Genomic DNA, 144,179 nt, shown 5'->3' on the forward strand with positions numbered 1-144,179 from the left:
TACCAAGTGCTGTTGGCTATTTAAATTGAGATCCCTGTTTCCTTCTACCCCCAACCCAAGTTCTTGTGTACCAAAATATCTGTCTGAAATATCTCTTCAGCCAAACATTAAATATTGGCCAGCATTAGGGCCCAATCCTATCCAACGTTCCAGCTCCGGTGTAGCCAAAGTGCAGCCCCGTGTCAAGGGAACACATGTTCCCATACCTTAAGAAGGCCCCAGTGATTGTCCCTCCACCACAGGATGCAGCGCAAACCCCACTGGCACAACTGCACCAGCGCTGGAAAATTGGATAGGATTGGGCCCTCAGTTGGCTCATACTTTTTAGAAAACTATTTTTTCCCATTGTCCCTAAGGAAGTGTCACTAATGTTATAATCTTTGTTTACTTAGCCAATAGAGGACAATCTAAAGACGTACTGATTTACAATTCTAATTTTTTGAGATGGTAAGTGCTGCATCCTTGGAATAAGTTTTTCTATGAATAACACAGTTTAAGCCATTTCTGCCCAACATTGCACATACATAACTGGGATCAAGTGTGTACACCAGTGAGCTGGGCAGAAATGGGTTAATTTATCCCTCTCATTCTTGAATGGACAAACCTGTTTTACTCCAAAAATGTAAGAGGATGTTGGAAGATACAAAACAATTATTTTAAGCATATTTATTGAGAGGGACTGAGGAACAACAAGCAATAGGTTACAACAGTGTGGTAAAAACAGGTTCTTCTGCGCATGCTCCTCTCTCCGTCTTCAGCAGTGGAATAGGATGACTGTACTCATGGCAATCTCTTTCTTGGGAAGATTTCAATGATAGGATGGTAAGGGATCTCATGGAGGTGCTTTATGAATAAACTGTTCTTCTCGGAGAGATCAACTGAGTACCTCCTTCAACTCTGCAATTCTGTCACTGTTACTCTTTGGTCTTTCTTTGCACACTTTCATATCAAAATTGAAATCCTCTGAAGTCCCTTCAACATCTGATCCTTGAATGGGATGAAATTAGCTTTGACCCACAAAAGCTTATGCTACAATGAGTATGTTAGTCTTTAAGGTGCTATACAGTTCTCTGATTCATGAATGTACATTCATCTGCATCTAAATGTTGTATGACTATCTTCCTTACTAAAGTGTTGTACCTTTTACAGCCCAGTCCTGTGCGCTGGAACAGACAGACCAACTGTGGCTGGAGGGTAATGGGATATTTCCCCCTTACCCCAAGTAACCCCTCAGGCACCCATGGGGCTACCAGATCTGCACCAGTGAATTTGCTTGTGCGAATCGAGCAGACTCTATAAGGCTGTTCAGGGTAGGGACAGAGGTTAGGATTTGGTCTGCGCTGCCATGGCTGATCCCACCCTCCCCCAGGCTTGATCTGCTTCCCAGTCTGCCCTTGTCCCATCCTAAAATGCCCTCTCCCTGGCCTCCCACCACCCTCTCCCACTCCCTGAGCTGGCCTGCTTGGGCTAGCACAAACTTGCCCCTTCTAAGCTTAGCTGGCTCTTGAGTAGCCACAAATGTGCTTTATGGCATGTTCACGACACTCCTAGGTTGGTGCAGGAGGCCTGCACTGGCCTATTGCAGAGTTTGGATTTTGCCCATAGCCTCTCTTTTCTGAATGGCCTTCAAAATTTCATTATAGAACTAAGAAATTTACATGATCAAACCCAGATGAGTTTCCTGATCATGAATTTGCAGATCTGAAAATAAATATTAGCTGCTTTGTCAAACAGCTTTATCATCTGTGGTGGGAACAGATAGTTCTGAAAATGCTGAAATGACATCAGCTGTTTTCTTGCTCACCAGTGACAGTTCTACACAAAGAAGTACTTACAAGTGTAAATGACCTCCTGTCCTGCCACAAAGTTCTGACTGAGAACATACTGACCACAACTTGTGGGACCACTTGGTTAATACTGGCAGCAAGAAACAAGAATTGAGAGTTTTATGTAAGACATTAACTATCCAATTGTGTTTTTTAAAGAAGATATTCTTCTGCAATTACAGTTTTTTTAAAATCTAAACTCATTCCCCAAAAGAGATTTAGAATAGGGCCCATTGTCAGGATATCTTGCTCCCACAAATGATATGAGATCACTATCTTTGGAAGAATAGACCAGTTTATTGATTGACATCAATTATTAAACAGCAGATCCTAACTAAGGGATTCCACTCCACAAAGTGTGGGCACCTACCCTGGAAGAGACAGTAATCCTGTTGTTTTCCCCCTGGGGCATTCACACTCTGGCTCAAACCTGGACTTGCCAAACATAACCCCAGCTTCCCCCCCCCCCAACCCCTGGAAAAAGAGAGAGAAGGCAGCTGTTGTTAATCCCATCCCAAGCCAGGCAGCATTTGAGCTAACTTCCCAACTCAAGCCCATGAGGTCACAGCCTTCATTGCAGAGCCGAACAGCATCTCCTCCTCATCTCAAGGTGTACACCAAATCCCTAATCTCTGTCCCACACTGTTCCTTCCAGAGTGACCAGCTGACTAACGCACCCATCACCACACCAAAATAGTCTATGTAGGCAAAAAACTCTTCACCATCAGCCAATCAGACAAGGAGCAAACAACTCCAATCCCGCCCCAAATGGCGACCAGCTGACTTAGGGTCAATCCTACCCTGTGATGGAGCAGGCAAACCAAGAGGTTTGCACTGTATCCAGAGCAGGATAGGGGCTCAAAGCGACTCAGCCAGAGACAAGGGAAACTTTTTCCCCTTACCTCCAGGTAAAGTACGCTGGCCCTTATGGGTCTCCTTGAACTTGTGCCACCTCTGCAGTTCTGGAATGACAGTTGCAAGCCCAAGTCTTCACTCTCCTGGCTTGCAACTCCACAGAGACCCCAAGTACCAATCAGGGGCATCCACCAATCAGGTGGTTCCTGCAAGGACTGGGCAAAGAATGGCCCTGGCTTACTGTGGATGACCAGTATTGCTCACCTCACCTCTAGTATGGGCCAATCTCGATAGGAACAATGTTATCTACTAAAACAATGTTTGTGAATGACTAAAGCAAATGTAAAGTGCTGCAAAGTTGTCTGGTGTCTAAAACCAGAAATCAGCTTTCTGATGAGCACAGTATACATTACTTTTTGGCTTAATGCTACAAAAGTGTGCCTATCATAGCCTATGATTGATTAAAACTGGCTTTTGACAGATTATATTTCACTTGTTGCTTTTGAAAAGGCTTAACAAAAATTATCATGCTGAAAAGTTGGATAAATGACACTACTTGATTAATTTCCTCTCTTATCTGAATATTCATCTGATCTTTCAGATGTGATTCATTCAAAAACCAACCCCTCCTTCCCTTTTATCTTAAAATCAAATGTGAAGAGCAATACTTCATCTAATGTGGAAAAAAATTAATTGTCATACTGCCATCGTTATATCACAAGAATCCATTAAAATTACATTTGCATACCTCATTATGAAGTTTATATATATATATATATATAACTGAGCGCTTTCCACATGCGCTGCCTCCGACGCATCCTCGGCATCACCTGGCAGGACAAAGTTCCAAACAACACAGTCCTGGAACGTGCTGGAATCCCTAGCATGTATTCACTGCTGAAACAGAGACGCCTGCGTTGGCTTGGTCATGTCGTGAGAATGGATGATGGCCGGATCCCAAAGGATCTCCTCTATGGAGAACTCATGCAAGGAAAGCGCCCTACAGGTAGACCACAGCTGCGATACAAGGACATCTGCAAGAGGGATCTGAAGGCCTTAGGGATGGACCTCAACAAGTGGGAAACCCTGGCCTCTGAGCGGCCCGCTTGGAGGCAGGCTGTGCAGCATGGCCTTTCCCAGTTTGAAGAGACACTTTGCCAACAGTCTGAGGCTAAGAGGCAAAGAAGGAAGGCCCATAGCCAGGGAGACAGACCAGGGACAGACTGCACTTGCTCCTGGTGTGGAAGGGATTGTCACTCCCGGATTGGCCTTTTCAGCCACACTAGACGCTGTGCCAGAACCACCTTTCAGAGCGCGATACCATAGTCTTTCGAGACTGAAGGTTGCCAATACAAATATATATATATATATGAATCTTCTCCTGGGGAGTGGGAAACATGTTTACTCATTATAATCACTTGCTTGGGAGTGAAGTGAAAAAGGGAAATGAAAAAGGGTTTTTTAGAGCTGTTAATGCAATGTACTCTGAACATTAATGTGCAATTACCATGGGGAGAAGGAGACCGTGGAGAACTACTATACTGGAATGTGAAGCCATCTCTGTGCATATAGCGGCGCTTTTCATCCCAAAGGCCATCTATTTCATAGCCTCATTGTGATGTTCTTATCAATCTGAAATCTTCTTCCAAAGCCTTGAAGTTGTCAGGTTTTGTTCAGAATTCTTTTGTGCACTGAAAAAGAGATTCCAGCCTTTGCCTCCTGCTGCCTTCAACATTTCCTCATCACTACAGGTGCTACTCAGGGCTGGACAAGACCTTCTGCTAAAAGAGGCAGTGTGCAAGATACTGCCCTCCTTACCTGGTGCTGTACCAGCCTCTGCCCCCCTGACACTGTACCAGCTTCTGCCCACCCGACACAGCCTCTGCCCCCCTGAAAGATACTGTGCTTCTTTCCTCCACATGTATACTTTGTCCCCCTCTTGCTTCTCCAGTCCAGGGAAAGATCAGGGAAGGTGAGCAGGTAGATGGATATGAGTGCCTCCTTCCAGTCTGCTGCTTGAGGAAATCGCCTCACTTGGATTTATGGATGGGCTGGCTGTTGTGTTACTAAGGGTGCAATCCTGACCCCTTATGTCAGTGCTTTCCAGCACTGGCATAGCAGTGCCAATGGGACATGTACTGCATCCTGCAGTTGGGATCATAGAGTCCTCTTCAAAGTAAGGGAATGTTTGTTCCCTTACCTCAGAGCTGCATTGCCCTTATGTCAGTGCTGGAGACCACTGACATAAGGGGTTAGGATTGCGCCCAAAGATTGCGCCCACGTCAGGAAGGGGCCTGGGAACAGCATGGTCACTATGCATTTGCGAGCACAATCCTGTTGTTCTCCCATCACCAATGCAATGGTGCCAAAATGGCTACCGCTGCATCCTGTGTGAGGTGGGGAGACAGTTGCGGAGGTCTCCACTGGGTAAGGGAACACCTGGGTATAAGCTTCTGTGTCATGGGGGATCTATTCAGGCCTATGCTAGCAAAATAGTAAGTGCAGGCCTGCATGGACCTGTGCCATGGGATTGGAACTGGGAAGTGGGTTAGGACTGTGAAACACCTCAAGAACTAGAAATAGGTTTTATTAATAATATGATTATAAAAAAGATCTGATATAGTTGTTCCAGCTGGTAACCGTCATAAGCTCCCTGGATCCAAATATATAAATAAAATATATAATCCATTAAATACTAGAATATTTCCCAGTAAACTGAGGACAGGCCATCCATGACAAAGGTAACACTAGGGTTGAAAGGGTCCTTGGTGATAGTCTATCCCCTGCTCAGTATGAACAATTGCGTACTCTGGAGATATGAAAGCTGTAATCAAAGGCAGATTATTTGAAGTGATGATGAATACTAATGTCCTAATGCAGGCCTGCACCGCTTGTGACAAATCAAGCCAAACTCACTTTGCTAGCATGTCTTGTGGCCTGCCAAGTGCTTGGCAACAGCCTGTCATTACAGCCCCTGGCAGGCGGCAAACATCAGGAGGTTTACAAAGATCCTGGTTATCTGTCATTCAGTGTCTGGTGGCTTGCATTCAGCTTGGAGGGTCATGTGTGCCTGGACTATTATAAAGACTTCTGAAGATCAGTGAAAAGATTACAGGGCAAGAAAACAGATTTGGGAGGCAGGGTGACTGGAATCCTGAAGCTCCCATGTCCACAAGCAGTTGTGGTGCATAAGAAACAGTTTTTTAATTCTACCGACTGCCATGAGCAACAACACAGCACTTCAGAAAACAAAACAGTAACCTAATAGGAAAAACATTTCACTCCAAATCCCTTGGTTCAGTGTTTCTCAAACTGTGGGTCGGGACCCACTAGGTGGGTCATGAACCAATTTAAAGTGGGTCTCCATTCAGTTCAATATTTTATTTTTAATATTTTAGACTTGATGCTACCATGGTATGTGACTGCACTTGGAGAAATGTTACAGACCTGCACTTTTAACAAGCTACTATGTATATTCTTTGAACAATGATAGTAAATGGGACTTACTCTTGGGTAAGTGTGGGTAGGATTTCAGCCTAGGATTGTTAAAAATTTTCCTGCTTGCTGATGTCACTTCTGGTCATGACATCACTTCTGGTGGGTCCTGACAGATTCTTTTTCTAAAACTTGGGTCATGGTGCTAAATGTGTGAAAACCATTGCCTTAGTTTACATATCAATATACATTACAGCTTGCATATTTAAAAAAATTAAGCTACAATCAACCAACTACTTGATAACTAAGGCCCAGAATAAACCTGCAAAAACCCAGGTGGAAATCAGTACACACAATGGTGGTTTGCAGATGCCCTGCTGGAGCAAGTTGGTTGGCAGCAGCAGAAGTTCAGGGCAGGGAGTGGGAGAGAGGGGGAGGATCTCAGTGGCAGCCTCACATGTTGATATCATATTCCTCTTCCGTACCCTGAATTGCCCTCTGAGTCTCTTTGGACCTATGCCAGCTAAATAACTGGTGAAGGTCTGAGGAGACTCATTGGAGGTGAGCAAAATGGTGAAGCCAGTCAGAGTTGGCTGTGGGAAGTGGTGGAAGGCACTGTGGGAGAATGGCCCGTGCCTGGCTTGTGTGCAGCACCCCCTCCCAACACCATGAAGGAACCAAAGGAGAGGGACAAAAAAAATACCGAGGGAGGTGCAGGGCGGGACAAGCAACCCCAGTCACTGAGCAGTGTCAGGATGAGGCCTCAGTCTGAAAAGCAGTGGCTACCTTTAACCTCAGGCTCTAATCAAAAGCAGGCACCACAACATGCCCCACAGATACAGGGGAGTGGGTGGAGAAGAACAAGGAAGGAAGGATAGGAACAGACCCAAGACAGGCAGAAGAAGGAGAGTAGAACTGGAAGGGGCAGTGCAAGCAGGAAGGGTGCTAGGCTCTAAAGGCATCCTGGGCCAGGATTGAGGGGATTTCAGAGGGGACACAGTGTGGCTGACTCACAGCTAAGGCAGGCAAGCCCTGTGTCCCAAGGATTCCAAACCTAGAGAAGGAGGTGGAGTACTGCAGCTCTCTCCCCTCCCTTGATCCTCAGTTGGTAGAGCCAACCTGCCCATGACTAACTACCCATAAAGCAACTTATAGTTATAGGGCTCTTCCCCAGAGGACTTAACAGATCACAGTGTACTGGCCGGGGAGGAAGAGTTTCAGCTGTTGACAGTTTTAGAGATTGCTGGTTTTATTGCTCTGCCCTGATTTATTTCATCAAGTCTGCTGGTTTAAATAGCTTTCAAACAGTACTTTTTCGAGATTGTTTTTTTTTTTTTTACGGTGATTGTAAGCAACCCTGGAAGTTGTCAGATGGGAGGATAGCATGTAAATGGTTTAAATGAATAAATATGAAATTCAGATCTGCTGGCAATAAATGTTAATAACATTGTTTTCCTCCTGCTTAGCTCTGCTGTGGGAGAACTTCAAAATTCATTCTTCTGCCTGTTTTATGAAAGTGATGGAAGGTCAAAATAGATCAGCTCAATTTACATGTATGTGTCACTTTGGCAACATCGTTTCAAGATTTCAGAATTTAATTGTCTCTCATACATGTTCAATCTTCTTTCTTTAAAAAAACAAAAGATATCCAGACTGTGCATGGTTTAGACTGTTAATTATTCAGGAAATACTCCCATGCAAGGATGAGAACAAGAGCAGCACTAATTACAGATAAAAGAAACCATTTTTTAAATGTTTGGTAAGTCTATAAAAGTAATTAACCTATTAACCTTGCCCCTAGCCTTTTGCTGGCACTAGGAATATCAGGTTGTGTTTCAGTATTGCTGAGTGCTTCTCAGTAACAACTCATAAGAAGTTCAATAGTCCTTGTCCAAATTAATTTAACCCCAGTAGTCCAACAGGAAGATAAAAGCTTGGGGAAGTTTAAGCTTCACAAAGGGAAACAAGGATCTAATGCACATATTACAAAAGTAAAATCTTTCTCCCCTCTCCATATTTTTTTCTTCATTGTTATCTGCAGACCACAATACCTAATAATTCCATACTAAATTAAACTCTAGGCCATGGGCATGATCCAGCCTAGCATACCCACTTTTACATCCTATTGAATTCTTCCCTTTAAATCATTGAGACTTAAAAGTGCTTAGCGTTTGCGGGATCATGACCTTGTCAGCTTCCCCTCTCTGGATGGTGCAGGGCAGTCATAAGGACAGCTCTAGGGGAGAGGTGCTGGCTAGCCCTGTGTCAGCCTCAGAGTCCACAGTAGAGAGTTATGGCACCCTTCCTCCACTTCTATCTCATGGAATATCCATCCTTGGGTATTGCATTGCCCTGCCTCTGTGGAACATCAGGGAGTCTTCCAGACCTCCCTCCGTCCTCCCTCAGGTCTGAAGCTTTGTGCTGTCCTTCTCTATCCCATCCCTTCTTGACCCTTCTGCCCTCTTCCCATGCTCCTACTTGCTTCCTGATCATAATAACATAAGAACAGCCCCACTGGATCAGGCCATAGGCCCATCTAGTCCAGCTTCCTGTATCTTACAGTCGCCCACCAAATGCCCCAGGGAGCACACCAGATAACAAGAAACCTCATTCTGGCGCCCTCCCCTGCATCTGGCATTCTGACATAGCCCATTTCTAAAATCAGGATGTTGTACATGCACATCATGGCTTGTAACCCATAATGGATTTTCCTCCAGAAACTTGTCCAATCCCCTTTTAAAGGTGTCCAGGCCAGACGCCATCACCACATCCTGTGGCAAGGAGTTCCACAGACCAACCACATGCTGAGTAAAGAAATATTTTCTTTTGTCTGTTCTAACTCTCCCAACACTCAATTTTAGTGGATGTCCCCTGGTTCTGGTGTTATGTGAGAGTGTAAAGAGCATCTCTCTATCTACTCTGTCCATTCCCTGCATAATTTTGTATGTCTCAATCATGTCCCCCCTCAGGCGCCTCTTTTCTAGGCTGAAGAGGCCCAAACGCCGTAGCCTTTCCTCATAAGGAAGGTGCCCCAGCCCCTTCCTTATCATCATCATAGTCGCTCTCTTTTGCACCTTTTCCATTTCCACTATGTCTTTTTTGAGATGCGGCGACCAGAACTGGACACAATGCTCCAGGTGTGGCCTTACCATCAACTTGTACAAGAGCATTATAATATTAGCCGTTTTGTTCTCAATACCTTTTCTAATGATCCCCAGCATAGAAGTGGCCTTCTTCACTGCCGCCGCACATTGGGTCAACACTTTCATCGACCTGTCCACCACCACCCCAAGATCTCTCTCCTGATCTGTCACAGACAGCTCAGAACCCATCAGCCTATATGTGAAGTTTTGATTTTTTGCCCCAATGTGCATGACTTTACACTTACTGACATTGAAGCGCATCTGCCATTTTGCTGCCCATTCTGCCAGTCTGGAGAGATCCTTCTGGAGCTCCTCACAATTACTTCTGGTCTTCACCACTCGGAAAAGTTTGGTGTCGTCTGCAAACTTAGCCACCTCACTGCTCAACCCTGTCTCCAGGTCATTTATGAAGAGGTTGAGAGGTTATGAGATCCCTTACTCCTTTCTCTCATGCCCTTGTCTCCCTAAGCCCTGCTCCAGCCTGATGCAGGATGTGACTTGTCACCTTGGGTGTCATCTTGCCTAACCATGTCATTGGCCAAGGCTGCCATGCCCTGGTCTGGGCTTGTGATCCGGGCATGGCCTGGGTCCTCACCAGGTTGCATCTCCTTACAGCTGGTCTCACTGAGCAGGCGCCCCTGCTCCTCAGGCTGGTGCATCGACTGCCCGTCGTCACTGGGCATGTGCCAGGGCCTTCCCCCAAAGTAAGCTGTCACTGGACATAATTATATCCACATTTGATCTCAACACCTCCATCCTTACATTCTTTCATCTAGTATTGTTCCATCTTCTTTTGACCCTTAACTTTTAGACACTTTTTGTATCCAGGATGTATCTGTTGCATTGATTCCTTTAGCATCATGTCTGCATAAGACTTTTGTTTCGGGTTATATTTGGTTTAGTTGTGTCTACCTCAGTGTGACCGTACTGCCATGGTTTGTCTAGTGTTGAGAAAGATGCTGGGGTAGGCTTCTCCTGTGCAATACTATATTGCAGTGGTTCTCAATCTTTTTGGGAGCTTTACTTCCAAAGTAAATCTTTGCAGGGGAGGGGTGAGGGCAGCAATGCGATCCCCAGGATTGTGTCGCTAAGGGGGGGTGAGGGGGTGCTGGCTGTGTTTGCAAACCAGAAGTGGCTTGTGCTTGCTATTTCTGAAGATTCCAAGTCTTGGGGAGCACTGTGGAGGGCTGTGCAGGGCTCCCTGCACCTCCTGCTGCTTGCCCTAACACACAGTAAGTAAAAGCACCCCCCCTCGCCCCCTTTAGTGAGGGTTACTCACTGGTGGGTCACAACCCACCAGTTTGAGAACCACTGCTGTATTTTATCATTTTTGAAGGTATGAAATAGCAGGATACTTCTTACCACATCAAAGCCATAACATAGCCTAACTCTTTCTTAACTATTTTTGAGCAGGATTTGTCAATTTTACAGCAAATAGACAGCTTTTTGAACCAAATGAGAGTTCTGTAAGATATAGGTGGAGCCTCTTTGGTACCGAAAACTGTGGATAATGAAATCTGCGGTTTTTGAATGAAATTTGAAAAATTATTTGAATTATAATGAAATTCCTCCCGCAGATACCGAAAACTGTTGATAATGGATAATGAAATCCGTGGTTTTTGTAGCCCACCTTTGCTCCGAATGTGCCAGTCATGCTTGCTCCAGTCACGTATGGAGCCATTTTGAGCCTTGGAGAGGCTGTGCGTGGCCTCTCCAAGGCTCAGAATGATGCTTGGAGCGGTTTTTGATGATTTCCTGTAAAACCGGAAGTCATGTTTAAAAAAACAACACTCTGGGTGGCTTTCTGAGGTTCAGATTGCCCATGTGCCACCAGGTGTGGTCTAACTGAGGCTCAGAATGGTGCCCAGAGTATTTTTTGATGACTTCTGGAAGTCATTAAAAAAAATGCTCTGGGTGGCTTTCTGAGGCTCCAAGGCTCAGAATGGGTCTGAATGCAACCACAGGAAGGCTCCAGTCATGTTCAGAATAAAAGTGAGCTCAGAAAACTGTGAGGTTCTGGTTGCATCTGGGAGGTCTGCAAGGGGGGAGGAGAGTAATCCGGCAGTTTGGCTTTCTCGGTGGGGCAAATCCACAGATGCCAAAACTGTGGATAAAGAGGCCCTATCTATATAGGCGTAATGGTCTTTGCTAAGGACCTCCTCACACATAAGCTTTTTCTACTCAGAGCTAATCTTCAAATACAGGAGGAAAAAAAACCTGTACACTATCGCCTGTTTGAGCTGGCACAGGTATTTATATTCCTGCAAGCACCTGGATCACAAAGTCACAATCCCTGGTCTGTGTACTCAAAACACAATGAAAACTTGACCAAGCTTCATAAGTAATATTATACATCCTTTCTGGGAGGTAAATAGATATTATATAGGAGAAATATCTTGTGAATCAGCCCATAGAATTGATGAGAGCTCCTATTTTATCGTTATCTGCCTAGTGTACAAAGGTAAAATATTCATGGAGCAAATCTCCAAAATGTAACCAATGGCAGCAGAATGGTGAAATTATCTGTTCACTTCCAGATTTTGGACAAAGCTACTATCCAAGATGCAGCTTTCAAAACTGGCTTCCTATAGAAGTATCTTGGCTACCTCTTGGATCCTGTCTGTTCATTTAAGCTTAGTAAATGCAGATGTACCACTGCTGTTCTTTTACAGACAGTATGTATTTTACAGGCTTTTAAGGTTTTACCTTAAACCAAAAGTTGACTAGCTGTTTGGCAGAGAACCCAAGCGAGGGGTTAGTAAGGTTTTGTGTGGCCACCTGCAAAGTGGCATTTCATATTTTTGACATTTCCTCCTCTGGGAGTTCCATTGTGAGTTTGCACATTGCTAACCCTTTGTAAGGGGAATCACATTTTACAATTTAAATATGTATCTGTTTGGAAGAATATTCTGCAGGGCCACCATTTGCATCTGAAACCTTGACTTCTTTTCTCTTGATTGTGGGTTATTGGCAGAGTCCCAGGGCTTCATTCACACTCTGCTCATTCTTGCCATCATCAGCCTCGTAGACAAAACAGCAGAATCTCGATCCCTGAAACAGTGTCTGGTATCAACCGAACGAAGGCTGAGACAGAATCTGAGCAAGATGGAGGTGCTGGCGGCAAGGATGGGATCTGCGATGAGGATTGCTAATCACTGATGCAGTCTTTTTTCCCCCTCTGCTGTTTTGTACTCTATGAGTTCCAGATGGTGGCTCTGATTAAACCTTAAATTTAAGATATTAATTTTTTTTTTATCCTAGTGCAGGGCCCATTTGGGAGCAATTGGTCCAACTGGCTTAAAGCTGGCACTGGAGATGGTGGTGCATCATGGACTGTAAATTATTTATTTGTACAGGTGTGCAGCACTTACTGACTTTCTGATCACTGACGAGCCACATCTACGATGGTCCCTCAGTGGTCTGCCTGAGAGCAATCGTGCCCAAACAGGCCCACTGAGAGTGCTCTGCCCAACCACTGCTGCTCATACCCACTGCTAAAAGCCCACCGGAACATGCTCCAAAACCCCCACTGCTACACTGCCAGAGAACTGCCTTCTCTGTTGCTCACTGGCTGCCCCTGAAAGTGCTGGCTGCTCCTTCGGCTGCAAATTGCCACAGCAGGCATCATGCGGGGTCAGCTGATGGGTGGCATTCCAGCTTGTTTCAGCGTGCTCCTTGCGGGGGCGATTTCCAGCTGGCGGAGCAGCCAACACTTTTAGGTGCTTAAGCGGCAGTGGTGGCCGCGGGGCAGTCAGCAAGCAGCAGGGAAGGCATTTCAGGTGTGCAGCGGTGGGGTGGTTTTAGAGTGCTTTCAGCAGCACTTTCATGAGTGTGGGAGGCGGACAGTTTTGGAGTGCTATCCGCGGACTTATTTGGGGCCTCTGCTTAACAACAACATTGGTTGATGACAGGCTTCGGGGAATGTATCCCCATTGCTAAGCGACTCATGCCCGTAGTAATGTTGACTATTATATTGATCTTGACAAATCTAATCAAATGCTGCCTCATTTGATTATGTAAACAAATACATACATAATTATACATCATTGGAGGCAGGCTGTGCAGCATGGCGTTTCCCAGTTTGAAGAGACACTTTGCCAGCAGTCTGAGGCCAAGAGGCAAAGAAGGAAGGCCCATAGCCAGGGAGACAGACCAGGGACAGACTGCACTTGCTCCCGATGTGGAAGGGACTGTCACTCCCGGATTGGCCTTTTCAGCCACACTAGACGCTGTGCCAGAACCACCTTTCAGAGCGCGATACCATAGTCTTTCGAGACTGAAGGTTGCCAATACAATAATATTAGATGATATATGATACACAATCCAAGTAAGTGGAAATCCCATAGACCTCAAAGTATATCTGAGCTTATTTAAAATGTTCAATAACAAGAACCGTTCTCCTATATTAATGGGGGCCCAATTCAAGGTGCTGGTATCGACCTTTAGAGCCCTTCACAGTTTGGGTCCAGGTTATCTAAGGGACTGTCTTCTCCCTCACATTCCAGCCTGTCCTCTTAGGTCATCTGAGGGGAATCTCCTACAAATGCTGCCTTTATCCCAAGTTAAGCGGTGCGAGGCCCATCTCTGAGGTGTCACCACAATTAACAGAATTCCCTACCAGAGGAATTAAGAACTACTCCTTCCTTCATGACTTTTCAGTGAGGGCTCAAAAGGTTTCTCTTTTCTTCTGGCATTTGAGTTATGCTGTGTTATCTCTATAATAATACTGTGGTCTAAATAGTTGTGCCCCCCAGGTTTTATTGTTCTTTTAATGACTTTATTTATTGTTTTACATATTTTACATTTTAGTGTGGTACTTGTAAGCCACTTTGGCCATTTGATTTGGCATGGGAAAGGTGAGATATAAATCTTTTAAACAAATATTAATCTAATTTTGGCTAGTTGTATCCTTGGCTGGTCTTTGTTGTTGGTGACTCTTGTGACTCTGTTGGTGGAAATGGACGTCAACATTTCACACTTCCCTCCTGTACTCTTTGTAGTCACCCCTATGCACAAATCCCCTTTTTTTCTATGAAGGAGAAAATTCCCATTGATCACAGTCTCAAAAGTTGGTTCCCCTGGCTCCCATTCTTTTGAGACAGTCACAATTGTCACATCACAATTCACATTCTGCAACAGAAAGAAAACAACAATTGCAGCTGATTCTAAAAAAACCAGAAGCAACTATTCTGAAAGGTAAATAGCTGCTTACAATTAAGTCTTAATTTGAAGCTTAACTGGAATGCTGTGATAAACAGGAAATTGTCATTCTTTTGGGTGTAGGTTACTCAAAACAGTGAAAAGTTAATTTAAAAAAAAAAAAATCCAGTGTCGTCCTGGTTTTTCTATTGTTCCTGTTGAAATGATATTCAGGATCAGAAGGTTTTGTCCAGATTCACATGTTTAAAGAGCAAAAGAGCATTGTTTATGAGAGGCTTTTTAATATGTACAGGACAATCTTGATCTTGACTCTGTTAAATTGCAACGTACAGTTCACAGGGCAAATATGTCTCACAGTAGTAGAGGTTCTTGCGCACCCCTCACCTTTCAGACCAAACACCCCAGTCAGATGGGTGTGTGGTTTCTCAGGGCTAACTGCCCTATGTTAGGTGCCCCCACCTTTTTCAACAGCCAGTCCTGTTAAAATATATTAACTGTGTGGTTGAGATCAACTCCATTCAATGCATGAGACTGAGCTTATGTCTCATGGGTGGCTCATGGTAATTTTTCTGTTTCCACTAAAATAATTTCATGGGAATATGTGTGGAGAACAGTAGCGATAAACAATTAGGCATATGATAGCTAGTTATGCACTTCTGCATGTTCACACATTAAGAAATAGCATGAGGATTTTCCCTCCCTGGAGGCTGTACCCAAAGTCCTAATGTGTGCCCATACTGCAAGTATAAAAATACTTGCAGTGAGGAGGAAGGAGAATTTCTGAATTATGTTATTTGTACTGTAAAAGTGCTAGTCTAATGAGAATAGCATGCAGAAAGGGAGTCTATCTGTCAGCTGTGGTACAATACCTTTTATAGTAGATAACAATTATAAGAAATGAGAGAGGCAGGACCTGCTCGCTGTTTAGGGCTGTCAAAGCTAGAGAATGCAGGTTCGGGATCATAAAACTATCATCCTACTCAACACAAACTGTCACATCTGCCAGGAAAGCAGTTCCTTTTCTTTCTTAAATAAAAAAGCACATATTATTCATGTTAACTGAAAAATATGAGTATTAAGCATATCTAGGAATACACTGTGCCTTGAGTTGGATGGAGATCAGTGCTTTTCATGTGGAACATGGCGGGTCGGTGAATTCAGTGCTAAATAATGAATGCATCGGCTGCTGATGACCCACTAGAAAAATGTTGATTCTGGAATTGATTATTTCCTGCAATTATTATGTGTTGCCTGGAGTTACAGGACTTCCCTGAACAGCCTTGTCAATCTCTTAGCAAACAACTAGGAGTTGAAGATAGTGCCATAAACATGAAGTCTTTTCAGTCTTGCTGATTGGTGGATTGGAGGGTCAAACAAGGGTCCAAAAGCCATTTGGTCCAATAATCTCACCACCTACTTACTATATCTTTCATATTAACTTACATGATCCAGGTAAGTCCCTGAGGATCAAGACTCACACTACTAGAAAAGACAAGTATTGTCCTGGAGTGAATAACAAAAACTGACTTGGGAAAGAACCTCTTTCTCCACTTGAAATCTAGGAAATAGTTGGACCTAGTTCACATGTGAGACAGCCCATCACATGATCACCTCAGGAATTAACAGGATTGGACTTGCATGGAAGCTCCAGTTAAGTGGAGTTGCCTTGTCACCTGGGCCCAGCCCTGGTGGCCAGAAGTTCCCCAGGAGAAGGGGTCTCCTCAAGGGTAGAGGCCTCCTCGGGGTAAGACCCAAGTGCTATCAGGATTGGGATCCCCAGCAGGACACCTACCTGGGAGTAGGGCCGAGGACCAGCTGGGAACAGCAAGCAGGCATGTGGTCAGAAGGGGTGGGGCTGGACAAACCTGAGGGTGGCTTCATAAGGAGCCTGGAGAGTAAGGCTAGAGGGAAGTCAAAGGGGGAGAGTCACCCCTGCTTAGGGGGTAAGAGCGAGGCCCCCAGAGGGGTTGTGCAGACTTCCGCCCTGGAGAGAGGAGGCTGCAGCGGAGATCTACCTGACCCAGGACCCACCTGGACCCTGGGGGTGAATCCAGGAGAGCCAGAGCTACGGAGACAAGGTCTCACAGCCACCCTGGGGTGGCCAGTTGATCAGAGGGAAAGCACAGAGGTACCAGGGGTCCTCCCAAGGTCAGCCAGCCTGACCCTGACCCGAAGTGCTGCAGCCATCAAGAGCCCAGACCCCTGGCCAAGGGACACTGGTCAGAGAGCTCAGGCTGGCAGAAAAGGTCGGGACCAGAGTCTTTTGGACGATGACACAAATCTGCATAATGTACTGTGGCCTGTGAAGTAACAGGCCTCATGAATGTAAAGCGACTGATGCAATTAAACTGTCTGTGTAGAACAGCTGTATCTGCCTCCCGTCCTTTAATCCACTGCCAACCACGATTCGTTGACCGGGTAAGCCCCCCACGCTCGGTAGCAACCCCAGGGGCGGGGCCTCCTCCCGCCATGGACATTACAAGCCTCCACATAGGTGATGTATATGTAAGTAACCCCACCCCATTCTTGCCATGACCACTGCTCAACAATACCACTCCCCCAACTCTATTCCCACTCACTCTCAAGTGACAAGACAATCAGTGACCAACTGAAGTGGCTCCATTAGTGGAAGACCAGTGGGGGGGGGGTGAGTACACTATTAGTTTGTTATACCACCCCCCCCAACTTGCTGCCCAAAGCATTAGGGCCCAATCCTATCCAGCACAGGAGCACCAGCACCAAATGGCAGCTTCTGCATCCTGTGCTGGATTTGAACAGACTGGAGGTCTCCTTGGGGGGCACTTGTCCCCTTCCCCATGTAAAGCCCCAGCCAGCTCATTGGGGTTTCTCAGAGCTGCATCAGCTATTTAACTGTCTTGAAAAGGCCCATGTCAGGGGTGATAGGATTCAGCTGAGGAGGCCTCTGCTGGCCCCACGCCCTCCCAGGCCTTTCCTACCTCTTGTTGCATTCTCCCCCTACCCAGGAATAACTACCCCCCCCCGACCATCTCAACACCCTCCTCACACCCCCGCACTGTTCGGCTCTTACCTTGGTTCCACCAGTGGCTGGAGGTCTGAGTGCAGCGTTGATGGGACTATGCAAGCCGTCCTGCCGGCACTGCTTATTTCCTGGTTGCTGCAAACATGCTTTATAACTGGCGCTCAGTATTGGATCAGTCTGCCCATCTCATGGCTAGGCTGACTCCATGCGCAGAGCTGGGGCCAGAATTAATTTTCACAGGAGTAAGCCCTTTTTAACACATTTTTAATGTGTTTTCATGCACATACATAGAATGTGTAAGACATACCAGTGTTCTCTGCAGCAATTCTCTGCAGCAATTTTCCCAGATTTCAAATTTCAGGAGAGGGAAGAGGCCAGGAAAAGTCATTTGCAAGGTTTGAAGGTTTCCAGGGGCTTGCAAATGATAGGACATGGCATTCAGTCATTAAACACCCTGGCTCACAAAAGTAGACTTTTGCTGTATATACAAAGGCCAGTGTGTATTAATACAGAGTTTAAAAGCCTCCCTGCTTCATTTCTGTTTAGCTGAATGCCTTCCAACTCACTGGTCCCCCTTCTTCCCATGTTAGTCAGAACAGACTGACTACAGAATTTGCCAACACAATATGTTCATACTTCAGGCACCATCTTGAGAGCATCTTCTAGACCAGGGGTGCCCAAACCCTGGCCCTGGGGCCACTTGCGGCCCTTGAGGCCTCTCAATGCAGCCCTCAGGGAGCCCCCAGTCTCCAATGAGCCTCTGGCCCTCCGGAGATTTGTTGGAGCCCACACTGGCCCGACACAACTGCTGTCAGCGTGAGGGCAACTGTTTGACCTCTCGCATGAGCTGTGGGATGACGGCTCCTTCCACTGCTTGTTGTTTCATGTCTGTGATGCAGTAGTGGCAGCAAAGGATAGGCCAGCCTTGCTTTGTGCAAGGCCTTTTATAGGCGTTGAGCTATTGCAAGACCTTCATTCATTCATATAAGTTCATCTTTAATATATTCATTTATGTAAACTTATGTAAATTTATTCAAATTTTAAATGTAAATTAATTCTTTTTTTTTCCCCCGGCCCCCGACACAATGTCAGAGAGATGATGTGGCCCTCCTGTCAAAAACTTTGGACACCCGTGTTCTAGACGGGTCTGTTGCTAGCAGGTACTACCTGCAGGAAATGTTTGTTCCAGATATTACAATAATTGAAACTCAAAGTTCTGTGACTGTGAAAGGACCAAAATATAGCACAACCTCTTTTATCAAAATGGCCAAGTGAAAGTCCAAAATCTTGTGGGAAGACAACATTCAGGTATATTTACTTTGGCATATTCCCTGACAACAATATGATACACTTTGACATTTGATAGAGATTTCAACTAATCAGCATTCAGGTTTTAGGGATCTTCTGTTCTCTGCTTCAGAATGTCTGTGTCAGCAATGGCCCCAAATTTGTATTGGTAGTACACGCAGGGCAAAGTGTATTTCATGGCCATAGCATATTATATTTGGAGTAGGTGTTGAACAGAAATAAGGAGTCAAGTTCTTTCTAGATTTTCTTTCTCTCACAGGGACACCCCAGCCATCACTGCCTGTTGCAATGCCACTGTAAGGAAATCAACTTACCTGTACTCAGCTAACTGGAGTTACAAATAGAGAGTGATGTTTTCCTAACGAGCCCAGCTGTTTTTCATATATTTCTGATGAGAATGGTAGTTATGATCAAATCATGGCCATGGGCACCTACTGACAAATGCCAATAATGTCACCATGAAGCACCACCTCTAATGGTCATGCTCCCCCACCATTTTGAATACACCATTCCTTCTTTGTTTCCTTGAAGGGTGATGTACTTGACTACTTGTCTCTAGTACTTGGCTACATCTCCTTGAGTTACCAAAACAAACAAATCACACACAGATACACAGACATACATACACCCACATTCACAGACATACATACCATGGTGAAGCTAACACCTACCCCCTTAGAATGTGACAGAAATATTGCACTTACCTCTGGTCTGGTCGAGAGCAAGCAAAATCTTAGAAGATAACTGCAGTGCCATAATAGCTAACATCCCTTCTTCTCTGAACAGAATCTCAGTATTCAGTTCTCTCATCTTTGAACTGCTTTGCAGATGTCATGAGCAAGGTTGGTTCAGATACATCCTGACCTTGGCTATGGTAACTGGAAAGGACAGTGTACTCCTGTTTCAAAGGAAAAATGAGCTGATATTGACAACCTCCTGTCAACTGATGTACTTCATTTTGCTGGTTGCTGTTGCTCTCCAGGGAGCAGAAAGGAGTTAGTGCCTTTACTGGAAAAGGAACTCTAGAGCTGAAGGATGAGTGACTTTTTCCCTTCCAGAACAGAAGGGGACTCTCATTACAGGAAAAGGTAGCTGGTGTGAAACTCTCCCAGTAGGAGCTGTAGTTCTGTGGGGAAAAGGTGGGCAGGTAGTTCCCCCAGTACAGTTGCAGCAAACCTGAAGGTGATCCACCACACACAGATTACAGATCATACAATTAAAACTGAATCAGGCTAGTACTTGTATACTGTCAGCAACCTACCGCCTCCCAAAAAACCAAGCCAACAGCACTACTAGCATTCTAGAACAGTGTTTCTCAACCAGTGGTACAAGGAGCACTGGTGGTACTTGAGGCGGTGTCTGGTGGTACTTGCGGGGCCCCAAGACCCCCTCCACCTGACAGCAAGACCAGTGATGCAGTGTGACAAGCAGCAGTAGGAGACTTGGTTCAGCAGGCAGAGCTCCAGTGTACATTTTTCATGTGCTTGAAAAAGCCCTCCTCCCTAAGCCTCTTACCAATGTTTGTCATGTTACGTCTTTCCTCCAGATTCGGAAGTAACTGGCAATGACATCATTGCCAGTTACTTCTGGTGGTACTACCAGTAGGTGGACCATATGAAGTGGTACAGTGGGGGACAAACATTGAGAAACACTGTTCGGGAAGCACTCAAGCCTAGTTCTTCAAAGTGCAGAATTCTGAATTCAAAATTTATTAAGAATTGTGCATGAAACATGCATCCTGGTTGAGCAAAAGTGAATCAAAATGTGAGTCTGCAACCATTTCTCTCTCTCATTTTTTTGCCTTTATCAATTCTCTCAATTAATGTGAAATGGGAGAGCTTTCTTACTTTGCCAATCACACCCCATGAATAGCAGATGCTTCCTTTAATTAATAGTCTTTGGCTTTTCCAGCTGCTGGCTCTTGAGAAGCTTTGGGCAGAAGACCTGAAACTTTGAACATGCTATTGATTTTACTATTGATTGCTATTTTTTTCCCCCACTGCTGCTATTATACATGCAAATGGATGGTAATGACTCAACTTTATGACTGCTCTATTTGGGTGACATTTAGTAACAAGTAATTTAATAAAGTGGTAGAGACTTATCAGTTGCAGTCTTTCCCCCATCCCCACCCCCATGCCAGGGAGAGGGGATAAGCTGGACTGTGGGCAGAAGCAGTTGTTTCCTTGAAAGAAATGCAGTGCTGTCTCCCAGAAGACTACTAGAGAGATGTGCTATGGGAGAACAATGATATCTCTTATGTTAGTTAATATGACAAGCTGCCTAAGGGCATGTCTACTTGGCAGCTTCCTTTAGTGTCAGTTTAGCACATTCAATCGAAGTCAGAAGCACAGGATAAGCCTCTTGTTAAAGAGGGTGCATTTTCCTCAGTTTGTTTGAAATCAGAAGGCAGGTCTTGGTGGTCCGTTCTGCACTTGGCTGCCAGTAGCAGACAGGGAACCAAAGCAATTCGGTAAGCCTCCTAAAAAGCAAAGGGGGGTACTGTGTTGCAGCTGCAACACTAGAGAGCCCTGGGATTCTTTGAAGATGAAGGCACCTATTGTCACATGAGGTTCTTTAGGCTAAAGCCCAATGCACAAAGTGATCTTTAAGACAGCAGGTGTGGGAGGGGGGTACAAAAGGGCAAACAGTTGTTCATCGTGTGATACAGTAAATGCTAGTAATTAGATACCATTGTAGCAAGGAGTGCCCCAATCTTATTGAAGTTTAGAATATAGATCAGTGCTGACGAACTCAACCAGACAGAGCGGGTGTATACCACTTCCGGAGGTTTCAAAAAACCTGCTATGTGTCCTTTGTGCTCCATCTGTACTGCTGTAAAGATAGTATTAAAGCCCATTGCTTTTAATTATGCTTGCTGTCGTAACAGCAGTATTTGTCACCTTCCTTCAACCCAAGAATATCAAATTTGCTACAATTTCAGTTCTGTCTGGAGCCAATTATCTTAGTTGATCATGCTGGCAGGAGCAACCGCCCAGGGATAACAATTTATCCTTGTTTTTAGGTGTAAATACACCTAAAAAATAGGTGTATTTACACCTATATGTGAAGGTGCTCCTTAAAGTCTTGATAGTTCACTCAAATACCTATAGAACTTCCAAAGTTCTAGTGCCAGGGCTAGCCCAGCAATGACACAAGGGGACTAGGGTTGCCTTGGGCCCAGACATAACATGTGCTTATCTATACATCTACAGAATCTACACCTACACAATACCCAGCCTCCAATTGTTCCTGTCAGGCCTTTGGCATCTCTCAGGTCTTGAATTATTGTCAGCCAGGATGTGGGAGGGGGCCTTGATGTCCAGGCCCAGTGAATGTAAACAAATGTAAGGACAGCACTGATTAATAAGCAGATGCACCTGAGTAAGGTGGGAGCCATGCGACTTGGGGATATGTGTGCTGAGTCACGTAGCCCACAGTGGAGTGGTGCAATGCACCACTGGGCAGCCAATCAGAGAAGGCTCACAAGACTGTCATGAGACTATGAGGTCAACCAGTTCTGATTGGCTGGCTCCAGTATATAAGGTGACTGGTGCAGACACCAAGTGTGGGTTGCTGTGGTGGATGTTCTAGGTCAGGGGTGTCGAAGGTTTTTGGCAGGAGGGCCACATCATCTCTCTGACACTGTGTCTGGGGCCTAGGGAAAAAAGAATTCATTTACATTTAAAATTTGAATAAATTTACAAAAGTTTACATAAATGAATATATTAAAGATGAACTTATATGAATGAATGAATGAAGGTCTTGAAATAGCTCAAGGCCTGTAAAAGGCCTTGCACAAAGCAAGGCTGGCCTTTCCTTTGCTGCCGCTACTGCATCACAGAGTGAAACAGCAAGCAGTGGAGGAAGCTCTCATCCCACAGCTCACATGAGACGTCAAACAGTCACCCTCATGCTGAGAGCAGATGCATCAGGCCAGTGCAGGCTCCAACAAATCCCTGGAAGGCCAGAGGCTCATTGGAGACCGGGGGCTCCCTGAGGGCCGCATTGAGAGGCCTCGAGGGCCGCAAGTGGCCCCAGGGCCGGGGTTTGGGCACCCCTGTTCTAGGTGAAGTGCTGCTGGTTTGTTTTCTGACTTGACTGTGCCTTGCTGTATCCCTGACTTCTGGACCGTTTGACTGACGTCTGCCTGCTCCTTTTACCGATACATGCATCTCTACTCAACAAGCCTATGTCTGTGGCTTTGTTTGGGACTGGTTGCTTCCTGTGCTGCCCCACTGCCCTGCTGCTGACAAGGAGGCACATTCCATCCTCCTCTGCAGCCTGACAGTTCCTTTACCTATCCCTTTTTTAAACTCTGCCATTCTAGCAGCAGAGTGGGGTTGGAACACTTCTGCATCGCTTGGCTTCCTTAATCCAGCCCCTCTTTGTAAAACCCAGTTTTAAAACAGAGCAACAGAGCCAGCAAAAGGAACAGGTAAGCTGAATGGGACTGCAGGGAGAGGCTAAGGAGATAGAGGGACTGGCGCCATTGCTGGGAGCGCAAGTGGTAGTGCCACTAACTGCCTGGAGGAGGTATCCTGTCCCTTTTGTCATCACTGTTGTTGCTTCTCAGAACTGAAAGGGAGGCAGGGGAGCAGCAGTGGAGGCAAGGGCTGTTTGGGAAGTGGCTGTGGCAGGTGCAGGGGTGCATGCGGTTTGTGATGACAGGCACCTCAGGCACTATTTTCAGATGCCAGGTTATATCCCTTTTATTGCTGCAGTATGATCAACAAGCTTAGAAGATGCCTTTACAACAAATCCACCACCAATTATTTTGCTATTTAGGGGAAAAAAAAGTCAAGCCTGCTATGGACAATCACATGATCAATGTCAAGGAGAGCTTGGCCCTAAAAGGGAGAGTTTCCAAAATTGCTAGCGCCTTATGAAGAACAACTGTTATGTCCTCCTTCTCACTAGCACACACTGTTATGTGTGCTTGGGCCACATAACAGAAACCAATGCAGCACTCAAGAAATAAAATTCCTGGCATCATTCAAGAAATAAAATTTGCAGCCTTTTAAACTCATTCTTTTTCTCCAGTCTGGCAAAACTTTTCAACTTGTTATCTCCTGTGAGGAAGCTGGTTGAACACAGGGACAGCTGGTCCCTTTCATGGGCTCTGTCCTAACTATCAAACTAGACACAAAGGCTCAGCATGAAAAATATGGCCAACAGGTGTTTGTATAGCCACATCTTTGTGTTCTATAGTGACCATCTTGTATGGGTAGTGATGCCCTTTCAGTGGGGAAACGGCTGAAATAAAACAACTTCCACAAATATCTGTTCAGGAAAAAATTATACGTAAGAGAATGCTGGAAGGGGAATCAGTTTCCAACGACCAGGCGAGTCTACCAAAAGCCTCTAAGCCAAGCCTATTTTTCATGGGACCAGGCCTGGCTGGTGCCAGGTTATATCCTACAGTCTCAAAGTTTCTTTTACTTTACATTTGAAATAATTTTTCTTCAAATGTCGTCTTCTTCTTCCTAGTGTTGTTCCTTCACTATGGCGGGGTCCACTTAATTTTTCTTCAAATGTATAGTCTTATTTTCTCCTTCTGTCCTGCCCCACAATTAACTTTATTCAGCATGGACATAACATTCATTACAGCTCAACCCTAACCAACTTTCAGCACCAATGCAGCCATGCCAATGAAGTGCGCACTGCATTCTGCTGTGGGGGGACAGTCACAAAGGCCTCCTCAAGGTAATGGAATGTTTATTTCCTTACCTCAGTGTGGCTGCTGGAAAGTGGGATAGAATTGGGTTGCTAGTTTAGTAATATTTGAAGTAGAAATGAACACATATGAACCAGCTAATGCAGATTTATAAATTTTTTTTAAAGTCTCATTTTATGAATCATTCACTGATAAGAACATAAGAACAGCCCCACTGGATCAGGCCATAGGCCCATCTAGTCCAGCTTCCTGTATCTCACAGCGGCCCACCAAATGCCCCAGGGAGCACACCAGATAACAAGAGACCTGCATCCTAGTGCCCTCCCTTGCATCTGACATCGCCCATTTCTAAAATCAGGAGGTTGTACATGCACATCATGGCTTGTACCCCGAAATGGAGTTTTCCTCCAGAAACTTGTCCAATCCCCTTTTAAAGGCATCCAGGCCAGATGTCGTCACCACATCCTGCGGCAAGGAGTTCCACAGACCGACCACACGCTGAGTAAAGAAATATTTTCTTTTGTCTGTCCTAACCCTCCCAACACTCAATTTTAGTGGATGTCCCCTGGTTCTGGTGTTATGTGAGAGTGTAAAGAGCATCTCTCTATCCACTTTATCCTTCCCGTGCACAATTTTGTATGTCTCACTCATGTCCCCCCTCAGGCGTCTCTTTTCTAGGCTGAAGAGGCCCAAACGCCATAGCCTTTCCTCATAAGGAAGGTGCCCCAGCCCAGTTATCATCTTAGTCGCTCTCTTTTGCACCTTTTCCATCTCCACTATGTCCTTTTTGAGATGTGGCGACCAGAACGGGACACAATACTCCAGGTGTGGCCTTACCATCGATTTGTACAATGGCATTATATTAGCCATTTTGTTCTCAATACTTTTTCTAATGATTGCAAAAGTAGCCCCATAACCTGCTTTCTTCTTATCCAGAAATGAAACTAGATTATGACAATGAGCCATTATTGTCTCATGATAAAGTCTCTGTCTCTCACAACAGCTGCAAGGAGTCTGGCAGCAGAATACTTTTACAGAGGGAGAATGAGCTGCAATGTTTTCGCATAGGCTGCTTTCTGAAAGAAAAATAATTTCCAATGCATGCACCTTATTGGAAGGGTCAACAGACCTCAAGGGAAAAAGCATAAGAGGCTTTTGTTCAGGAAAAAAATCAGGAGTGAGAAATATGTTGATCTGATATCCATGGTTATATATGCCAATAAAGGTTTTGAAAATGAAATTGGAATTGATATCCATGGCCTCCGTTGTTTCCCTTTTGGATTTAATTAACAAGCTTTGAAGGGAGTGGAAATAATTTTATCTTGATGAAAGTATTATTATAGTAGATTTTTTTTTTAAGTTCCAATGGAAAAATATATCAGTTTTGAAAAAGCTAGCCTGTGGTTTCAAGCCGTGGATGCCCCTCTAGACCAGGGGTGTCAAACATAAGAACTGGGGGCCAGATGCGGCTCGCAGCAGTTTTTATTTGGCCCTTATGGTTCTCAGCTGCTGAGCAATGCTGAGATGATGCTGCTGAAAAGGCAGCCCAATGAAAATTGTGCTCTCCTAAATTTTGAAATATGAGCAAGATTTGTGTAGCACCTCTTCAGTCATTTGAAGCTAATGAGTTCTTAAGTGAGAAAAGGTGCTTTTTTGTTATGACCTGTTTTAATTACATCACCCTGCCTGATGACATCACTTCTGGCCCTCAGCAGGCATCATGAATGCTGTTTGGCCCTCTGTATGAAATGAGTTCAACGCCCCTGCTCTAGACAATTATTATTTTGTGTCACCATTTGGATTGTTTCCTTACTATTTCACATTTATGTAGCACTTTTTCTTTAAGTGTGAAACCAGATTTACAGTCATTTGCTACTTTGTATTGCTTGGGAGATAAGTTACTATTAGAACTGGTCTGTTCTGCACTTTTGATGAGCTATGCTACTGTACCACCTGCCCCAAGGGCACATTGGTTGCTACCCCAGATACTCAGGGTTCAATGGTTGGGCAGGACAGGTGACCCTCTGATGGGCATGAATCCTTGGCAAAATGCCCACTCTGGCCAACATCGAACATCACCTCTTGTCCAGTAAATATTCTTGAGTTTAGGTTAATTGAAGGTATATTGTATCTGTGGTGTCTACATAGCAAGGAATCCATGTGGCTCCATAGGGCATTTCTTTTCATCCTGAACTGAATAGGAATGCAATTGCATCAATTCAGTTGCAACAAAATTCCTGCTATTAAAAAAACAAAACATGCTTTGACTGATGCATCAATGTGGCTAGAAGCTAACTCCAGGATCAAGCATTAGAAGCAATCTAGCTTCATAATAATTTCAGTAAGGATTTTTAACAGTGAAAACTTCTGATTTCTCCACATAAACTGACTTGTAGGAAATAAAATACAATAGTGACACCTAGTGTTCACAGTTTAATAATACAGAGACGATTTCACTTTACGGAAAGCAAACAAACATTAAGTGTGCACGCTGGCCCTTCGGAACTGGTAGCAAAAAGGAAAATGCAACATCTATTTCTGCAGCTCCCCTACATATATGCAGCTCCCCAACAAGAAATACATATATTAAAGCCAAATTTAATGCATCTAAGTCTCTACTTGGCTTGGAACAATTGTGTCCTGCTAGTTCAAGATGCAAATGCCAGAATAATATTATGCAAGAAGTGAATCATTGCTAAGTTTCTTTTCTTTTTAAAATGTATATTTATAGCCATTTCAGAAAAATAGGCATTTTTTTTTCTGAAAAACTGAGTTCAATTCAATCACAATGGCAAAATCTGTAATAAAACTAAAATTAATTACAACTGTCTGGTAATTCAATTTTTATTTACTATTTTCACCAATTTGCAAACAAATTATAGAACAGCAACCAAAGTGTTGCGAATCCTTTAAATAAAAACAAGCAATAAAATAACAAAAAATCCTATTAATAAAATTGTATTCAGGAAAAATAGACTATGCGCAACCTCCTGATTTTAGAAATGGGCTATGTCAGAATGCCAGATGCAAGGGAGGCACCAGAATGAGGTCTCTTGTTATCTGGTGTGCTTCCTGGGGCATTTGGTGGGCCGCTGTGAGATACAGGAAGCTGGACTAGATGGGCCTATGGCCTGATCCAGTGGGGCAGTTCTTATGTTCTTACTATAACACACTTCCCCCATGGTGTGCTGTGTGCCCTAGGGTGGCCAGCAAAATCACAGGGGTGCCACAGGGTATTTTAAAGGCACCATGGTGTCTTTTGAAGAAATTTATATTTATAGCCATTCATGGTGCCTGGGGCTCCATGAAAAAATTACAGCAACACCAAGGGCACTGTTAAAGTTTGGGAAACTCTGGGCTAGAAAAGAAGAGCAGTGTACAAATGGAAAATGAGCAGGCATATCAACTGATTCACTGTCGCTGTTCCCACCAAATTCTTTAATTTAAGTGTGATCACATGACAGTATTTTTCTTCACCACCCAGTCTGAGAATTAAGCACTGCCTATTTGTTTAATGTTACAATGCATTTGGGGGAGCTGCAGATGAAAGCCCGTCTGTATCACTTTGTCTTATGTTGCAGCTGAAGTGCAAAAATGCTCTCCGATTATAAAACAATGGCAATAAAAGGGATTATCCTCCCCTCCCCCCACCCCCAGAAATGGGATAACTATGATGGAGGCTTGAACAGGTGGACCATGAGGGTGATTTCATTCCCTAAGGCTGGAATTCTATACACACTTTCCTGGGAGTAAGCCCCATTGGGAAGAACAGGATTTACTTCTGAGTAGACAGGCATAGGATTGGGCTCTACAACGCTTCTCCTCAATGTGGGTGACAAATTTAGCTTTTGATCTAAAGCAGTACCGTCACCACGTCACTGGGGACCTACCACCTGATGACACATTGGGCACTGCTAGTGGAACTGATGGACAGGTTGGTTTAGAGGTGGGCTGGTCGGCCCTCAGTTGTGCCCGACCTGACTGACCCCTGATCTGAAAGGATTTGCTACTGCTTCTGCTCCAGGAACTAAGAGCAAGCTACTTTCTACAGGAAAAGAAAGGGGACTTACCATTGACTGTTATTGAGGGTGTTGCTTACCACAGGCAACAGTTTTTCAAGCCCTTGGGCATGATGCCCTCAGTGGGCCACCTTAAAATATGAAGGGAGGTCCTCTCCAGGGGACCCAGCCCTCCCAAAGACTGGGGCAGTGCTGCAGTGCTTGTCTTGGGTGGGAAAAGCTGTGCAGGCAAGCCAAACCAAACCGATTCTGCTTCTTCACTTCGTTGCTACCACTGTCATCCCATGGCAGAGAGAAGGGCAAGCAAGCAAGTAGGTGGTTATGATAAGGAGAAACAGTAATATCTCCTGCTAACCTGAACAAGAGGTTTGGCTTTCCCTTGACTGAGCTATGGCAACAGGTGGGAGAGTTGACTTTATCCAGCCAATCTCCACAGCTTTTTCCCTTTGCTCCAGGAGCAGGATTGCAGAGTGACTTGTCTGCCCAGTCTCCATGGGCAAAAATGAGAGGTGGGTGAGTAGGCAAGTTGGCAGCCTACAGTTAGGAGGGGTGAAGAATGGCAGCAACAGCTCCCCTGGCAGGACATGGATCCCAGCCAGGTCAACTGTTGACCATATTGTGAGTGGGAAAGAATTGTCTTCCAATCAGTTTGCAATTACCGTATCTAGATGCTTGCATAACTTGGAGGGGGCCCATACCAGGCTGCTTGTGGCCAGCATGGTTTCTAGCAGAAGAGGAAGCTGTGGCATCAGCCAGCAGATTGGTGGGGGATGCTTTTCTTTGTCCACTTCCTTTCCTCCCCTGCTCCTGCTCCTTCCATTCCCTGGATTGGAAAAGGGGGTGGGGACAGAGAGGCAGAAGACATGTGGAAGAGAGGAAAGTGCAAAGCTAAGACTAGGGATGTGCAAATCCACCGAGGTTAGACTCCAGCCTAGTCCCAAGTGCCCACCCCCTTTAGCATGATTTGTGCGTGAGTCTTAATGGGCAGCTGTGGAGCATTTTCAGGACTCTATTTGACTCAAGTCAGGAGTCCTTTTGATCACATGTCAGGCAGAGCTCCTGGCGGGGGTGTTTGTGGGAGTTCTCATTTAATACTTCCCTAATGTCCACATTCCATCTGTAAACAAGGAGTGAGAGCAGGGACAGAAGCAACAAGTGGGAAGAGGGTCACATGCAGCAGCTGGGAGGCTTAGCAATACGACCCAATCTTTTGCGGCTCTACTCAGAAGTAGTCCCATTGTGGCCAGTCATTCAATGAGCCTGCTAGAGCCATGCCATGAGTTTCTTTTGGATGGCTAGGCACCACCTCTCCCCCCACCTCGCCTTCTCCCCTCACTCGCCTAAGGAAAAAAACCTTCATCCAATGATCATCGGTTCCTTCAGAGATGAACAAGAGATCCTGCTCCTGCCTCCCTCCCCCCTCCTGCTTGATGCAAAATCAAAACATTGACCCTTCCCTGCTGCTTACCTGGTCTGAATGATGTCCCCACAAGGTCTTTCATGCTACAAAAAAAGTAAGCAAGCATACCCAGACAAACTTGAGTCTGTGCTCATGTCCGAGACAGCAACCTCAGACTCGAGTCAGTGCTGGAGTCACTGACACAGCTGACTCGAGTGTACACAAATCAGCAAGTTCCCTGACTCAAGTTCCTATCCTTGGCTAAGTCATTGGAAAGTGACAGGATTAGAGGCTGGGAAGGAAGGACAGCCTCAGGAAGGAGCTCTTGGGCTGGCCCTGCAGAAAAATTTACTGCCTCTAAATCCTACTGATGGCAGGGCAACAATCCCAGTTAACTATCTAATAGTCACATCTGCTGTTCTCTTCACCCAGTGGGCACTCATTAATGCATGAATAGAGTCTTTATAGTCTCTCTAAAATATTAGAATTGTAAGGATTGCATGTTTTCCAGAAATGTCTATTTCAAAAAGATGACAAGTACCATTCTTTTAGCTTCCATTTCAGTGACTGTCAGTTTAGCATGCCAGAATATTGAACTCATATTTATATCTGTCCAAGTGGCAAGCTATTCTGGAATCCATAGCACTTTACATGTTGGAAAAATGCTCTTTTTCTAAAAAAAAGAATGTCTGGCAGGACGTTCTGCGCCAGAATGAATAAAGCCTTTCCCATACATGCAAGCAACAGCTGGTGATTTTTACAGTAATGCCTTTTTACTACTTGGAAACTACTCCTGTGTTGTAAGAGCAGAATCCAAATTTCTCTCTGCATCTTCAGACATGTCAGGATTTCTTACAAATGTACGTAAATATACAGATTTCTACATCCTGTTTAAACCAGAGAATTCCAAAAGTTAATTCCAGAATGGCACATGCACAGTTTTCCTCACATTTAAATATCTTCAATTTTAATCTTCACCGTACTACATTACTGATGGATGCATATACTTTGATAAACTACTGCAACAAAAGCAATCTTGAGGTGATCAGACATATGATCACATCAGGATTCTTTTTGTGCAGTGTTTTACCTAGGTGCACACAGGTGCTTCACATGCTCCTAAAACACCTAGGAGAAATTATTTATTCACATTTTTTATACCATCCTTCCTCCAGGAGCTCAGGGTGATGTATATAGTTCCTTCCCTCCTTTCGTCCTCACAACAACCCTGTGAGATGGGGAGGCTAAGAGGTAGTGACTGGACAAAGACATCCAGGAAGCTTTGTAGCTTATTGGGGACTTGAACCAGGACCTTCCAGGTCATCTCCAGAACACCACCACCCGCCTGGCTCTCAGCCTATCTACTGTGCTTTGAAACTCACGAAAAGCATTACATAAGAGGAACTTTACTGGATCAGGCCAAAAGCTCATCTAGTTCAGCATTCTGCTTCATTCAGTGACCAACCAGATCACTAGAAAGCCCCACAAATAGGAGGATTTGCATACCCCTCCCCTGCCATTGTTCCCCTGAATGCAGACACATACTGCTCCTGAACCTTGAGGGAGTAGACAGCCATCATAGCAAGTAAGGGTATGTAATGCCACCACAGGGTCACATTTGACAGATGTGTTGGCTACTAGAGGGATTTTTAAAGACCTTTTCAAAACCTAAACAACATTATCAAAGATGCTCTGGGCTACAGTGTATAGGGAAAGTGTTTCAAAATTTAAAAAAGTCTTAAAATATGAAACATTTTTCTTCCCAGCAGTTGGTTTTGGAACATTTTCAGTCTTGCTGTATACTACAGTGTATACAAATGGTTTTGTGTTCCTTTGTCCAGAAGGGTTTAAAATGTTTGCTGCTTGACTAGGGAAATTATTCCAGAAATGACCAGGTTACCATAACTTATGACTAAAGTTATTGTTTTTGATAGAAGTCCTAAAGAACATTCTTGGAAGTCTGATTCCACAGGCCAACACACATTTTGCTTCCTTAAATGTTACACCAATTCCTGGGTATATTTGGGGTGCCGATTCCAAAAATGGCATCCATTTTGCCCTATCACATCTAGTTTTGGAGACACGGCATAGCCTCTTTAGTGAATGGTTCAAGCAGCTTCCTCAAGAGGAAGCCTACACCATGGCTTCCTCATGAAGAAACTGCTTAAACCAAAACTAGACGTGATAGGGCAGAACCGATGCCATTTTTTGAATCGGCACCCCAAATATACCCAGGAATTAGTGTAACATTTAAGGAAGTAAATTATTATTATTATTATTATTATTATTATTATTAAACTTTATTTATATGCCGCCCTTCTCCCCAAAGGGACCCAGGGTGACTCACAACATATTAAAAACAGATTAAAAACATAATTTAACCACAAATAAAAACATATTAAAAACACATTAACATATACCCATAAAAACCATAGTCAGATAAAAAGTCAGATAAAAAGAGCAAAACGTAGCAAATCAGAGGAATCAGGCCAGTAAAAATACTAAAAAGATACAGAAAAGATGTTTAAAAAGGCCATGCACTCAGAAGGCTTCTTTAAACAAAAATGTCTTCAGGCCTCGCTGTAAAGTCTCAAGAGAGGGAGCCATTGTCAAGTCAAGGGGAAGGGAATTCCATAATGTTGGTGCCACTACTGAGAAGGCCCTATTTCTTGCCACCGCCCCACATACCTCCCTAGGCGGCGGCACTTGTAAAAAGGCCTTCTCTGATGACCTAAGAGGACGAGCCGGATTGTACAGAAATAGGCAATCTCTGAGATACCCTGGCCCAGAGCAGTATAGGGCTTTAAAGGTCAAAACCAGCACCTTGAATTGGACACGGAAACGAATGGGCAGCCAATGCAGCCCCCGGAGAAGCGGGCTGACAGAGTCAAACCACCTAGCTCCAGTGACCACACGGGCCGCCGCATTCTGCACTAATTGCAGTTTCTGAACCGTCTTCAGGGGCAGCCCCACATAAAGCATGTTACAATAATCTATGAAATTCATATCAAACCACCATAAAGTTTGGGAAAAACATTTCTGACCCTCAGATTTGTAGGCCTGTGTTATCAGAATACTGAGCAAGGTCTATCTTTTTTTTTTTAATAACTCAAAATTTAGCTGGACCAACTTAGGGCCAAATCCTATCCAATTTTCCAGTGCAGGTGCAGCCCTGCCAATGGGGCATGTGAGCCATCCTGTAGTGGGGAGGCAGTCACAGAGGCCTCCTCAAGGTATGGGTACATTTGTTCCCTTACCTCAGGATTGCATTGCAACTACACCAGTGCTGCAAAGTTGGATAGGATTGGGCCTCAAAAGGCAAGACAAGGAAGTTAACAGAATTCTCACATCTATAAGCTTAATGGGAACAAGGAATACGTAATTGTCCTCAACTGGATTTAGAATATTAGGGCATAATCCTAACCAGGTCTAGTCAGAAGTAAGCCCTATTTTGTTCAATGGGGCTTACTCTCATTATAGCACACATTTTCTCAGAATACTGCTTCTCTGTCACCATTATAAAGGTTGGAGAATCTTTGACTCATCCCTGCATCACACAAGACACAGCAGGAAATCCATGACACCCCATTGGGTGTTAGCACTGAGGAAGGAAAGCCCTCAGCAGTTTCCAGCCTGGTTTGCCTCTTTTGGATCCGTGTGCATGGAGACTGTTGATGACACCCACCCTTGGAGCTAACTGCTGAGATAGTCCAAGGCTAGCTGGTTACCTTCTGGAATCAGATACAATTTTTTAGCCTTTTGCCTCTTTGGTTGTGGGTGAGTGTTTTAGTTTTTGGGGTTTTTTTGAACTACACAGACTGTTCTAATGTTGTGGTCTATTGAAACAGGTTAATCACAACTGGCAAGGTATAGTGTGTGACAGGGACTAGGAATAGCGATTGGATGTGCACCCTGAGATAAGCAAGAGATATGGGGAAACCAGAGACCAGCTCAAGAGGCCTGCAAGCTTGGGGGATGCTGGATAACTCAGGCTTGCATAGCACAGCTGACTTCAAAAGCTGTCCAGCTTGGCTAAGGCAGTGCAATTTGGCTTTCTCAACTCCCTTTGGGGGTTAACTTACAGAAATAGGGATCACCAGTAGATGATTTGCCCCTTTGGGTCAGAATGGGAATGCGCAAAGGGGAAGATAAGGTAAATCTACAGTAGCATGTAGACTGAGGTAGGTGGGAGGGAGTATATGGAGAGGGTTTGTGGTATCTTGTTGATGGGCATTAATTTAATAAATGTAGCCGGTTTTAATCCAAACCTTGCCATGTATATTTTGGGTGTGGGTTGCACAGGAAATTTAGCTCCAAGCACACATTTGTGTGTTCCTAAAATAACTCTTCTGGTTTTTAGAACAAAAAGAACTCTTCTGGTTTTTTAGAATGAAAACCCACATGAAATGTAGTTAGATTTACATTTACGTGTCTTTAAATGTTGCTCAAAATTCAGTTGGTGAAAGACAGGAAGAGGGCAATCAAGAAACATTAGTCAAACTACATATGAAGAAATGCTAGTTCCTCTAATCACAGGAACAAGCCCCTAGCAACAAACCATGAAAAATACTTTAGATTTCTGGCTTCAGAAGATTAAGCATCCGTTTTAGAATTGCTGTTACCTTTTGCGTATTCTCCCATTCAAACCTGCTAGCCTTAAGGTCTTCATCCAAAGTTCTTCTGTAGGTTCCCTTCCTTCTGAGTGAGATGGGTAGCAACACTTTTTCAGTGTTGAACTAGGACTTGGGTAGTGGTGCATGCCTTCCCCAGAGAAATCCACCTGAAGTCTTTGCTGCTGTATTTTAAGAGTCAGAAGACAATTTTATTTGCCTAAGCCTGCGGTTTTCAAACTCTCAGGGAGTTTGAGACCCGCAGTAAGTCTTTGTGGGGGCAGGGGTGGAGGCAGTAGGGGCAGGGAGGAGGCAGTGGTGCAATCCCCAGGATCGCGCTGCTAGTCTCTACAGGGTTCTCCAGGTCAGGGAAAGTGAGAGTGGAGAGATCGTGCTCCGCTTCCGGTTTAGCGAAGGCAGAGCACGATCTCTCCACTCTCACTTTCCCTGACCCAGGGAGCCCTGCAAGCGCTCGCGCACGGCTCCCCGCACCCAGGGATGGCTGCCGCAGGGACTGGAGGGTGCACCCCAGTCCCTGCAGTCCCGTCAGAAGGGAAAGTGGAGCGATGGCGCTCCACTTCTGGTTTAGCGGAGCGGGGTGCGATCGCCCCACTCTCACTTTCCCTGACCTGGGGAGCCCTGCCGAAGGTCGTGCAGGGCTCCCCGCACCCCCAGGAGGCTGCAGGAGGCTTGGGCAAGAGTAACCAAGCCCCTGCAGCTCCCGTGAGCGGCACGATCCTGGGGATCCTGGGGATCGTGCCGCTGCCTCCTCCCTGCCTCCTGGCTGTCCCCGCCCCTTAAGGGGAAAGGGACCAGGACCCTCAGGCTGGGGCCTCACGACACCACAGTTTGAATACCACTGGCCTAAGCTGTTCAAGAACAAAACATATTTTTTCTCCATTGCCACCTTATTTGCTGCATTATTTATTCTGCTCCCATTTTAATATTGTTAATTTTATTTTTCCTTATTGTTGCATTTATAATTTAAAATTAGTTTGCTGCTTTTAGAAACTGGATCCAGTGTAAATTTTTCAAAAAATATTTCAGTAGTTTTTTGCCAGCAGCTGCTAAAGTGCAATATAAAAATAGATCAAATGATATATATATGTACAATCTGATCCATCCAAGATAGGAGAGGTGAAAGCTGCTCTATGGTATTATGTGTTTAGGTTTTCCCTTGACCTTGAAAAGTATTTATTAGCTCTTTCCAACTATCAAGTTAGGAAAGCTTTGACAGTTCTCTAGTTTTAGCACAGAAGTCACAAAAGCCTGTTACAGGAAAGTTAGTTTCAAACTGTATTTTTTGTTTAAACAAGGGAAAGGAGTAATAGATTTACTATATTATCTGTTTCAGTACTCCATTTATAAGGACATGAGATCTATGCAGAATCTTCCTTCTTGGGAAGAATTATTGGTCTTTAGCCAGCAAACTGTGAAAAAGGCCAATTTTCTTGCTTTTTGCAGCAGTGGTGTATATTTTCTCATCTATATATGTAGAGTTTTTGTGATCTTGAATGTTTATAATGTTGTGTTTTGTAAGAAGTTTCTTGTTAAGAAAAACAGTTGATAAAATCTCGATCAGTGACAGAGGAAAGAATTAAATGAGAAACCAAACATCACTGTAACCATGGCTCACCTTATAGACACAGTTGTAAGCTGGTACTATCAACTATCCAGAAGCTGTTTTCCATTCCTGCAGCTCTCTAATGCCAGTAACATAACAGTGAATCCCAATATATTTAGTGTACTGTCTGTATGAAAAGACACAAGGGTCATTGTACTTGAAGATGACCCAAGTTTTATTTCCCTTTGCAGCTTGATAGCCAAGAGTAGTTCTAGGGAAACTTTGAGAAAAGAAAGCAACTAGCAATTCATGGGCCAGGCAATGCTCCACCCACCCATGTCAGTCAAACTTTTTTTTTAAAAAAGAGGACAATAAAAAGAGCAGCGTTGCTGGTGGATAGGAAGAAATATTTCCAGCAGGAGGGCATGAGTAGCATAACAACTTGAGGCATTTCATATTCCGTATCAAACGCAGACTCCAGGACTGAAACAAGATCCAAGCCCCAATGAAGCAGACTATTTCCAAGTATTTGAGAAGCTTCAGACAGCTGTGACTAGAATCTGAAGTCTCACAATCCAGGGTGAAATAAAATAAAAAATAAAAAATACAACGGACCAAGTCAAAACCAGTTCTCACCTTTACCTAAGCTGATGAGCCTAAAGGATATAACCAATTATTACCAAGATCACTTGGAAGAACTGCCCAGATGATACAAAAGTTGAAGAAAAATGAGTGCCAGGCTTTCAACCAAGCCTAACTGTACATAAGAATTTGCAGAAGTCTACTGAGCCACGTACATGTTGGGGCTTCAAGACCGCTTGGAACAAGACCAAATGAGCAACTTTAGTGAGTGTTCCCTCTTGAGGAATGACGTCTCAACAGGTCAGAGTTCCTTGCAGTGCCACTTGGTCAGTCTGAAGCAACAGATGGCCAGGCAGAAGGCAGAGTATGAAGCGAAGATTGTAAGGTGAGTGTTCAGTCTATGACATATTGAAAACTGGAACTTTCTGGATTTCTTAGGTGCGATAGTAATGAAAAGTAATCCTATTGGTTCATTAATCCTGGGCACAGCTACAGTTTTGCTTCAGTGGACTGGAATCAGTTAGATTTAAAATTCCACTAAAAATAAATTTTATGTTCCATAGTTTGTGTGTGTGCTTTAGCTGTAGCTGTGCTGTAGCTATTGTAGGCAATTAGCTATGCCTTTTAATATTAACCATTAACACAACTGTATTTCAGCCATCCAGCCAAGAGCATTCACATGGTTATATTTTCATCCACAAAGGACTACAAAAGAAAAATATTAAAACACAACATGAAGCTTAGATATATCAGACAATATATTTGGACTATGCTTGGGGGCTGTGTTTTTTGAGAGCAAAAGACGGGACAGTTGTATAATTTTTTGAATTACTGCAATCTCACTGCATGCTGCTTAAAAAGAATGGTAAAATAATATCCATTTTCCTTTTGTCATTCACATCATTATACGAATGGTGAATGACTGAAAATGGAGATTTATTTATTTCAAAAGTCAACAGGCATGATGGATATAGAAATTATGGCTGGATACAGATTGGCATGATTGAAACGCATTCGTGTAACAAAGGGGAGGGTACAAATATCCTTGTCTCTTCTTATTTATATTATTTGAAGGCAAAACACCAAAAATTACTTGTAAAGCACTATACTTTAAAATATCACTCTGTCTCAAAATGCAGCAAGGAAGAGAGGGATGCAAAAGTACAGTGTCTATTTTTTGCCAACAGCCTGGAGCAGCGGAACAAAGAACTGCAGTTAGAGATTAAGGATCTGCATTCAAAACTGGGTCAGCAACGGAAATGGTATAATTTGGTGGAAATTAAAATGCGCAATGCAGAGAAGGCACGCGAAGATGCAGAGAGACAAAATGAAACTCTTCAAAGAGAAATGGAAGAGTTTTTTGCTACTTTTGGAGAATTAACCAATGAAATAAAGACATCAGAGCAAATTGCTCAGAGCTTTTAAAAACTGGTTGACCTTTTTTAAGATAAGAAAATCTGATTACTTCAACTTAAACACAAAGGGTTTACACCCAGGACTTCTTTCTTGTCAGAGCAATAAAAGCAAATATACTATCCCTTATAATCTTAATATTTAAATCTTGTATTATAGGGTGTGTTGCACAACTATTTAATTTTCACAAATACAGAATTAAGGTTTATCCCATTAGAAATGTAGATTGTTAAAAACTAGGATTAACATGGCATAGGAAAGCGATTTGGGTGTGGGAGAAGAAAAGGAATGATGAAGTTGGGGAAAAATGATGTTAGGAGGCTGCAGGTTCCTTACTGTTCCTCTAGAACGGGGTGGGCAAACATTTTGGCAGGAGGGCCACGTCATCTCTCTGACACTGTATTGGGGGTCATGGAAAGAAAGAATTTACATTTCAAATTTGAATATATTTACGTAAATGAATGTATTAGAAACTGAACTTATATGAATGAATGAATTTTACTGAGCTTATTTAATACACATAAGAATTATAATTCAGTCATCTAGAACCACATGAGAACTACTAACTGTTTGCCACACAGCTCTTGCACAGTGAAAACATACAGACCAAGCCAGAAACACATGCATACTTAAGTTGTTCAGAGGCAAGGGAGGGGTGGTGGTAGAATAACACCCAGGGAAAACACACGGAGACTATAAAAGGCCTTGCTCTAACTCGGCCAGCAGATTGTGTCTGGCGGTTGTGACTGGCAGTCACAGGCCAGCGCAGACAGTCATGATGGGCCAGAGGCTCATTGGAGACTAAGAGCAACCTGAGTGCCAGACTGGGGGTCCCCAAATGGCCCAAGGGCTGGGATTTGCCCACCCCTGCTCTAGAACAAACTACTCTGAATCCAATCTCTGGTTATGCTTTTGAATTTTATGGGACATCTACATCATGAAGCCAATTTCAAACTCTGGTTTCACAGCCTGATTTGGACACAAACAATCCTCCACTGTGCACAAGCTGAAGAGCTATGGTGTGTTTTTTTTAACTACCATGATTTCTGCACATGTAAGCAAAGGCGGAAGGGCAAGGGAAGAAGAGAAACATCCAAGCCAGCAATTCTCCAGGACTTGTTCTCAAAGTTGGAAACAATGATTTCATGTTACATCTGAATAGAGCCTTTGTTAGTTATCCATTTCACATGATATATACAGCTGTGTAATGCAGATCTTGTCTGCAGCAACACAAGAAATGAAGAAATTCAATATCTTCTTCTTGTCCTTCAAATTTGTATTTCAAGCAAGACTTATTATTTGAGATAGTCAAGATAAAAGTTTCTGGAGGAAAGGAACTCTCTATACCAGTGATGGGCCCTCGAGTCAGGTGACTCGAGTTCAAGTCATACAAATCATTGTTTTTTGCTTGAGCCACCTGTACCAATGACTTGGGCACTGACTTAAGACTGAGTCTGTGGCTGGGTGTGCTTGCTTACTTTTTTGCAGCTTGAAAGACCTCGTGGGGCCATCATTCAGACTGGGCAAGCAACAGGAAAGTTCCAGCCAGAAGGCACAGAAGGGTTAAGGTTTTGCTTTTGCATCAAGGGTGAGTGGGGAGTGGAAGCCAGCTCTCTTTTCCTTCAGTGATCATTGGACAAAGGATAGGCAGTCTGATTTGTTTCTTTGAATGAGATTACATCCAAATCTCAAGACAGGAGGAGTCCAAGGGTGTTCTTGCTTTAGAATTGGCTGGAGAAGCCCAGGGAGGGGGAGGGAGCTGTTCGTAGCACTCATGCTTTCCAATCACATGGCTCCTGTGCACTCCAAGCTTGCAAAGCACAGGTTGCACAGAGCCTCACCAGAGCTGTGCAAGCTGCCCCCTCCCCTTCAGAGCAGGGAAGTGAAGTGTAGGGGGTGCACTCACCTGCCGCACCCACACTGCATGTTCCTGCTCTGAAGGGGAGGGGCTGCTTGCACACCTGCAGTGAGGCTCTGTGCAACATATAGGGCTTTGCAAGCAGAGGTGAGGCTCCCTGCAAAACTTAGCACTTTGCATCCCCTCTAGCTACACTACTGGTGGTTTCAGTTGTTAGTCGGGAGGAAGAAGCCTGACTGAATGACTGGCACACATGGGACTACTTCTGAGTAGAGATGCAAAGGATTGGATCACTCTGGTGACCCTCCTCTCTCTTGCCACTTCTGTCCCTGCTCTCATGCAGTCTGCCCCACCCGTCCCACTTTGTTTACAGATAAGCAGGGCCATCATGGGAGTGTTTAAAGAGAACCCCCACCCACAGAGGTAACAGCCCTGTTTTTTTTCCACAGCTGGGTTTTTAAAGGTTAGAACTCGAGACTCTAGTCTTTTTGAGTCACCAAAATGCTCTGGCTGACTTAGAAAATCTGCCCTTTAGGACTTGTTTTTGAATAGAGTTGTGGGGGCAGAGACTCGTGACTTGACTCAAGTCAAGCCATGCTGGACTCACCCATCCCTGCTCTATACAGGAAGTTCAATGCAGTCTTAATTTGCACATATTTGAGACACCCCACTTTACAAATTTGAAATTTACAAATTTTAAATAACACAATTAGTTGAATAGTTACTAACAAGCAACTCTAGACAATGGCAACTTCCTCTGTGGGGTTGGGAGAGAGCCCAGAAGATTACAAAAAAAAAAAAAAGGAGACAAAGAAAATGCGTTCACAGAGCTTATGCAATGGTTGGTGATAAGTGCCAGGGAAGACAGGAGACTCTTCTGACTGGAGGGAGATATAGGGCTCCATCCTATCCAGTTTTCCAGTGCTGGTGCAACTGTGCCAATGGGGCATGTGCTGCATCCTGTGGTGGGGCAGTGGTCAAGATTAGGGATACATTTATTCCCTTATCTTGTGGCTGCATTGCAGCTGCACCGGTGCTGGAAAGTTGGATAGGATTGGGCCCTGAGTCTTCTGCCACTTGCACTGAGGGAGCTGTCCCCTGTGGCTGTCTCTTGCAGAAGCACAGAGTGTGTTTCTTTCCCAAAAAGGTTACAAGAGGAATTTAATGCTTTCTCTGTTTCCTTGCCACTCTTTATTTTCCCTCACTGATTTCTCAGCCATTGACCACAGTAGCCACTCCCACTTGCCTCCTCTTCAACTCTCCCCTACATCATCTTGGGCAAGTATGCCTTCATTCATTAGTATTAAATGATTTTCCCCTAACCCAGGCCAATCCCGTGGTTTCCTGTGGGAAAGCTGATTTTCATTTATAAAAATTTTTCCAGGATCATAATGCCCACATGAACGGAGGGCTGCCTGTATGCAAAACATCTAATTATGTATACATTGCAGGACTCCAAAGAGGAGTTAGTGGAACCCTCAATTTGTATTGTGTATTTTCCTCCTGTGTGAAATGTTTTACTGCATGACGCTTTTATTGTACTTGTATATTTGTAAGCTATTTCAGATAATTATAGAAAAGGGTATAAACTGAATAAAATAAATATACCATCATGAATGAATAGCTGATGGCCAATGAAGGCAAGATTGTGGATCACATGGTGTATGTGGTATAGTTGTAGTAAGCTATAATTCCCAAGTTTCATTGGAAATGAGATCAACTTTAGCCACAAATTCCTTGCCTCATTGATTTCATTGCTGGTTAGTCATGACTAACTTTATCAGGATACAATTCTCATCTCTCAAAATTCTCAGTGACACTGTCTTGGTGATCTGTACAATTTAGGAACTTTCTACATGTTACACCAGTGTTTCTCAAACTGTGGGTCAGGACCCACTAGGTGGGTTGTGAGCCAATTTCAGGTGGGCCTCCATTCATTTCAATATTTTATTTTTAACATATTAGACTTGATGCTACCATGGTATGTGACTACTTGGAGAAATGTTACAGACCTGTATATTCTTTTAACAATGACAGTAAATGGGGCTTACTCTTGGGTAACTGTGCATAGGATTGCAGTTTAGAATTGTGCAAAATTTTCCTGCTTGATGATGTCACTTCTGGTCATGACATCACCTCTAGTGGGTCCTGATAGATTTTCATTCTAAAAAGTGGGTCCTGGTGCTAAATGTGTGAGAACCACTGTGTTACACTATTTGAGTTTCCCACTCCCACCCCTAAAACCCTAGTAGTTAAAAATATAGCTGACCTCAACTCTCCTTCTCACAACCCTCAGTTTCAAAAACATACAATTACTGACTTCAAAACACAGAAAACACACTATGATTCTTCAGTACACTTTTAAGTCCACATTTATTGAATTTTTTACAGTGATTTTATTATTGATGTTGAAGGACAAGACTATTGGGGGAAAAATGGAAACCCAAATTTAACTAAGGCTAATAGCTACTACTCTTTAAAAATTTACTGACACATTCTTTTCAAAAGTTGAATTCTGCTGGGGAAAGGCCTCAAATCTTTTTGAAATTACCATGATATAAAATAGTTTGCCTTCATTTTCCACAGAGCATTTCTTTTATTGCACAAGTATCAAGAATGAAATATGTCAAGAGCCTCATTTAGTAGGCAGCACAAATCACTTTATGTAGAGAGACACACATTTAGACTTCAAAAGGACTTGTCCAAAAGCACGTCAAACTAAAATAATGGTTGGAGACTCTGAACAGAACAGATATTAGAGCTTGATGCTATTTCTGTGATAATGTGTATATGTATTTATTTGAATACAGATATATACATTGCAACACACATTATACAATTATGTAAAAAAGAAAAGCTTATGGGAACAATCTGAAGAGATTATAAAAATGCAGATGAGGAAACAATTAAGGCCATTTGATAAAACATTAAAAAAAACACAGAGCAGTTTACCTGCTCAGCTTATAGGCATAATGTGCTAGGTCCTTCTGTGTAAGCTCCACTGAAATCAAGCTTATTAATTTGGAGAGGGCTCACACGGTAGAAGTTCACAACACATTGTGCCCTAAGCCATAGTCTATCCGGATTGTTTCAAGTGAGTGGTGTAAACTCCCAAAGGAAGGACTACTAGGCCAGACTTCTACCGTCAACTATAGTTAGTTGTATCTTTAATTTTTATAATTTGAAGGCTTCAGGCCAAGTCACACAACAATTTGCAAGCTTATTTCAGTCTATGCTCTACAGTGATGTTGTGGGGGTTATTACAGATTTGATAGTATCAATAGCAAAGCAGCTGCCCATCATGTACCCAACTTTGGGATTTCACACAGCACTGCAAATACTTCAACAAGATAATTTACCCTAGCTGTTAATATTGTGCGAATCAAACTATGAAGAGCACTAGAGAAACTTCAAGGGGCATGAAAACCCCTAACCAGACATTGAGCATTTGCCACTATATACTATGGTGGACTGAAAAATATAGCAAAATGCTCATTATCCTAAAACTTTATAATAGCGTTGCTATACCAGATGGCGCTCTCTCTCTCTCTGTGTGTGTGTGTGTGTAACTTTTATTTAAAAGTACTTCACTGTCAAAATAAAGTTGTATGATACTTTTGAAGTTACCTGTGATATCTGGCCCTTGTAAATAAGTTCCATGCATTACCCAGTAAAAGACTTCAAAGAGGCAACAGCCTTTTGTAGAAATCTACACTTTCAGTAATAATCCATTTTCTGTTTGGAAAAAAAACCCAGAAAACTTGAAAAAGCACAATAGCTTAACATAATAAATTATTTAAAAATCTATGTATATAAAAATGGCAACCATATTGCTATGCCAATTGTTGAAAAAGTCACCTAGGCATCAAAAATTCATTTAAAAAGTTGTGCACATTTGCTTTAGTCATCACCATTTCCTCTAGAAGATGATAGCACCACACTTCAATTTCTGCTATTAAAAAGCTGGAAGTTTACACCACTCTTATGCACTCACAGAGCAATCAAATATGGCCACCATTAATGCACACAGCTCATCTTCACTATGAACAGGAAAAAAGATGATTCAGCTTCCTCTGTATTTCAGTCTAAGGCACACGTGCAGCCTAAAGCCCTATTTCAGAAAACATTCATGCGCACTTGCAAGAGTAATACCACTGGCAGGATCAGTTTTTCTCACGAAGATGGGATCCCAACTGTATGCAAGCTTCATATCGGTTGTCTGAATAGCATGTACAATAAGGGGCCTGATTCCTATACATTTATCTGGGAACTTCTATACTATAAATGCTGAAAACCTAAGTTGTGATGTATATTACACCTTCTGTAAAGATTAACACCTTCTGATGAAGGATCTTACTACTATTAGATATTTGATTTAAATAAAATTTGATTCATCCTAATCTAATCCAGAAAAGCATCAAGCATTTTCTTGAAATTCTTGAAATTGAATGAACAAACTTGCAGCTAAATGCCGAAATGAAGTGTGCACCAGTTTTCGTCGCAATTTGACATTTACCTTAATTTCAGAAATGGAGCACACAGACATTTAATAAAAATGCATATCCAACTCTTTAAAAAATAAATTTTTAGAAGTACTGTAATGCACTGATGCTGACAGTCATTCATCTGCCACCCTCCAGGCAACCTAACTCACAAAGAACATGATCATGTGGGTACAGTGCTGACATGCAGAAAGATCATGCATTGGGCTGGAGAGACCTTTCTCTCCCCTCCCCCCCCCCGGGTTATAGAAGACAGCATGTCAAATTATCACCAAGTATATAGCCCTTTCCAGCCATCCTCAAGCAGGGGTTGAAGGAGCACATAAGCAGCATTTCCAGCAGCAAACTGGTAGCACGCATGGATGCCCATGCATGTATAGACGGGAAGGGAGGGGAGGAAAAAATGGCCTTATGTGCTATGGAGATCCTTTCACATACAGGAGCTGGACTCGCACTAGACTGCAACCACTTGAAAACACTGAATATGTGTAATGATAGAAAGGAGATCTGACTGTGTTCAAGATAATCCTAAAGTGCTTCCAAAAAAATAAAAATAGAATAGATTGCTGTGCAAAAGAAATTCAGCCATTCCTTTGAAAAATTGACATGCTGCTACTTAAAGTGAAAGTTACTACATTGTTGTATATTTTTATTTAATATATCTTTCAATTTTGTAAACAATTTGAATTTTAACCACATTTGGAAACCAATTATTTACTTCCAAGATAGGGTTTTTGCACTTTTTCTTTTAACTCAAACATTGAAATAGTGGACCAACTAGTTCTTAAGAAGCATTAGATGCACATGAATTCATGGCCGTAGAATCAACAATAAGGACTGCAATTTCTTTTTTTTAATAAATACTTTTTATAGTTCAAAAATGTGAAGATACTCTCAAATTGCAGTTTTCCTGCTTGTCTTGTACATATAATAAGATGTCTTGCAGTTCTTTAGGACAAGAGATTCTCAACATGCAGCGTGAACATAACAGAACTTATTACATAAGAATATGAACATGAACCAGCTAACAAGTTATCTTAAAATTTGATTTACTTTTATCATACCCCATAATAAAAAGTAATCTCAGCAATATTCATGGTGAAGTAATTACATTAAAGATAGGCAAGTCAGTTTAACCCAAATCCAGGTTCTGCACCTGGAAGCAGATGTGCACATGATGAACTTCAAGCAAGATCTCTATGTACACACACCCCCAGGAAAGAATCTGGCTCCAACAGTATCACGAAGTGCTGCATCAAGCCCTCATCAATTCCACACTGTACTCATAGGCTTCCTTTCTGTGTAAAACTTACGGACATCACTGATTTTCACACTAAGAGAGGTTGATCAAGATTCCTTAATTTATAATGCTGTGTGTTGCAATCCAAGCACTCTGCACAAACTGTATTTTGCAAGGCTGAACCAGGATTCTATATGGCGTGGTCAGGGAAGGATGCGTCTGCACTTGGAATCAATTTTCAATCATTTCTAAGGAATGCTATACATTAGACATGTTATCACATTATAATGTCTGCTGCTTTTGTTTAGGAAACCAGAGTCTCCATTTCAAGATGCTGTAAATTTGTTGAGTTTCAGTGCAACATAGATGAATTTTCAACTTTCAATTTTTTTTTGTTGTGCCCCAAGGCACAACAGAAGTCCATAATATGTCTTGATTACTGTGGGACTCAGATCCAAAAGAACTGCACAACTAGTTCCACATACCCTAAGAAGTGTTAGATGCGCATGTCTCAAACAGAAGCCCACCTCCACCTAAGTGCACGGCACACCTCCTTTGAGAAGAGTTTCAAACAATGTACATGGATGCCTTCAGGATAAAAGCAACCATTCAGGCCTTAAATAAACTTAGGTTTAACTAGCCTGCATGTTTTGATACATTTATCTAAAATAAAATAGCCTCTGAAATAGCGTGGCATGTATTTACTTAGGGCTTTTTCATATATCATGGGAAGCAGCAAAAAAGAAGCACTAGTGACTTGTGCTTTCTTTTCACACTGATACTGCAATGTCATGCAAAGGGACACTTCATGCATCTCCCCACAGACAGTCTTCGCCACTTTTCCCCCACGGCTTCCTGTAATGTACAGAAAAAGCTCTCCATTACCTTTTTGATATAAGAGCAATGCAGACACATGCCTCTCACATAAATCATAAATATGCACGTTCAGACAAAATAATTTCCTCCAAGTACTTTCTACAAACAGTTCCAGCTGAAAATGGGGTTGGTTCTAATTTCTGTAATGTTTCTTAAGACAAGACTAGGACACATGGCAAAACAGAACATCTTATAAATCTACTCCATTTCTGCAACGTCATCCAGCAACTCAGTGTATATTTAGAATAATATGAAGAGTACAGAATAAGAACATTTAATAGCCAAAAATCTTCATATTCCTTTTCAGGTGAGCAGTTAAACATAGCAATTACTGTGTAACTATTAATGAATTATGAACATTTCCGGTAATATGTCAGAACATGCTAGTCAACAATCTGATGGCATGATTTTAGTACTGAAATATATTACTTTAACATACACACAGATAGGTTTAAGAAATGTAATTATTTAAGTGTCTCAAAATACACCAATTATAGAAGACAGAAAATACTTGAGATTTTATCTATTTGATCTAAGAAACAACCTTACTGAAAATTATAGGCTTCACTGTTAGACCTTTGAAAATAATATAGATAAGTTAAAATCCACTTTGTATCAGTACTTACATTCTTTTGTGGCAACAAGATCAGTTGTGCAAATTTATGCAGGCTTAGATCACAGTTCTATACTTACTCATTAGTAGTCCCAGTCATGCAATTAAAAATTCAAAATCCAAACTATTGAATGAGCAAATGCTAGAACTTAACCATTTAGGGCTGGGGCAAACATAATGCCACCCAAACAGCTAAGAAATTAGGAGTGGTCCACAGGATCATGCATTCTCCTTGTGCTTTGATACCCCCTTATTTTTTAACACTCAGACACCAAATGAATTTCATACAAACTAGTCAAAAGAATTATCCTCATTAGTTGATTATCTTGGACTTTTACCTATAAAGTGATAAAACAATTTGCAAGTCTGAATCTCACATTCTGTGATTGAACTCTGTCTTTTTGGATTTGAATCCTGTACAAATTCCATTAGTGGGCTAGGACACCTCCCTTATGAGGAAAGGCTACAACATTTGTGGCTCTTCAGTCTAGAAAGAAGGTGCCTGAGGGGGGACAAGATTGAGACATATAAAATTATTCAGAGGATGGATAGAGGGAATTTCTTTTCTCTTCCACACTAACACCAGAGCCAGGGGGACATCCACTAAAACTGAGTGGCAGAAGAGTTAGAACAGACAAATGAAAATATTTCTTTAGCCAGCGAGTACAGGTTGAATCTCTTATTTGCACAGAATCTCTTCCCAAAACTCAGTGGATGGCAATCCATTTAAAAAATGTCCCTTTGCTGGGCGATTTAAAAACAGCCTTGCTGACCTTTGTGATGTAAGACAGACTCATTAGGCAGACAATCCATCAATCAGTCTCTTTCCAGGCGCTTAGAAAGGCTTCGCTCTGGGCCAGCCATCCCTCCCTTCACCTGAGCAAAATGATTACCTTTCTTTCATGTGCTCAGGGAGCGAAGCCGTTATAAGAGAGAGAATGATTGATGGATTGTCAGCCGGCTGCCTTCTCTCACATTAATGAGTATTGTTAAAGGACATTTTTCCCTTAATTTAAAGGGCCCTTCTCATCACATTGAGATAAAACCACAGGTAAAAAAATCTGTGGATAATTAGGTTATACTTTAATCTGTGGAACTCTTTGCCACAGATGTTGTGATGGCACCTAGCCTAGGTGCCTTTGAAAGGGAATTGGACAGATTTATGGAGGAAAAGTACATTACAGGTTACAAGCCATGATTACTATATGCAAGCTCTGAATTTTTAGAAGTGTCTCTGAATGCCAGGAGCAAGGGAATGGCAAAAGCATATGGGTGTCTTATTGTCTTTAGTGCTCCCTGAAGCATCTGGTGGGCCACTGTGAGATACAGGAAACTGGACTAGATAGGCCCTTGGCTTGATCCAGCAGGGCTCTTATATACAATATATATTTTGTATACAAAATATATTTTGTACAGTTTGGATAGTAAAATTTGCTTTCCAAATAAACTTTTAGGCACAGAACAGGCTAAATGTGAAAAGGCTAAATGGTAAATGAATAAGGCCTCAGAGTTGGTGGGGCACTGCCTTATGCTGGAACTCTGAGCAAGTGAAAGATTGAACTCTACCATCTGTATTTCTGAAACTAATAAGTGCAACATTGTTACTAACAGGTCTAGACTCTAGAGCATGATTTGGAAAAATCAATATACCTACCACAGTCTACCATAAACCAAGTCATGCTAATAGTATCAAATACTAATAACATAGTCCAATTCTCACCAAGGTGATTAAATACAGTTTGGGTTGTGCCCTCCAGGCTACAGGTGGGGGATTCACGTGTTTAAATGCTCCTGTACACCATAAATCCCCTGCACATTAGAAAACTAGATGGCAAAGAGGAGGCTAGGTTATACTTCTCTCTCTGAAATGTAAGCTCTCCATGTAGAGGTCTGTATCATGTACCACTCAGCCAACTATACCACAAATTAGTACTATATTGCTACTATATAGCATGTTACTAGAGACTGAAGGTACCAACAACACTGCAAGCTATTCTAAAACAAACTATCTAGCATCCATTGCTGAAAACAATGACCCAGCTTGTGGTACATTTCAGGCAACTAGCAACGAGTTAACTCCGTCATCAGAAGACGTCTGATATTTCTCAATTTTTGTTTAAACTGTTTGACATTCATCAGCTACAGCAAATCTTTGACTGCTTCTGAGGAATTCAGGTGAGTAACTGCATACCCTGCAATATGTTCAAGGTGAAAAGGGACATTCTTGGCATGAGTGGTGGAAACAGGGAGAGGGCCGATTGGCATGGTCAGGCAACCGTAGAATCAACTCAATCAGATTCAAATTAAGCAAAAATATCAAGTCCACAAGAATATGCAAACAACTGGCACCAGATGACAAAAGCAGTAAGGCTAATGCTGCATTTCTGACACTTTAAACTGAGGAAGACAACAATCTGACTAGTTAAAAGGTTAGCCAATGAGGTTCGCCAAAGGTATGGCAGAGAACTGGTAAGCAGAAACAGAAACTAAGTAATCAAAGACTACCTTTGAGCACATGCAGAGTGCTTTCCTCTCACCACTGAGAAATATTCACTTTCCTTGCCCATACTTTTAGGATTAAAATAGTAGCGCTTCAAGAGTGATGACATACCTCCCACACAGATTAAAATCCCAGCACTTTTTGCCCATTTTATGACCTTCCTGAAGTTGCCACCTGTTACAATTATCTTTAGAAATTAAGCATGACTTCATCCATTTGCCAAGGAACACCCAGAGAAAACATATTCACCTCCCTTCCACACAAAAATCCAATCAATTTTCCTCCTCACTTCCAGCAACTTCTCACAATCTTTTTTTATTTCCAAGATGCTCCTGCTGCCTCATTTTTACTGATAAAGTACCACATCTTTCCCCAATCCCACCCAACTTGGTATGTGCCAAGAATCAGTTTTGAATACTAGAAAGTATTGAAATATGTGAATTAAAGATACTTCTGAACCATTTTCACCACCATTTCAGCTTCCTCATCCATTTAAGATTCAAGAGTAGGTTGCTTTGGAGTATATGCATAGCCCAGAGTTTTTGGTATAAAGGCTAAAAGTTTTTTTTCTTCTCTACTCTTCTACCTCTACCGCTCTCTCATACACACTCACTCCCCTCCCTAACTTAAGTCATTTCTGCCCAATGTTGCATATACGCAACAGGGATCAAATGTGTACACCTATGGGCTGGGCAGAAATTAATCTCCCCACCCCAGTTTTCTTGTTCAAGCAGTCCAATTCACAACTAAAGAAATTATTCCATTCCATTGCATTACATTCAGCACCTCTAGTGGCTGAATGAGATATATACCAATGTTGGGAGACCTGGAATATAAATACAAACAAAGTTAATGTCTACATTAAACTTATACAGAGCAGAAACTGAGACAAAACAAGTTTATGATTTGCACTGTAGCTTGCTTGACGCTTTTTCCAAAATCCATTCCTTCTTCCTGTGAAAATCAATTTTGCCCTCTGCTCCCCTCCTCCTTCCACTCCTATCCACTTAATATATTAAATCATCGGTTCTCCATTTATGTATATGTTATTTACATGTCAGATATACAGTGCAGCCCTCAGGCCAAAAAGTTTGGAGACACCCGATTTCCCTTGACAAACGCCTCCTACCTTCCTAATGTTCTAGATCAACTGAGAGATACAACGGAAGCTTCTCTCCCAAGACAAACAGCTGTGTGGGGGGGGGGGGGAGAGCATCAGCACACAAGGTTGAAGTACCCCTACTTGTGCACTATGGCCCCTATTTTTAAATTAGCATCCTCCCTGTCTGGTCGATATTTTTAATGAAACAAAAACAGAATAACAAAGGATGTATTTAGTGTCACATGTAGTTTGATCCTTGGTGAAAATGTATAGTCATGTGAACACCAGTTGGCAACTCCTTTTAGATGTCTTGACTTGAGCTAAAAAAGCATATAAAGAAATAGTTGATTTTTTTATAGGATGACATTTTCCCCAGGAAAATGGAATCAAGGTGCTCTCTGAACTAACACTGGGACAGCTAGAGAGCAATTGAATTCTGGTTATTTGAACAAAACCCCAACAGCCTGCTCTCCGCTATTCCTTAAACTGTTGACTCAGCTCTGACTGCCATTACATCAAGTGCTAGGGTGCCAGTCCTACAGCTAGTCAGCTCTGGATGCTGCAACCCTTTCTGATCATAAGCCATACTAAACTACTTTAATGTGCTTGGGCAACTCTGTATCCAAAGTAAGAGGCCAGGACTATTAATCCAGCCACCATGCCACCTTGCTTAGAGGCTATTGGTATTTCCAATCCCTTCCTCCTTAACTTGAAAAAACTCTTGCGTAGCATTCATTCCTAAGTGCTAGTGTTCTGGAGAGCTTTTTGTACCAGAAATCCACTACAAAGCTCCATACTCTCCTGCTACTGTGATGCAGTTTGTACAGCAGAAGATATCATAATCCAATTACTATACTATATACTTCATACACATTTGGTATAAGAATTTCCTATATTCATAATACTTGAATGTTTTGTATTTATAAAAATAGTTCAACCACAGCACTTATTTTTATTATAATTCCAGAATTATGTAAACTTCAAAAAGATTTACATCATATAGGCTTATACATTTTAACATTACATTTTAATTTTTTTTAATGTAATCATGTTACAGTGGATAAATCCACATCAAAATGGGAATTTAAAAAAAACCACACACACTGAAGCATATATTCTCAATATAAGGTGAGAATTTTCATGTTTCAGTTTCAATTTGCAAGTACAACAGATTTTATTTCTACAACCAAACAGCATATTCAGAGTTTCTGCTTCAAAACATTCAGAGTTTAGTTTGATAGCTTCATAGATGTGTCACTCTTAAATGTTCAAGTTACATAATAGTTTTTCCTTAGTGAAATAGAGCAGGAGCATCAAACTCAAAAGGATGGGCTGCATCCCTCACCCACCAGATGCAGTTCTTAAAATAATGTTTTCAGTCAACATCAAATACCTATATTGATTCTACCTCACTACAGTTGAAAAAGATGAGTAATTTTCTTAGGTTAGTGAAGGGGTCCTCACTCCTTGGGAGTAAAACTCCCAAGAGAGGAATGCAGTGATGCAATCCCCAGGATTGAACCACTGTCTGGGGGAGGAGCTCTCTTACCTACAGGAATAAGCAGCAGCATCCCGGGGTGCAGGGAGCCTTGCAGATGCCTCTGCAGGGCTCCCCAATGCGCAGAGATTGAAAAAAGAACGATCGCAACCCACTTCCGGCTTGCGATCATGAAACTGGAAGTGGGTCCCGATAGTTCTATTTTCATTCTCTGCGAGTTGGGGAGCCCTATGGAGTTATATGCGGGGCTCCCCACACCCCTAAGATGCTGCTGCCCGTTCCTGTAAGTAACAGAAAGCCCCTGGCCTACCCCAACAGCAGCGCGATCCTGGGGATTGCTTTGCTGCATTCCCCCTTCCTGCCCCTTAAAGGGATGAAGGCAAAGGAATTCATGCTGGGGCACTGCGATGCCCCAGTTTGAAAATCTCTAGGTTAGTGTTTTAGATTTGGTAAACAAAGTCAGGAAGGATTCCATATGTACTTTCCACATCTAGATGGAGAGATCTATTACGATGCCATTACAAAATACAAACTCAATTTTATGAGTCAAGATTTGGGAGCCAAGCAGTCAAATAAACTGCACTCTCCATCTCAAATCCATCTTGGTTGCCTCTATTGTATACCACTTAACATTTGTATGATGCTTTCTGAGAGCACAATGCACTTCACAGGTATTTTTATGCAATGTTACAATAACTTTGTAAGGCAAGCATTATCCCCATACTGCACCTGGGGAAGCAGAGGCTGAGAGGGAGTGGCTTGCTTGAGGTCAGCTGGAGAGTTCAGGGCAGAGGCAAGATCTGAACATGAAAGTTCCAATTCCCTGCTCAGTCTTAGTCACTATGCTATACCATCTCACTCATACTACGCTGTGAAGTGTCACATATATAGATTCTGCTGTATAAATAAAAAATAGTTATGGTAGAGATCCAAAGGGCCACACACAATATTCGCAGGAGTATATGTAATCTTCACAGAGTAAAATTTAAACATGCACTGGGGATTTTCAGCCCATCCAGGGAACCTTTGGGAGGTACATTGGGTATGGTATATGGGCTGCAACTGGAAATGAAAGTCTGTAAACCCACATGTGAATCATTTCCTCTAGGTATTTGGGGATCTTGGAATCCTGGTCAAAAATTTAACAGGAGCTCTTTAGAGGCTGAATTACATCAAAGAGCCATCACAGACAAGAGGGTCTATCACTGCAGATCTCAAGAGCAGTATTTTCACACAGTGGCAGTTCACATGAGACTCTCGGGTCTGTATATGAATGGATCTATATGCATGCTTGAAACAGTCTTTGATTTGAGAGCAAATTCTAGAAATTTCATCATCCATCTACAAAGGCATAAGAAAAAATGCAGTAGCAAAAGTTCATACCAAAATGAACCAATCAGTCAATAAAGTGCTGGTGCCAGAGTAGAAAGTTGGCATATGCAACTTGCCTTTGGTTATCAAAAACAGACTCCAACTTTTTTTTTACTGTGCAGATGACACCTTTCCATTCCCATTCCAAAGTTCTTCATTATTCCGAGCTTACCCGTAAATCTCAATTCTACAGCCTGGGATTGTCTCATCACTTATCCCATACCATCTTTCACATATATGTGCATGCGCGCGCACAGAGAACGCTATCATAGTCTGGTAACCTACCTACTACATTCACACAAAAAATTTCCTTATAAAATATTTGTTGGGTTTTGCCCATGCTCAAGGTATGACCAATTATGATTTCTGGAGCTAAAATGTTATGCCATTTTGGACCTAGAAAGAGACTGAGCCAATTCAGACTAAGTTTTATCCTTGGAATTTGCAACAGGGAAAGAAAGAAAAGAATTACACATTATGAATTTCAATTTTTAAACTTATAGTACAATCCTATGTATGTCTACTCAGAATTAAGCCATATTGATTTCAGTGGAACTGATGTAAATGTGTATAGGATTGTAGCCTTAGTCTTTTTTGTTCATGTGGTGCAGTGTTTGAAATACTGTAGCCCTCTTGTATGAAAGTTTAAAAAGCATTTACTTACTGTGCAATGGTCCCTTTAACACACCAAAAAAAAAAAAGTATCTGTATGCCGATTCAGCAGTCAGGTCAGGGCAATCTTCAAAACTATCACACCCTCCCAAATGTTATCAGATTTTACAAGACTATGTCAGACTAAGAACTTTTCAAGGAGGATTTTTTTTAAGAGGGGACAAGTGTTTATGCTTATACAAAGACAAAACACACATTCCTTATTTAAAACATCTACACTAAATTCATAGATGCAAGAATTAAGAAGAATCCCTCAATGGCACTTTTACTTATTTCTACCTACTCCTTGAAATAACACCACTGAAAGAGCACATTCAGAGAAGCAAAGTCACATTCAAGTGTTCAGATAAAGCAAAATGTCAGTTTTGCTTTCTCCAGGGAAAGGTATACAAAAAGATTGGGAAATAAAGAGAAAAAAGGCCTCAAGAAAAAGAGTAATGCAGAAAAACAATTGTCTGTTACAGTACTGAATTCCAATGAGATACACTAATACGGCAAATGTCTGTAACCACACACTGAAGATATACATTCAACATCACCATTAATGGCTTTTTAAAAAACGTGTTTTGCAAGTTTATACTGACTATGTGTATGTTTCAGAAATCTGACAGAATGCCCATGATCTGAGCTTGGCGTTACTTTTAACTGCTCATCTGATATAGGTAAAACAGAAACAGGTTACAGTAATGTCTATACTGTGTTTTGCCTCTTGAAATGCAAAGTTGCTTTCATTCCACAACATTAAGCAGACAGTCTTATTGCAACTGAGTAAAATCATAGATATTACTTTAGAGGAACATGCAGAACATAGAGTTTTTCCTACTTGGTTCCATAAACTTACAAGCAATTCAGGCCCAACAGAAGCAAAAGTTTCTTTGCCAATGTTAAATCTGCAAAGCTGATCACCGGCATCCTTCAAGCGTTCCTGTCAAAGCATCAAGGCTGCTGTCTGTGTCTGAAGCCAATGTCTGTTCTGTCGACATGGATGAAATGTCATTGATAGATGATGACTGGGAAGGGCTGGTGTTGCTATTCACTGCTGCATCTGTGCTAAGTAAACCAAGCATAAGAAAATCTGAGGCAAGACACGGTTGAAAACATAGACAACATTTTAGGATTCATAACAATTTATTTTCCAAACACAATGTCTTACTGTTTTATTTATTAGTATAAATGCAGCATTGTAAAGATTTGCTCAAGATTAAATATCTGTGCGCATCAAGGTTCAATAGGAAGCAAGTGTGTTGTACAATGAACAAAATTAGAAGACGAAGCCTTTGTGTTTTGAATTTAATAGAGCAGGGGTGGTCAAACTTGCTTAAGAGTCACATACAAAAAACTTCAGATGTTCTGACAGCCGCAAGAGAAATGATTGAAAGCCGCAATATTTATGAAGCATTTAAATTCTTAAGTATATTTACTCACAATGAACATTAAACATATGTTTTAATCCAGTGGACTCTCAGTTTTTATATTGTGATGCAAAAAGGAATTCAGCCAACATATTTCCATGAGCCACACATTTTATGTCAAAGAGCCAAATGTGGCTTAGAGCCATGGGTTTGGCCACCCCTGATATAAGGCAAACATTCATAGAGCAGCTAGATTTATTTTTCCTTTTTTTGTAGTATTCTAAAACTTTTTTGATTTATTCAAAAATATTACCCATAACTCTAAAAATATGGAACTTCTGTTTGGACAATCTAAGCACTATGCTGTCTGCAATTAATGTACTGTCTTCAGTAGACGTCCACTCTGTGACTGTCTTTGCAGTTATGTTATGTGCACACAAAATTGCTTGCAAGACCTTCCAGAACTGGAGCATGAAGCATATCTCCCCTTGTCCTTGAGTAATTTCTTGGTACAAAGAATCTCAGTTCCAGCCCAGTTCATAAATGGCTCAGCCGCACCCCTTCAGTAGCATCAGCCTTCTCTGCTGCTGACTACCCTTTTTTCCTCCCCTTCCCAAAATTTACCACTGCAAGAACCACCAGTAGCGACTAGTGAAAAGTTCACCCAAACTTCCCATGGTTCTCACCTGCAATTAAGGCATCTGATTATTTCTCATTAGACAGTTATAAAAATACTGTACACCGTAAGTGTTGAAAAGATTAGCTGTATGAATAGATTCAATTCTACTTTACTTTTGCAGTGCTCCTTTGTGCTTTGTACTATGCTGTAACATGGGGGAGGGTAATGGAGGGGGTACTGAAAACCCCTCCTTACTCTTTTCCAGTTCCAGGGAGACTGCTGACCAGTCAAATATAGTGTTCACCACTAACTACCCCTTCTTCAATTTCACCCTTTGATTTCGACAAAATGACTTCAAAGTAATTGGGACTCTTGTCTGCTGGAGCCTTTGGAGACAGAAAATGGTCCTAGATATTTGTTGACAGATTTTGATACCTCTTTTCCTATGCCCAAAGATGAGTACAGTAATAAGAATTAAAATACAATAAAAAATAAAATAAAACCATTAAAATTTATCAAACATCCTGTGATGCTCAGTTATGTTTGCCTGCCTCCTCCTTAGAACATGAAGGATGCCAAGTAAAGTTTCTTTGCGGGTTCAACACTTCTTTAGATGTTGGGCCTTCAGATATATGGTAAGGACTGATTCCAGAACTGTTTTTGTGTTAGAAATCTTGATAAGCTTCTTTGCGTCTGAACCCATTAGGAAAGTCTCATGTATTCCACATCCATGGGATTTAGAAATGAAAGAACCAGCAAGTGGGTGAGCAAGTCTTGTCTCCAGAATCCCTTTTGATGGGTTGACAACAGTGTTTCTCAACCAGTCGTACAGGTAACACCAGTGGTACTTGAGGTGGTGTCTTGTGGTACTTGCGGGACCCTGGACAACTGCCACCTGGCAGCAAGACCAGGGACGTGACACAATGTACTGTGGTAGGAGGCAACAAAGCATGCTTTTTGGCACTCAAAAAGCCATCCCATCCACTCTGAGCCTCTTACTGATGTTTGTCACGTTGTATCTGACCTCCCAATCCATAAGTAACTGGCAATGATGTCATCTCCAGTTACTTCTGATGGTATTACGAATAGGTGGACCATCTGAAGTGGTATGGTGGAGGACAAACATTGAGAAACACTGGTCTACATGAAACTATGAGTAGGATCTTTGGTAAGGGCATTTCAATGGTTGTCAGTACCTTCTCCTGCAGGACAGCCTTGATCCCCTGACTCCAGGGAGAGACAATACCTTTCACTAGCACCCAGGATCATCATCCCCAGAACTTTTTTCTCAAAATACTCCCCCTTCCCCAATGACCTGTCTTTAAAGAAAGAAAGCAGCCCCCAAGGTCTTATCGCCTCTTTCCTCAAAGCTAATGTTGGAATCCTGTAAGCTTCAGTATCTCACTTCATTTATTTTGAATGCTAAATCTGAAATAAGACAAAGTAATTCTGTACAAAGTTATTCTGCAAATCTGAAGATTTAAGTTGGCATAAACATCTGAAAACAAAAACAGGCCATTACGTCAATGACTAACCTGAAGGCTGTTCTTTTACCAAACCATTCTTATTTCTTTCTTCCCAATCCATTACTTCTTTATATATTAGTTCTTTATATTAGAAAGACAGGGAGAAAAAAGGGACACAACCCATTACAAAAAGAGCTTTCTTTAGTTTTTAAAATCAAGAAGCAATTTAAGACAGCATAGGACTGCTTATTCACTGTCACATATTTTGCCATTAGCACAAATACAGTGTTCAGTTAAAAGTGTTTCATTTTACACATGAAAACAAATACAAACTATATCACCCCTAGCATGGAACCATTTTTATTTATAGTTTTACAGGCAGTGCCAACATACAATTTTACTTCTAGCTGCAATACAATACATTCCCTAGTGTTCCATTTGTTAGGCAAGCCAGCTTGCACATGACCAAGTATTTAACCTAGCCCTATCTACTGTTAGTCATACGTGGTATCAGAGTAAAAAAAAATCATTCTAACAGATCACTTTAACTAAAAGATCTTACCATAATACATTACAGATTTACTGAGCATTTTAGCATACTGATTTCAGCAACAGATCAGGAAGACTAGTACTTTGCCATGCATTACACCAGCCATATACAATATTTTGATTACCTTTCCATTCTTCAATGGCATGTTCTCTTTCTTCCAACTGTGCATCATAGATTTGAGGTGGTGGCTACAAAGAAAGTAAGGTTTAAAACAGAAGTCTTGCACATCAATTCATCTAACTCACACTACAGTGGAGATACAAGAGGCAGAAGGTTTGTGTTGCAATACAAAGGTTTGTGTTGAATACCACTTTGGGAAGTTCTTCTGGGCAAGCTCCAGGGCAATCTCCCCTAAAATGATTAAGAGCTGCAGAAGAGCACATTCTTTATCAACTTTTCATCTTGATTCATTTCTACACTTGCTGCATAATGACTGACATTTTAAAGTGCCATAATTATTCTAATAAACTGCAGATAAACTTAGATTTTGAGGTGCCGTTATGCCTATGCAGTTTGTGGTATTTTTTCCCCTTATGAAACACAAGCCCAATATATCAGACATTTTTCAAAATGGCAAATTTACTGTCCAATCCTTTAGCAGACTGCACTGCAATTACTGCACTGCAGCTTAACATTTGCTGTGAGGGCAAGTTTTAAGTACACTTTTAAGTACACTTTCAGTTTTCCTCCAAGACAAATGGTAAAGCTGTGGTCATGGTGACTATAAATCTCTTTTGAATGAACTTCAAAGCTAAACTTACCGCTTCTGCTTCAGCTGGGTCATACCAAACCGTAATATATGGATGACGCAAAGCTTCATCAACCGATATTCGTTTGTCTGGATCTACTACTAGCATTTTTGATAGCAAATCTCTAGCTTGACTGGCTAGAAAGTAGAAGGGGGGGAAGTGTGATTACATGTCAGCAGCCAACTACCAAGTTGAAGCATAAAGACAAGGTACAAAATGCACATTAATGGGGGACAAGACGCTAACAAAAATTTTGGTATTTGCCAAAACAGTGGATCTTGGAAATCATAGATTGAGCAGAGAGAAGCAACAAGTTTAATCAATAGTAGCTAAAGGAGAGGTATCTATATTTAGTTAAATGGCACACAATAACAGAACTTGTATCAACTAGACATATTTTATTTTTAGTATAAGATGGGTTCCACAGTATTCTTCTTACTAAACAACTAAGAAACAGTTGGAATTAATCGACTGGATTTTCACATTTGAAAGTTGAATTCATATGCTACTTTACCAGCCCATTCCAATATTTCACTGAGGTTTCTGCCAACATCAGCTTGATTCAATTGCATAATACACCTCTTCCCCAACCCCTCCCACAAATTTTTGTAATGCTAAGATATACAGTTAAGACAATTTAAATGGCCAAGAGCTAGAATGTAAGACTGAGCATTTCCTGCCTCCAGCACCTACTATGGCAACCTCAGCTCTCCACTGAAACTTGAAATAGTAAAAACCCCTACAGAAAAGGTGCTTAAGAATTTCAAGACAAAAGAGGAAACGATGAAAATACTTTTACTGCATATATTCTAGGTGAACTAATGTTCATTAAACAGACGGATTAAAATCTTACTTTTTATTTTGTCACGATCGGATTCTGATGGAAATATCCAGTCTGGGAAGAGCTCTTCAAATTTGATACCTGGGTACTTTGGCCTGTTTTCTACATAGTTCCGCACAGTAGGTTGTAGTTTTTTCATAAAGTCTGCTGATGGTGTACCCAACTGTTCAATAACTTTATTCCACTGATCAATATCTGAAATGCTTCGATTAGGAAAATAAAGATATTTTCCCTCCAAATTTGTGTAGTCAGTAGATGGGAATTTGGGATATCAAACTTCTGGATAATACTTTCATTTTGCACAAACTGGGCTGAAGTAGTATTAAGTCACAAATATTCTCTATAGCAGTGTTTCTCAAACTGTGGGTTGGGACCCACCTGGTGGGTTGTGAGCCAATTTTAGGTGGGTCCCCATTCATTTCAATATTTTATTTTTGATATATTAGACGTGATGCTACCATAGCATGGACTGCATCTGAAGAAATGTTACAGCTCTGTATTTTTAACAAACTGATATGTATATGCTTTTACCAATGCTTTTACCAATGCTCCTAGGTAAGTGTGGGTAGGATTGCCGTTAAGGTTTGTTAAAAATTTTCCTGCTTGATGTCACTTCCAGTCATGACATCACTTCTGGTGGCGATTCTATAAAGTGGGTCCTGGTTAAAGTGGGTCCTACAAGTTTTGAGAACCACTGCTATATAGCTCTGGGTAAAAGATCAATTCAAGTAAACAAAGTTCTTGGATTGTGTGCTACTTTGTCAAAATACTCTGAAGACGACCAAGAATTCAGTCCTTCCTAAACCAAATGCAATATATGAGTATATGATGTACTGCCATATTTAGAGACTTCACAGATAATACCTTAATGTTGACTGTATTCAAATGCATTTGCAAATATTTCCAACCCAAATTCATTTTCATATATGGAATACATCACCTTATTATGAACAGCTGAACAAAGAGGAAAGATTGGTTGCTTACAGCTATCGTCCCTTTAGCAGCCTCTGTGCAAGCTCATACAGGAATGTGCCTGCTGTGATGGGCATGAACACGAAGTAGCATGGACTCACAGGTAAGGATGCAGCTTGAGAAGCAGACCTCAGCATCTTTCAGGATCATTTTACTCTTAGGGTTGTGGAGATAGCACCAACTTGCAGGATTAATTTTCTATGAAGGAGGGCAGTATGAGATTCTGCAACAGAGGTATCAGTGTTGCTTTCATGACCGCTGTGCAATTCTTTATTTGGGAAACTGGCAAGAGATTAGCTAGGCAATACAGGAGACATAAATTTGAACACTGATCTCACTATGTTACCAATTATCCTGGTTTTTACATGTATATAAAGATCACTACCCATGTCCCACACCGATTCAGTCTGATTCTAGTTGCCCTGAACTTGAATACAATTTGAAAGTTACATACTTTTGCAGTACAGAATCCTACTTGAATCAATTGTACCTGAAGTATAACTATGTTTCCTCTTTGGTAGGTTGGGGGGAGCTAACAAAATAAAAAGGAAAACTTCAAAGAGGGCAGAAAGATATTTTGGTAGTTAATTCATTAATTTATTCAGGATAGTAGTGCTAGTGAATCGCATGTTGAACCTTCATTCAATTTGGATCCAAAAGGCTGTAAAGTCTGAACAAACCCCAGCAGCTTGGGAATGGCTGAAGGGATGGATAAGATCCAAACTGCTTTGTTAGCATGTTTCCACCAAGGCCTGATGAGATCATGAAATGCTTCTACTCATCTACATGACAGAATGAATCATCTTCATATTCCTATGACTCCAGACAGATCCTGGTGTCCTGTAGGAACACTGTCTGACCTATGCAACGGGAAAATGACTTTGGTGGTTGACATTATTGCTATAAATGCTGCCTTCCACCAACTAGAGCCAAGGTCTCCTAGTTGAAAAGTGGGTTCGGGGCAATGAAGCAGATAGCTGACAAAGGTTTGGGTGAATCCAAACGAAACATGGACAAGAGCTATTTTAGAGTCTATTTCGTGGCAGCAATGGTGCCTGGCTTCTCTGCCATCAGCACAGAGTTGTCCAGTAGAGCTGTCAGTTACATCCTGACCCACATGATGTGACAGTTGGCTAGCCAATTTGATGATACAAGTTGCTTGTGTTCATTCTGACCTCAACATCTTTTGGAAGGCAGAAGCAAGTGTGCTAGCAACATCTGCTTGCCCTGTTCTTATGGATTCTTTTCAACTTATTCCACCCAAAAATATGGATAGGTTGCTTGGAGTTCTGTAACCGACAAGTTGGTCATTCAACCCCTGCCTGTACTGACTGCTAAAAGCAGCCAGAGAGGGACCAGCCTGTTTTGAAGTAGAGATTGCAAATTCCTCTTTCATTATGATGGTACTTCCCCATTCCTCTAGAGGAGCTAGTCCAGCACCTACTGAAAGAAAAAACAAAACAAAACTGGATCTCACCACCCTATAAAAATCAGCTGGTCTTCAACTTATTTATTCATTTAGAAGAGTTCTTTACCACTTTTCCCTAGACTTATCATTCTTCAACAGAATGGATACTAGGGTCTCAGATCCAAGTCAGCCTTTGCTAGGAACTTGATAGGAAAGCTTGAAGAGGCCACATTCCTGTAGGCGGCACTAAACCTCTCAGCAGTTTTTGATATTGACCACAGTATCATTCTGGACCAGGTGGAAGGGGAGGGTTTATGAGTAACAGTGGTTTCACTCTTATCTGCCAGGTATGTCATAGGAAGTCGCTTGAGCTTGTGGCCTTTCACAAGGTTACAGCTTGTCAGACAGCACAAGGGACATATATATGATGTGTGTTTTGTCCAGGGATTTTAAGTTTTATGCCATCAACACAAAGAAAACACCCAGTTCCAACTCTTCTTTCCTTTGGAAACTCTGAATAGATGCCTGAGAAGAGTGAAGGACAGGGGTGTGAGTCAGCTCAGTTTTTTTCAACCAGTGGTACTTGAGGTGGTGTCTGGAAGTACTTGTGGAACCCCCCCAGACCCCCACCACTTGACAGCGAAAACAGCAATGCAACATGACAAACAGTAGTAGGAGGTTCAGCTCAGCAGGTAGAGCTCCAGTGTGAATTTTTTGGGCATTCAAAAAAGCCCTCCCATCTGTCCGGAGTCTCTTACTGATGTTTGGTGAAATACTTCCAGATTACCTCCCAATGTGGAAGTATGGTGATGATATTCTGATGGTACTTCCAATAGGGGGACCATGCAAAGTGGTGTACAGCAGGGGACAAACATTGGGCTAGTACAACATTTCTCAATCTTCAATCAATTAAAATTGTTAGAACCGGGTCAGGGGGGAGAGGTTTTTAACTGCAACATAAAGAGCTAGAGCAGGAAGCACACTGGCTTCACCTTTTGCAGGTACCATCAGAACTTCAGATACAAGCACCAGCATGTGTTGATCTGTCATAGGTGGTATTCCAATAGGCTCTGCAGGAACAATTACAGATGTCAAACTGCACAGAAAGCACAAACAACTACCACCAGAAGCAATTTTTTAAGAATCCCTGTGATCAACTATTACTTAGCTTTACTCACCCAATCAAATGCATTCTGATGAAATGAGGATATTTAAAAAAATGCAAACTTCACATGCCAAACTACACAGAGAAAGACAGTTCAGATCACACATAAAATACTTATCTTTGCACTGTTAGTTTTTAAACATTAAATGATTCATATATTGTTTTAGGTAATTTAGAAATTTTGGATACGAACTATAAACTGCAGTTCAGTGGTGTAAAAGCTTTATAAAGCTTCTGTATGCAAACTCAAGCCACTGGACTGCACCTAATGAAAATTAATGGAAAGAAACTATTGTCCACTGCCCCCTCCCCACATCTTTCCAATCTTAGAACTGGATTGGAAACATTCGTCGCCAGAAAAAGGTGAATATGTGATATTATGGATGACTCGGGGCATAAGAAAAGACCTGCTGGATTAGACCAAAAAGGCCTATCTAGTCTCCCATTCTGTTAGGCTAGATGGGCCTTTGATTTACTAGACTTACTAACCAGCTCTTGTGCCTAAGACCCAAGCAGACAGCAAATGGAACACACAATATTCTTGAACATCCAAAATTACCAATGAAAAATGTTCATACTTATGAACAAAAGAAAAAAATGTCTGGCAGTACATTCAGAGCAGAATACAGAGAAATATCACTTGTTAGCGGTCATGAAAATGGTAAATATTTTCAACCAAAATGCTAACTACTGATACAAGGAGTAAATGGTCATCTCTTAAAGTTATCCTCCTTACGCCGAAGTCAGAAAACCTATGAAGAAAAGCTTTTCAAGGATGTACTGTACTCAGCCAAGCAGAAAATAGAGGGTTGGTGGCTAACAGACGGTGGTCTAAGCACTAGTAACTGTGCTGCAGTCAGACTAGGAAGAAATTCCATTCCCAGGAGGTATATCAAAACTTTTGTCCAGTCTATAATACTTAAATTACTGTCTCATAGTCACTAACCTACTCTTGGACAGGCATCCAATCAGAGTACAGTTCCTCTCAGACATACTTAAAACAAGTAGAAAGACAATAATTTCATCTACACAGAAATTATTTGGAATTTTGATGCAGGTTCCCAGAAAACATCCTAGGAACCAAGATTCCAATTCATTTTTCCTCTTGGGATCTGATGATCCTACGTTGTCTGGCACTTCAGTGCTGAAGGGTCCAAAGCCAATGTTGCAATACCAAGATAATGTAGCTGTAGTATAGAATTATGCTTTTTTCATTTTTCTGGTTTTACCAGATCCCCAGCTTTAATTTTTGCCCTTTCTCCATCCATCTATACTGGGAGGGACTATTAGACCAAGCAAGCAAACCTCAAAAGCAGCCACATAAGACTCTCCCAGCAACCACCTACAATAGACCAATATGCCACAAGAAAGGAGGTGCACACATCTGCAGAGCAAGTAGCTCTAGAAACAAACAAATATAGCAGGTCCACATACTACAGACAAGGGCAAGAACTTCAAAGTTGAGAAAATATCAATGGCAACAATAAACCCTGGGTTTTTGTAAGAACCAATCTGATCCCCCCATTTTCCAATTCTTCCTAAGGGAAGTATTGGGAGGCGGAGAGTCTAAGCTACACAGCGTTCAAGCTCTAGCTTCAATAGTTCACAACAGTTCTAGAGCAGTGGTTCTCAAACCTTTTAGTACTGGGACCTACTTTTTAGAATGACCACTTGACTTGTTACGTGAAAATCCCCTTTTTCCCTTCCAAGTTGTGTTTTTATATCTAGTTATGTATTTTGAACTATACAGACCAAGCAAGCAGGCCACTCCTCCCCCAGCACATGTTTCTAAGGGCCATGGCCAAGCTACAAGCACATGAATTACACAACCCCCAATTCCTTGCAGGTCAATGTATAACCTAATCACTGTGTCTCCTGATTATGCAAAACAAGCATGCACCTATGGAGGAGGAAGTCTATTGTTCTTTTGTTGTAGCTTTAACACTCTTAAGCACCTTATGCAAATTGCCTCCCTCCCCCAGAGCCAAGCTTTTGCTGATAACTGAGTTCTGGACCCTTCCACCTTTTCTTTACATACTCCACGTGTACCATTGTGTGTTACTGAGCATGCCCACAGCTCTGGGATACTTCCGGTCAGTTTAGATCAACTTCCAGGGCAAAAGACAACTTATAAGAGAGAACTCAGAGCACATGCTCTCGCTCTGACTGCCCACCGGCCGGAGTGGCCAGACTCTTCCTCCAACTATCCCCCCCCCCCCGGACAGGTAAATATATCATTGCGTCTAAACTTCCCCCCCTTCTTCCCTACCTATTCCTCCCTGCTCCCCCATCTTTAGTCAGCAACTGGGTTTAGCAGATTAAGGAACCCCTATAATACCTCCCTACTTTCTGTCCATTTCTGATTCTTTTTCGGATGCACCCCAAAATACATAGCACACGCATCCACCACTAGTTAGGTACACCAGACCAGTACTAGAAATCTATACTTATCGATTCTCTATGTGTATTATGTTTTACCTTTGTGTATTTTTGCAATAAAAATATAATCCTTTGATTGAAAGTTACCTTTCTCCCAGTCTCATTAAGCTAAACAAGAGATTTCTTTGCTCTACGCTGTCTTGTATCCAGCCTATGGTCCCAAAAGTTTCCAGAAGGCTAATATAAATAATTCCCCTAAACAAAACAGCCTTTTTGGTAACATTATTATTGGTGGAGAAAGCTGGGCAGGCATGTGTTGGTGATGCCAGTGTGACAGAGCTAACACAGGATCAGACAGTAGTTCTGCAAAGATCCTTTTGGAGATGCTAGGAAAAACCTTGCTGAATGTTAAAGGAAGAAAAAGCATAGGGAGTAGGAACATAGACTTGAGAAACGCTAGACTCACAGATTTGTGATTTTTGGAGTTGGGTGCAGTACCTGCATGCAGACCAGGAAAATTTTACACCCATGGCTCTGGTTACAGTCTGCAAGAAGCAGACCCTCCAGTACTCACTTTTTGCTCTTGATCCTGCTAAAAGGAGTCAGCTGTTTGCTCCTTATGAGTAAGCAAGCCTCAATAAAAATTCCTTCCCAGTGTGCTTTTAACTGAAGCAATTAGCAAGCACAATATATGAGAGGGAAGAACAAAACCATGAAAATGAATGAAGCAGAATCTAAAGAAACCCAGAACTTGTACACAAGTTCAGGAGTTAATTGTATAGAGAAATGGTTAGGAAAAAAAGGACAGAATCCATGGAAATTGGGATGCTTTGAAAACAATGATATTTGTGGAAAAATAGTTGATCTTTGTGAAGAATTCAAAAAGAAATACAGACCAAGAGGGGCTAAGAAGGATGCAGTTTTTGCTCATGCTTTGTGGAATGGTATTTTGACCTTCCAGAAAAGCATAGAAATAAAAGATGCCCAGATAGCAGAGTTTAAAAGAGATCAAGAGATTCAGTTAGAGAAGATAGCAGAGAAAGAGGCTAGGATAACTGATCTGAACAGGCAGTTACAACATTACACAAACAAACTTGCCATTTACACCATAGAAAGGAAAAAGTCAATAGAAAAATATGAACGAGACAATAGAAAGCTAGAGGAGGATCTTGAACAAACCAGAAATTTAGTGTTAAAACTCATGACCCAGGCCCAACAAAACAAACAGTCTGTAAGCCACGTGAGTTGCCAGAAGGAAATACAGCAATTAAAAGAGGCTCTAAACTCACACAAAGCTGCAATAGCCTCAGTCTATGGGAATGAAGAAGTTTTCAAATCAGAGCAAATTTGGCCCTCTGATCCAAGGGCTGAGTCTCCATTTAACCCTCAATGGGAAGGAGAGACACAGTACCCAGTTAATCCCTTTATCCAAGGGGAAGAAACCTTTGAATCAGAGCCAGAGTCTCCATTTAACCCTCAATGGGAAAGAGAGACAGAAGAAATTTTTGAATCAGAGCAAAAGTCTCCATTTAACCCTCAATGGGAAGGAGAGACACAGTGCTCAGTTAATCCCTTTATCCAAGAAGAACCAATCCAGGCAGTAACTTACTCTAATTATGGCTCTCACTCTCCATATGAAAATGATAATCAAAATTGGGAGAGCAATGGGAACCAGGATTTCAATCCATTTTACAGTCAGAATCAGAGCAGAGAAAGAAATAACTCCCCCGAAAGGAACAAAGAACGAGAAGAGCTTAAAGCTTACCTCAGGAAAGACCTGGCAGAGAGGAAAGTTCCAAAAGAGTTATGGGACAGAGCGACTCTGGGAGAGTTAAGGGATTTAGCCACAAAATACAGTCCCAGAGCTCCTGAGCCTGTGGCAGCTGTCCAACAGGTAGAGCCATCTGCCTCAGAACCAGTTTTCCCCATGATGTTCTTCAGTGCTTGCACTTCCAAGCCCCCTCCTAGCAAAAATCAAGTTTTTTTGACTATTAATGGGAAAAAGATACGGGGACACATAGATTCTGGAGCCAGACTGACCTCAATTCATAGAAACTTAGTGAAAGAATGTCAGATTTTACCTGGAGAAACATATAAGGTAAAGCCTTATGAAAGTCCAGAGATTTTTGTACCTAAAGCAAAGGTGCATTTAGAATTTAAAGGATGGAAAGGTACACGTGTTGTGGCTGTACATTCAGACACACCTAAATCATTTCTTTTAGGACAAGATTTTTCTGATGTTTTGAACAGGCAGAAGTATAATAGGAAAGCTCCAGTAGGCAAAAGTCCATATGGACACATGGCTGCTAAAACAGGAAGAGAGCAGTCTTCAGTCATCTCTTCCATCAGCCAAGAAGCTAAAGCAGAAATAACTTTCAAGCCTAGAATTAGGGAAAAAGGAACCATAGGGAGTGGAAGATTTCCACCCCAAAGAAGACATTGTTGGAGAAAGGATTGAACCATGTGTGTGTAAAATGCATTTTAAAACCTATTAACATTTTCTTCTTCTTTGATGCTAAAAGTTTATATTATAGTGGCCTTTGGAACTCCCTGCCACTGTGCCAGCAACAAAAGTTTTACTAATAACTTTGTTTCCTTGAAACTTTCTAGATCTTATGTAAGCAATGCAAGAAGCCAATGCATTGTTCCTAATGAAAAGAAAAGCAGGAGGAACCCTCCTAATCTTGGTGCCTCAGGGCATGCACAGAGTGCAAATGAGTAGCAATCTTTTGTGTTTTTAATTTTTTTGTTTCAGCAACTTAATGCAAGAAGCAAACAAAGCAAAACCTCTACTGCCTAATTTAGCAAAGGCTATCTTTTAGTTTTAACCCTTTTTTTTTTGCTTCAACAGCAAGTAAGGACAAAGGAAAAGGAACGAGGACATGTCCTCCAAAGGACAAATGTCCTCCAAAGAACAAAAATTTACTTGAATCTCAAATTCCTTCACAGGAGCTGAGCAATGAGCCTATATGAAGTGATTTCCTTTTATAGTACAAGTATTCTCAGGACAATTTATGTCGTTTATTTACAAATAATACCTCACTTTGCCTGTTGTATGTCACCCACAACAGACATTTTAACTGATGGACAGTGCGAGCCTCAGAATGTTTATCAGCCCTTCTGATTCTCAGTCAAGTCCAGTTTATAGAGAAATTGGCTATCCAACGCTAATATGGTTCGAAGCACAAATTGGGTGACTATAAATTTCAAAATCAGTTTTTTTTCTCTCTCTTCTCCTCACAATCTCTATATACCTTATGCATGTAACCAGTATTCATGTAAATGTAATCCCAACAAGTCTACCTCATGTATTCTGTTCCAAGGAAGGCAACCTGAGATGCTGTGAGCAGAATGTTTTGCATCAAGAAACATTTCTCTATGAACTCTATAGCTAAAACCAACAGATCTCCAAGCAAGAAAGAGTTATGGTTTTCCTTAAAGTTTTTTTTTTTATTTATTGTGTTTAACTCTTGGTACCCTCAGAAATCATGAATGCTCAGCATTATCTGGTGTACTTGATGTCTTATTAGCTAGGCGGGGAAAGAAAAAGACACTTCAAGCATCCATCTGTGGACACAAGTTGAGCAACCTCGCATCCCTGGAAACTCTGGCGTGGACTGCAAGACAAGCTGGACCCGTGCTCTGTTGGACTGTACCTCTCTTGGAAGCAGCATGGCTGTCAGAACAATCTGACTTTTCACTCAGCCTATGGACTCTCTCTCAGCGAGACAGCAAGGCAACAAGGTGACTGCACGCCATAGCGATCGCTCCAGATGAATAGGTCCAAGGTATGCAACGGGATCCACAACCTTCTTGAGTTCCAGCTGTGCCAGACGACACCCCTTCGAGGAAGACCACAACTTCGCCACCCTGATGCTGGTGACAAGCTGCTCTGTACCGCCCCACACACAAGGCACCATACTAATGAGCTGTGTTTTTAAGCATACATGATTTCTCAAGTACAAGAGATTTTATTATGTTCACAAGATATTTTTATTATTGATGTTGTTTTTTTTTTGCAATAATCTTGTCTCAATGTGTTTTACTTAGTTTGATTTGGTGTGGGGCCATGAGACCACTCACGTGATCTCGGCCCCAAGGCGGGGAATCCTGTTACGTGAAAATCCCCTTTTTCCCTTCCAAGTTGTGTTTTTATATCTAGTTATGTATTTTGAACTATACAGACCAAGCAAGCAGGCCACTCCTCCCCCAGCACATGTTTCTAAGGGCCATGGCCAAGCTACAAGCACATGAATTACACAACCCCCAATTCCTTGCAGGTCAATGTATAACCTAATCACTGTGTCTCCTGATTATGCAAAACAAGCATGCACCTATGGAGGAGGAAGTCTATTGTTCTTTTGTTGTAGCTTTAACACTCTTAAGCACCTTATGCAAATTGCCTCCCTCCCCCAGAGCCAAGCTTTTGCTGATAACTGAGTTCTGGACCCTTCCACCTTTTCTTTACATACTCCACGTGTACCATTGTGTGTTACTGAGCATGCCCACAGCTCTGGGATACTTCCGGTCAGTTTAGATCAACTTCCAGGGCAAAAGACAACTTATAAGAGAGAACTCAGAGCACATGCTCTCGCTCTGACTGCCCACCGGCCGGAGTGGCCAGACTCTTCCTCCAACTATCCCCCCCCCGGACAGGTAAATATATCATTGCGTCTAAACTTCCCCCCCTTCTTCCCTACCTATTCCTCCCTGCTCCCCCATCTTTAGTCAGCAACTGGGTTTAGCAGATTAAGGAACCCCTATAATACCTCCCTACTTTCTGTCCATTTCTGATTCTTTTTCGGATGCACCCCAAAATACATAGCACACGCATCCACCACTAGTTAGGTACACCAGACCAGTACTAGAAATCTATACTTATCGATTCTCTATGTGTATTATGTTTTACCTTTGTGTATTTTTGCAATAAAAATATAATCCTTTGATTGAAAGTTACCTTTCTCCCAGTCTCATTAAGCTAAACAAGAGATTTCTTTGCTCTACGCTGTCTTGTATCCAGCCTATGGTCCCAAAAGTTTCCAGAAGGCTAATATAAATAATTCCCCTAAACAAAACAGCCTTTTTGGTAACAGACTGGGACCCACCAGAAGTGCCGTCATGGTCAGAAGTTTCATAATCAAACAGGAAGTGATGTCATTGTGCTGCCAGAGCTGGAAGTGATGTCATCAAGCATTTCAGCAACCATTCTTTGCATACAGTCAACAAATGCACCATCTTCCTGCCATCTCTAAACAATTTCTTAAGCTTTCTATAAAGATTCAATAACTCAACCAAACGCAATGACCAAATCCATATCATTGGACCAGTTCTGTAGCTGTTGCTTGTACATTTTCACACAAAAGAATGGAACATCACAAATAGCCATGTGAATGCACTGCAGATACTAATACCTGGATAATCCATCAATATACCCTCAATAATCCAAATAAGCATGAGCTCGAGGCTATGCATGTCTACTCAGAAGTAAGCCCTATAATGGGGCTTACTCCCAGGTAAATGTGGCTAGGATTGCAGCCTGAAACACTGCTATGTAGCACAGCGGTTCTTCTACCATAATGTTTGACCGATTCTCCTCAAGTCATCTTTATAATCAGGGGACTTCTCAGGTATGTAATTTTAAAAGCTCATAAATTGAGACACATCCCTGTGACAAAAACAAAAATCTCTGTGACAAAAGTAAGGAGAATCAAAGACAGCAGAGGGATGGGTGACAGAAATACCAGTTTTCTCCCCCTTCAAGAAGGAAAAAAGGGATTCTCCCACTGGCAAGGAGGTGAGTGGTGAGTTCTACCTACCCTTTTTTACTGATCAGATTGGGGGCCAAACGAACTGTCTTCCCCACCACCATTTCCCCGCCCTCAATGAAATCTTTGAAGGAGAGAGGAAGCTGAACCCCCCCCACCCCGAAGTTCTTGCAGACCCACCATTATGAATTATCAACATCAACAGTTCAGATCAACCCTAGTGTTAGAAGAGAAGCACCAATACCAATCACGGTAATAGCCGTCCTGTGGCTTTTGTATTATTCTGTAATGGCCCTTTTACCCTCATCTGCTAACTGGGTCCTAATTACTAGAGTTCCTACATTTTTGCTCCCTCAACTGATCTATATTTCAAATAGTGTTCTAACTGTTAACAAGGTACGTGTGCATTTAGGTTGATGATCTGAACTATGAGTTTTTGCATACAGCTTCTTCCGCATCCCTTCCGCATCCTGCTGGATCACCAGCTTGCAAACTCAAGTGAAACTGACATCCAGGTGCTTGCTCGGGTAGGAAATGGCTCCCATGAAAATCACGTGAATGGAAGAGAGCCCTGGTGCAAGAGGGAAAAATACAGGCATGAGCCTCAGAAGTCTTGTGTCTCTCTCAGTAGTCTATGTTTAAATCAATAAACTTACAGATGTTTTTTAAAATGTTACATTGTTTCCTAACAGAGATGCATCAGTAAGTAACACAAAGGACTGAGCAAGGACACAGTACTAGATTGGTGGAGATCAAACAAGTAAAATTCATATACGTCAGATTTGTTGAGCATGGACGACAAAATACACAAAGACAGCAAATATGAAAGCTAGTGTTAGCATGCAACTGACAGCAGACACAGCATACATGAAGAATTGTGTTAGGTTGGTCATAAGGCTTCGGGGAATAAAATAATACATATGGGAAAAATTGAAAAAAAAATGAAAATCAAGCTTCTTTTATTTTTGTGGTGTTATTGGGTTAACATATGATCAACCATTAAGATTTCATGAAGTTAAGCATTCAAAATTCTATTTTCTAACCTGCATGCCTTTACTATCTATTTGAAGATAATAGGATAAGGATTGACAAGACAAAACCATTGTTGTAAGCTTATTTCCATTGTGCAGAGAAATGCAAAAAAGCAAACAGTACAAATTTAAGCAATAATTTTGTCGAGTTTTAAATTTAAAGTTGTAATCTAACCAGTGTAACAATGTTAAGGATATTTGCAGCATAATTTTAAGACCGCAAACAGATGACATTCCTAAGAATGATGTTCAAAACAGTGAAGTTAAATGTGTTTAAAGAGAAGAATAAAAGTTTAGGCACTTGGTTAATATCACAAGTTGCAATCGTGCAGTAGAGTCATTCAGGAAAATATTATGCTGCTGAGGGCAGGGGAGTAGTATCTTTTCCATCAGTGAGTAAGTAAAATAATTTTGGTAACATGGATTAGGGTTCAAAGATTACTAGGGAAGGATACGATCAGTGCCTTGGAATATCACACAACCTTTCACCAATTCTCCCATGATGCAACCAACTGACCAGATATCAACTGAAAGTAGAAGTGAAATGATAAAATTATGAAGTGTCATGAACTAAAGTGGAAAACAAAAACATTTACATTAAACACAACAATGCAGAAAATGAAACTGCTAACACATGTTTTTGAACAATATAAACATGAATATTTTATATAAACTGCTAGTTTAAATAACTGAAGAACACACATTAAAACGACTACAGTGTGCTGAAGATTCCATCTATTATTCAATTATTATTCAATAAGATTTACTTTAATCTTATGCTGTGTTCCCTGAAAGCACAATGAAGGATACAATCTCTTCCGGGGAACAGGACCTTGTGGAGGACCATTTCTGCCATTATGCACCCAACAGACCAGATATCCACTATCAAATGTTAGGTGTAATGGGGACAAAAATTAAAAGATTTTTTAAAATCTATAATACATTTTCTAATGAACACATTGAACATTTAGTATTGCACAAGGCAGTAGTCATACCTTTGTGAAAAATTCACCATAGAGCCTTATATAAATCATGGCCATAATCTAAAAAAATGTACTGTACTCAAGCCTTACTTAAATAAATGGACAAAAGTCAGCCATGACTGACATATTATACTGACTTCAAAGAAAGTTACACACAAACTTGCTATTTCTGATTGGGTCCCATATTTGTAGACTTACACTGTGCATGTTTATTACATGCTATTATTCTATCATGTGAAAAATCAAGCTTTATGGATCATTGTCTTGTATCCACCATTTCTTCAAAACTGTGTGACTGCACAGCTCAAAGTTAAGCTCCATGTGGTTCATAGGTCAGCTGAACTGGAAGTTGGCAATGACACTGCAGACCCTGTAGCAAGCAGAGGTCAATGCAGTGGTACAGATCCCCGATAAAGAATACTATATTGCTCTCATCAGGCTTGTGTTGCCAGGTTGGCAACCAGGAGAACTGGTTTTGCTTTTGTCTTCTGTAGCTGACGAGGTCAAGGCAGAGACTCTATAAAGGGTTATAAAGGGCAAGGAAGTTTTCTTCCGTAGATGGAAGTCTTGCCCTAATGAGAATAAAAAGGAATATATACTGTGGCAAAAGAAATGTAAGAAAGTGATATGGGAGGCCAAGAAAGACTGAGAAACACATGGTCAGCAACATTAAGGGGAATAATAAAAGCTTCTTCAAGTATGTTAGAAGCAAGAAACCCGGCAGAGAAGCGGCTGGCCCTCTCGATGGTGAGGGAAGGAAAGGGGAGATAAAAGAAGGCTTGGAGATGGCAGAGAAATTAAATAAGTTCTTTGCCTCTGTCTTCACGGCAGAAGACCACAGGCAGATACCGCGGCCCAAACAGCCCATCCTGACCAAGGAATTAAGTCGGATGGAGGTTAAAAGAGAAGACGTTTCAGACCTAACTGACAAATTAACGATCACTAAGCCACTGAGCCCAGATGGCATCCACCCAAGAGTTATTGAGGAACTGAAGAATGAAGTTGCTGATCTCTTAACTAAAATATGCAACCTGTTCCTTAAAACAGCCATGGTGCCAGAAGGTTGAAGGATATCAAATGCCACACTGATCTTTAAAAAGGGAAGGAGAGGGAAACTATAGGTTGGTCAGCCTAACATCTGTTCCAGGTAAGGTGGTGGAATGCCTCAAAGACAGAATCTTAAAACAGATAGATGAACAAGCCTTGCCGAGGGAGAATCAACATGGCTTCATCTTGCCTCATGAACTTTTTAGAATTCTTTGAAAAGGTCAACAGGTATGTGGGCGCAGGAGAATACATGGATATTATATATCTGGATTTTCATAAGGGGCCTGGATCAGTTCCTCATCAAAGGCTGCTGAGAAGATCCACAGTCAGTGAATTAGAGGGAAGGTCCTCTCCTGGATTAGGAACTGGTTGAGGACCAGGAAACAGATAGTGGGTGTCAATGGACAATTTTCACAATGGAGAGAGGTGAAAAGAGGTGTGCGCCAAGGATATGTCCTGGTACTGGTTCTTTTCAACCTGTTCATCAATGACCTGGAGACAGGGTTAAGCAGTGAGGCAGGTAAGTTTGTGGATGATACCAAACTTTTTCTAGTGGTGAAGACCAGAAGGAATTGTGAGGAGCTCCAGAAGGATCTCTTTAAACTGGGAGAATGGGTAGCAAAAATGGCAGATTAGTTTCAATGTAAGTAAGTGTGAAGTAATAAACACTGGTGCAAAAAAAAAATCAAAACTTCACATATAGGCTGACGGGTTCTGAGCTATCTGTGACAGAATAGGAGAGGGATTAAAGTGTCAACCCAATGTGTGGCAGTGGTAAAAGTAGCCAATTCTATGCTTAGGATCATTAGAAAAGGTATTGAGAATAGAACGGCTAATATAATGCCATTGTATAAATTGATGGTAAGGTCATACCTGAAGTATTGCACCCTGTTCTGGTTGCTACATCTCAAAAAAAATGTAGTAAAAATGGAAAAGTGCAAAAGAGTGAACAAAATGATTACTGGAATGCGGCACCTTCCTTATGAGGAAAGGCTACAGTGTTTGGAGCTCTTCAGTCTAGAAAAAAGATGCCTGAAGGAGGACATGATTGAGACATACAAAATTATGCAGCGGATGGATAGAGATGCTGTATTCCCTCTTACACAACACTAGAACCAGGGGACATCCACTGAAATTGAGTATTGGGAGAGTTAGGACAGAAAATATTTCTTTACTCAGTGTGTAGTCAGTCTGTGGAACTACTTGCCACAGGATGTGGTGATGGCATCTGGGTTAGAAGACTTAAAAAGGGAACTGGACAAATTTTTGGAGGAAAAGTCCATCATGGGTTACAAGCCATGATGTGTAATATGTACTTGTATTGGCAACCTTCAGTCTCGAAAGACTATGGTATCGCGCTCTGAAAGGTGGTTCTGGCACAGCGTCTAGTGTGGCTGAAAAGGCCAATCCGGGAGTGACAATCCCTTCCACACCGGGAGCAAGTGCAGTCTGTCCCTGGTCTGTCTCCCTGGCTATGGGCCTTCCTTCTTTGCCTCTTAGCCTCAGACTGTTGGCAAAGTGTCTCTTCAAACTGGGAAAGGCCATGCTGCACAGCCTGCCTCCAAGTGGGCCGCTCAGAGGCCAGGGTTTCCCACTTGTTGAGGTCCATCCCTAAGGCCTTCAGATCCCTCTTGCAGATGTCCTTGTATCGCAGCTGTGGTCTACCTGTAGGGCGCTTTCCTTGCACGAGTTCTCCATAGAGGAGATCCTTTGGGATCCGGCCATCATCCATTCTCACGACATGACCAAGCCAACGCAGGCGTCTCTGTTTCAGCAGTGAATACATGCTAGGGATTCCAGCACGTTCCAGGACTGTGTTGTTTGGAACTTTGTCCTGCCAGGTGATACCGAGGATGCGTCGGAGGCAGCGCATGTGGAAAGCGCTCAGTTTCCTCTCCTGTTGTGAGCGAAGAGTCCATGACTCGCTGCAGTACAGAAGTGTACTCAGGACGCAAGCTCTGTAGACCTGGATCTTGGTATGTTCCGTCAGCTTCTTGTTGGACCAGACTCTCTTTGTGAGTCTGGAAAACGTGGTAGCTGCTTTACCGATGCGCTTGTTTAGCTCGGTATCGAGAGAATGTGTGTCGGAGATCGTTGAGCCAAGGTACACAAAGTCATGGACAACCTCCAGTTCATGCTCAGAGATTGTAATGCAGGGAGGTGAGTCCACATCCTGAACCATGACCTGTGTTTTCTTCAGGCTGATTGTCAGTCCAAAATCTTGGCAGGCCTTGCTAAAACGATCCATGAGCTGCTGGAGATCTTTGGCAGAGTGGGTAGTGACAGCTGCATCGTCGGCAAAGAGGAAGTCACGCAGACATTTCAGCTGGACTTTGGATTTTGCTCTCAGTCTGGAGAGGTTGAAGAGCTTTCCGTCTGATCTGGTCCGGAGATAGATGCCTTCTGTTGCAGTTCCAAAGGCCTGCTTCAGCAGGACAGCGAAGAAAATCCCAAACAAGGTTGGTGCAAGAACACAGCCCTGCTTCACTCCGCTTCGGATGTCAAAAGGGTCTGATGTGGAGCCATCGAAGACAACAGTGCCCTTCATGTCCTTGTGGAAAGATCTGATGATGCTGAGGAGCCTGGGTGGACATCCAATCTTGGGGAGAATCTTGAAGAGGCCGTCTCTGCTGACCAGGTCGAAAGCCTTTGTGAGATCTATGAAGGCTATAAAGAGTGGCTGTCGTTGTTCCCTGCATTTCTCCTGCAGTTGTCTAAGGGAGAATACCATATCAGTGGTGGACCTGTTGGCTCGGAATCCACACTGCGATTCTGGATAGACGCTCTCTGCAAGTACCTGGAGCCTCTTTAGTACAACTCGGGCAAACAGCTTTCCTACAACGCTAAGGAGAGAGATGCCGCGGTAGTTGTTGCAGTCACCCCTGTCACCTTTGTTCTTGTACAGCGTGATGATGTTTGCGTCCCTCATGTCTTGAGGTACTCCACCTTCTCTCCAGCAGAGACAGAGGATTTCATGCAGCTCAGTGACGATGATCTCTTTGCAGCATTTTAGGACTTCAGCAGGGATGCTGTCTTTTCCAGGTGCCTTGCCAAAGGCAAGGGAGTCCAGGGCCACGTGAAGTTCTTCTAGGGTTGGTTCACTGTCAAGCTCTTCCAGCACAGGCAGGCACTCAATGTTGTTCAGTGCTTCTTTGGTGACTACATTTTCTCTGGAATATAGCTCAGAGTAGTGCTGCACCCAGCGTTCCATCTGCTGCGCCCGATCCTGGATGACCTCGCGTGTGGCAGACTTCAGAGGGGCAATTTTCTTCTGTGTTGGACCTAGGGCCTGCTTGATACCATCATACATCCCCTTGATGTTGCCCGTGTCAGCTGCTATCTGTATCTCGGAACAGAGCTGGAGCCAGTAGTCGTTAGCACATCTCCTGGCAGTCTGTTGGACTTTGCTGCGAGCAGTTCGGAGGACCTGCAGGTTGCGCTCACTGGGACAGGCCTTGTATGCTGCTTGAGCTCTCCTCTTTTCCTCAATGACTGGTGTCAACTCCTCAGAGTGGGCTTCAAACCAGTCTGCCGCCTTGTTGGTCTTCTTGCCGAATATGGACAAGGCGGTGTTGTAAACGGTATTCTTGAAATGTTCCCATCTGTTGGATGCGTTTGCGTCGGCCGGGCCTGGAAGAGATTCCTCAAGCGCTTGTGCAAATTCCTCCACTTTTCTCTGATCCCGGGTCTTGCTGGTATCAATGCGAGGTCTTCCTTCCTTTTTCGTGTGGTACAGTCGCTTTGTTTGCAGTTTCACTCTGCTGCACACCAGGGAGTGGTCAGTGTCGCAGGCAGCACCATGATAACTGCGTGTGATCTTGATGCTGGGAAGGCTGGAGCGTCTGGTGAGGATCACCAGTGTGTGTAATATGTAACCTCCTGATTTTAGGCTATGTCAGAATGCCAGATGCAAGGGAGGGTACCATAATGTGGGTATCTTGTTGTCTTGTGTGAGCCATAAGACATTTGGTGAACCACTGTGAGAAACCAGAAGCTGGACTAAATGGGCCTATGACGGAGTGGCAACTGAGGGCAAGGGGACCCCTATGTTCCTGCTGGATACCACAGGAAGCCTGGTCACTACTGTACAAGTGTTTAGTTGTGACTGGCCAGCAGCACCCCATCTCTGGATGCCTGCCAATATAGACACAGGTGACTGTGCTATCTTGGTAATTGCTTGCAGTGGCCACCAAATACTACCTCCTGCTCCCCCCCCCACTTGTTATCGCACTCTCAGCAGAGGAAGATATGAACCCCACCTCCACCCAAAAAGGAAAAGACAGAAAAAGAGAAAAGAAAACTTTGGTCAAAGCTTTGAAGTATAATTTTGTTTAAACAGTAAAAGTATGATTCATTTTAATACTGCTGCTTTTATATTAGTGTTATTTTTCATATTGTCTTATTATGTTTTGAACACTGTAAGCCACCTTGTGCTCATGGAAAGCCAGGCTAGAACACCACAATAAAAAAACCAGTTCTCCAAGTTGTTAACCTGGCTATGCTCTCTCAGGTATTACCTTCTTACTGCCAGTCAAGCTGGATGGCAATAATCCTACCATAGTTGGCTTTCTCTTCAGTGACAACAAGACATCAGAACAACAAGGAAGTCTAGTAAGTGATCAGTCAAGTGCCCCACTGATTAAATATATAAAATTTCTATTCTCCACTTACCATTCTCTTTGTATCCCATTCCAAGAATTACCTCTGGTGCTCTGTAGTATCGTGTTACCACATATGGGGTCATCATGAAATTAGTACATGCCGTTCTTGCAAGTCCGAAGTCAAGAATTTTGAGGGTACAATCTGACTTTACTACTATGTTGCTGGGTTTTAAATCCTAAAGAAAAAATGGATTTCAACAAATCCATAAAAATTAGCACAAGTTATAATTCTACTTCCAGTCACCAGTTTCATACAGATGTTGCACACAAAACGTTTTGCTAAACAGAAGCCCCACACCCAGTGAGGCATAGTGGGTAGAGGGCTGATTTTGATGAAGATGACCTAGGTTTAAATCCTAAATAAGTCATAACTATCACTGGGTGCATCCTCCAATTGAAACCCTCATACCTGAAGACTGTAAAAGAGATTGTGGGGTGCTGGTGAACAGACTGATGAAAGTATGGACCCATTGTGCAGTAGCAGCAGTGAAGAAGTCCAATTCCATGTTCGGGATAATTTAAAAAGGGATTGAGAATAAAATGACTAATATTACGACATTGTACGACTACATTTGTAGTCTTGTGCCCAGTTTTGGTTACCACATCTCAAGAACGATCTAGTGGAACTGGAAACAGTGCAGAAGAGAGCAACCAGAATGATTAGTGGGCTGGGGCACCTCCCTTATGAGGAAAGGTTACAGTGTTTGGCACCCTTCACTCTAGAAACAAGGTGCCTGACAGGGAACATTACTGAGACATATAAAATTATGCATGGGATTGATAGAGGGAAGTTCTTTTCCCTTTCACAACACTAGAACCCAGGGGACAACCACTAAAATTGACTGGCAGGAGGGTTAGAACAGACAAAAAGAAATATTTCTTTACTCAGCATGTAATTACTTGGTGGAACTCCTTGCCACAGGATGTTGTAATGGCACCTGGCTTAGATATCAGGGGACTGGACAGATTTATGGAGGAAAGCCACATCACAGATTACAAACTATGATGACTATGTGCAACCCCCTGGGTTTTCAGAGGTAACCTATCTCCAAATGCCAAATGCAAGGGAATGACAAGATCTTGAGTGCTCCCAGTGACATCTAGTGGGCCACTGTGAGGTACATGAAGCCTTATCTAGATAGCATGAGTGACAGTGTTATCATATGCATGTCTACTCAAAGAGTTATGGGCCTTACTACCAGGTAAGTATGTATCGAATTACAGGCTGAGTGTACTTGAAAGTTCATGGAGAAAAGATATATAAGTCACTGCGTGAATGTTTAGAGGCATTCTGTTTTTAATTAGTAGGTACTAGGGACAAAAGAGGAAATGGCATCAAATCTTCACAGCTTGTGAACTTCTCAAGGTTTGTCACTTTTAGAGGTAAAGCATTTCATCTGACCCATCAAGCCAATTCTCATTATTTAATACTCAAAGGGCCTAATCATATCCAACTTTCCAGCACTGATGCAGCCACAATCCAGCCCCAAGGGAACAAACGTTCCCTTACCTTGAAGAAGCTCCAGTGATGTCCCTCCCACTACAGAATGAAGTGGTCGGCCCATTGGCATGGCTGTATTGGCACTGAAAGTTGGATAGGATTGGGCCAAAAAACTAGTTTTCAGACAGTAAAAGAAATTTAAAAAATTTAAGCTACTTAATACGATTGTAATAGCACTACCTACTCTGTGGATGATACCAGCAGAATGGAGATGTTTAATGCCACATAACATCTGGTACAGAAGGTATGACATTCTTTCATGATCAAGCTCCATATGAATAACCTGGCACAAGTTAGCATCCATCAGTTCCATAACCAAATATCTGAAGGTTTAATAAAAAATATCAGTTTTCATAAATACACAAAGATACAACCTGCAACAAAGTTTCAAGATTACATCTTAACTAAAGGGCAACTCCAACAGGCTTACCAGGAAAACAGAATACTAGCAGTGCTTGGCATATTCATGCATATTATGCCATCATCATTAAGGCAATCATTGACCATAGTAAAGAAAAACCAATTTTTTCATACTTTGAATCCAAAAGACAGGGTCGCTTACATGTAACCATAGTGTTTCAAGTGATCATCTGTGCAGAGGCACTTAGTGGAGTTCTGCACTTGGGTAGAACTGACCTCAGATGTTTCCAGAACTTTGTCAAGTGTTCTACCCTTGCTCTTAATGGGGAAACATCAAGCACAGTCAAGTGCCTCAAGGGTGGGAAGAGCACCAATCCCTCAGATCCTTTGGGCAATGTTCCCAGAGTTTCAATTGTACCACTTTAAGAGAGTTTCAACTGTGGGAGTCAGACCTGCAGAAAGGATAGTCAGTTTGATCATTTGTCTGCAAAGACAACACTCAAAGAACTATATAGGTGCTGGTAAGCAACCTGTCCTTGCTCCTTCATGGTCTCTGTGCAGTCATATGTGGTGGAGACTAGCTAGCTTCCCACTTACCTGGAGGTGATACAAGTCAATCAGGAAAAGATATCTGCCAAACAGCATGCCTAAATGAAACATCAGTTCCTGATCTCGTGTCCAGGTGCTTGATAAAGGCAATAGAGTAGACCACATTGCTGCTCTGCAGAGCTCCAGGAATTCACTCCCTCAGCTTGTGGTAAACTGCTCTGAAGAAAAACATCTATATGTCCTGTTGGAAGTCTTATAGCGACAACAGCAGAAGTACTGATTGTCTTGACTTTGTAGATAAGAGGAAGTGAAACTGAACATTTTTTTTTACTATCACCTTGGTCTTCTTCAAAACACTCTAGCCTAGAGAATTGTTTGTAGTGACATTGAAGAGACCCCCACCCTGTCAAAAGGCAGCTCTTCTACACAAGTCTTGGAGCCCAGAAACAGAACGCAGTCATGTGTGCTTCTAAGAGGCTGTCATGGTCTTGGTGAAAGACTCCACAAGCTGCGCTACTGTACTAATTTGTTAAGCAACTTTCTCAAATTGGAAGGTGTTTTCTATCTTACAGCCATCCTCTACCAGTGTTCCAAAAATGACACTGCTCTTGCCCAAAGAATACACCGGTACCTTGCTATGCATGAAAGGAAGTTTGCTATTTTCTTATTCGTGGGTGCAGTGATGTAGAATGTTCTTGTATTTTTATTCAATTTCCTGCCTTCAGAGTATGGGCGCTGAATAAGTTTCATTTTTACTGACCAAGATATGCTCTGCTACGAGGGAGTTCAGTTTTGGATGTCTGAATAGAAAAGAACAGTCCTCTTGCACTCTATACACTTGCTGCAGTCTTGTGAGGTAGATGGCACTGCAGTTTTCCCAAGCTTCTTTTGCTGCCTTCAAAACAGGGAACATCGGTAAGGCTACTGTTGTATAGTACAAAGTTGTGCACTGAATTCTGAATAGTGTGGATGCCAGTTTAACAATTTTTTCCCCATGGAGGACCTGAAGTTGTACAACAACAAAAAAGTGTCTCATTTTCCACTTGATTGTTCACAGTAAAGGTTGTGAAGGCATGATGGAGGTCAATGTTCCTGACTGTTTCTGCAGAAAAGATGCAAATGAATGAATTCTCATTTCCACAAGTGGCTGACACTGTAGCCAATGGTAGTTCTTTTGGCCCATCCATTGTCAGGCAACCATGACGACAGGTGCCGCAGCAGTAACTACGATTCCCATCTTCGAAGAGAGCAGAGTATGGCCTATGGCAACTGCCTACAATAGTGACATGGATATGGGAAGTGCAACTACTCAGAGTATCTGGAAACCAAATACCAAACAGAGCGATGGTGCATGGTTTTTCACCTTCAGTATAACCATCAAGTTGAATATGTATATGCCTGGTGATACAGTAGGCTTAGACTTTGAAAATGTCCAAATTACTGGCTCAGTGTCTGCATCTCCGTCTGTGGACGCTTTGATACCTTCACAATTCTTCCTTCCAATATAAGGCAGATAGCAAGAATTTCCAGTCCTGAGAAGAAGCCCAGCAATGGTATCGTTGGAACCAGTTTTGGCAGGTAGCAAGATTATTCCATGGCCTTATCACTGATATAGGTGGTCTGACTTCAAAAACTTTGTTGGAGACAATGTCTGTACCACTAAGATGGGTTGCATCAATGTTGAAGTCTCAGATAGTTTTTCTGCTACTAATCAATCTTTTGCCTACTTTTTAAGAGGAGCCCTGGCACTGTATGCCCAGAGTGGAAGTTACGCCATTGCTGTACATTGTATGCATGTGCAATCTGCTAAGTACACTTCAAGGAAGCCAGCAACTGAGTTTACAGAAACTGCAAACATGCTAGTACTATTGCAAGTGCAAGGTCATTGCCCACAGTGTGAACTCCCTTAGCGTGAACTTGAAAATTTTCCTATTCTCTCACCTGCCTGGAAAACTCTCTTTAAAAAGTCCTACTGTGGACACCTCTGCAAAAGCAGACCCAACTCAACAAGCAAGGTTAGCTAGTCAACTAACTGTGGCTAGTTAAACTGTGAAAACTTCATAGTTTCACTAACTGTGAAAACTTTTAATATGTTTTTTGTGACATAAACATATTCAGTGAAGTAGATAGTTTCTGCTTTTCCTTTTGAAGGGACAAAGGAAAGTATTTCACACAATGCTGCTTTAGTGGAGGTTGGAAGAAAACTGCATGTTCTTGCTATGCATGGGGTTTCCTGACTCAAGGGCAAGGACAGAACACTCAAAGCAGCTCTGAAAGCCTCCAAGGCAGACGTCGTACATGCACCAAACTCCAGTATCTGAGACTGCAGATACCACAAAGAACTACAGTGTGCATATGGCTACACAACTGATTCTGTGAAACAATCTTCCCCACCCTAACCCACATTGTGGGAAAATTGACTGAGAAATAAATTAAACATTCAACTCAGGTTCACAGACAGATATGATAAAGGAACTGTCCTGCACAAAAGTAGTGTGTTCAAATGTTTTTATTCTACGTATAAAAATGAAGTTAAAGTTTAACAAAAAAAAGTTGTTCTGTGTATGTCATTAAGAACAATGAGTTCCATATTAATGAATATTTTGTAAGAAAGTATTAGAAGCTGACCCAGACTTGATAAATATACCCAAAACATTATTCTGAATGCAAATCTGCTTCCAATGAGGCAATATAAAATATTTCTACTGACTTAGAAGAGCTGGTTTACATCCTAAATCTTAAAAGGCAGTCACTTATTTGCATTTAGTTCCTGGCTTGCCTACTCTTTAGACAAAAATTTTTTAAAGCAAAGAAGCATGTCATATTGCCTGTAAAATAATAGTTGTGTAAAGGACAAACATGTTTTCATAATGTCTTCCACACACTGAATGAACATTAAGGATCTCTCTAGACAGTACAAAACTACTTGAGTTCCAATTCTAAAACAGAGTTTTACAAAGAAAAGTCAATAAAATAACTTACACATCTTGAAATTCTTCTAGAGACTTCTGTGGTGTGAATACATTTAATAGACTAATGATCTGTAAAACCAGAGGAAAGAATGCCACATTCACTATCAAAAATGCTTACAAAAGTCAACATGTTATATAACATTACAATACCAGTAAGCAGGCCAGATTTTAAACTGCTGCTATACTTCAGGTAAAGTGTTCTCAAACAAGATTAACACAGTGATTCTCAGTTATTTTAGAATAAGCTTATTATCCCCAACCTGTAGTGTCTACTTGCTAGTACTATTTTGTAAACTACAAGAAAGAAGCATCTGTAATTTAAGACACACTAAATAGTTTTAGAATCTCATTTTAATGGACAGATTAGATTTACAATAAATCCAAAACCACATTAATTATAAATAAAAAGTTTTGATAGGGCCAGTTTAGACATGAAGGAAGTAGCATCGTTGCAACTCCAAGACCACAAGAATAGAGAAACTGTATGGTAGACTAGATGTCAGACCACATGGAAGTAATCAAGTTGTTTGCTCTACCCACTGCTCATTTGATATTTTCTGCTCACTGTTTCAATCATGTATTATGCCGTCCTTCTCTTCACTCACTTCTCAAGTCTTGGTTTTAACTTTCAAACTCATTCTACAAATACAAATCTTCCTGTTCAGTCTTAGACTACGCTCTCCATTTGTTGCCTGGGTCTTTTTCCATGCAGGTCCCCCATCACTGGAGATCTATTCTAACAGACACTAACCAATAATGCTTTGATATAAACGACTAGAGTTTCTTCTCAAGTGACATGCCATCTTGAATTGACATGGATAGTTCTAGGCCCAGTAGTTTGGTGTATGTGATTTATATGCAAGTTACCGTATGTTCCTGTGGCTCAAATCAATAAAAGCCCATTTCATATGTTACCAATGAGGCATGATAACTGCTGAAACACACTTCCTTAAAGACCGGCTATTTGTTGCATCAATACCATATGGAACATATGCTTCCCATACTAGTGTCAACTCCTCTGATACAAGTGTGGTCCTAGCACAGAAAGTCATTTTATATCAGTTTAAATTACAATTATAAAATCAAGCAGCTGATGTGAGTGGATTGTAATTTGTTGCAAATGTGATGTGGAGCTGGACCAACGGAAGTATTGTTTTTAGTGACCATATCCTGAATCAATAATATAGGAAACAAGGACAGGGACTAAAGCTAAAGAAATGGACTAGCTAAAACAGTGTTTCTCAAACTGTGGGTTGTGAGTCAATATTTTATTTTTAATCTTTCAGACTTGATGGTATGTCTGATGGCATGGTACGTTTACCACCATGGTATGTGACTGCATTTCGGGAAATGTTACAGACCTGTACTTTTAACAAGCTACTATGTATATTCTTTTAACAATGATAGTAAATGGGACTTACTCTTGGGTAAGTCTGGGTAGGATTGCAGCCTAGGATTGTTAAAAAATTTTTTTGCTTGCTGATGTCACTTCCAATCATGACATCACTTCTAGTGGATCCTGACAGATTCTCATTCTAAAAGTGGGTCCTGGTGCTAAATGTGTGAAAACCACTGAGCTAAAAGATTTCATCAAAGAAGTTACAGAGGTAGAAAATGATGTTGTGAATATTTAAGTATTAAAGATACCAAACCACTATACAGAAATGATATCCAAAGCTCATCTTATTGTTAATTTATTCAGTTCTCAAGTATGCTCTATTACAGTTACTCACATTTTTGTGATTGACACACTTGAGGAGCACAAGTTCTCTATAAGCACGTTTTGCATGAGTTTGATTCTGAAAAGGACGACTCAGCTTCTTTACAGCAACATTTATTCCAAGGACTGTATCAAATGCAGCACTGAAACATTAAAACAGAACATCCCAACTGTTGCTCTTTAAAATGGTTAGCCATGAACTGAAAGACTTGCATGTGCATAAAATCATCATTTTGTCTGCTCCTGTTTACAGGCAGATATACAACACCTTTACAAATAGTTGGTTCAATGGACACTCAACCTTCCCCTTGTTCCTGCTATCAGGACACACTTCTCTTGCTGCTGTCCCATCTCAGGCACCTGATCCAGTCCAGTAAAACAATGAGCAAGAGCATCCTGCAGCAGGAGTGTCAAACTCATTTAATGCACTGAGCAAAATAGCATTCACAGTGCCTGCTGAGGGCTGGAAGCAGGAAGTGACATCATTAAGCAGATGATGGCCAGAAATAAGCAGTCTGAACTCAAGTAGGAACTCATTAGCTGCAAATGACAGAAGAGAAAATAAGCAAGTCTTCACCATATTTTCAAGATATAGGAGAGTCCAATTATCATGCAGGTCACCCTTACAGCAACATTGCTTCTTCTGATACGCCATTTTATAGTTCTGCAGCTAAGAAGTGCTCTATGAAATGAAACCTCAGTAGAAGAGGTACTGCTGAAAGGGCAGCCCACATAATTGGGTTCTCCCAGCACCATCTCTTTCTCTCATTCCATCTGCCACTTCCTCTATAGCCTTCCTTACCTTCCAAAGCCTCCTACTGGCTCTACCTTCCAGAGCCTTGACACTGCTGTAAGAACCCGATTAATATTTAGGCCAGTTAGAGAGCTTCAGTCGGCTGGATATGGCCTATAGGCCTTATTTTTGACACTTCTGTCCTTCAGTTTCTTATGGAAATAAGTACAGTACAACAGCTCTGCACATGCAGTTTTCAATGCTATCTTCTTGCTTTAAAGACAAAACACATGCACAAGCCACCTGTTTGTTGCTGACTGATGTTATTTTTAAAGGCACATGTACTTATTCCACAGAAAAAACTAGAGATGCGTTTATAATGTCTTTTAATTGTGAAGTAACGGAAGAAAGGCAAGAAAAAAATCAAATGAATGAATAGCTTTGGAGAACAGATTAAGATTATTCCACAATACCATGTAAACAGCTAGCATAACACAGTGGGTTTTTTATTTGCCAAAAGTATTTTGGCAGTCTATAGGTAACCTTTTCATTGAATCAAGATTGAACTTATATTTGACCGATATTCAAACCTAGTTTGGGTTAATATTACTCACCAAACAATGCCTTGAGCCCCAGACCCAATAGGTTTCAACTGCTGGTAACGTTTTAGCACAGTGAACGTAGAGTCTGCAACCTGGACACTATAAAACTGAGTGTCACATTTACTCTCACTCATGATGTAGTGTCATGTAGCTTTCTCCCAGGATTTGGCACAGTTTTCAAGGTCTGTAAAGAGAGACACTGTAAAAAAGTGTGAACAACAAATCTATTATTAAGCCCCATTTCTTTTTGCTGCACACTCATTTAAGTGTGTACACATAACTGACCAATATCCTTTCTCTTTAGAACAGTGTTTTTCAACCGCTGTGCTGCGGCAGTCTTAGGTATGCCGAGGGGCTAGAAGAGGCAGGCAGCAGGCAGCAGCCGGGTGGAGAAAAAGGAGGCGAAAAAGGAACAGCCATGGCTGAGCAAGAGGAAGGTTGCAACCTGATCCTCATTTACCTGGGAGTAATCTCTGTTGACTATTATGGGGCTTACTTCTGAGTAGACCCACCTAGGATTGGGTATCAAGTCTGTTGTCTGCCCTGCTTGCTGACTGGGCAGCAAAAGAAGCCTGGAGGAGGTCTGGGCGGAGTGAGTGAGAATGAGGGAGCCAAGGACAGGCAAGCAGGTATGAACAAGTCTGCTGAGGCCAGCAGCCTAAGAATGGGCTGGCTGAGGGTCCACAAAAGTCCCTTCTCCTTGCTACAGTTGCCTGCAGCTCCCCAAAGCGACCGCCTTGCCTTTGCCTTTTAGAGGAGGGGCGCTGGGCCACAATCCTATCCATGCTTTCCTGGAAGTAAGTCCCATTGACTATAATGGGACTTACTTCTGAGTAGACATGCACAGGATTGGGCTCTCAGGCTGCAATCCTAGCCACACTTTCCTGAGAGTAAGACCCATTGACTATAGTGGGACTTCTGAGTAGACATGCCTAGGATTGGGTTTTTGGTCACACCTACACCATGGCTTCCTCATAAGGAAGCTGCTTGAACCATTCACTGAAGAGGCTATGTCTTGTCTCCAAAACTAGACGTGATAGGGCAGAAAGGATGCCATTTTTGGAACTGGCACCCCAAATTCGTATCAAACCAACATTTAAGTTTGGGAAAAACTTTTCTGACCCTCAATTTTGTAGGCCTGTGTAATCAGAAGCAAAAGAAAAATAGCTACAGCTCTTCCACATGCTTCTGCAAGAGTTCATGTAGTACTATAAGAGGCAAGTTCTATGGCAGTTTTCATAATTCTACTTGTGCAAAAAGATGTACAAGCTTTTGTAGAACAGTATTTTGAATTTATTCTCTGTCTTGTTTCAGAATTAAGGTTTTAATACTATAGAGTTCACAGTTACAGATTATATTTTACAACACCCTCACTCTTCACGCTAGCAACTGCTTGTTTAGAAAGTCAACAAGGAAAATCAAGATGGCCAAACCTCCCCAGAATGCATGCAAGTTATTTAAAACCAAAATAATAGAATCTCAACTAGAATGTATGCTAAGGCATCACCAGATCCAGGAGGATGCTAACATGGCTCATGAATGAAATTAAGGAAGCTACAGAAGGTAATAAGATTTCCTTCAGAGAAACAGAATATCAGAAAACTGCTTCAAGTACAGGTGTGCGCTGCTTAACAACTGTTCGCTTAACAATGGACTGCATATATGACAGTGGTTAAAGCACAACAAAGATGCTCTTAATGCAAAGAAGAGGCAATCTATCTCCAACAGCCTGTGCCGTCAGCTAGTGTCTGGCAAGGAATGTCTGTTTACACAACAAAGGCAATAGATTGGTCATTAAGTAAACGTTTAGTCCAAATTGCATAACAGGGATTGGAGAACATATCCCGGTCATTAAGTACGTACACAAGCAAGAAATCTGGCAGAGAAGCAGTTGAACTATTAGATAACTTTGTTAAAAAGAGGATATGAAAATTGCAAAGAAGCTGAATGTCTCTTCACCAATGATGATGTAGCGAAGATACCTGTGACTGAGCTAACTTCTCAGAGAGGGGGTTTGAAGAACCAAATCAAAACAACAAGGGAAGGGAATCTAGAGCATACTGACAAATTAAAAAACAACAAATCACTGGAATCAGATGGCATCAGCCTAAAAGTAGAACTCATGTCAAACTGCTGAGCCAACATAAAGGAGAGCTTATGTATAAAGTATAAAATAAAGTTTAATAATAATAATGTATTAAAATCTGTTTCCATGACAGAAGACTGAAAGGTAGTCAATATACAAAGATTTTAAAAGGGATCCAGGGGAGTATCCAGGAAATCACAATCTAGTCAATGTCTGTCCAGATAATTAGTTGAAAACATAACTTTATGCATATAAAGGTGTTTTGAAAATTGTGTTATTTATTTTACTCAGAAGTATGCCCATTGTGTTCAGTACGACTTGGGCCGTAATCCTATCTTACTCGCAGGAAACAAACATTTCTACATACATAACATCCTGCTGAAGAATCAGCATGATTTTTGTAAAGGTAAGTCCTGCCTCACTAACCTTCTAGAGTTTTTTGAGAGCGTCAACAGACATGTTGATAGAGGCAACACAGTTGACATTTTGAAAGTTCAACTGTACAAAGATTTGAAAAAGTACTTCACTAAAAGCTCTTGATTCAACTTATCAGTCATAGAACTAGAAGACAGATCATTTTATGGACTGGTGACTTAAAAAATAGGAAGCAGAAATGATTTTCTTGGTGGAGGCAAGTAAGAAATGGGGTTCTTCAACAATGTGTATTTGAGCCAGTACTTTTAAACTTGTTCATAAATTATCTGTAGTTGGGGGTAAACAGCAAAGTGGCCAACTTTGCAGATAACACCAAAACACTCAGTGGCAAGATCCAAAAGAGATTATGAGGTGCTCTGAATGGTCAAATTAGTTGAATGGATGACCAAATGGCAAATGTAGTTTAATGTCAAAAAGTGTAAACTGATATATAGGGAAATACATCCCAGTTTCATATATATCAATGGCATTTCAAAGGAACTCAGAAAAGCGATCTTGGACAGCTCAATGAAAACACTGACCCAATGTGCGACAGTTATTAACGCAGCAAATTCCATGCTATATATAATTAGGAAAGTAACTGAGAATGAGACTGTTATTAAATTGTAGATGCACTATAAATTTGTATAAAGTCAGTTGGATTACTGCCTACAGTTCTGGACACCACTACTCAAGAATATTGTGGAGCTGAAGAGGTGCAGCAGAAGAAGTAAACCAAAATTATCACAGGGCTGGACCACCTTACCAAGGAAAGATACAGTGCTTCAGGCTTTTAATTTAGAGAAAAGGTTATTAAGGGGCTAATAAATGAGCTTTATAAAAAGTACACATGGTGTGGAAAAAATGGATAGAGAAAAGATTTTCGCCCTCGCTAACAATACTAAAACCTGAGTCATCCAAGGAAACTGACTGGCAAGAGATTTAGGATAGACAAAAGGAGGTGGTATTTCACACTTGCCTAGTGTGAAAAATACATTTTTCATAAGATGTGGCAACTGCCACTAGTATGGATATTGTTCCTACATACTACTTCCAATGGCAGAATGCTCCCCTGTAATTGGTATTCAAAAGTATACCTCTCTCTCCTACTTGGGGGCTTCCCAGAGAAAACTTTGCATTGGATAGATCACGCTTTGGGCTGATTCAGCAGAGCTTTTCTTATGTTTATTTAGGAATATCTAAACCATCTTTCTACTTTACAAAGATATTCAAAGTGATACACCATTATAAAAATAACCAAGATAAAGACTCAATTTTAAAACAAATCACATATCTCTAAGCACAACCAGGGACAATACTAGAAGAACTTCATGCAAGGCCATATGCCTTGCAAAACAGAGCCATCTGGCTGTTTCCTCCTAGTGGCAGAAAACACAGTAGCCAGGCAGGTTTCATGGTGGGGGGGGGGGAATCCAGAACTGCATCCCTATTACAGAGCAGGCCACGTTCCACAAGACAATGAATGGGTCCAGAACAACTAGCAGGGTTGCCCCAGATGATCTCTAATGAAAAGGCAGATTCATATGTGTACAGTAGTCCTTCAACTATCTTGAACCCAAGGCATTTACAGCTTTTAGCAATTTCAAAAATCTGTGTTGTAACTGCTAACCCCTGCTAACTAGTAAGAGGCACTCTTTGAAGTGGGTGCTCCTCTTTTATTCAGCAGGGGAAGAGTAACTGGCCCACCTCCCCCCAGCAGTGTCTTTTCTAGTGGCTGTCTGCTGGTGTTTTTTTGCATATTTTTAGATTGTGAGCCCTTTTGGGACAGGGAGCCATTTAGTTATTTGATTTTTTTTCTGTAAACTGCTTTGGGAACTTTTTGTTAAAAAGCGGTATATAAATTATTATTATTATTATTATTATTATTAACTATCGCAGACTTGGAAGGCAAATGAGCAGCAAGTTACTATTAAACACTTATAAACTATGGGGGAAAGGCTGAGCTTGCCATTTTACTCCATATCACCTTCCATGTTGCATGTCCTTCACAAATATTTGGGTCTCATCCCACTTTATTCTTAAAACCCGGGGTCTCCAAACTTTTTGGCCAGTGGGCACATCAAATATCTGGCATGGTGTGGAGGGCCAGAAAAACAATTTAAATATAAAATTTAAATAAATAAGAGATAGAACTTAGATGAGTGAATAAATGAATGAATGGGCTCATTCATTCAACCTCTCTGGCCCTCAGAACACCCTCCAGACATAATCAGAGCATAGTTCTGGTCATGTTCAGTTGAGTGGGCCAGAGGCATTCAGGGGACAAGAGGTTGGCCACAGACCAGAAAGAGGCTTGTTGCGGGCTGCATCTGGCCCCCGGGCCAGGGTTTAGAGACCCCTGCTTAAAACTAAAGATAGATCCAATTCTGAAACAGTCACATTTTGCAAGTAAAAGGTTTATTTTAATTTGACATGCAGAAAATACCGTGAACTTCTGATTTAAACAGAGCTTTAGAGCCCAATCCTATATGTGTCACTGCTAGTAGTATGCTGCTACCACCAGCTCTAGCTGTTGCAGAAGTGCCATAAGGCACTTTGGTGCAAGTGGTAGCAGCATGGTGCTGGCACTGAACCTCAGCACCAGTAGGTCAACACTGAGGTAGACAGAGATGAGGGTCACCACCAGCTGGCACTATGGGTTTTCAGAATGGGGGGAAGGCATGGAGAGGGTGGAACTGGGCAGAGGGAGGGGAGGATTGGGCCTAGGAGAGGGTGGAGATGGTGGCAGACTCTGCCACCGTATCCTATCCCCCCCAAAAGGCAGGTGCAGATTTGAGCCAACCCATCGGGGCAGCTGTAGATCAACACAGGGTAAGGGAACATCTGTTCTCTTACCCTGAGGAGACCTGTGGTTGCTTCCCTGGTCCCACAGGATTTAGAAGTAGCCATTTTGGTGCCATTGGAGCTCTGTGCACTAGGGATGCTTAAGACTAGACCAGTGTTTCTCAAACTGTGGGTTGGGACCCATTAGGTGGGTCATGAGCCAATTTCAGGTGGGTTCCCATTCATTTCAATATTTTATTTTTAATAAATTGGACGATGCCACCATAACATGTGACTGAATTTGGGTAAAATGTTACGGGCCTGTACTTTTAACAAGCTACTATGTATATTCTTTTAATAATGATAGTCAATGGAACTTACTCCTGGGTAAGTGTGAGTAGGATAGCAACCTAGGACTGTTAAGAATTTTCCTGCTTGATGATGTCATGTCAAGTCATGACATTACTTCCAGTGGGCCCCTGACAGATTCTCATTCTAAAAAGTGGGTCCCATGCTAAATGTGTGAGAACCAATGGACTAGACTATTAGACACCTAACTGTGCAACTTCCCAGTTTGGTTAAGTAAGTCAAAGTTGCATAAGAAGAGACTTTTTACAAAGAAGTAAAAACTAACATCTGAAAGTCTATCCTTCTGACTTGGATGCACCAAGGTTAAGGTTGTAAAAGAAAAAAAAAACTGTTCAGGAACCAGAAGACAAGACACATTAGCTTAGGAAAGGACTTAGCTTAGGAAAGTCACTTGTTAATTTCAATTAAGATAAGGTCAACTAAGTTCTCATTCTACCTATCTTTCATTTCATCTAACCAAGGGGCACATGCTTATTATGCAATTTCTATTACATCCTACAAAAGGCTTTACATTAAAGTTTTATTTCCAGAATATATGTTTAGTTATTAAGTAAAAATGGCCATTTTTTGGAATGATTACTTAGAACAGGGGTTTTCAAACTGGGGCATCGTGACATCCTAGCCTGAGGGCCCTGGCCTCTGCCCCCTTAAGGGGCAGGAGCAGAGAGGAGGCAGGGAGGAAGCAGTGATGTGATCCCCAGTATTGCATCACTCAGGGGGCCGCAGCAGCTTGGCTGTACTTACCAGAGCCTCCTGCAGCCTACCGGGGGGGGGGCAGAGAACCCTGCGCAACCGTCTGCAGGGCTCTCCAAAGCTTCAGAAGTGAAAGTGGACTGATCATGCTCCACTTCCAGTTTTGTGAAGGCAGGGTGTGATCGCTCTACTTTCACTTCTGAAGCTTCAGGGAGCCATGCAGACAGTCGCTATTTTTGCAAATTATGCCAGCATCTCTTGTGGTTACACTTGAATGTCTCAGTAAGGACAGTCAAAAAATTTTCAAATGCCAAAAACTGAGACGGTTGCTAGAAGAACAGCAAAGAAAACCGACTGCATGTTTTTTCAACATATTGCCTGAATTTGAAAGATGAAATAAGAAACTAGGATCACCATAAAAGACAAAAGATTCTAGTTCACAAAGATTCAAATTCACAAAAGTTTATTCCACAATAAACGTTTAAGGTGCCACAAAATTCTTTTTCATCTTTCCTCTGTCTTCCTTCTCTTCCATCATTTGCATGCTCTACCTTCCAACCTCCAATGCTCTACTTTCCAACACATGATGTAGGACACTGTTTCTCAAACTGTACTCCTAGGAGCCCTGGGGCTTCCTGAGACTTCTTCAGGGGCTTCACGAGCACACCATATGTGGCCATCATCTGTTTGGCGCTGCATCACTCCACAAGTGCACCAGCACTCTGAGGCTCCCCAAGACTTCATGCATACTGGGCTCCCCGAGACTCCATTTAGAAGTGTAAAGGGCTCCATAGACCAAAAACAACAACTGAGGTAGGCTTTTCAATCATCCAATAAAACTGGTGTAGAACACCATAAATATTTATCACTGTTTCACATACAAAATTCAAAATTGCAATGCAATGCAATTGAAATGTTCCTGTGCCAGAACACTGGTCCACCTAAGTCAATAATGTCAACTGAAACTGGCAGCACCTCTCCAGGGTTACACACAATTTTTCTCTTCCCCACCAGAAGATGGGACTTCTGCATGCAGTGTGGGTGCTCTAGTACACCATAACTCAGTTCCAAGTCTACTGGAATAGAACTAGCTCAAAATGTGTCTAACTGGCTACCAGACCATAACTGGCCTAAAATGACACTTTAGCCATACCTGAACCCAAACAGAATCCAAAAATGTATGGCTTGACTCAAAGTTCTAGAGTTTTTTCTACGATGAAACTGAGTAAGATATGATGTACTGGCTATTTTATAAATATAATAAAGTGAAAGTCAAGTTGTTAAGACAGCATTTAAAAATCTATGATAGTCACATAGAACTTGTATGTAGTTCATAAACCAGGATATGAAAAATAACACCCAATCAACACATTGCATATGGTGAGCAGGACCGAATTCTGGTAAGGTCCTTTCCAGACTGCAGGTGTGAGGTCATATTTAGAATGCTTCCTTATGCACTGTAGTGCAAAAAAGCCTTGTGGCATGTAGTAAAAGAACATACTGGTGAAAACATTTTGGGAAGTTTGAAATTTTTAATTTCAAAAGTTAAATTGAAACTTTAATTTGAAAGTTTATTAAATGCCAAATTTTTCTGGCATGAAAGAAGATTCTTTTAAAAAAGAAATGTAATGCAGTATATGGGATTGTATGGAGGGTTCAGTGGCTTCTACATGCTTTGCATGTAGAAGTCCCAGGTTCAGTTCTAATTAGTGCAGAGAAAAATTCCTTCTGAAACCTTGGAGTGCTGCTTCTAGTCAGCACTTACAATGCTGAGCCAGAGGAATCAAGGGCCAGATTTGGTATAAAACAGCTTCCTAGGTACCAACTTAAAATACTGAAGTAATTTTGGAATAAATTCAGATATGACAAAAAAGGGAACTCACACTATATTCCTCAACTGTAGGATAAGCATAATCTGGCAGACAGATAAGCATAATCTGGCAGACACAGAAACCAACACCAGTTCAATACTACCCTACCTGTCATGTTTCAGAGCATCATGTTTTTGGATATGTTGCCTGCCTTTTTCTTTTAAAGTATCATCTACACTTTCAGAACTGGGTGTGCGTCCAGGCGAGCTCATGAGGTACCAGTCAAATCAGCATCATGCACTACCTACTGCAAATCTGCAAAACTATTTCCCCATCCCCACCTCAGAGATAGTTCCTGGAAATAAAAGATGTTTATCTGTCTTCACCGACAGATATTTGACCTTTTACCTTTAACACACTGTGATAGCTATATGTCTCTTCCATATAGCTTTTTGGTCAATCGCCTTCCAAGAAAGCAAGAACCATCTTTAAGAGAGGTAGTTTAACAAGATTAAAAGTTGGACTTTGGCCAGAGAGAACTGGGTCAAAATCTTAGTTCTGCTACTGGTTCCCTAGATGACCTTCAGAAAAGTATTATGGAAACTACGCATCAACTTTTTCATATGGCAATAAAATTATCTCACCTTATACTGCTTGCACATACACAGGTAGTAAGCTACTTCTATTTTGTCCAAGCTGAGAAGAAAACCAGCCACTATCTCATCTTCTTTTACACAAGAATTGTTGGGGGGGGGGGGGAGGAGACATTCCTCCAAACTATTTCTGCTCAGCAGGATAGAAATTGCTATACTCTGCTCTGGAACCATTTGTACTGTCTCTTTCAAGTAGCCCAGGGAGAACAGCAATAAACAATTGAAGAATCTTCCAGTAGTGATTTAAACACCAAACTACTGCTGATCAAGTGTGAATCTTGCAGTGATTGGAGAATATCCAGGACAAAGCCAGCAATAAAGTGCCAGTGCAGATACACCCTATAATAGCTTAGGTCACAACACTGTTGTGAGGACAAAAGACTGTCAAGTGTATTGTACATGGAGTGCTTTATGATACATCATGAAAATCCTAAAGCAGTCATTCACAAGATTACTACAGATTAGTTATTTTCTTCCCATTATCAGGGGATTATGGAATATACTGATTTCTCAGAGTATTTCAGGAGTTGAGTAAATGTAATATATACATATGATTGTGAGAATGCTCTAGTTTAGCTTATCTAGAATACAACTACCAATATAGGATTCTATTTTTCCCTAAACCATGATATTGCCTTTGTAACTGCAATAACAGGGAAAAAAAGCATGGTTATTTAAAATAGATAATCTAGCAAATCCTTAGGCTATGGTTTTACACACACATTACAGTAAGGACCATTTCAAAGATTATAATTCTTCTTTTACACATAATGTTTTGATATAACTGATTTATAAGTCATCTCTTGAAATTATACCCTGCACATTTTTCACTGTGTAGATAATAAATAATAAGATAATAAGAAAATATTTCTTTACTCAGCGTGTGGTTGGTCTGTGGAACTACTTGCCACAGGATGTGGTGATGGCGTCTAGCCTGGACGCCTTTAAAAGGGGATTGGACAAGTTTCTGGAGGAAAAATCCATTACGGGGTACAAGCCATGATGTGTATGCGCAACCTCCTGATTTTAGAAATGGGTTATGTCAGAATGCCAGATGCAAGGGAGGGTACCAGGATGAGGTCTCTTATCTGGTGTGCTCCCTGGGGCATTTGGTGGGCCGCTGTGAGATACAGGAAGCTGGACTAAATGGGCCTATGGCCTGATCCAGTGGGGCTGTTCTTATGTTCTTGTGTAATACTGGGAAGCAACAGTGAATTCTATTTGCTAGTGTGCGTTTGCACTAAAAGTACATTGGAATCATTGCAAGCAGTGGCGTAGCTAATGATTGCGTGGGCCGGTGTCAAGCTCAAAATGTTGCCCCGGAGGCGATGTCACAACCGGAAGTGACATCACACCCAGACTTTTTAAAAAGTAAAAATTGGGAGGAACCCACCTCCTCCCCCCAGCAGCTCACCACCCACTTGCTCTGCTGCCTCACCCCAGTCAGTGGTATAGCTAAGGCATCTATCTACTACCTGGCATCAAAGAAGATTTTGTAGCCCTCCCTGCATGACAAAATCAAATTTAATTAAGCAAATAAATACAAAGTTTTTGGCTCCTTGCAGTATCATAACATCTCACTGGCACTCAGAACAGTCAGTCTCATAGGTCGGTTTGGTGTTAAGCAAATCCACTTTTTGTTCCATAAGGCAGTTGTGTTTTCATTTTCCGGTTAATTGGCCATAACTTTTGATTGATAGAATAAAGATATTCCAATGCAGTTTATTTCGTTGCATTCTGCATTAAATTACCTTTCCAATGATATATAACATGATGGTATTATTCATACATACCAAGATTTTCACAATTTTGGTCACTAGTGTCAAGCTCAGCTTGTTGCCCCCCTAAAGCTTGATGCCCGGTGCAAGTGCTACCCCCTTAGCTATGCCACTGATTGCAGGCAGATGCATTACAATCTACACACAGTGATTGTGTAGGTTTTGTGCAGGTTTTCAATGCAGGACAAACATTAATACACACACTAGTTCTTAGGCTGCAATGCCAGGCACACTTGAGAGCAAGTCTTACTGAACTCACTGGGGCTGACCTCGGAGTGAATCTGTACAGGACTGAACTGATTTGATGCCATACAGATCTCACTGGGATTTATCCCTGAAAATGTACAGAAGTAGAAAGTGTACAGAAGCAGCTCTAGGATGTATGTCAGATGTCTAAATTCTGCCATGGATTTATCTAAAAGAATGTACTTGATCTGGACTAGGATGTCAACAGTTCAGATCACTGCTCATTCATGCATTCATTGGGCAGTTCACATCTCCTAGCTTCATGACCCATTCTATAAAAAAATAGGACTAAATAATGATCAGCTTCAATATTTTTAATCACAACATTGCTGCTGAAAATAAAGATTTTTCATATTTTTAAAAATCCAATATAAAAGGCAGGGACTGTGGTAGAAGTAATAAGGTTTAAAAAGGTTTCCTTGGGAAACCTCAAAAAAAAAATCAGAAATTCCTCATATGAGAACCTCCTCCATTAAGAAAATTAACTCTACCAACACCACTAATTTTATCCTATAGGTCAGTCGGGAAATTTTTAGATAATGTTCTTAATAATTTCAATTATAGCTTGGCACAGGGATAGAGAAGTTATATTACAAGCAGATTGTCCTTAAAGATAATTTCACCAATAGGAGCAAGGGAATATCACAAAATCACACCTCAAATTCAACAATTAGACACAATGTCATTACACCATACTAGTTTTAGGGGCAAAGCGACTTGCATACAGAAAAGTACAACATCAAGGAAGTCATGACAAACCTAGAAGGCTATGGCATTAATTAACAAATGCTGCCTGGAGTATGGACTGCCTCAACTATCCCCATCTGAGATGTGAACGCTCAAAGGGGTGGTCAGTTGTAATCCAATAGGCACACTTACCTGAAAATAATCCTAATGAGCTGTATTTCAAAGTACTGTACTGTACACATGTGTAGGACTGGTCGGCTATTAATCTCCATCTCCCCATTCCATATTTCACTCTGCTCTAGCACCAAACTCATCCCTCATAATCGTGCCAAGGCTATGGAGAGATGCTTACCTGAATGCTCAGTCCTTAAAGGGGATGGATGCAAAGGGTCACACACATGCGTAGGATTGGGTGGCTATTAATTTCCATCCCCCTGTGCCATATTTCACTCTGTTCTGGCACCAAAGTCATCTCTCATAATGGTGCGAAAGTTGTGGAGAGATGCTCACCTGAATGCTCAACCCTTAAATGGGAAGGATGGATGCAAAGAGTCATACACTGTGTAGGACTGTGTGGCTATCAATCTCCATCCCATATTTCACTCTGTTTTAGCACCGAAGTCATAAGAACATAAGATGAGTCATCTCTCTTAACGGTGCCAAGTTTGTGGAGAGACACTCTCTTGATGCTCAGCCCTTAAAGGGGATGGATGCAAAGGGTCGTGTCGTACACATGTGTAGGGCTGGGTGGCTATTAATCTCCATGTCCCCATCCCATATTTCTAGCCCGACCCCCAGGCAGGCGACTCCATAAAGCACCATCATCATCATCATCATCTTCATCACCACCACCTCCATTATCACTACCACCCACGCTGAACGAACCCCATTCTCCCCCCCCCCAAACGCAAAGGAAGGGGGCGAAGGGGTGCCAGGGACAGGAAGCTGGCAGAGCGATGCCCTGCATCCGCAGTCGCCCTTGCACTGGCCAGATCGGCGCCTGGTTCCCCCAGCCTGCCTGCTGTGGCCGGCGGGGGCTCGCCCAGACCTGGACACACTGCTGCTGGAGACCTCGGGGCCGGCCGGGCACGGGCTGGGCTCCCAGCGACAGCCACCTCCCCAGGCGCCAGCGCCTTCGGCGGGGAGGAAGCGGGTCCCGGGGGCGGCACCGGCAGAGGGAGGGGAGCACCGCGGGGCAGGAAGCCGGTGGGGGCCGGGCCCAAGCGCCACCTCCACGGGGCCAGGAGGCGGCGGCCAGGGAAACTTTCCAGCCGCAGCTGGGGGTGCCTGGAGTCACCTCGCAGCCGCAGGCGCCTCCCCCGCGCTCCGCTGCCCGCCTCGCCCGCGCCGCCTCCCCTCAGTGCCGGCTCCCCGCCTGCCCGCCCCCCTCACCTCCTGCAAGGCCCCTCAGGCGAACCACTGGCCGCTCCAACTCCTTCTCGAGCCCCAGAGCCGCCTCAGCTGCAATGGCCTCCCTCAACCGCTCACAGGGCGCAGCAGGCCCTCGCAGGGTGACGGGCACCGGCGGCGGCCAATCAAGGTCGAGATTCTTCCGGGTTCGGCCAACCAGCCTTCGGGGGCGGGTCCTAAGGGCCACTATATAAGGTAGTGGAGAGACAGGCGCCCTCCTCCGTGACTGGAGAAAGGGAGGGAGGGGGCGTGTAAGGTAACGTCACCTGTCTGAGCAGCCGAGCGCTCAGAGCACACATGGGGTGCTTGGGTCTGTGGAACTCCTTGTCAAAGGATGTGGGGATGGCATCTGGCCTGGGTGCCTTTGGGAGGGGGGTTAAGTCTGTGGAACACCTTGCCACTGGATGTGGTGATGGCATCTGGCCTGGGTGCCTTTAGGAGGGAATTGGGCAGATTTCAGGAGGAAAAGAACATACGTATACAATACCATGTTGTGTATGTGCAACCTCCTGACTTTAGAAATAGGCTACCTCAGAATGCCAGATGCAAGGGACTGGTACCAGGATGCAGGTCTCTTGTCTTGTGTGCTCCCTGAGGTTTCAGGTGAGATACAGAAAGCTGGACTAGGTGGGCCTTGGCCTTATGCAGCAGGGCTCTTCTTATGTTCTTAAGTAGCTTCTCTTGCTTCATGACAAGGGAGATGTCACTGCTCATTGTATTAAATGGGGCTTACTCCCATAAAAATGTATACAGTGAAGGATTGCAGTCCTTACCAACTATGACCAAGGATTGCAGTCCTTACCAAGATTAAAGTGTCTTGTGGCACCTTAAAACCCATTTCTGCCCAACCTACAGGTATACACAATTTGATCCTTGTTGTATATATGCATTGTTGGGTAGAAATGGCTTAAAAACTAACAAATTTGTTTTGGAAAAGCTTCTGTGAACTAGAGTCCATTGCATCAAATGCACGAAGTACTATCCACAGTTGGAAGATATGGGGAGGGGGCTATATATGCACACACATGGGAGAGAGAAAATTAAAAAAATATATAGATGATCATGAAGTTCAAGAAATATAGACTGTGGTAAAAATGTCTTGAAGCCTACTGAAATTATGTATATCTGTAAGGTGAGCAGTGTGATATCATGTGAGGTCTGTATCTCTTGCATTTCATGGCTATTTGGTCCTACTGTATACTTTCTTTCCCCCCTTTTCTCTATCCTCATGTATGGATATCTACACCTGCCAACTAAGGATAACATAAGCATCCATCTGATGATGTAAGCTCCAGTTCTTGAAAAGATAGTCCAAAATCAATGGTCTTTAAGATTGTTGCATTGTCTTTGCTGCAACAGAATAACATGGCTACTCTGGATGTAGTAGGTGCTGACATACATGGCCACAGACCAAAGAATATGCTCCCAACTCAGGAAGTGATCTGTTTCCATTAGAGTAGAATATTCTGTTAAGAAATAACCTTGTTAAGCTTAAGAGTAATATGGCAACAAAGAGCATTTCAAGCAGGACCTCAGCAAATACTCATCCTACTCAGCTGCTACAACAGAAACTGGCAACAAGGGGAGTAGATTACACTATATAAATATTTTTAATAATAATTAAATCTGTATTGGAAGAAAATGCTCTAACCCAGTGGTTCTCAAATTTTTAGCACTGGGACCCACTTTTTAGAATGAGAACCTGTCAGGACCCAGCGGAAGTGATGTCATGACCAGAAGTGACATCATCAAGCAGAAAATTTTTTAACAATCCTAGGCGGCAATCCTACCCACACTTACCCAGGAGTAAGTCCCATTTATTATTGTTAAAAGCATATACATAGTAGCCTGTTACAAGTACAAGTGTGTAACATTTTTTCAAATGCAGTCACATACCATGATAGCATCACATCTAATATATTAAATATAAAATATTGAAATGAATGGGAACCCACATGAAATTGGCTTGTAACCCACCTAGTGGGTCCCGACCCACAGTTTGAGAAACACTGCTCTAACCCATTATGCATTTAGCAATACATTATTACATGTTCTACAACTGCCCTCTATGTAAAACATAGAGCAGACAAAGAACATGCTGGCTCAACACCATCAAAATAAATACGAAGATGAACATCCAACAGTTGAAAGAAGCTGTACCTGACAGGGCAGCATGGAGAGCTCTCACCTATAAAGTCGCCAAGAGTCAGACTCAGCGGAATGGATAAATTATCATTGGCATCCTTCAGTCTCAAAAGACTATGGTATCACACTCTGAAAAGTGGTTCTGGAACAGCATCTAGTGTGGCTGAGAAGGCCAATTCGGGAGTGATAATCCCTTCCACACTGGGAGCAAGTGCAGTCTGTCCCTGGTGTGTCTCCCTGGCTATGGGCCTTCCTTCTTTGCCTCAGTCTGTTGGGCAAGTGTCTCTTCAAACTGGGAGAGGCCATGCTGCACAGCCTGCCCTCCAAGTGGGCTGCTCAGAGGCCAGGGTTTCCCACCTGTTGAGGTCCACTCCTAAGGCCTTCAGATCCCTCTTGCAGATATCCTTGTATTGCAGCTGTAGTCTACGCTTTCCCTGCACCAGTTTTCCATAGAGCAGATTCTTTGGGATCTGGCTATCGCCCATTCTCACGACATGACCAAGCCAACGCAGGCGTCTCTGTTTCAGCAGTGCATACATGCTAGGGATTCCAGCTCGTTCCAGGACTGTGTTGTTTGGAACTTTGTCCTGCCAGGTGATACCGAGGATGCATCGGAGGCAGCGCATGTGGAAAGCGTTCAGTTTCCTCTCCTGTTGTGAGCGAAGAGTCCATGACTCGCTGCAGTACAGAAGTGTACTCAGGACACAAGCTCTGTAGACCTGGATCTTGGTATGTTCCGTCAGCTTCTTGTTGGACCATACTCTCTTTGTGAATCTGGAAAACGTGGTAGCTGCTTTACCAATGCGTTTGTTTAGCTTGGTTTGGAGAGAAAGAGTGTCGGAGATTGTTGAGCCAAGGTACACTTGGTTCACACTTGTGAACTTTTAGTTGAAAAGCTGTATATAAATACTGTTAATAATAATAATAATAATAATAATAATAATAATAATACACAAAGTCATGGACAACCTCCAGTTCATGTGCAGAGACTGTAATGCAGGGAGGTGAGTCCACATCCTGAACCATGAAGAAGGAGGAGTAAAACATGATAGTTTCAGGAAAATCAGATAGCACAGTGTTTCTCATACTAGGTGGGTCAAGAGCCAATTTCAGGTGGATCCCTATTGATTTCAATGTTTTACTTTAAATAGACAATGCTACCACGGTATGTGACTGAATTTGGGGAAATGTTACAGACCTGTACTTTTAACAAGCTACTTATGTATATTCTTTTAACAATGATAGTAAAAAGGACTTACCTCTGGGTAAGTGGGTAGGATTGCAGCCTAGGATTGTTAAAAATTTTCCTGCTTGATGATGTCAGTTCAGGTCATGACATCACTTCTGGTGGGTCCCGACAGATTCTCATTCTAAAAAGTGGATCCCGGTGCTAAATGTGTGAGAACCACTTAGATAGCATATTAAACCAGGATGGAGGCACAAAAATAAAAGCTCCAACCCTCATAAAATATCAAATGTCATCTGTTTTCTGGCTTTCTCTCCAATCACCACTCTTATTCCTTTATTTTCCTTCATCTACCTTCATTTCTAGCCTATACCTTCTTCAGGGCTTGTAGGATTAAAATACAGATATGTAAAACTGATATTTTAAAAATGTGAAAACAGTATTAAAAGGACTCCATGCCTGTTTAGACATAGCCATTAACCGACTGTGCAAATAAAAATGCCTTGCAGCAGTTCTGGAAAAAGTCCAGGACAAGCCTGTGGAGCACAAGGATTCCACAGTTATGGCACAGCCTATTGAAAGTCACTCTTTTTCTCTTGCAGTATGAACTTGATGCAGGGCCGGCATAAGCAAGAGGAATTTACCAACCAATATTAAAAATCATGATCAGAGGCGGCTTCTTAGATTTGTGTGGTAGAAAGTCAGAACCAGTGCTTTAAACTGTGCCCAAAATATAAAAAGCAACTAATGCTGACACTGGACAATTATCTTTCTTTCTCTAAAATTACCCAATCTGTACCAGGTCACACTGCTTTGAATTTTTAGAAAAATGGAATAAAACTCCTTTAAAATAAATAAATAAATGATGATGAATTGTTATCAAAAGGAACTCCTGCTGAAGTTCATTAATCTGACCTCAAGCTTACAGAGATATGAATCAAGGTCTCTAGGTCTAAATCTGAAAACATGGTTGCATCCAGGTGGAGTTGAATTTACCATTATTGCAATTTTTGTTTCTGCTAATCCAGGGAAACAGTTTTGCCTTCCCCATTGGACTGTCACCCTGCCCACCCCCCACAATGGAGCATAGAATATAGAAAACATTTGAAAGCCAACCACAGCACATCTGTTCTAGCATACAAGGCTTTGCCATGGAAACCACAGCTCAGATCACAAGATGCAAGGGAAGGCCATGCACATCTCAAGAACATGCCCACCTCAAAGACACACATAATGCTCCCTGGTGATGGGAACTTGGGGAAAGGGTGCACAAAGGGAACAGACTTCACAGCTTGCTGCCCTCACAACAGGCAGGGCAAGACACTTGTCTTCTCAAAACTCTCACTGCAGGGAATCCCACCAAGAGAACCCCCACCTACAAATCCTTCACCAGAATCTCCACACCATCACCCCTAGCCTGTCATTGAATCATAGAGTTGGAAGGAACCTACAAGGTCATGCAGTTCAACCCCCTGCCTGTAGCAGGAAATCCTAGAGCAAACAAACTCCCCAAAGGTAAGCAAGGGAAGAAGGGAGCTCAAGCTGCTGTATGCTGAGGCTGGACACCCATCCCACAGCTCCATAGTACAGTCTCTTCAGCATTACCCAAGATGTTCCTGCCGCAAACACTATGGCCCAGTTACCCATCTACCCTCATGGCCAAGAGCAAGGAACATCTGGGAGCAAGAGAACATCCAGAACTCCAACCTTTGCACATGGTGGTCAAACACTCCCTGGAACACCACATGTTTTACAGCACTGCAGCATTGCTACTGGGGCTGAAGAGTGATCTTCTTCAGAGGGCTGATACAGCCCCCCAAGAGGGGAAGGTAATGTTCTAAGCCACTATGCTTGCACCCCCCAACAGGACAGCACTGGGTATACACTTTGGTGGCATCACACTCCCTCACAAACATGGACTACCCCAGACTACCCATTCCAAGCCTGTGAACATGTGTGATGGATGCTACTGTCTATTCCTTGTTACTATCTCTGTTTCATCTTGTTCATCAGGTTGCCATCCCACACATGAGGACATCATGTAGATCCCAAGGGATGCACTTAGCCTGCCTGCCAGCAGTGATCAATAGGAACCTGGCAGATGCAAGGTGAAGTCACTGGCTCCCCTCTCCCCCATCAGGCCCCTGTGACTTCGCAGACTCCAGTGCAGGCACAAAACCAACCAATGCAGCCAGCCCCCACCAGCAACAGGCCACCTATTCGATATTACACAATGACCTGAAATACCATGTCAGGTCAGAGAACATGCAATGGGGGATGGCACTCCAAATCCATTTTTCTCCCTCCCAAATACTAGCCAATACAGTTCAGTAAAAACAGTGACCTGATCACACAAGTCATCACTGCATTACTGGATAAGAAACCCCCCCCCCCCATCCTTATTCACCTCAGCTGGTCTTGGAACGCCTTGTCTGCTGCTGCTGGTCAAGCCATATCATTCCCTGTTGCTGCACACAGACAGGGGAACCATTCCACAGGTGGGGGCGTCACCCAGATCCTGAGAGAAACTGACAGCCCACCTGCCTGCAGCAACCAGTGGGAGACCAGCTGTTGCTCAGTGAGGTTGCTGACCTGCTTGTTCCAATCAGGCCCCTGTAGCATTGCAAACCCCATGGTAGACAGTGAAGCAACTGGTGCAGCCAAACCACTCTGGCACTTGTACTTGGCAGTCTGTTGAATAATGTGCAATGGCTAGAGGTGTTTGAAAATGGTGTTATTTTTGAGAATAAGCCCATTGTGTTCAGTAAGATTTAGGCTGTAATCCTATTTTATTCACCATAAACAAACACCTCTAGCAATGGCACAACAGCCTGATTAGGAGAAAATGGTGGGCAATCCCAACTGTATGTTTCTCTTTCAGATGCTGTTCTGTCAGTGATAAGTGTTCAATAAAAACTTAGACTGGACTGCATGTCTTGTGTCTTTGTGGGCAGGTAGGGACCCAGTGTTCCCCTTATGCTGTATGGCCGTGCAGCTCAAAACCAAGCTCTGTGCAGCATGGAGTGTGGCAACCCAGAAGTTAAACAATGGCATATGATATCATAGCCAAGCATCTGGAGATGGTATTGCAACATAGTGATTCTTTTTCAGATGATGGTAGCTGTGGACAGTCACAACACTGCAGGAACAGAAGGGGTCCCTGCGCCAGCACAGATACCTTACACTGCAGTGTTATTCAAACTGTGAGGCGCGGCTCCCTGGGGAGTTGCCACGAACGCACAGGGGAGGCGTGGGTTGTCCTCTCGCAGCGACACAGTCACACCACCGTTTCTGGGCCGAGCCCCTCCGTCTTCTGCGCTTTTTTTTAAAGCAGAAGAAACAGGTTGTTCAGCTGCTCCCTCTGAGATGGACTGCGAGAGTGGCTGCTGCCGCTGCTGCCTGACCTCTTCTCCCTCCTTTCCTTCTGTGTCCTCTTTGACTCCAACCCTCCAGCTGGCAAATACCAAGTATGCTCAGTTTGCAGTCCTTCCCCTTGCTGACCATCAGAAAGAAACCCTCGTTGATCCTTGTCTGGTTGGTTCCTAGTTCCCTGCCTGGGATCGCTTCTCATCAAAGTAAAATCTCTCTTTTCAACCCCCTGCCTTTTCCACTCCCCCTTTCAATCTCCAAACCTTCCTGCTTTTCTCCCCCTCCTGAAATAAAACGCTTCCTATTTTACCAGTGACCATGGCTCTTAGTTGTTTCCATGCAGTTGGCAAAGGGGGGGGGGAGACAAGCACACACTTTACTTGGCCAAGAGCAGAAAATAGGAACAGTTTTTAAAGTGATTTACTAATCTTGTTGTTTGACTGAAGAGGAAAGGCTGTATTTTTAAAGTGATAAATCTTGCTATTTGAAGGGAATACTTATCAGCCATTGATGATTGCCAGGCCAATCCTATCCACACTTTCCTGGGAGTAAACTCCATTTACTCTAATGGGACTTACTTCTGAGTAGACATGCATAGCATTGAGCTGTGCATCTCCTAGTATAGAGGACCAATCAGCCTCCTAACCAAACCCTTATCAGCTCTGATATATTTTCATGGTTTACTTTTGTTTTCCCCACCAGCTGCTGGAAAATTTAATTTCATTAAATTAATAAAGGGTTAAATTCTATCTAAGGAGAATGGGAGAAATGACTAGTTGGATTGGGGTCCACAGGGGTGTGTGTGTGTAATGTTGGTCAGACTGGTTGTTCACAAACTTCATTTGATAAAACAGTTCTATTGGTATGCTTACAAAGTTTAAAAAAAAAAAAAAAGTCCTACTGGACCAGACAAAATCTACCTATTCCAGCATCCTGTCTCCAACAGTGATCAGCAGCTGATCATTTATAAAGCATGTATATTGCTGTGTATTAATAATAATTAATAATATATGTTTAATATCTGCATTTAATTAATGATATGATTAATATAATTAATAATATAGTTAATACTTCTGGCCACTTCCTGTTTACTGATGTCACTTCCAGCCCTCAGGAACACGATGGGGAGTCATGGCCAACAGCCACGGGGGTCAAGGGACCCACGGGCTGGAAAAGTTTGAGTACCACTGCCTTACAGGTAGAAATGGGGTTCTTCAGAAAAGGTGTTGCAAATATGTTTTATCTTGTTTTTTAAATTATGTTTTTAATTGATGTTTTTAACCTTCGTTGTAAGCCGCCATGGGTCCCTCCGGGTAAAAATAAAGTTAATAATAATAATTCAGTGATAATGAAATAAAAACACATAACACCACTTTCTGCACTGCTCATTTTTGTAAATGAACAAAAACCCTGAAATCTGCAAAAAAAATGAAACCATTCTCTAACACCACTACATATTCTCTAATGTGTCTACATGTATGCGGCTGCATCTGCTGACACGATTCCAACAATATCACCTACCTAGTATGCTTTTAAAGTGATTGTAATTTATAAAAATGTGCCCTTGAAATAAAACACATAACGCTGCTTTCTGCACTTCTCATTTTTGTCAAAAAACAAAATCTGTGAAACAATAAAACTGAATAAGCACACCTCTATTTAACCAGCAATATAATCAAAAACCCTCTCCCCCACTGTAGCTGGGCTGGAATGGCCCTGCTGCACCCTTCTGTGCAGGTATCCCAGCCCCATATTGGTGTGCCACAATAAGCCCCAATAAGCAGGACATTGCATAAGTAGGCCCTGCACTGGTGAGGGCCTACTCTGGCAGCCATTCATGCATGGGATTAAAGGTCATTTGAGCAATACTATGTCAACATCAGGCCTTGGATACTGGAGTGACATACTCCCTATGTGGTGCCAACATCACCTGGATACCATCCAGGTGATGTGAGGTGCTGGGCTGCTGCTGTGCATCACAGTTGGATGTGGCTTGGACACAGGGTTGGCATCACATGGACGCGATAAACCCCTAGCACACCAGAAGCATGTCCAACCAGCATCTTAAGTCCCAGTGGTGATGATGCAGTATGTAGAAAGGCTTTAATCTCATTCAAAAATGACTGTCAAATCAGACCCTTACCAGCACTGACTGGCAAAAGTCATTGAGGCTCAGTGCAGAGACCTTCCACTAGGCCACACCGATTGAAAGCACAATAGCCCCTAACTAGACTGCATAGGTGGCTGTGGGGCACCCATTAGACTGGTTACAAAGTAGGCCAGCTATGAGGTCAGTGGAATGCCATTAAGGTGGCCTTCCACAAGAAGTGGGCACTCCACCACCCCCTGCCCTCTACAGCCAGATGCTCCACCTGTGGGAACGGGTGGGATGGCAGACATTCCCAGACTGCCACTACACTTGGGGGCTGACATGGTGGCAGCAGCTGGCAGGGATTTTCTGCATGGCCAGGGAGGCAGCAAGCCCAGGTAGGGGAGTGGCACCACTCATACAACTGAGGAAGTCTGTGTGTTTCCTGCCAGTGGGCTAGGCAGGAGCAAGGCTGGAACAGCAATAGACAAAGTGGCAACAGGGGCAAGGGAAGGACAGAATGAGGCAGCAACAAAGGCAAGAGAAGGGCAGATCTACTCCAGGAAGGGGGTGGGTTCAGATCAAATCAAATGTAACTTCCAGTGTTGTGAAAGCTGCCCCTGAACCAGTCATAAGGCACATTTTCATGGCTTCAGTGTATGTCATGAGAGAAAGAGAGTACATGGACAGCTTAATACTGCAAGGATGAAATTAGCTAGAAAATTGTAAATTGGCTTTTATATCTATCTGAATGGTTAAAGGAAGTAATAAGGTACAATCCAGCCAAGAAAACTTCTATAGTCAATATTTACTTTAATTGTATATCATTTTTGTTGTACAATAGTTAAGAAGAAACATATTGAGATCACACAATACCCAGTATAGAGTAAAACAGAATTCAGGAAGATAAAGATAATTTGGCTCATGTAAAATGGTCTTTTGCTGGAGAATTTTTCAGCAAAATAGAGCTAAATCTGAATGTTTGAGAAAATTTGCACAATAGAGCAGAAGTAGTGAATGGATGGACTAGCATCTATGGACACATCAGTCCCTTTCTCAGGAGTAGACAGGAAAGGAAAAATAATAAGAAATAGAATTCCAGTTAATAGTACAAATGCAAACAGCAAGAGAATTTGTACACAATTAGTAAAATTTAATGTGCACATTTATAGCCTGGGCATTACCACTACTAAAAGCAGACAACATACTAAAAATAATTTAAAAGGTATACATTTGTGTGTATATATAAATACTTTGTATTTAAAACTAAGGCAGCAATCCTATGCAGACTTCCCTGGAAGTAAATCCCATTGCGTTCAGTGGGTGTTATTTCCAGGTAAACATGTATAAGATCAGGCTGCATATAGTGTTGACATTCACAGTTAACTCATAAGAGAGCTATATACATATACATATATTGCACTGTAGTAGAAAAGACCATTTGTTAACCTTATGTAAACGATTTGATTCCTTTCTTTGGCAGTTATAGTATCTAAGGGATGCTATAGGCTATTAAAAAGAGCACTTAGGTGCAAGGCCTGTAACAAGTATTTAAAGGCACATTAAGCATATCTTTAAAAAACACACACACTTCACATTTCCCAAATACTTTTCAGTTAGCAGTAGATCCATTGTACTGGCTCAAGCTTTCCTCACATCAAAAACCCCACTTAAGTAAATGCAGTTGTGCTTTGTAGTGGTATGCTGATTAGGCAGGAGTCAAATCACACTCGGTTAAAGACTTGTTGATGAAAATATAATTTGGGATTGTTGGTTGCAAATGTCCTGTAGCACATTGTCTATTCCACAGTCACAGATTTGGCCAGATTCCTTGGAAAATCCACCTGGAATAAATGAGAGATTCTCAGCATATTTCAATTTATAGCAACGTTTTCTCTTTTCAGCACTGCTGCTCAGGACTGGGCTGCCCATCAGCTACACATACAATTACAGCTCAATCCTAACTTTCCAGTGCCGATGCAGTCATGCCAATAGGCTATGCACTCAACGGGGGCGGGGGGGAGGGAGCACACAGAAGCTTCCTCAAGGTAAGGGAATGTTGTTCCCTTACTTTGGGGCTGCATTGGTGCTGGAAAGTTGGTTAGTATTGGGGTATTACTGTATGTGTGAATGTGCCCGTTTTCCATGTTTGTAACAGTTGTAGAAACTGGCTGTATTCTGTGTATTTGATTGTACATAGCTCTGATTCAACCAAGAAAGCTTCTGTATACAGGTGACTGTTCTCACGCATGTTACTGTGCAAGTATAAATATCCATAATACTTTGGATAATGGGCATCTGCATATCAAACAAAATAGTATGTGCTCCATGATCAATTTTTCAAAAACCTATTAATGAGTTTACTATGTTTTTAACAGTTAAAAGAAACTGAGATCAGCAAGGTTGTGCTGGATAGTCATCTTGACAGAACTCTTCACAGAGCCAACTTTTTTTTTGCATAAATGCTATGCAACTATTCCTGTTAGCAGCTTGAAGAAACAGAGGAAGTGTCCAGGCGTGTTTGTATAAGTGCTTTAATTGGAGTGCCTAAATATAGAATACTTACATCATATCCTCTGAGAACAGCCAGGTGGAATGAAAGCAGCTGTAGAGGAATAACACTCAAAACTCCTTGCAGACAGTCCACTGTTTGTGGTAGCTCAATTGTTTTGTAAGCAAATTTTGAACTCTCAGTATCTTCCTTAGAACATAAAATAACTGGGCGACCCTATAAAGCAAAACATAAAATTAAACCTGATCAAAAATTACATTTCTCTTTCACCTTTGTTTGCTATATATTTCTGAAATTTCTCCAGCATATAGCTAAATTCCAAATTAAACACACACCCCAATAATTTTGGAGGGAGGGAGGTGGCAGGAAAATTAAGGTCAGGGAGCTGGATCACTGTCTTTCAATCCACTTCCTTGCTCACTTTTCATGAAAGGGCAAGTGAATTGGTATGGCTCTGACTGTGGTAGACTAAGGGAAGCAGCGGCAGACCCTGGGTGAAAGGAACCCAGAGTCTGTTTACTGCTCCCTACAACTCACTGCTCAATGCTGCCACATTGTCTGCTTCATGTGTAGGCCAGCCATGCATTAGGGTAAAACTCTCAGAGGACCAACAGCTTCTGGGAGAGTAGAACTCTACGCCAGCAGAGACAAGGGGATAGAGGCGTCACCAGCCCATGGCAACAGAGAGGCAGTGAATGCAGAAAAGGGCAACAAAATGATAAAGGAGAGGGAGCATCTTCCATATGAAGAAAGGCTAAAGTAGACTAAGGGCGCAATCCTAACCCCTTATGTCAGTGCTTTCCAGCACTGACACAAGGGCAATGCAGCTCTGAGGTAAGGGAACAAACATTCCCTTACTTTGAGGAGGCCTCCTTGAGTGCCATCCAACTGTAGGATGCAGCACATGTCCCATTGGCACTGCTATGCCAGAGCTGGAAAGCACTGACATAAGGGGTTAGGATTGCGCCCTAAGAGGCAGGAAGCACATGAAAGAGGTTTATGAAATTTACAGCCCAATCCTAACTAACTCCCCATGCAGCAATGCAAAGGCTCCAATGTGGCATCTGTTGCAACCTGCGGGAGAGTTTTGGTTTTCCGGAGGACTCCATGAGGATGGGGGTCCAGCACTCTTCTTCCAGCTCTGTGCACGAGCACATGGAAGATGGCTTCTGGAATCATGCAGAGTGATACCTTCAACCATTTTACAGCAGTAGAAAGCCCTTCCACTGCCATAAATAGCTGGATGCACTGGCCCAATCCTAGTTATGACCAAGCCATTTGTAAGCTTCATGCTACCCTCAGTTTTGTTCCTCCTTCACAAAATGCACAAAAGAATTAGGTGCAACAACAATATGATTGCAAGACAGCTTACCTGGCGAGCAGTGATCTGCTGGAGAGCATTCTGGCACTTTGTGAAACAGGGATCTTTCATAATGATCATGATAACAGGCATTTGTTTATCTATAAGAGCCAAAGGCCCATGCTTCAGTTCCCCAGCCAGGATGCCTTCAGAATGCATATATGTAATCTCCTTGATTTTCTGCAAAGCAAATGGAAAAGATCACAGTTTGAAGTACAAGCTATAAGGAATGCATTTTATTCTTTTTTTAAAAAAAATGAGTAGACAACTATGCTAATGAGTGCCCAAATTCCAAAAACTACTTTCAGTGTACTAAAATGCTCATTTATTCCCAGTGGAATTTTTGCTCTCTCTCCCCTCCCCCCCCCCATTTACATCAAAATGGCTTTGGAAACTTCTGCCTGTCTTAAAATTGGTTTCTCATACAGCATAAGAGAGGTTCAGTTCTTCAAGAAACATGTTCAAAGTCCCACTGTCTGGGTTTAACTAGTTATGTTCTATGGATACTGGCCTCTGTGGTGTGTCAAGATTCCAAGCCTGAACGCGAACCAAGAATTATTAAGAATATTTGCATACTGCTTTTCAACAAAAGTTCACAAAATTGTTTACATAGCAGGTTACACGTAAGAGATGCATCAAATCTAAGTCAATAAAACCCAGCAGAAGATAAATCCATCAAGAACTGCTGTTGCATCTTTTTTCTTTCAAAGAAAGTCATGCACCAGTCTTGATTTATTGACTACAAGCTGCACAGCGACAGTATTTTGTGCGCTGTCGTCTAAGTGAGAAGTGAAAAACCTCTAGTCTTCTGTTCAAAGACAGAGATTCTCTTTTCTCTCTGCTTTAACAAAAAAGTCACCAAACTGTAATTTGACAAGAGCTGACAAATTACTCTGAACATTCCCTAAATTCAAACATAGGTTTGTACAACCTACATCTGCAAATGTATTTTTTGTTTCAACGGTTAAAAAGGAGAAATTTATTAATGTCTTAGTAAAACAAACCAAGTCAGGAAAAAGGGAAAAAGTAATATGAAGAATCACTTCTCCACATGGACTGGCTTATAGTGCAGACTAGAGCAATCTTAGACAAAGGGGTTACATACCAATGCCCCTTCCAAGCAAGTGGCGTAGTTGTAGCCACGACCCATAACCAGCAGTGACCGTTGTTTATAAAGTTCAAGCGCCAAATCATGTATCTTTTCATCCAAGGACAATACTTCTTTTATCATCTCTGCCAATAGATTATGATGAAGAATTACATTATTGCAGCACCAGCTCTATTGTAGTATATTGTAACTAGTAGTGACATAACCAGAATCTCACAAATTCAGATTTTTTAAAGCTTTCTCCTTATTTGAACAATAGAACACATTGTTCAACAAGCACTGCTTGCTCTTGACACCTTTGAAAACAGATGTAGGGATCATTTTGAACCTAATATATATAACTGGGTCCTGAAATTGCATACTATCTTTCCTTCTGATGTCACACTTTTCAAGGGAATTATCACTTTGTGAGGTTTTGATTTGTTTCTTCTGGATTTTCTTTTTGTCATTTGAAGTTGGATGTGGCATTCAAATTTGGATAAATAGACGTGTTCCCTAAATATATGTACCAACTATCTTTTCAATACCTTTGTACTCAATGGGGTTCTTCTCACTGTAAGTTAACAAACAAAATGCCCAGTAGGTGAGTCACAGCCCAATCCTGAGCTGCCTGGGGTGCATCTTTCACACCCCAGGCATCCGGCGCCGGCTCCTCAGGAGAAAAGGACTTTCGTTCCCTTCCTCCAGGTAAACGGAGTAGCCGTTCAATGGGGCTACTTCATTTGCCGCCAACCAAAAGGTCAACAGTGAATCAAGTGCTTATGAGTCGGGTGGTTAGCCCGACACAGAGGTTTTGGATTCACCAGTTCCACCTCCCTCCCCGCTCCCTCCCTGGCACATTTCCTCCCTGCCCTCTCCCTGCCTCCCGCCTGCCCTCTACCCGCCTCCCCCTTCCCAGAATGCCTCCCCCCGCCCCCCATGTCTCCACTTACCTCTCTTCAGCGGTCTGCACGACTGCCAAGCAGTGGAACTCGGGCACCTGCCCGGCGCCAGCCGGCACTGGGCCCACAAACGTGCCTTACAGCATGTTTGCAACAGTGCATGCTGGTAGTAAACTGGCGCGCCAAGCTCAGGTTTGGGTTATTAAATCTCCCCACTCCCATGCAAGCATCCAGACTGCATTCACATTCTTTAAAATGAATCTTCTCATGCAAAATCTCGACACACTTCATATACATGTGAGTAGGAAAGAAAAAGCATACCTGGTAATGACTTCAGTCCACTTATGATCTCCTGCCTCCTGTTTTGCAATGAAATTCTATCTTCAGACATCATCAAACCAAACATTACAAGAGATACAAACTGGCTGGTATAAGCCTGAAGATATAAAAAAATATATTAATTTGATTGCTTAAAATTTGATTCCAAGGCTAATTGGACCAATGAATAATTGTTAATGTTAGGATGAAGCCTGTTGACAGTTGCCATGGACATAGATGGGGCAAAAGCCCTGGGCGGGAGCTTCTAGAACCCTGCGGAAGCCTCTCCAAGGCCCCCCATATGGGGTCGGAAGCTGTGCTTCTGGTTTTCCAGTGTCCAATCACAGACCTTTGCTCAGGTGTGGGGCTGGGAAGGTCGGCTGCTGCCTGTTGAAAGTTGTGTTGTATGGTGCAGAATATTCATACACAAGGATTTTATTCTGGCATATATTTTGGACTGGGACTAAAGAGGGTCAACAACAGCAGACACAAGTTACCTTTGTGCTTGCCACACCAATCTCAGGCCCTGCATTGATATGTACGCCACAGTCTGTGTCCCTGGATATTGAGCTTCCAACGGTGTTTGTAATCCCGACAGTCAAAGCTCGACGATCCTTACAATACCGTAAGGCCATTAGTGTATCAGCAGTTTCACCTTCAGTTCAAAAATACATTGACATTTCTGCTTAGATCAGAACTGCAACTGAACTTAAAACAAACCATTCTAGCAAATTCAAAGAGATTGAGTTGAAAATGTTAAGAGACTGAAAGTGTACCACCTGTGTAAAGGGGAACTACGCTATGTGAGCAGAGCCTCCCTGCCTGGCTGGGGCTTTCATCCCATTTCTCCTACTTATTGGTAGTGACAATGTTTAACGTTCATAATTCCTTGTTAACATTCCAATTCATAATTCCAATGTTAACGTTCATAATACAGACCTGGGCAATTTGCAATGCTCACCTTAAATATAGTACAGTGTGAGCATTATATTTATCCCAAGCACTTCTCTACCCTGAATCTGAAACCAAGTTCCTCCCACACATCTGGCTGCTGTTACAGCAGCAGCAAGAATTAGGCCTCACCCACCCCTCCTTGCATGGGTCCAGGAATGCTGATATGTCAGCAATCCAGGTGGCTGCAGCTCCGGGAAACGTAGTGTGTTATGGTGGCTAAGCCGGTGGACTAGAATTGGAGAGACTTCGGTTCCAATGCCAACTCAACCAGAAAGTGATCTTGGACCAGTCACTACCTTTTACTCTTACTTACCTCAGAGAATTGAATTGAGGATAGAATTGGGTAGGGAAGAACAAAGTACACCACCCTCAACTTCTTAGGGAAAACTAGATTAAAACATATACTAACCATAAATTTAAATGGGTGGCATACACGGTTTCCTTTTCCCCAGAACAAAACTCCTTCCTCTGGTTAAGGGAAACTGTGCATGACACCAAATAAGGAGAGTATAAATTGAGTGCATCAAATCACATGAATGAATCAGAGGGGGATTAGTTTTCCTTGTTTATTTCATGCTGATTCAAAGTTACTTTAGGTTTCATAATAATTTTACGGAGCGTGAACTTAAATTTGAGAATCTCACAATCATCCATCTCTGGGATTGTGGTACCTACAGAAATTAGGCCCAGAGTGCAATCAGGTAGTGTTAAAATATGACTTGGTGCTGAAAGTGACAAGTATGTTGGGTTATTCAAAAAGCCGAAGGACCATTAGAGATCCAAAATACAAATTAGAAGTCTTTCTCATTAGCAACCTAAGCTTCTCTAGAGAATTAGTTTAGGCCGAGTAGCAAGATAGGTTGGAATACAACTCACCAGACTGGCTGATAAAAAAGCACACATCATCTCTAAATACAGGTGTATTCCGATCCAGAAAGTCACTGGCAAGCTCCACCATCACAGGAAGCTCAGTCAGTTCTTCCAAAACCTGACGAGTCTATGATTAACATAATGATATTATAGTCAGGCTAAGTCTTAACACATTTAAGACTTGAGCAAAATTAAGTGAGATCCATGAAAAAGTACAGTAAAGAAAAATTAAAACATCTGAGTCAGTCTTGCATAAAAATGCTGAATGACTTGCGGCCCACTCCTGTCTGGGCTGGATGTCAGTGCACCTCTGGCACTGCTGCTGACTGCTGTAAAACAGTCAGCGGCAGTCATAAAAGGTGCTCTGACAGCATGTTTAGTAGCACATTGCTGAGAACACTCGCAGGAAGGAGACTTTCCCATTGTGGCCTCTCACAGGTTTGACTTACAGCCACTGCAGCATGATAACTGGTCCCACAGCCAATAATGATCAATCGTCTGCATCTTCTGATTTCTTTTGAGTGGTCCTTCAAACCACCTAAGAGAACTGTAACAAGAAGATAACTGTAGTTTGACTGAGCTTTCTAACACAGAGTGGTAGTCATGCTGAGTGATGTCAGAATTCAGGACTGCTTTTTCTTCCTCAAATTACCTGTGTTGGTCTCAAAATTCACCCTTCCTCTCATGGTATTGAAGACAGACTCTGGTTGTTCAAATATTTCCTTCTGCATAAATGCACTGAAGTTGCCTGTTTTAAATAACATGATTGGTTAGTTTTACCCACAAAAAAAATTGACATTTATAGCAGAGACATAATCGAAAACGAGCTGGAATCCCTAGCATGTATGCACTGCTGAAACAGAGACGCCTGCGTTGACGCCTGCGTTGGTCATGTCGTGAGAATGGATGATGGCCGGATCCCAAAGGATCTCCTCTATGGAGAACTCGTGCAAGGAAAGCGCCCTACAGGTAGACCACAGCTGCGATACAAGGACATCTGCAAGAGGGATCTGAAGGCCTTAGGAGTGGACCTCAACAAGTGGGAAACCCTGGCCTCTGAGCGGCCCACTTGGAGGCAGGCTGTGCAACATGGCCTTTCCCAGTTTGAAGAGACACTTGGCCAACAGTCTGAGGCAAAGAGGCAAAGAAGGAAGGCCCATAGCGAGGGAGACAGACCAGGGACAGACTGCACTTGCTCCCAGTGTGGAAGGGATTGTCACTCCCAAATTGGCCTTTTCAGCCACACTAGACGCTGTTCCAAAACCACCTTTCAGAGCGCGATACCATAGTCTCTCGAGATTGAAGGTTGCCAACAACAACAATTGGGAAATAACCAGGGACAGAATGGCATTTTCAATCAGAGGTTGTGAAAGATTAGATGAAGGTTATAGAAAAGATTAGGTCTACTTGCCGCACAAACCTATGAATGTTTATTTAGAAATAAGTCCCATAGTGTTCAATGGGGCTTACAGCCAGGAAAATGTGTATAAGATTACAGCCATATGAATAGCATAGCATATAAATAGCATAGTAGCATAGCAAGGGGGGGCTCAACACTCAGTCTTGCATGGCGTCTCTTCTGCTTTGCTCTCATCGCTGGAAATTGTTTCAGTGGCAAGGGGGAACTGATGATACTGAACTGGTAAGCACTGCATATCGCAGCTCTCAGCTTCCACATAGGATGAAATAGTATTATGTTTGCTCCTTGCCTGAATCCAGCACAGCATGCCAATGGCTGGGGGCAACCAGAAGGCCTGGGAGAGGCAAGTGAAAAATATGATTTTTTACTCCTCTCTCTGTAGGCTGCCTAGCAGTCAATGGGATTCCTCAGACCTTCACCAGCTATTTTGCTAGCATGGGTCTAAGGAGGCTGAGGATGTGTCAGGCTGGGAAAATGGGGATAGCATCCCGGCATGCACTGTCACTATGAGGATTACCCCTCCTGCTCTCAAAATGCCCCATCTGTCCTGCCCCTCCCCTAATCAGCATGGTGTGCAGGAGCCACTGCTGCGTGTACGGGTTCTCAGGTGGTTTGCACCAGCAGCTCCAAAGCAAACAGCAGCAGTGCACCTTTTACACTGCCACTGCAGCACTTATGGTGGCAGACTGGGAGTTCTACCACTGTACGTGTCCAATAGGATTGGGCTGTTTGTCTCCCATGTGAAAAGAAACACATATGGGTTCCTTGGTTGAAAGGCTGCCTTTGCCTGTCCTTATATCAGCTAGCTTGTTCAGCTGTCCTTACCCTTCATGATCTGCTGCAATTCCATTTGCAAGGTCTGGATGGCTCGAGAGGGGTCATCGCTAGCTGAACGTTCTAACCGATGAATAGAAAGCTTCCCTTCAGCCACTGCTGCAATATCATCATCTTCTAGAAAGATGACTCGATTGGTGTGCTCAATTATTGCACTACACAAACAAAAGCAAAAAGTAAATACAGAAGAGTTACAGAACGGCCATGCAAATTTCTTTCTTCCTCAGTGTGCAGGATTAAGAATAACCATTTATACGCTAGTCCTGGCTACAATCATGTGCACGTCAGGATTCAGAGTCTCTTTGCATACCAAAAGAGTTGGAGGTTAAGTACACAAGTAGCAGGAACATGACTCTGTACTTCTGCCCCAGCCCCGACATGTTAGCCATGCTTCACAGAACATGCCACCCCAGTGTTCCCTGCTCAGCATCTAGCAGGAAAAGTCATCCTCATATACAAGTCTCTTCTGCTTGAACAGCTCAGAAGTTTTGGCCAGAAGCAGGTCATCATTCCTCACTGAATGATATTCCTCCCTTACGGATGAAACCAGTACCATCACAGATTTACGTTACCTTGTGTAATGTTTCCATTACCTTGCATCTGAAGCAAAAAAGAATTCAACTGCTTTGTCGCCAACAGCATGAAGGCAGGTAGAACTATCCAGTCTTTTCATCCGAGTTTTGCATCTGTTCTTTACATTTTCAATATTACCTGTCAATTTTTTAAAATGATACTTTTTTATTATGTAGACCATGACAAAACTGAGGACTAATTTGAAGACTTTAAAAAAAAAAATCTTGCTGCGTAGGATCAAATAGCTAAATGTCTCCATGAGGCTTCTAGTAACAAGGCCAGTTTGTTTCTTAATAAAACCCTCACATGAACTATCTTACAGTGTAATTAGTTCCCTTACAAGTGTAATATATTTATAGTTCCAGCCCTTTAATAACTTACATGTTCTGTATAAGATGGGAATTTGTTCAGTGGAAAGCTTAGATTCGCTGCGAACCCCAATAAGTAGAGGACTCCCTCTCCTGTCAAATAATGGAACAACAGGCAAGTTGGCTACAAACGTTTTACGAAGGATAAAGAGTTACCATTCTCACGTTCAAGAAAGGGATCCACTGAGGATTTCACTCCAGTTCAAGTTGAATTATTTTGTTTACTACAATGTTGTGTCCAAACCAGCAATTAGTTATCAAAATTATCCAGATTTGTTGTCTTTTCCCAGTTTGGATTATTCTTATTTCTATGCATAAAACAGTTTTACTCACCTGGTAGCAACAGCTTCCCCTGGGTAGTGGATACTTTTAAAAACCAGTGCAAAAGCTCCTTCCTGGGAGAAAAATAAAAACACTCAACATTAGCAGGTAAGAAAATTGGGATGGTAACAATATCTCAAGGGTGAATAAGGCAATGACCTCTGTCAAAACTCTCCTAGTCTCATGTTAAAGACTCTGCGAAGACTCTAGTTATAGGCTGTCAAGAGACTTTTCAGAAAGGGAGGCTTCTGACAGTAGTATTACCTTATTCACGCTTTAGACATGGTTGATACTTTTAGAAAATGTGGCAACAGAACAAAAAGAAATACTCAAAAATGCATTCAGTCTGTGAACTCAGTGATGTTATGCACACTTATGCAGGAGTCGTTCCCATTGAACTCAGTGAGATGGAAGAAGTCTGAAGTCTGAGATGGAAGAGTTAACTCAAAATGAGGGAATCAACTCCATATCAATAGGAGAAAGAATAGATTTACACTACATTCAGCTGTGGGATATGAAATCGGAAGATACTTAATTATCAGGGAAGTATAAATGTCTATGTAGAGCTTTTAACCAAGGCGAGTACATGTCTTTTTGTGAATCTGGAAGGAGGTGGTGGGAGACATGGTGAGTGGAAGAACTGCACTCTGGCTCCTGGTACATCTGAGGGAAAAGAAAATCAATGCTCCCAGAACTGCAACTGTGTAATTTATCTCATTTGGGTTCTTCCCTTAATTTGCAAACACAGAGTAGGTAACAAGATGCTATAATAAGGTGCTGCTTTATTAAAAATAAGCTAATGCAATCTATAACTAGGTACTGATATTTATCTTTTCTTTCTAAAATGATATTTACACATTAAAAATTAAGTTATTCTTTCCACAAAGAATATGCACAAAAAATATTTTGGTACTGCCTGAGGGGTCCTCCATCCATGCAACCCCACCCAAGGTGGCAGGTCCACATCAAGGATAAAGAGGCAGGACACAGAAACCAGTGGGCGGGGGGGGGAGGGTGTTAGTTGACCAGACTTAGGCTTACTTGCCACTTACATGGGATTTATTGAAGGGCCAATGAACAGAAACAAAACAAAAGCCCTTACATCAAGATCCATCATACCAAACAGCCCCTCCCCCTTTGCTCTATGCACCAAGGTGCTACTCTTGACTGCTCACCATGAGTGCCTCGTTGTTAACAGTGGACCTATCTGAAGAAAGGCCATGCCCAGTACAGGACACCTATCAAGCATAAGTGTGGCCACCTTGGCAGGCTTACAGTATCCAGAAGTTTGCTGTACACCCCAGGCTAAGGTTACCAGATACAAAGTCTAACAGAGTGCCTATATGTTTAGCCTTTGCACAGAAGAGGGAATTTTGGCAGGTGCAGCTTTTAAACCCTTCCGCGTTGAGTTGCTCCTGCCAAAATTCCATCTTCTATATGATAAAGATATAGGCACTCTCTTTCACTTTGTATCTGGTAACCATAACCCCAGGCCTTGGTGGCAGAAGAGCAGCCCAAGGTTCGTGCTAGCAGCCTATTTCTTGGCCCCCCCATAAGTCGCTTCCCATCTTGCCTCCATGCTCAGGACCCTTCTCCCCCCCTTTGACCTCTATCCTCCTTTCCCAGCATCCTTCAGCACCTCTGATATCACTTTGTCCTGTGTTCCTTATTCTTAACCAGTTCTCTCTGTGTGGTACTTCTCTCTCCTTGGCCAACTACTCTGCCTTCCCTCTCATTCCTTCTTTTTGAACCCTTCCACCTCTCTCAGACCCCACCCTGCCTTGGAAGCCCAGCCTTGCCTGATGGATCACTGTAGTTCCTGAGGCACCTGGTGTGATGTCATCGCCAGTCACACCTGAAGCCCTCAGACAGCCAGGACCACAGCAGCTATGCTACGCAGGTCAGTGAACTGAGACTGGACACCAAACTGACTTAAACAATCATTCTAAAAGACTAGAAAAAGTCCCCCACTCACCAGTTGCTGAATGACTCTCTCTACCAAGGCAGAAAAACTCATGTCTTCAGTCTCTCTGTTATCATACACGTATTTGATCAGCTTTGGAATGGTTTCGGTATCTGTTTCGGATTCAAACTCATAGCCTTTGGTCTCCTATAATGTTTTACAGAGAATGTTAGATATGATTTCCTTGCCTCAGACTTTTTAATTCATGCGCCATGCCACCAAAAGGCATCTACTGCCTTCATCACCATTACAGGTTGAGTCATTATTTGCAAGGGTTCCGTTCCCAGAACTCAAGTGGATGGCAAAAAATGCACTATAGCAAATCAATTTTAAAAAAAGAGTTACTTTCCTCTGATGATTTAAATACAGCCTTGATGACCTTTGTAATGCACACAGAGGCCATCAGTCTCTCTCCAGGCACTTAGGCTTCACTAGGAGGCAGCAATCTCTCCCTTCACCAGGAGCCCCAGCAAGGGGGAAAGAATGCAGAAGGTGATAATCACTGCCATTTAGCCTTCTTTCACTTGCTCAGGGGGAAGGGAGGAGTGAAGCCTGCAGAGAGAATGATTGATGGATTGTCAGCAGGCTGCCCTCTCTGGCATTATTAAAGGACTGTTTTCCTTTAATTTAAAGGGCCTTCTCATCAACTTTGAGATAGAAGAATCTGTGGATACTTAGGATATACCTGTAATCACTTGTATGACTGTCTCTCTGCAACAGTAAAAAGCAGTTTTTAAACTTTGATTTTAAAGGGGTGCGTTTTTTCCCTTCTCCAGGGATCAGCTCGTTCCTTCTCATTTGCAGGAGCCATTCGTGTGGAGTCAAATCCATGTATAAAAAATCAGTGTATAACAAAGCTGGACCTGTACTACTATTTGATAGCTACATATGAAAATCACATTTTCAAGGCAAAGATATTAATGCAAACATGATTGAAACAGTATGAAATTAATGTTGCTTCATAACAATCAGGAGTCACACGGTTCCTTCATGTCATGAATTGTATTCTGTTACCATTAATTAGGGTCAGTTCCTACAAAACTCCAAGTCATCTTTTCTAATTGTGTGGGACAGGAACGTGAATACACACATCCTCCTTTATCCAGTGTGCTGTCCTTCTGCCACCTAATCACACAGGAGAAACTCAGGTGAACAGCCCCTCATTGCACTGTTTATTATTACTTAGTAGTATTTAAACTGCACATTGAAGTATGATTTGGGCAAACTGACCCCACACACATCAGTGCAGGGGGGGGGGGAGGGAGTTGTACATGCACATACTACATACTTTTGAGGGATGGTGGAAATATAATCCAAAGTAGCTGTTAGCTAGCTACACTCTGATTCGCTAATCTTTCTCATCCTAGGAATGAGGGATTCGCTGAGAAAAAAGTAATCCAGTGCTGGAACATATCTGGAACCCCTTTTTAACTACCTTCATTGTACTCTGGCAAGTAAAAGATCTTTCTAAAGAATTGGGAGACCCATCTTCATACGTGAAAGCCAAGCATGCCACAGACATGAGGTGGAGCCCTGATTTTTCATTTTAGTCATTTATTGTTATAAGCTTACCAAAAATTTCCTTAAGTCTTTGTAATTTGTGATAATCCCATTATGGATAACAACAAATTCTGAAGGGAAGAAGAAAGAAAAAGAAGAGGTAAGACAAAGGACCATACTTCAAGCCGTGGTTTAAAGCTGCATATTTAAAATAAAAACAAATTGTTTTATAGCACTTTTAACATTCATAGCCTCTTGCCATCCTTCCCTTCCCCCCCCCCCAAAAAAAAACACGAAACATCTCAATCAGGTAGGTCGACATCATTAGACTCACAGGAGTGGCCAGAATTTGATCTGAGTAGACTAGAAACCTGATAATGAAGGACAATCTACCAGCTCCCAGGACAGGATCCTCACTTTCATGTGTCACATATCTTAGAGTTGCAATTTGATAAAACCAGAACATTGCTTTGCATTAGTTAAAGTTCCTGTCCGATGTAACTTATTTATTAAAAGACTTATACCCTGCCTTTCCCCTTGTGACCAAGGCAGCTTTCAAAATATTAGAATAGCTTTATCCAGGAAATTCTGAAGTGGAAACCACAATCCTATACACACCCTTACCTGCGAGTAAGCCCCAGTGAACTAAATAGAACTTACTTTGGAGTAGATATCTCTAAGACTATGCTGTGAGTCACCATTACCCACTCATACATTGCCCAGAAATGGGAGGATGAGTAATCTCTACTCTTATCTAAAATACACAAACAATCTGATGGCTGTCCACATTTCAGAAGAAGTTTTTGGGAATTTAATGCAACTTCAAGTTTGTTTGCTTTATGAAGTTACCTACCATTACTTTTATCTGATCGTTGAGGGTGACTGTTCACTGCATTTGGCACTCCGTGGGTTGCCCAGCGAGTATGAGCAATACCAAAATGTGTTTCAAAATCTAACTTTAAATCCAAGCCACCTTGTTCTATATTGGAGAAAAAATAAAATAAAATAAAGAAATTCCAAGTGCTTTAAAGTCAGACTATAGTCAGTGCTTTTTTTGTAAAAAAAATAGGTGCAGGAACTCACTTTTTATTTATTTATTTATTTATAAACTATTTTTTATACACGCGCACGCACACACGTCCATCCCCTGTGAGCTCCCTGATAACAACATAAGAACAGCCCCACTGGATCAGGCCATAGGCCCATCTAGTCCAGCTTCCTGTATCTCACAGCGGCCCACCAAATGCCCCAGGGAGCACACCAGATAACAAGAGACCTCATCCTGGTGCCCTCCCCTACATCTGGCATTCTGACTTAACCCATTTCTAAAATCAGGAGGTTGCGCATACACATCATGGCTTGTACCCCATAATGGATTTTTCCTCCAGAAACTCGTCCAATCCCCTTTTAAAGGCGTCTAGGCTAGACGCCAGCACCACATCCTGTGGCAAGGAGTTCCACAGACCGACCACACGCTGAGTAAAGAAATATTTTCTTTTGTCTGTCCTAACCCGCCCAACACTCAATTTTAGTGGATGTCCCCTGGTTCTGGTATTATGTGAGAGTGTAAAGAGCATCTCCCTATCCACTCTGTCCATTCCCTGCATAATTTTGTATGTCTCAATCATGTCCTCCCTCAAGCGTCTCTTTTCTAGGCTGAAGAGGCCCAAACGCCGTAGCCTTTCCTCATAAGGAAGGTGCCCCAGCCCCGTAATCATCTTAGTCGCTCTCTTTTGCACCTTTTCCATTTCCACTATGTCTTTTTTGAGATGCGGCGACCAGAACTGGACACAATACTCCAGGTGTGGCCTTACCATCGATTTGTACAACGGTAGCTGTTTTGTTCTCAATACCCTTCCTAATGATCCCAAGCATAGAATTGGCCTTCTTCACTGCCGCCGCACATTGGGTCGACACTTTCATCGACCTGTCCACCACCACCCCAAGATCTCTCTCCTGATCTGTCACAGACAGCTCAGAACCCATCAGCCTATATCTAAAGTTTTGATTTTTTGCCCCCCCTTTTTTTTTTAAAGTTCCAGTTAGGACTTAACCCACAGTTAAGCTCCTGGAGTGAGCCCCCTGCTGGAGGCTGTGGGTTAAGTCCTACCTGGGACTTAAAAAAAAAAAAGTTCAAAAAAGAGCCTGCCTGGGACTGAACTTTGAGGAGTTTTGCAGCCTCAACTGGCCCCCCTTTTGGCAACTAGCAACCAACCTTTATATTTTGCAGCCAAGGAGCACCTTCCCACCTAAAAAAAATGATTCCTCATAGGGATTTGAACCCCAAGCATCTGGCTCCACAGACCTGCAGTTTAGCCATTGAGCCACCAGAGCTCTTAGGCTCAAGGTGTTTGGAACTAACACTTGAGGCACTGATGGCCACCAGCTGGGCTCAAGACCTTATATATTAGTTCTGAACACTTTAACAATAGGCTTTCCTATAGCCCAATGGAGAGAGTGCTGGGCTGTAGAGCACAAGGTTGGAGGTTCGAATCCTTCCCTAGCTAGCAGTGCGGAGCGGGGTGGTGCAGGCAGGGGAAAAAAGATGGGGTCAAGGAGGAGGGAAAAAAGGGGGCGTGGCGGTGCAGGCAGGGGGGAAAAAAGGTGGGGGCAGAGAAGAGGGGAAAAAAAGGTGCCGGAACGCTGTTCCGGTGCGTTCCATTACAAAAAAAGCCCTGACTATAGTAAACAAAAGCACATGATTAACAGTTTTAACTTTAGAACTATCTCAATGATAAAAAAGAAGATGATTTGTAAATTTCAAACTGGTTGTGCCATACTGACCTTTCTTGACTGCAAGTAGTTCAGCAACAGTGGTGCTGAAGGTATTCTATGTAGAAATCACTGTAGCAGTGGTTGGGCTGGCTATAGGAAGATTTACATTTTACCAGATACAAACCACAATGTATCTCCTACTAGGAAGTTATCACACCATGGAGTTTTGGTTTGTTTGTTGTGTATTTTCCTCTCCCCACCTGAAGCTAGATGTGGGTCTTCAGCCATTATTCAAACTCCAAAAACTAGGATTGTGCTATGCAGTCCCTAGTAGGTTCCCTCTATAATCAGACTTAAGAGAACTCACTCTTCAAATGAGGATGGGTTTTAAAACTGTCCAGTTCATCTGCTTTTCATTTCTGCAGTAGGTGCTGAAGAATAGGGGGCCAAAGAGTGCCATGCATGCAGCAAGTGGTACTGGCACCAATGGTTTGTGGCATGTTTTTAAGGATCTAATTGAGAATTGCATTAATGGGTCAGAAAGCATTGAACTCGAATACTGCCATCCTAAGCATGCTCATTAGGTAAGTGATGCTTCCAAACAAACAGGTTTTTACTCTGGACACCCCCCCATCATGGGTGGACGGTATCCATGCAAACAACTTCTGAACAGGTTTTGCCAGTATGCTATCCCCTCCACCATGTACAGATTTGTCTACACTTACAAATGTTGTAGCCAGTGAGACTTTTTCCCCATGATCATGAGCGGTGGACAATCAACATTCCTAATCATGGGGAGAAAGTCTCCTTGGATCCAGTGTGTGCCAGTGAAGCCGTGCCCAACACTATGAGTGGTGGGGAGGGCTTAAGAAGTGTGTTAGCTTGGAGTAATCAGAGTGCTCTTGGACACACCCCTCACTGTGCAGATAACACTCATGCAAGCATAATTTCTGAACACGACTTTAGAGTTGGACATGCACACATGCCAAAGTGTTCACAACTATTTTATACTTACTTTGCAGCTCCTCATCAAGAGCCTTTACTTTTCCTCTTTTCTTGACCAGTTTGATGAACCTTTCCTTATCTTCATTATTATTACCATCAATTGCAATACCTAAACACAGAATAGAACTGTCAGTTCAACCGATTTTAACATGTGGGATATACGTCTGGCAAAGAGCCTGTGTAGTTTACAGAATGATATGGGTGGTGACATGGTAAGTGCTCTGAGGTAAAGCTTATGTATTGCTTCACATGTGTTTGCCCAAAACCATATTGTGCTTTAGAGCTTTATAACATTTTGGTCATAGAGCCACTCCCACCACCATGTACAGATTTGTCTACATTTACAAATGTAAGCAGTGAGACTATTCCCCTGTGTTCATGAACAGTGGACAATCAGCATTCTCAATCATTTCCACAGTTTCCATTTAAAGGAATAAAATTTTTTGACATCTTTTATTAAATCATTGCTTTTAAATGCCGCTAGCAATTGAAGTTAATGACTTCAAATTAAACTACCTCAGATCTATGACATCAGCTTCAGGAGGGGGCGGGGCCAAAGGCAACTGAATGGCTGTGTTTTTCTGAGCTCTTGAAAGCTCTTGGGAAAGCATGCTATTTCCTCCCAAAAAACCGTGGGTCTGAGGAGATGGGGAGGGGGTGTTATGCACAGTGCTACGATGTCATGTAAGGTACTGTGTTAAATTAACACAGTAGGGTGACAGTTCTTCATCTCCCATCACATCTAGTTCCACAGCTAACTAAAATGCTTTGAACAGAAGAGTCAAGAAGGTAAGAAAAGCACCAATGTGTGCAGCAAGATAGCTTATGTACCTGCAGAGTCATATCCTCTATATTCTAGTCTTTGCAGCCCTTTTATAAGTGTGTCAAATATCTCTTTCCTTGTCCGAGGCACCCTGTAGTTCAAATAAGCAAAGATTCCTGTTGGGTAGAGGATAGTGAAGAAAAAAAATGAAAGGCTAGTAATTTAATATGTTTGTGCAACATATTAACAAGCACAGTAAACACCAAGTCTTGTGACATCAAAGTGCTGTTCCAAACATTTTCCAACCAATCCTTCAAAGTTTGCTCCTATTATCACAGAGGATTTGCATAAGAAAACATGCCGCCATCCTTCCAAGTGGTGTAGTTCAATTTAAGGAATCATAAGGAATCAGGTAACAGTTAATGCTGAGTGTAGTTCTCTTTAGTGACACCCTCAGGTTTAGGGTTCAAATTACCACAAAGTGTAAGAAAATTTTCCCTAAAGAAGCGAAGGGAAAGCAAGAAGTACATATTTTCTCTAATACCAAAAGGGATATTATTACCATGTTCCTCCCTTCAATTTTATCATCAAGATAACCTATGAAGTAAGTTCAGCACAGAGATAACACCCAGCCCAAACTGAGATTGTTGCCAATCAGGATATGAATTCAACTGCCCCCCATCTGACACGTTAATCACTATATCACACTGTATCTGGGGCACATGGAACCACTACAACTTTATAGTTCCCTGCCAGCTCCCAAGGTATACAAAACCAAGGACAAGAAAGGACAGTAGAAGAGATATAGGCTAGATTTAAAAAAAACAACCAACTCTGGTTTTTGGAAGACTTTTTGACAACCAACCTGATCCATGAATTTGCTAACTTTAGAATACAACTAATATTTCACATATTTATCCGGAAGCCACACCCTTGTGTATTATCCAATCAAGAATTTACTCCTGTTACAGTATTTCACATTTCCTAGGATACAATTCATGCTTGCAAAAAAACGAAATGAAGAAATTGCTGAGACAACTAGAACATTTCCTAAGTTTACAGCTGTTAACTGTTTTTCCGTCAACACAGTTCAAGGTCTTTGCTACTTTTCCAGAGCAACATTTTGATAAACCTTTTTCTCTAATCCGCACCCTGTATAAAAAACAGACTTTTTGCTATGCTCAGAACCAGTGTTATATATGTGTACACACACACACACACACACACACACAGAGAGAGAGAGAGAGAGAGAGAGAGAGAGAGAGAGAGAGAGAAAATCCTGTTCAGTTCTTGTGTTCAGGGCCTCATGTCTGCCTGCCTATATCACTCTCCGAAAGGCCTCTTTGAGAAATCTGTCCACAATGCAGCCAGTGTGCTGTGATTGGTAAAGATTCCTTGTTTATACTAAACTCTAGCAGTGCTCACTTGTATTTATGCATACCAGGAGACTCCAAAGCCACTAGAGACCATTTCACTGGAAAATGATAGCAGCAGCCTGGACTGCCAAGGAATATATTACAGATTCCTTGGGTCATGGGAAAGCAATCTTCCTTTCAACACACACGTTCTATTGTGCCTTCTATTAAATTTATTCACTGCTTACTTTCAAAAAACAAAGGCCAAAATCTAGCACAGAATTCAGGTTGCTTAAGCCAGTCAATTTCAATGTGTTTATGAGCTCTTAACTGTGTGCTAAGTTGTGGTCAAATTCTGTAGCACCTTCTATTAACCTCATGCACTTCCTTCGATAAACCTTTTTGTCCTGTCTTGTAATCAGGCTTCTGTGTGCTCAGCTGGAAAAGCTGTGAGGATGTTAGGAAACTATTTAAAAGTAGCAAACGTTTTAGTCAGTCAGACTGAATTTGCAAGTGGTAAAATTCAGTCACTGATCACACCAGGATCTGTGCTCAGAATTAGCAAAATGCCTGTGGAGTTGATGAGGGGAATTTTGATGACTCTGAAAAAAGTCTTTGCAAGACCACACACACAATGACAACCACAACTGTGCAAACTTATGAACCAAACCTATTCCCTTTCCAAAAAGGAAAAGTTGTGTGTGTGTTGAGTGTACTTAAATTTCAGCTCATTAAAAACATAAAAAACATGCTCATTATTGGTTTGAGTTTTTAGGATGTGCTTGAGTTATATATTTCTAAGCTTTCTCTCTTATAAATGCTACAAAGCACTAGCTTTAACTGAAGTATCAGCGTTTTTCAACTTTATGTACGTCAAGGTTCAGCAAACACCTACAGTGACCAACAGGAGCAAAATCTTAGACTTAACAATAAACCTTTCAACCTCATTATCTTTGTTTAGTTCTTAGATGCCCACTTCCCACCCAAAGCTCTCAAAGCAGAGCTTCGTGTTACTTCCCTTATCAGGTTACTGTCTTTATCATGCAAGAGATAACAGATGACATTTAGCACTCCTACTTGCAGCTGACACAATCATTTGGTTTGATAAAAACAAAAAGGATCAAGTTACGGTTAAAGGACTACACAGAAGTAATGCTGGACAGGAAGAGACTCTCCAGCTACAAGGATGGGCAAGAAGGGCACCTACACACTTCCACTTTAAAAAACACTTTAAAAGTTCAAGCAGAGAGTCAGCGAGAAGTTGAACAAGCTGATCTTTGTCTAAGATTACTTTCATCTCTCATCAAGGCTTTGAAGTTCTTGCTTCCTCTTTCAGGAATGCAACTCCTTCTTAGTAACCAAAGGATCCTTGAGCATTTTCAGTGGGGAAATTCCTCAAGAACGTTAATGCTCACAGTTATTTTACCAGGATCAAGATAGGGATGTCTCATACTTTGAGACTAACAACCAATGCAAACACCCCCTGCTCTTGGTTCTTTTTAATGTGTATTTCTGAGAATGTTATTGGTACCGTTCTTTGCTGCAGAAACTGGCCCAACTCCCTGTAGTTATGTTTGATAATGTTCCCATTGCAGATACTCCTAGGTTGCTCTTGGGACATATTTTATTATTATATACTGAACCTGGATTGCCAGGTGGCAGCTTGGCCGGGGAGGGGGGGGGGCGTTTGCCCAGCTTTGGCTAGTGAGCAGGCTGCCACCATATTCAACTCACTCTGAACTGGCTATGGTTGTCTATGCCCTACTGACATCTCATTTAGACTACTATAACACACTTACATTGGACTTTTCTTGAAGATGGTCCAGAAGCTGCAGTTTATAGAGAGTGCAATGATCTGGGTGGTCACTGGGGCTCAGTGGTTCCAGGCTACCATGCCATCTGTTGCTCCAGCAGTTACACTGGCTGTCCATTCAATTCCAAGCCCAATTCAAGGTGTTGGTTATTATCTTTAAAACCCTGTACAGCATGGGGCCAGGAAATCTCAAGGACTGCCTTCTCCCTTATAATCCTGCTTGTCCCCTTGGGTCATTAGATAGGGCCTTGCTTAGGCTACTACTGCCATCTGAAGCCAAAGCGATGGTCACAAGATGCAGGGCTCATTCTGTTGTGGCACCATGTCTTTGGCATCAACTCCCAGAAGACATGAGAACAGCCCCCTCTTTATATAGTTTCTGGTGGAGTTTAAAAACACAAACATAAGAACGTAAAAACAGCCCCACTGGATCAGGCCATAGGCCCATCTAGTCCAGCTTCCTGTATCTCACAGCGGCCCACCAAATGCCCCAGGGAGCACACCTGATAACAAGAGACCTCATCCTGGTACCCTCCCTTGCATCTGACATAGCCCATTTCTAAAATCAGGAGGTTGCACATACACATCATGGCTTGTAAACCATAATGGGATTTTTCCTCCAGAAACTTGTCCAATCCCCTTTTAAAGGCATCCAGACCAGATGCCGTCACCACATCCTGTGGCAAGGAGTTCCACAGACCAACCACACACTGAGTAAAGAAATATTTTCTTTTGTCTGTCCTAACTCTCCCAACACTCAATTTTAGTGGATGTCCCCCGGTTCTGGTGTTATGTGAGAGTGTAAAGAGCATCTCTCTATCCACTCTGTCCATCCCCTCCATAATTTTGTATGTCTCAATCATGTCCTCCCTCAGGCATCTCTTTTCTAGGCTGAAGAGGCCCAAACACCGTAGCCTTTCCTCATAAGGAAGGTGCCCCAGCCCAGCAATCATCTTAGTCGCTCTCTTTTGCACCTTTTCCATTTCCACTATATCGTTTTTGAGATGTGGTGACCAGAACTGGACACAATACTCCAGGTGTGGTCTTACCATCGATTTGTACAATGGCATTATAATATTAGCTGTTTAGTTCTCAATATCTTTTCTAATGATCCCAAGCATAGAATTGGCCTTCTTCACTGCCGCCGCATATTGGGTCGACACTTTCATTGACTTGTCCACCACCACCCCAAGATCTCTCTCCTGATCTGTCACAGGCAGCTCAGAACCCATCAGCCTATATATGAAGTTTTGAATTTTTGCCCCAATGTGCATGACTTTACACTTACTGACATTGAAACGCATCTGCCATTTTGCTGCCCATTCTGCCAGTTTGGAGAGATCCTTCTGGAGCTCCTCACAATCACTTCTGGTCTTCACCACTCGGAAAAGTTTGGTGTCGTCTGCAAACTTAGCCACCTCACTGCTCAACCCTGTCTCCAGGTCATTTATGAAGAGGTTGAAGAGCACCAGTCCCAGGACAGATCCTTGGGGCACACCGCTTTTCACCTCCCTCCACTGTGAAAATTGCCCATTGACACTCACTCTCTGCTTCCTGGTCTTCAACCAGGTCTCATTCCAGGAGAGGACCTGCCCTCTAATTCCCTGACTGTGGAGTTTTTTCAGTAGCCTTTGGCGAGGGACCGTGTCGAGCGCCTTCTGAAAGTCCAGATATATAATGTCTACGGGTTCTCCTACATCCACACGCCTTTGAAATTTTAGAATTTCAAAGAATTCTAAAAGGTTTGTGAGGCAAGACTTAACCTTACAGAAGCCATGCTGATTCTCCCTCAACAAGGTTTGTTCATCTATGTGTTTTGAGATTCTATCTTCGATGTGGCAAAGTTTCCCCAGAGGCATATAGTCATACATGTTGCACTCGATGCAAAACAACTGGATAGCCCCCACCCTGCTGCTGGCTGTCTGACTGCATATCTTTTTTATTTTGTTTGTTTTTGTTTAGGGGTACTTAAAAACCCTACACTGGTCAGCAGCCCTCTTCTCAAGTGAAATAGCTATTTCACTTGGCTATTGATGAAGTATTATGCACCTAAGGACTCCTTTTTAAATATGTATGTATGGATGTCATTACTCTGTGTTGTTTTTAATGATATTATTTTTACTGTTATAATTTATCCACTCCTGGATTATTGTTAATTGTTCCTATTTTATTGTACTGTATTTATTTTTATATGTTCTTCGCTCTTTTTATTGTTCTATCATGTTTTATTGCATACAGCTCTGAGCTTCTAGAAAAGTGGACTATAAGGGCGTAATCCTAACCAACGTTGCAGCACTGACATAGCTGTGCCAATGTGGCGTGCACTGCATCCTGCAGTGGGGAGGCAATCAAGGGGGCCTCCTCAAGGTAAGGGCATGTTTGTTACCTTACCTTGGAGCTACATTGTGGCTAGGTCAGTGCTGGAAGACTGGTTAGGATTGCACCCTAAATCTTTTAAATACATGAAATAAATATTAATCTGTACAACTGCCCTGAAACTATCCCTTTCATACTGTATTATGGGAATTGAAATTCTATAACTGTGGCAGCATTTGCCAAATTCACTGCATATTGCCAATATTTCCTTCCTCACTACAAGGTGAAACACAGCCCGATCCTAAAAGCAACACCATTGCTGGGTGCAACGGTGCCAAAACTGCTGCCACTGCATCCTGCAGCCCTGCAGCAGCCGCCAAAGGTCTCTTTGGGGAAGGGGACTTTTATCCCCCAGGGAAAGCCCCAAGCCCCACAATGGGGCTTCTCAATTCTGCACCAGCTATTTTGCTAGTGCAAACTTGAGAGACTCTGTGTGACTTGAGAGCTCTGCTGGTCCCAACCCCCTCCCACCCTGACTCCTCCACCCTCCCCCACCCTGGAATGCCTCCCCCTGCCCTCAAAGCCCTCACTGCTGCCCAGAGCTCTTATCTAGCTCTGGGCAGTGTCTGGCTGGCGTTGGGCTCAGCGCTGACTGGCACTGAGCTGGAACCTGTGCTGACTTGGCGCAGGGGGTTGCAGACATGCCTTATGGCACATTTGTGACACCCTGTGCCAGCGCTGGCCCAGCTCAGGACTGGGCCCTTAGTCTGTTGCAGCAAAAACAACTGTGAGTCTGATAGCACCTTAAAGATGACACCTTTATTTCAACACAAACATCAGGTGCATGAAGTGTCACCCTCAGTTGGCAGGTGTACACACGGGGACAGTGCAAGAGTAAAAATGAAAAGGAAAGAAAAAGTTTGGATCAAAGGGCTGGGGATAAAAGAGTACTGTACAGCCAGTGGTCGTTACCAGGCAAAGTTCAGTGACATTCACATCAGTAGTAATAGTAGGGAAAGCAGCCTTCTTGGATATGCTGAAAGTCAGAAGATGGGTATGGCAGCAATGTGTGCTTACATGTCACCTTCACTCACTTGGTTGAACAATAAAGCATGAGTCAGTTAAGCCATTTCTGCCCAGTGTTGCATATATGCAACAGGGACCAAATGTGTACACCTGTGGACTGGGCAAAAATTGGTTAAATGCCTTTTTTTTAAAAGAACTAGACAATTCTATCAGCAGTTCTTAGCCAGGAACAACTGTATGCCTCTCAATTTCAGGTGCTGAGAAGGAAGGGGAGACAAACTTCAAGGATGGTCTATATAACATTCATGCCTGGCTTCCCAAAGCATATGACTATCAAGGATTAGAAGGAATGGTCAACTAGTGAGGCACTTGGTCAAATTTCACAGGACTAATCTAATGTTCTGAGGATCCCTCCTTTTAATAAGTAATAATAATAATAGTGGTGACTTAGAAACCAGGAAGGGAAGACAAGTAATCTGCACCCAAACACATCAGGTTTTTTCTCATCCCATCAAAGCTCCTTTCATTTGAACCCACTGATCATTCTTCCACAAGCGGAATAAGAGATTGTTACAAAGAGAAGTCCTCCATGTTCTCTATATCTGACATAGGTCGCAATCCTAACCAGCAGTTATGCCGGTATAGGTGGCCCTGGAGGGTTGCAAACGTGCCATACAGCACATTTGTGCCTCCTTAGGTGGGAGCTGCGTCGGTGCATTCAGATGCGCTGACGTGCAGATGGAGGCAGGCGCCTCCGATGCGAGCGCGCCAACAAAAGTGGCAAAGGTAGGCGTGGGGGTATGGGGAGGGGGCGTTACTGAGTGGGCCCAGGGGCGGGTGCACGGGGAGCCGGTGGTTATGCCGGATCCCAACCTCCGTCCCCAGGGTGAGTGAAGCTGCTTCAAGCAGCTCCGCTCTTCTCGGACTTGTGGGTAGCACAAGTCCAAGGAGACCCATTGGGACTTGCAGCTCTTACCCGCGTGTAAGGGGCAGAGCTTCCCCTTGCCCGTGGCTGAGCCGCGGCTCGCTGCAATCCCGTGTTGGATGCAGTGCAAGCCTCCTGGCTTGCCTGCTCCAACGCAGGTTAGGATTGCGCCCTTAGTATTCATAACAGTATTCTTTAGAATTCACAGATATGCAACTGCAGAAATAGGTTTATCAAAAGCAAGCGGATCACAGCTGGGTCTTCAGCATCACCCTCAGAGCTTAACAAAATGGTCCTGTCTGGCAAAAAGGGTTTCGAATATCTCCAGAGATATTCACTGTGTGTTTCATACAAATTTGCATGGCAGAAAGTGCTAATGTTCACACACCCCATGCTTATTTTGCCAAGGGCATTTGTAAGGATTTTCAGTCAAGTTCAGGAAGCTTTCCTTTCCCACTTTCGGTGACATTTTTGGAACAAGAGTTCTATTTACACATCGTTTTTGCATCACCAAAAACGTCTGGCTGCTACGGCGGCCAACAGCAATGGGTGTTAAAAAGTCTGAAGACTCTGAAATCACACCAGATTCATAGCTGCCTCAAGCTGAATCAGCCATGCCATTCTTTTGCTGAGGAGTGCAACATGCATATTTCTTAGTCAAAACACAGATGTGTCACTTCTGATAATATGATTTTCCAGATTATTTACATAATCAAATTGGTAACCAATGGGAACATAGAGCATTTCTGATCAGTTATTCTTTACTGCATTGGGATGAGAATGAGAATCTGTCAGGAACCACTGGAAGTTATGTCATGACCGGAAGTGACATCATCAAGCAGGAACATTTTTAACAATCTTAGGTTGCAGTCCTACCCCCGCTTACCCAGGAGTAAGTCCCATTTACTATCATTATTCAAAGAATATACATAGTAGCTTGTTGAAAGTACAGGTCTGTAACATTTCCCCAAATGCAGTCACATACCATGGGAGCATCAAGTCTAATATACTAAAAATAAAATATTAAAATGAATGGGGACCCACCTGAAATGGGCTCATGACCCACCTAGTGTGTCCTGACCCTCAGTTTGAGAAACACTGCTTTACTGTAGTGGGAGCAGGGACCATGAGAGGGGGTGGAGGGAAAATTTGTACCTGGGCCCGGGCCAAAAAAGGGGGCCCAGGAGCCAAAGGAGGGGGTTCAGAAATGTCCTGGGATCTTACATTTTCCTGTCTAACCCAGACTCACTGCCTGCATGGGATGCCGAAGATGCTACTGCAGGCATGAAGTGGTGGCTACTGCCACAAGTCATATGCGCGGGGCCAAGGAATGCATACATGACACTCCTTAACACAATGTCAAATCTGGGAGGAACCTGGCCTGCTACAATAGCTCTTTGGCTTGTGGATCCACTTACCATGAAGGGAGTGTATAGGGGCTCAGGTACGTAGCTGCAGGACTACAGCTGCTGCAGAAGTTTTGGTACACTTTCCATTCCAGTGTGAGCCTAAATACTATGATGCAAATTTTCTGCAATGATTTTCTATATTTAAAAGATTTTAGAGAGATGAGTGTGTTTGGTTTTTTGTATTACTATGGCTGCAATCCTAACCTCACTTTCCTGGGACTAAGTCCCATTGAACACAATAGGACTTACTTCTGCATAGACCTGGTTAGGATTGTGCCCTAAATCTCTTTGCTAATGACAGATGGGCAGGTAGATCTGGGCTCCACATTGGGAAGCAAGGTAGACCTGGACTCCAAAGACTATTCCAGCTGTTGCTACCCTTTCCCTGCTCTGTTTTGCCTGTTTCCCCTTTGGGAAGGGACCCTAAAGAAACTCCGTACCCCCTTATAAAATTCTTCTCAGAGGCCCTGAGTGGGAGCACTTTGGGTGGACTGTTTTGCTGAAACAAAATCTTCTGACGCAGAAGAAAAAAGGCACTTCTTGCTGACCTGGAGAGCACATTCACTTAGTTAACTGGAAGGGAGATCAGTTTCCTGTTTTTGAATGTACAGATTTGAAGGAAGCCATCTATGTTCAGGTTGGACACTCATTCCAAATGCAGGTTTTCATATATAGATGGGCAGCCCAATCCTATGCTGCCCTAGCACCAATACTGGGACAGCAGTGCAGACGTTGGGCATTGCAAATGTGCCATAAGGAATGCTTGTGCACCCAGGGAGTAAATGGCACAGGTGGAGAAGCTTGCACTACCCCATCAACACCAGAGTTGCAGCCTTGGCAGCCAAGCAGAAACCAGGTAAGTGCCAAGTGGCACGGGGGTGTGGGGAGGTTGGCAGGAGGGCACGAGAGAGCTATTCCTGGGTGGAGGAGAGCAAAACAGGGGTGAGAAAGGCCCAGGAGAGTGTAGGATCGATGGAGACCTCCTCCACCAAATCCCATCCTCCCTTCTGGGCTCAGAAGCCCAACACAGGGCTTTTCAAGTTGTGGGTTGCAGCTCCAAGAAGCCCCCTTAAGCAGGCTGGGGCTTTACTGGGATGAATGTCCTCTTCCCCTGAGGAGACCTCCAGCCTGCTCAAATCCAGCACAAGATGCAGAACTAGCCGTTTGGCACTACTGCTCCTGTGCTGGACAGGATTGGGTTCTCAAGCATGCAGGCTATATTTCCCTGTTGTAAATAATATTTTTGCTTTAACTAAATAATTATTTTCAATTTTTAAGGTCCTTTTTTTAAATGTCCAGAGTATTCTCTAAGTTGTTTTTATTGGTTCGCTTGTTCTGAGATAGAGGTTTCTGCCACAGTTTTCAAGATCCAGTCATATAGCTTCTTTGTGTGTGACTAGTTACGTTTTCCTCCTTGCTTTGATAGCACCATTATCACAGCAACAATTCAACCCTATTTTCGTCATTCCATTCAGTGAACACACAACCGTACAGGTCACAACAGCAGGCTCCATGCCCTAACCCACTGAACACCTTCACAGTGGCTCTATCCACATAACTGGAAATGCATATCCACATGCACGTGAACTGAATAAACTTTGGAATGTTTCAAAAGAGCTATTGTCTGAAAAGAACATGCCTTTGCACTTTTCTAGTGGGCTGAATTGTGATGTGCAACACTGCTCTGTGCTCAAGACAGAAGACCCTCATGCAAAGGCCCACTTTACAGACAGACAAGTTGATTGGAACAAGTTGATTCTCCTGTAAGTCTTGAGGACACCACCAGCATCTGTAACTGGGACAATGGCTTTGACTGTAATGGTCTGAATGGAGATAGTTTTGTCTATGAGACAACTAGAAAACTAGAGCCATTAGTTATTTGATTTTTCTCTGTAAACTGCTTTGTGAACTTTTAGTTGAAAAGCGGTATATAAATACTGTTAATAATAATACTCAACAAATTAAACCGGGAAGTAGCCACAGCTCAGTAGTAAAGCATATGCTTTGACTGCCAGTGTCCCAGGTTCAACCCTTGGCATCTCCAGGTAGGGCACAGTCTGAAACCCTGGAGAACTTCTATCAGTCAGTGTAAACCAGTGCTCTTCAATCCGTGGGTTGTGACCCCAATGGGATCGCGAAGCCTCATTTTAGGGAATCACAGCAACATTTCAAAACCTGTGCTAGAGAGGGCTTGGATCCAATCCAGTAATGGTACTGCCTTATCTTGTTATAATCCTGCACAGCCTCTTCTCACTGTTTAACCCCACAACTTCTAAGGTTGGCCCTGCTCAATCTGCTACCTCACAGGACTGTTGTGAAGACACAAGGGGGAGGGGGAAAGGGTGGGCTGGGGTGAGTGGATTGGGTCCTAAGAGGGGTGGAATCTGTGGTGGGTCCCCAATCTCATATTTATTTATTGAGGTTCAAAAATGTTGAAAGACCACTAGACTATACAGATGTAGATGGGCCAATGGTCTGACTCCATATGGAGTAGCTTCATGTGGTCATCATTTGCTTGCCAAGAACATGGTGCAATCCAGGCAGGGAAAGCCACTGACTAATGAAAATGTTGGCAGTGAGCAGATTTTATGGCAATCTGGGGTTGAATTATGATTTTGTCTTCATTGAGTTTTTTTCTCCTTTTTTTTTACACTGCAGGGAAGGCAATGGAGTAGGCTTCCCATGAACATTTTTAACAATGTGCTCTGCCAATATCCTGGGTCAGAAACTGTCAGAATGCATTTTAAAAATTCAGGAAAGTCCCAAAATGAAAAATGGGGGGGGGGGGAATTTAAAGGGAAACTGGGAGGAAATTAGAACAAGACATAAAGAAGATTCGAGCAGTAACAAATGCAGATAGAATAACAATCCAATAACAGATTCATTTGGGCGCATTAAATTCCATAAGAACCTTGATCTTTGGAAATACCCAAAGAGGAATTTAAGAGGAAAGGCGAACTTCAGAAAGAAAGAAATTAAGTTTATTCTGATTTTGTCCCCTTGCAATGTATTTTCCATTGTGAAAGTTAATTAACTAGAGGTGTTGGTTTCCTGTAAGCCAGAATTGCAGCCGGAGTCTTACTGAACACAATGGGTTTACTCCTGAGCAAAAGAAACCACACAGTTTACAGTCACCTCGGGCATGAACTCCTCCCGCCAGCTGTGGCCTTGAGGTTCGGCGCTGCCATCCTAAAGGCAGCTGCTCCGCAAATACTGCGAACAAATCAGGACGTGTGGGTTGGGGGGGGAGGCGGTGGCTAGGTAAGAAAGAGGCTGGCTACGTCCGCATTGTATCTAATGGCTACCCAGTGGAAGGAGGGGCGCAGAGATGCGAGGCTCACTGGGATGGGGGGAAAAACTTGACCAGGGAAGGAAGCAGGGGATGATCCCTCCATTTCCATGGGGGGGGGGGGGAGAAGGGAACCTTTCTAGCTGCCTTGCCACTGAGATGATGATGATGATGCTTCCCTAGAGCCACACAGCGCTCCCCTCAGCGAAGAGCCTGGTTCCAAGGGCGCCTCTGTTCCCCAAGGAAGGCAGCCCTCTCGCTCCCCACCCGCCAGGATGGATGCACGCATAGCCCGCTGCCCTGATCCGTCCGAACTGCTCACTCACTCACCGCACATGGTTGATGCTCCTCCGCCGCGCCTGCTTGGCTGCCCCTCTCGCTCCCTTTCTCCCTCCTAGAAGCACCGAGCCGCGCCAAGCCCAGCAGTCAGTCCAGCCGCCACCTCTTCCTCCTCCTCTTTATAACGTGCCTTGGACGGCCCCCTTGGCTGGATAGCGCAATCTCGCACCGTTGCGCGCAAAGAGGGGCTGATCAGGCTGCCTGCCTGCCTGCCTGCCTCCAGCCAGCCGTCGCACTGTGGTAAAGTGCAGGCAGGGCAGTGGGCGGGAGGAGGAGGAGGAGGAGGAGGAAGGACAGCCCCTTCTTCGCTGCCTCTTCGCAGCCAAGAGCCACTGAGCGCCTGCAGCCGAGCTCGCTGCAGTCAGTCCTGGGAGTCGATGGTCAGGTCATGTGCCCGCCTCCTACTCTCTGCTGGGCTTGTGTGTCTGTCTGTCTGTCTGTGCATCTGCCTGTGATTTTTTTGTTTTCCCCATTGAGTCTACTGTGCTGTCCTGGTGTCATTAGCAGCATCACAAGTCTGCTGTACGGCAAGAGAAGTGAGACTGCCCAATCCTATCCAATTTACCAATTTTCTGTGTTCTTATGACACAGCAGGGAACCAATCAGGCGTTAGTGTGAGTCGGCTCTCATTTCCATGCACCAGAGCTTATAATAGAACTCTTGTCTAAATGACATCAAGTTGGCCCCTGGCTTTTTGTTGGTTACTGCTTTGTTGAGTGAGCTGTACCGTGATATATATGAAAAAAATAAACAAAGTCAATGGGGGTGACATTATGATCTCTCTGCATTTAGGCTGTCCGTATGATTTTGTAATACATTGTGTATGTTCTGGAATGGGAGGAGGTCCACCATGGGGGTCACAAACCTTAGTGACACTCTGATTATATGATGTAATCCCAAAAAAAGTTATATGAAGCATGTGCAAAGAGCCTTCATCATAACCATCTTTCATGTGCCTGGGATTGGAGGGGAAGTGCAGAATCTTCCAGGCAGAGCATGTGACTTCCCTCCAGGCATGAGTTGTAACGTGCATCTGTGTGGCAGTGACTAACCATCCAGATCTTGGATTGCAGGCCTTTGCTTTCCTAACACTCCCACACATCCACCCCGGTCTCAATTTGATAGAACCATAATGGCTTAAAATGTAAGGCGATGACATTTATTTTAAGAATTTTCCCTGAAAAACATTAATTGCATGGAGTTAAAGGCCTAATTAAAGTCACTGGGAGCTGTGTTGGGCTGATGGAATAAAAATAGATAGGAGAGGGTGTCTCTTTTATTTAAACCAACTGTTGCTGGAAATGTGAGCTTTCTTGACTTGAAAGCTTGCACTTCCAGTTGTTAAAATCTTCATTGGCCCAATAAAAGGCATTGCCTCCTGAACTCTCTTTTTAGCTCTGTTGCACACACCAATGTATGTTTTATTTTTCTGTGTTCCTTGTGGTTAGGCACATGTCGGTTTTCACTTCTGTGGAACACTCAATTCCCTTCTGCTATCTCAAAGCAGAGACAGAAGGTTCCTCTGTTAGCCACTGAATGCCTGAACATTGCTCAACTTTCTTACATTTCAGCACTTTAAACTAGTGTTAAGGCTCTGACTTAACCTGCACTTAACTCCATGTTCTTCATTTAGCAGATACAGAAGTATATGGATATAGCGCAAGCTTGGGGAAAATTGTGTGTATGAAACCAGAAGTGTTGAGGCATCTAACATACCATAGATACTCACGGATAGTAGGTGAAATTTTTGCCAAGTAATCAAGCTCCAATTCTCACTTCACCTGATCTCCGGGTCAATCAGAGGGCAGAGCCTTTCAACTCTGAACAGTTTCCTTTCTCAAGGGCAGACAGGCGCCAAGTTTCTCAAGCAGCAGGCACCACCAGGCAGGCAGGGCAGAGATCCTTTCTACTTTCTACTGGGAAATTCCAGCCAACATTAACCTTTTAATCTCCTTCCTTCTGCTGCAGCCTGGTTCTGCTTGGCAAATGCTTGCAAAGCAGGTCTGTTTTTTGAAACACCAGGATGGGACCCTCCTTCCCAGGCTACAATTCAGTGCACCCTTACTTAAGAATAACACCCATGGAAAGCAGTGGGTCTACTTCTGAGTAAAAAGGGCTGCAAATATATGCAGCTGCATCTCTCTGCTGTGAATTGAATTGCACACTCCCAGTTATGTGTTTTATACTGTATGTAGAGCTTCTGGCTTAACACACCAGACATCTTAAAGGTGGATTTGATTCATGGTTCAACCTTTTTCACTGGTATTTTCCTTGGCAGCCCATTTCCATAAATTGTACCCTTCATATTAGCAAAATGTTTGTAGTTAATAATACAAGCCTTCATCTCCTCCATATGAAAGCCCAGACTTCATGTATTCATCACGTATTTTCTCTTTTCATCTGTTTGAAGAACAGAAGACTCTGCCTTTGCACTGTTTTGCACCAGAAATGTGCTGAGAAATTCTGGGTGATTGATCACTTTCCATATTATGTTTCAGCTTTTTTACTGTGCTGCTTTTCAATCACTGGTTCATACATGAATTAATGTCCAAAAACTAGCTATTGGTGGGGCTTTCACAGCCAACTAGCTACCTCCCTTCCAGGCCATCCACTCTGGAGCACGGCCTGCCTTTTTCTGCCATTATTCCATTCTTTTTCAAGTACCCTAAAGGTCCTGTTGAGTGTCCCTGGGAGTACATGAATACCAGGTTGGGAACCACTGATTTACTGGTATGTTGTTTACAGTGCTCTTGCTCTGATAGTGTTTACAAAAAGATGGTGAAGACCAGAATTTAAAAAAGAATAAAAATGTGTCTTATTATCTTTTATTATGTTTTTAACTTGAATGCAAAATTAAAAGTATCCATGAATTT

General features: G+C 42.6%; 2 protein-coding genes across 5 annotated transcripts; both read right to left on the reverse strand.

Annotated features, from left to right (window-relative positions):
• Positions 1–42,193: 42,193 nt before the first annotated feature.
• MAPK9 (mitogen-activated protein kinase 9) lies at positions 42,194–100,648 on the reverse strand. 4 transcript variants are annotated; one of them, XR_010793844.1, is made up of 13 exons: positions 100,563–100,648; positions 87,662–87,833; positions 86,328–86,457; positions 84,605–84,663; positions 80,898–81,036; positions 79,223–79,388; positions 72,977–73,048; positions 59,814–59,996; positions 58,973–59,097; positions 58,336–58,399; positions 57,731–57,802; positions 55,066–55,269; positions 42,194–46,447 (listed from the first exon to the last, which is right to left on the reverse strand). XR_010793844.1 is itself a non-coding variant. In XM_066616797.1 (12 exons), exons 2-12 carry the CDS (start codon positions 87,781–87,783, stop codon positions 55,127–55,129), a joined length of 1,275 nt encoding a protein of 424 aa, XP_066472894.1. In that variant the 5' UTR covers positions 87,784–87,833; positions 100,563–100,648; the 3' UTR covers positions 52,438–55,126. The 4 variants fall into 4 exon arrangements, 2 of the variants coding, with proteins under 2 accessions (XP_066472894.1, XP_066472895.1); XR_010793845.1 differs by lacking the exon at positions 72,977–73,048 and adding an exon at positions 73,332–73,403; XM_066616797.1 differs by lacking the exon at positions 42,194–46,447 and having other exon boundaries at positions 52,438–55,269.
• A 9,528-nt stretch (positions 100,649–110,176) lies between these two features.
• Positions 110,177–141,467, reverse strand: GFPT2 (glutamine-fructose-6-phosphate transaminase 2). Its single transcript, XM_066614423.1, has 19 exons — positions 141,298–141,467; positions 128,903–129,010; positions 128,082–128,180; positions 125,205–125,330; positions 124,424–124,482; positions 122,864–122,998; positions 120,901–120,962; positions 120,581–120,660; positions 120,220–120,337; positions 119,618–119,781; positions 118,025–118,120; positions 117,822–117,919; positions 117,379–117,499; positions 116,046–116,203; positions 115,552–115,666; positions 114,347–114,474; positions 113,254–113,421; positions 111,936–112,097; positions 110,177–111,213 (listed from the first exon to the last, which is right to left on the reverse strand). Exons 1-19 carry the CDS (start codon positions 141,302–141,304, stop codon positions 111,169–111,171), a joined length of 2,049 nt encoding a protein of 682 aa, XP_066470520.1. The 5' UTR covers positions 141,305–141,467; the 3' UTR covers positions 110,177–111,168.
• Positions 141,468–144,179: the final 2,712 nt, after the last annotated feature.

Source organism: Tiliqua scincoides, chromosome 2 (genome assembly GCF_035046505.1).
Source record: "Tiliqua scincoides isolate rTilSci1 chromosome 2, rTilSci1.hap2, whole genome shotgun sequence".
In the NCBI taxonomy this organism is placed as follows: domain Eukaryota; kingdom Metazoa; phylum Chordata; class Lepidosauria; order Squamata; family Scincidae; genus Tiliqua; species Tiliqua scincoides.

Excerpts from the sequence above, each read along its gene's own strand:
- GFPT2 (XM_066614423.1), bottom strand. Across the intron at positions 128,181-128,902 it reads TAGAGGATATGACTCTGCAG|GTATTGCAATTGATGGTAAT; the intron begins GTACATAAGCTA and ends TTCTGTGTTTAG. Across the intron at positions 118,121-119,617 it reads ATTGCAGCAGATCATGAAGG|GCAACTTCAGTGCATTTATG; the intron begins GTAAGGACAGCT and ends TATTTAAAACAG.
- MAPK9 (XM_066616797.1), bottom strand. The coding sequence starts at position 87,783 with ATGAGTGAGAGTAAATGTGACACTCAGTTTTATAGTGTCCAGGTTGCA. Across the intron at positions 73,049-79,222 it reads AATGGGATACAAAGAGAATG|TTGATATCTGGTCAGTTGGT; the intron begins GTAAGTGGAGAA and ends TTCTACTTTCAG. Across the intron at positions 58,400-58,972 it reads ACCCAGCTGAAGCAGAAGCG|CCACCACCTCAAATCTATGA; the intron begins GTAAGTTTAGCT and ends CTTTCTTTGTAG.